The sequence below is a fragment of the Schistocerca cancellata genome, chromosome 4 (genome assembly GCF_023864275.1).
Source record: "Schistocerca cancellata isolate TAMUIC-IGC-003103 chromosome 4, iqSchCanc2.1, whole genome shotgun sequence".
Taxonomy (NCBI): Eukaryota; Metazoa; Arthropoda; class Insecta; order Orthoptera; family Acrididae; genus Schistocerca; species Schistocerca cancellata.
In genome coordinates, this window is record NC_064629.1 from 510,294,160 (window position 1) to 510,416,055 (window position 121,896).

The 121,896-nt window shown below is 42.3% G+C and overlaps 1 protein-coding gene across 1 annotated transcript; it reads left to right on the plus strand.

The window, feature by feature from the left end:
• The first annotated feature begins 28,029 nt into the window (after nucleotides 1-28,029).
• LOC126183696 (uncharacterized) lies at nucleotides 28,030-117,207 on the plus strand. Its single transcript, XM_049925878.1, has 3 exons — nucleotides 28,030-28,267; nucleotides 114,128-114,310; nucleotides 116,801-117,207. Exons 1-3 carry the CDS (start codon nucleotides 28,088-28,090, stop codon nucleotides 116,948-116,950), a joined length of 513 nt encoding a protein of 170 aa, XP_049781835.1. The 5' UTR covers nucleotides 28,030-28,087; the 3' UTR covers nucleotides 116,951-117,207.
• Nucleotides 117,208-121,896: the final 4,689 nt, after the last annotated feature.

Here is a 121,896-nt window from a genome sequence, read left to right on the forward strand (position 1 = left end):
ATTTTGGGAGCAAAATAACTGATGATGGTCGAAGTAGAGAGGATATAAAATGTAGACTGGCAACAGCAAGGAATGCGTTTCTGAGGAAGAGAAATTTGTTGACATCGAGTGTAGACTTAAGTGCCAGGAAGTCTTTGCTGTAAGAATTTGTATGGAGTGTAGCCCTGTATCTAAATGAAACATGGACGATAAACAGTTTACACAAGAAGAGAATAGAAGTTTTCGAAACGTGGTGCTACAGAAGAATGCTAAAGATTAGATGGGTAGATCACGTAACTAATGAGGAGGTGCTGAATAGAATTGGGGAGAAGAGAAATTTGTGGCACAACTTCACTAGAAGAAGGGGTCGGTTGATAGGACATGTTCTGAGGCATCAAGGGATCACCAAGTTAGTATTAGAGGGCAGCGTGGAGGGTAAAATCGTAGAGGGAGACCAAGAGATGAATACACTTAACAGATTCAGAAGGACATAGGTTGCAGTAGGTTCTTGGAGATGAAGAAGCTTGCACAGGATAGAGTAGCATGGAGAGCTGCATCAAACAAGTCTCTGGACTGAAGACCACAACAAATAGTAACATTAGACACACTTACTTTCACTTTCAATGATGTTCTCAATATGGCCACTATAAAAAAAAACGCATATCACAATCTCCTACAGTCGCGTAACACAATCTCCGCGCCAACTGTTGCTTTGAACGCTATAAGTGATTGCTACAATGCAATACATTTGTAGAAGTACCTCAGTGTACGTGTAGATATCTCTGTCTTACAACAGTATCGGAGGTTTCATGCTAGAGGCGCTGGTACTTCAAAAATAAAGTTAATAAAATGATGGTTTTGGGGAGAAACCACTGGTACTCAAGAGTGCTGAGGAACCATCCGAACATTCATCTCAAGTGAGTGTACGCTTTCGAAAGGACGGGGATTCACATACCTGTCCGGTCTTTCAGACTTAGGTTTTTTTGTTTCCCTAAATCATAGAAGCCAAATTCCGGATGGCTCCTTAGGAAATGATGGGAATGATATCATTCTCCTGTCAGCGCTTGAGTTCCGTCACTAATGACATCGTTATTGATTGAGCATGAAACTCTAACCTATATTCCCTCAAGTGATTTTGAAGAAACCACGAAAAACCTAGATTAGGAAAGGAAAACAGGAATTTAATTAAATTCCGCTTCTATCGAATGGCCTTGAATTTTACGCCACCTCATTACAGACTGTAGTACTATTATATCTGACGTTATCGTTAGCTATGCGCATAAGACATATAGGCTACCTGTTAGAGTTTTCTACTGTATGTAATGGCTAACAAATAATACTTCTCCAACGAGGTAAAATGCAAGAAACGTAGTGGAACTGAATAACAACACAGTTGTGTATTGTACATAGTCCTATACTACTTTTACTGACTGTATGATTTCTGATTTTTTTTTTCTCACTGCCTCAGGCTACAGCCTCTGCTGGTACCTCTACGTAGACGGCAACGATGTAATTAACTAACGTCTAACTAGTGTACTATTTCTTTCAGTTATAGTTTCATGTGTCAGATTCTTACGTCAAATATGATGCTATCGCGAAGAGTATTTGGGTGCTGGAATTAGCGCAACAGACGGAATAACAATCTAATTCCTCGTCAGAGACTGTATCTCTAACTAAATGGTATAAAACTCAAGTAGAATTTAAAAATAATAATAATAATAATATGACTGCTAAGCTCCAGAGATGGAATTAATACTAAGCGTGTTCCATTTATATTTACATAAGATAGCTTTTTGTTCAGAAACAAGTCCCAAAAAGGAAAACGACAGCGTACACACCTGTCGAAATATCGGCGGTTGTCAACGACATCATCCGGCTGCCTTCCCGTAAGTTGTTTAACTCAGGTCTCTTACCAAGCAAATGTTTACCTACCAGGGGGACATTAACCAGCACGTTTGCCTTTCTCGTAACTTTATTCGTTACAAAGATACGGTCAGCAGCTCAAAGTGCATCATTCACGTTACATGAACTTATTAAAAACGTTCCACAAAATTGACATTTACTCTCCTGTACTAACACACAATGCAGTTATCCAGGGTAACGCAACTCGTTCGCTTACTGAGATTCAGTTTTTGTTTTCGGACACTATCCACTCAACCAGCCCTCGATACGTGAGCTGCCACAAAATAAATGACATACCCAACCTCACGCGCACACACCCACATGAATCACACATTTCGGGTACATTGCTTGGGAACATAGTAATTATATAATGATATGCTCAGCCACTAAAGAGTTCTTTATATGTTTGTCCAGGGACACATCATGCCTGCCGGCCTCTGTGGCCGATTGGTTCTAGGCGCTTCAGTCTGGAACAGCGCGACCGCTACGGTCGCAGGTTCCAATCCTGCCTCGGTCATGGATGCCTATGCTAGATGGCAACACATCTGTCATAAATCAACCCAAGAAATAATCACTCAGCACCAGATTCGGAGCAGTACTTCATTAACGTGAAACTGATACTAAATACAGTGTTGAGCTCATACATACACCTCATCCTAAATCGAATACACAGTGACCTGCAACTAATTGAGAAATAACAAGAATAGAAAACTGACACAACCGTGACTCTCGGCAAACTGGTGACTATTTATCCAGTAGATATTTGAGATAACTTTCGTTTATTCTTCCATCTCAGCTGCACATTTTTCATTAGATTATATGTTTCGATCACTCGGGATCATCTTCAGATGTCCTTAGGTTAGTTAGGTTTAAGTAGTTCTAAGTTCTAGGGGACTGATGACCTCAGATGTTAAGTCCCATAGTGCTCAGAGCCATTTGAACCATTTGACCATCATGCTTTGTGAATAACGGCTTCGTTCCCATTTGGAGTTGTTGACCACAAAGCATTAAAAACTGCAGGAAATTGGTCGTTGTGTAGTGTTGCATCCGTTTTTAGTTACAGGTTTGGCGTGTACATCGTAAACCAGCCAACAGAAGGTAGAACTGCTATTCATCTAAGGAGCATGTAAGTCGGCAGAACAGTAACTGCAATAATGGTTTCATACTTACAAGAAGGGCACATATGGTACAGTACGTATTACTTTTATGTGATATGCTGCGTAGAGTAAAGGCCAACGGCCTTGACGCAGTGGCAACACCGGTTCCCGTTAGATCACCGAAGTTAAGCGCTGTCGGGCTGGGCTAGCACTTGGATGGGTGATCATCCGGTCTGCCGAGCGCAGTTGGCAAGCGGGGTGCACTCACTCCTTGTGAGGCAAACTGAGGAGCTACTTGACTGAGAAGTAGCGGCTCCGCTCTCGTAAACTGGCATACGGCCGGGAGAGCGGTGTGCTGACCACATGCCCCTCCATATCCGCATCCAGTGGCGCCTGTGGGTTGAGGATGACACTGCGGCCGGTCGGTACCGTTGAGCCTTCATGGCCTGTTCGGGAGGAGTTAAGTTTCAGTGTATAGTAAAGGGACTGCTTTTCCTTTAGTGTCTATGAAGGTCGACCTAATGTTTCTCAGGCCAAAAAGAACTCCACAAAGAGCGACATCCCGACAAGAGTGATCGGTGTACACTTTCCTGTTGCATCGCCCCCACTACTTCAAATGCTACATGAAAATGGAGGCTACTTCCCGGACAGGCATCGTGTATACAGCGTCAGCGAGACAAAGAGAAACATCAGATTACGTAGCCGGTTGCTAGTCCATGAGACTGGATCTCTTTGCCAAAAAATTCCACATATAATGCGGATGCTGAGTTCCAGGTGGACCTGGTAATGCATTGTTTGCAGGCCTTGTTTGTTTATAATTTGTGTCTGTGCATAAGGGCGGTTACTTTGTGTTAAAAGCGCAGTTAGGACACTTTACAGTCCGAAATGGAAGGATGATCAGTTTAGAATTGCACACAATTAATTTGATTAACCAAATTGGAGTTCACCAAACTGCAGTGGTATAATGAATTAAACCGTGACACGCCTATGCTAGATGGCAACACATCTGTCATAAATCAACCCAAGAAATAATCACTCAGCACCAGATTCGGAGCAGTACTTCATTAACGTGAAACTGATACTAAATACAGTGTTGAGCTCATACATACACCTCATCCTAAATCGAATACACAATGACCTGCAACTAATTGAGAAATAACAAGAATAGAAAACTGACACAACCGTGACTCTCGGCAGACTGGTGACTATTTATGCAGTAGATATTTGAGATAACTTTCGTTTATTCTTCCGTCTCAGATGCACATTTTTCATTAGATTATATGTTTCGATCACTCGGGATCATCTTCAGATCGAAAACAAAGTAAAACTAAATGTGTACCATCTAATATTTCACAAAAGTAGAAACGAACAGAATGACAGAATTATGAAAAGGATAGATTGCTACTTGCTCTATAGCAGGGATGTTGAGTCGTAGATAGGCACAATAAAAACACTGTCAAACAAGTAAGCTTTCGGCCAAAAGGTTTTATTATGAATTAGACTTAACAAACATACACACACTCACGCAAACGCAACTCACGCACACACGACCACTGTGTCTTGCTGCTGATCTGGCCTCGGTTGTCTACGACTCATCATATCCGCTATATGATGAGCAGCAGTCTATCCTTTTCGTAATATTGTCATTAAACCATCCTGGATTTTCCATTGTTTGAAAATGTACACAAATGTAGAATTTACCTGAGTAATTGTACCGGCAACCCGTCTTGTCCGCTCAGAACAACATATCAGAGTACTGTATTTTGCAACAGTAGTCATTGTTTAAATTGGTATATGTTGGATGTAGGGAGAAGAAGGGGAAGGGTAAATGGAGTTAAGTTGATTGAGGAGGGGAAAGGAAGCGGGGAAGAAGTGGTGGGATGTCGTGAGTTTAACAAGAGAGGTCGTGCTAAAATTGTAGAACTTATAATTATGTAAAAATTCTCGTTGAAGCACTAACAGTACAGAACAATGCGTATATAACATGTAAACGGCATCAAATAGTAAAAACTGGAAATTTGTGGTAAGGTCTTATGGGACCAAAGTTCTGAGCTCATCGGTCCCTAAGCTTACGCATTACTTAATCTAACTTTAACTTACGCTAAGGACAACACACACACGCATGCCCGAGGGAGGATTCGAACCTCCGACGGGGAGCATCAAATAGTGAAATTATAAAATGGAATAAAGGAGGAGGGCGGATTTAAGGGTCTTACACTGTTTATCCGACTGCGGTGGCGGTCGACGTGGGGGTAAGCCGATTAGATTCCCGTTGACGGGAAAAATTTTCACTGCTTGTATTTGGCCGGTAAGGGGGGCAGACTTGGTGACGTGAAGTTCCTAATCACCAGACTTTGCGCCAATATCCTAGTTTAAATGCCAAAACTCGCCGCATTGTCTCATGAAGTGACTGCATGTGACACTGTTGATGATGATCCGTCCGTCGGATACGGACGTTGTTAAGCTTGGCGGCCTCTTGGTGCTTTTCGTGAGGAGTAGACTATGTGTCGGCACCGGGTTTCACCCTCTCCCGTCTCTCGTCATCGTCATCAGCAGCAACAATCAAGTTATTTACGAAAGTTGAGTAGTGCGCACATTTTAAACTGGTTTACTTTTACAGAGTGTCGGTCGCGCGGTTCCAGACTGTAGCGCCTAGAACCGCTCGGCCACACCGGCCGGCTGTATCATTTTCGTCGAGTAATGTGTATGGTTTCATTTACGGCCCCCGCTAGTTTAAAAGCGAACCACATAACTGTTACACCGCGATTTCTTAACGCAGTATGAGCGCGACCTGCACCGACATAATTTCGGAGGTTTTGTAGGGATATTTTTTGTGAATTTTGGTATGAGGCATCAGTGATCATCGGCAGCTTCTTACAGAGTAATTACATTTCTTCACTTTCTTCCCCCTTTACCTTTATTTGTATTGTCCTGAAAATGACAATACAACAGTGCAAATCTGCACGTCTCGACGGTGTGTGTCTTGTTTGGAAACAAACGTGTTCCTTTCACTCACAGTATCTGTTGTTGACAATAATTATGTGCAGTTTACTCCTCGTCCTCAGGCTTGTGTTCAGCACTATTGGGCCTCTTCATCTTCATTCATTTTTTTTTTTTCGCCGCACTGTTAGTTGTGCGCTAACAGTGATACGCAGGAGTACAGATAGTATGGATAGGTTAACTGATAAGGAGTTGACGGTGATGTTCATCTCGTTGTGTGCTCACTGACAAGTAAACCTACTCAAGTGATACACTTCGATTTTGATCGGCTTTGAATCTGTTGTAGTGTAGACCAAGATAAAAGAACCATATTTTTTAAACGTGCCCATACGGCTGTGAATGGGGTTGTTTAATAAGTCTTTCCTAATTAAATATATTCTAAATATATTTTCTACATACATTCTTTTAATTTTATGGTGTGCAAAATCAAAGTGAATTCAGCATTTTTTTTACTTGAGCAATTCTGTGCTTGCTCATTATTGTACAGATGTAGCATAATGTTACAACAATAATCTACAAATAATTTCAAATCTGACATAACAAAACTGAAGAGGATACAACTTGAAAACAAGAAAAAGTATACTAAATGAAAAAATAAAACTCAAATACGACACAAGATATTTCATATTTCATAAGATTAAAAGAAAATATATATAGAACGATATATCTAGAAAATATATCTAAAACATGTTTATATGGGAAAGACTTATTAAACAACCCAACATGATAATAGGTATTAAAGTGGACACATATCGGGTGCGCATACTGTGATACAGAGAAAATTCTAGCTTATTTCTGACAAATGTGTCTTTGGAATACCACTTCATCATGTATGATTGAATTTGGTCTTAACGGTGCGACACAATTACTGAGCTGATCCCGCAGCGACGGCAAACAAATCACTGTACTAAAACGCGGCAGTTGTGATTACCTTACCCAGCTAAATTCCCGTAAGCTATTTGAACACATCACTGTCCTTTTGCATCTGTATGTATGTTCATATGCTTGTGTTGCTCGTCTTAGTGACGGCGCTATTACAGACTTTTTCATTATTTTGAAAGTATAAGGGGCGATCAAAAAGTTTCCGTTCGAAGGCCGCTCAGTCCGTAATCGGTATGCCAATCAGGCAAAATCGCCCTGAGCATTGAGGCAATTATCCCACCGATGCACTATGTTGAAGATACCCGTTTGGTAAAACACCGTGTCCGGCTGTGTGAAAAAGTCCGTAACTGTCCGTCGGACATCCTCGTCTGATAGGAATCGTCGACCCTTCAAGGCATTATTTAAGGGAGCGAAGGCGTGATAATTTCACTGTGAGAGATCAGGCCTACAGGGCGGATGCTAGAGCGTCTTTCCTTTGATGTGGAGTAGCTTCTGCCTTACGACACTGGCGATATGGGGGCCCATGTTATCACGAATGAACAGCAACACTTGTCGAAGTTCTCCACAACGGAGAGTTTTCAACAGATATTATGCCCCATAAACATTCTTCATCCTCCAGTGGATATTTGTTTGTCCTTCCGCAGTCAAGAAAAGAATAACAGCACTTTGGTCTTGTTTGGACGCATGTAGTAACAACGTCGCCATAGTTCACGTTTCTGCATTTACCCCGCACGCACGTCGGCAAGACACGAATGCCACATTAATCCCTCGCTCTATGTCGGTGCTTCCATACATGTACTGGTGTAGTGCTACATTGCATACACGCTGCAGCAACGCCCTCAAACGGAAACTTTTTGATCGTCCCTTATATATTCACAGAAACAAATGTAATTGGGGTACCAAACCGAGTAAATCAAAATTACATTATTGCTCTGTAACGAGCCACCAGATACCACGTGTCTCTTGTATCAAAATACTTGGAAAATATTCCTGAACAACCTCCGAAGTTTTGACGTTGAAGTTCGGGTTCAGTCTGTATTCTTAAGTTATCAACTTTTCTGTGGAAGTGTACTGATATTGACTTGCTGAGCAAAAAAACTAGTTACATTGAAGTCGTTTTATGTATCTGTATGTGATGTGGAACAAGCCAGAGCCTGGAAAACTTCATCGGGAGGATTAGATTAAGGTTCGGAGTGTTTACTGAGTTAATACAGTTGCCTGTCACTTTCGCCGTGTGTAGCATGAGGCGCAAGGTCGATGTACCAGAGTGGCAAAAAGCGTTGATTGCCTTCGGGAGTATCAAAGGTCTTTCCGTGGAAGAAGTGGTGCATTTCACGGTCTGACACCGTCCTACAGGTTTACTGCTTGTAAGGAACTCACGTCAGAATTGCGGTCGAGAGGCGATCTTAGTCCACTGGGACCACCGCCATCTTTTGTGGCTCTTAGTTACCCAATACTTCTGCTGCGAGGCAGGAATTTCTGCAAGACATCAGCGCTTCTCTGTCCTGACCGATTTATGAAACAGATGTCTAGAGATAATCACATAAGATGGACAATACAGCAGAACTGCACACAGTAGACCATTGCTGGCTTCGTCCAAAAATTCGTTATGTTACGGTGGACGAAGAGAAGCTTCAGTCCATAAGGACAGGAAACATAGCTATAAAATAGATGGTTAGTCATGTACATCAATGATACACAGAATAGGGTTCATCATAGGAGTCAGGAACATTCTTGGAGGACTGGACGTTGCTATCGTCTGTCGGTGTTTTAAGTACACGGAAATTTATTCTTCGTTTTGAGTGACTTGTACATTTATTACAACTGCAGTTCACCGGAGCATTAGCAGTACTAGCTCTGTCCTTGGAGTAGACACTTGTAGTAGTTTTAACAGTAGAACTAGAAATAAGAGAAAAAAATAACGAAAAAGTCAGTCTTAATTTCTCCATTTACCTTATGATTCACGACTTCCCACTACCTAAATTTAGAATTTTTCGCCTTTTTAGAAGCACGTCACAGATTTTGTTATACGTGCATGTGCACGAAAGCGTTTATAAAGTCCACAAAAATCGCAAATAGCGATCTAAACAACGAACATACTTTTTCTTTATTTTACATACTATCCTCTTCGTAGATGTAGAAAATTTTGTGTTGGTCTGCTTGCATGCACTATACTTTTTAGTAGGCAATCATGCTGCCGAAAGTGCAACAAAATTTTCTATAGCGTTTCGATCATTGAAAATCAAAGCTTGAAAACAGTTAAAAATTTACAGCTGTGTCTAAATTTACATTTAGTACCTATAGGTCCGCAAACAAAATAGTGAAAGGCTTTTTTATCAACAAATAAGTATCACGAGAAAGCCTGAAACTGAAACACGCTTAAAAGAACATAATAACTTCACAGAACACATAAAAACCACATTTCTTTAAATTTTATAGCGATAATAAGCTTCTGCTGATCTCACTTTTGGCAAGTATTTACCTATTAGTGAGACTAATCGGTGTTGTAACTGTTCAAATATAATTATTCACGCAGGAATTTGAATTCAAAGCCAAGGATGTCACTTTGATCACCGCACTCGTAGACATCGTGGTCAATGAATAACTGTGGAGTTATATTCTACAGAATTTCTGCATGGTACTGGTCGAAGCTTACGACGTATTAACCTTTAAATACTCGGGCTGTTGTACTGCATTCACCACATCTCCATGTTTGCTTATTCCTTGAAGAAATTGTGTTGCTCAACCTTGACCACTCACCTATCGTATCACTGAAGCTGGCAAACTTTCCCGGTATGGTTAAGTTTAGATTTATATTTAACGGTTTTTATTATGTTTAATTACTGAACCTTTTTTGCTGAACCTTCTTTTCTTACAAGCTAAACTCACTGTATGCCTACAATAACCATAAATGGCCGCAACTACGTAATTTTAGGACCTAAAATGTCAATTAGGAGGATGATGTACTCAGTACACCACGCGAGCGATTCTAAACCTGTGTTGTTCTATACTGGGTCCACTCAGAGTGCACCAAACCCATTTAATGTTGGAAAACTTTAATCTTATGTGCGAGAACGTATCACCATCAATAACCAAGTACTTTACTGTCTCTTATGTCACATTTCGCGCTCGCTGATATCACCGTAGTAAATTTGTACATCATTACCTGTGGTAATGTCACTGAACTGATCGCAGCTCAACAGCAATAATGTTACATTTGTTGTGGACAAGTGGAGGATAAGCTGTGTACGGAAATTTAGATGCGTGCAAAATATATTTGCCTCAGTTCATGCCCTACTACTGTATTTAGACCTCTTACGTAGAGACATTCTCGTGTGACAAGTTAAACGAGCCTTCTTTACACTTCTTGGTTAACTTTCACAGAAGAAAATATCGGACGAAGATGAGGAAACAAACAAGTATTCCGTGTTAGATTCTACTCTGTTTCTCTTAAGTAACCTTCTTCCAGTACTACAATAAGATGTTACTTTTTTCTCTAAAGATAGTGAGTGATACGCAGAAGCCTCCATTAGATACAACTTCATCAAACATATTAAGAAGTTTCATAAATAATTTAAAACAAATGTAAGAATATACACCAATGCATCTTCTAAAATGTCGAAAGTGTCATAAGGAATACTGCAACTTGTGTTACTGTCTTACCACCATGATCGAGCTTCCCATTGTTTCTTAAATCAATATACGAAATCTCTTCAAATTTCTCCATAAAATATTTCTCTTCGATTGTCAAAATCATCTCAGTTACGTAGGTAATTCAGGATGTAAGTTGTACATACCCTCCCACGCTAAAACCGATGTGCAACAAGAATGGCGCGTTGCCAAAAGAGAGTATATGTTCCTATCTCCTGCAGAGACAGTTCTGCTGATGGTGCCAATAATTTGACCAAGCCCGTAAAGATGTGTGTGATGCTGATCAGGAAATCCAGATTTCGCACCATGCGATTTCCATCTTTTCGGCAAGCTGAAAGAACGTCTGGGGGAAAGAGATTTTCCAACGATGAAAAAATTGACACAGCGGTTATCGAATGGCTACGTGGCCAATTAGCGGATTTTTATCGTCGAGGAATTGAGCGACTGATAGAGAATTTCGATTTGATGACTGTGTTGAAAAATAGTGTCATGTATCCGTGTTACATTGCAGTGTAGTGCAACATTTAATAAAAGTTACTTGGCCTGCCACTACTTTAAGCCACTGGTAGATAGCCTCTCAACAAGCAAAACTGTTAAAATGAGGTTGTACTTTGCCATAGATGACAGAACTAAATTTCAGCGAAGCCGCATCACCAGCCTAAAACACACAGCAAATCGCGCTATTTCCTATCTTTCTAAAAGTTGCCACTCCAGCAAAAATGTCATCAAGGTCAGTCTCAGAATCATGTACTGCAAACAATGGCGTTTTTACGGTATATCAGTCGCTTTTGCAACATAAGCTGTTCTCGCCAGACAGTAACAGCCGATACGCAGTGTGGTTTCGCTCGTAAGAGGATAGCCTCTTCCCAAGCACCGTGCATGTAATTTCATACTGCGCCCGTCTCACATCTCGTGCTGATTCTTTTTTACCCTTGCTTTGCTTTAGGCCTTGACACGTGTTCTGGCGTTGCAAGGAATGGAAAAGAACTGGAGTAAAAATATCCTTGCGAGATAATGTAACATTATAGGCTTTCGACTTTTATATGTTGTTTCGTGATGTTATTCAGTAGTTTTTTGGACTGACTACAATTATGTTTATAAGTGACGATAGTCTATGTTGTTGTTGTTACGGTCTTCAGTCCGAAGACGAGTTTTATGGAGCTCTCCATGCTAGTCTATCCTGTGCAAGCATCTTCATCTCCGAATAACTACTGCAACCCACATCCATTTGAACCTGCTTACTATCCTCGCCTCTTGGTCTCCCTCTGCAGTTTTTACCCCCCTCCCCCCCTCCACACACACACACACACACACACACACACACACACACACACACACACACTTCCTTGCAACAGTAAACTGACGATTCCTTGATGTCCAGAATGTGTAGTATCAACCGACACCTTCTGTTAGTCAAGTTATGCCACTTTTTTTTTTGCTTTCATTAACGTTCATCTACCGTCCTCTTTTCAAGACAATGTCCATTCCGTTCAGTTGCAATTTCAAGTACCGAGAACGATACTGTTATCTGTGGCTTAACTACATTACTGAAATTCTGCATACGAATTTGTTATAAAGGGCTAACAAAAAAGCAACAATCACACAAATATCAATAAAAAAAGAACTTTGTTGTACATTCATGAACAACTGACCCAAATCACCAAACTAGTAACGCGTATCACCTATTTTCACCCTGATGATGGTGATGACGATGCGTCTTGTCACGGACTCCACGAGACACTGAAAGCAGTGGGGATCCATCATGATCCATGACCGCTCAATCTCCGCTCGTAACTCACAGAGATTGGTCGGAGCTTTCCCGAAGGCGACTGCATCTCGTTCAGTGGTTTCTCAAAAGTACTCAACAGGAATCAGGTAAGGTGAACGTGGAGAGGACGGTTTGCAAGCAATCGCATGTCCTTGGTGTGGTTCTCAAACCATTTGAGCACAATTCGGCAGCAATGGGGAGGGGCAGAAGGGAGGGCGTGAGGAGCGGGGAGTACCGTTATGCGCAAGGTACAGACCGCTTGAGGGCTGCAGAAGATGAACAAATGGATGCACATGGTATCTCAGTCGTCCGCAAAAGTAGGTGATTTCAGTCGTATCAAGCGTCCGATTTCGGACTATGTACGAGTAAACTTCCCTACATTAGAATACCACCAGTCTCCACAACCGACCTAAAGGGTGCCCCACTGGCGAACGTGTTGCATCGACGTTTGTTGTTTACGAAGTATTCCTATCCAGCCCCCAGCATGTACCAACGTGTATCACGTCTCATCAGTGCAAGCAACGCTTACTCATGCTGCAAGCAATGGCGACGTTTCTGCGTCCATTTGCCTTGTGATGTACGGTGGGAAGATCATGTGATCATAAGTATCGGGACACCTGGCTGAAAATGACTTACAAGTTCCTGGCACCATCCATCGGTAATTCTGGAATTCAATATGGTGTTGGCCCACCTTTAGCCTTGATGACAGCTTCCACTCTCACAGGCATACGTTCAGTTAAGTGCTGGAATGTTTCTTGGGGAATGGCAGCCCATTCTTCACGGAGTGCTGCACTGAGGAGAGGTATCGATATCGGTCGGTGAGGCCTAGCACAAAGTTAGCATTCCAAAACAACCCAAAGGTGTTCTATAGCATTCAGGTCAGGACTCTGTGCAGGCCAGTCCATTACAGGAATGTTATTGCCATGTAACCACTCCGTCACAGGCCGTGCATTATGAACAGGTGTTCGATGGTGTTAAAAGATGCAATCGCCATCCCCGAATCGCTCTTCAACAGTGGGAAGCAAGAAGGTGCTTAAAACATCAATGTAGGCCTGTGCGGTGATAGTGCCACGCAAAATAATAAGGGTCTAAGCCACCTCCATGGAAAACTCGACCATATCATAACACCACCGCCTCCGAATTTTACTGTTGGCACTACACACGCTGGCAGATGATGTTCACCGGGCATTCGCCATACCCACATTCTGCCATCGGATCGCTACATTGTGTACCGTGATTCGTCACTCCACACAGCGTTTTACCACTGTTCAATTGTCCAATGTTTACGTTGCTTACACCAAGCGAGGCGTCGTTTGGCATTTACAGGCGTGATGCGTGGCTTATGGGCAGCCGTTCGACCATAAACTCCAAGTGTTTTCATCTCCCGGCTAACTCTCATAGTACTTGCAGTGATCCTGATGCAGTTTGGAATTCCTGTGTGTTGGTCTGGATAGATGTCTGCCTATTAAACATTACTACCCTCTTAAACTATTGGCGGTCTGTGTCAGTCAACAGACGAGGTCGGCCTGTACGCTTTTGTGCTGTACGTGTCCCTTCACGTTTCCACTTCCCTATCACATCGGAAACAGTAGACCTAGGGATGTTTAGGTGTGTGGAAATCTCGCGTACAGGTGTATGACACAAGTGACACCCAGTCACCTGACCACGTTCGAAGTCCGTGAGTTCCGCGGAGGGCTCCATTCTGCTCTCTCACGGCTCCTAATGACGACTGAGGTCGCTGATATGGAGTACCTGGCAGTAGGTGGCAGCACAATGCACCTAACGTGAAAAACGTATGTTTTTGGGGGTGTCCAGATACTTCTGATCACATCGTGTACATCTGAAGCACCACGACTTGTATACGCTACAGTGATAAGGTCTTGTACTAATTACATTTTTGCTCATGTACTTGACTCTGGCAGTAGTGGTATTTTTCAAACCGAAGTGCTGATGGTACACCCTTGACTCGACGTCACGAGTGAAACCCTGTGCTGCAAGGCCTTAGACACAGAGTTCCATGCATAAGGCACTTCAGTCTGACTATGGTGAAAAACACTGATTTTGTGAGACTTGCTCATCCAGCACACGAGTGTCGCGTTAATTGGCGATACAAGACTGACGACATCCCATTCAAATAAAAATTGGAACAATTCTATTCACTGTTCTACAAGAGCGCCGTTTCCAACACAACAGCTATCTCTAATGGAATTGCTCATGAATCTACATTCAAATATGTGGCACCCACCACTTTACATCACAATTGCCTCCATTATTGGCGTTTGTTGCGAGCTGAGCTGCTTAGCTAATCCAGTTAAGCAGCGAGTAAGTCAGAGTTTCCGGCCACTGCGCTCCCTCCAGTTATCTCCGGTGCTATCGTAGGAAGCGACGAGAAAATGCAGGACTCAGGCGGCCAGAGGATACGTACTTACTGACTAGCGTGCTCGGAACTGGTATTTACTGTGTTGTCGTGGTAGGTATTAAGAAAATGGAGGAAGCGCCCATTTGACGGAAACGCTCTAACGGACTTTCACACTGTGTGTTGTGGTATGCTTTACATTCTTTATACAGCAGCATATTTCTTTCAAAATGCTATTGTATTTGTAATTATGAAACATATTCCGTTTAGGCAGTACCAAATGGTGTGGCTCTTTCTCAGAAACGCCAGACTTCATAGCCATAGTCAGCCTCAGACTAGTTTCCTCAATCACATATCGCTTTCATATCCGGAAATGACTTTTTTAAATGAAATATACGAAGTTGCACCATGGCACAGATGGGCTTAAAACGCGCAGGTAAACACACGAACTGTGCCAGAGCTACGTGTTTTCTTACGTTTGGTACAGTAGACAGTACGATAAAATGCAAAATGGTTAAGGCAAATGCAGGACTGTAGAAGCATGTATGATTAGGTGACACCACCTGTACAAATACAGTTTCATGAGCACAGATCGCTAACCTATGCAAGGAAGAAAAAGCTTAAAGATGGGTGCAATATACAGGGTGTTACAAAAAGGTACGGCCAAACTTTCAGGAAACATTCCTCACACACAAAGGAAGAAAATATATTATGTGGACATGTATCCGGAAACGCTTAATTTCCATGTTAGGGCTCATTTTATACTTCTCTTCAAATCACATTAAGCATGGAATGGAAACACACAGCAATAGAACGTACCAGCGTGACTTCAAACACTTTGTTACAGGAAATGTTCAAAATGTCCTCCGTTAGCGAGGATACATGCATCCACCCTCCGTCGCATGGAATCCCTGATGCGCTGATGCAGCCCTGGAGAATGGCGTATTGTATCACAGCCGTCCACAGTACGAGCACTAAGAGGTCTCTACATTTGGTACCCGGGTTGCGTAGACAAGAGCTTTCAAATGCCCCCATAAATGGAACTCAAGAGGGTTGAGGTCAGGATAGCGTGGAGGCCATGGAATTGGTCCGCCTCTACCAATCCATCGGTCACCGAATCTGTTGTTGAGAAGCGTACGAACACTTCGACTGAAATGTGCAGGAGCTCCATCGTGCATGAACCACATGTTGTGTCGTACTTGTAAAGGCACATGTTCTAGCAGCACAGGTAGAGTATCCCCTATGAAATCATGATAACATGCTCCATGGAGCGTATGTGGACGAAACTAAAATGAGCTCTAACATGGAAATTAAGCGTTTCCGGACACATGTCCACATAACATCTTTTCTTTATTTGTGTGTGAGGAATGTTTCCTGAAAGTTTGGCCGTACCTTTTTGTAACACCCTGTATAGAAAGACTATACGAGGGAAGCGAACTTGAAGACATTATAGAAGAAAAAGAGGAAGTAAATAAAACTAAGATGGGAGATATGAAATTGTGAGAAGAATTTGACAGAACAATGGAAGACATAAATCAAAACAAGGCGCCTGGAATAGTCGAGATTCCTTCAGAATTATTCAGATCCTCAGAGCAGCCAACCAGGACAAAATTTTCCACCTGTTATGCAAGATACGAGTATGAAACACGCCATATATCCTCAGACTTCCAGAAGAATCTAATAATAGCAATTCCAAAAGAAAGCGGGTGCTGTTAGGTGTGAATACTACTGAATCATCAGTTTAATAAATCATGGTTTCAAAATACTAATTCAAATTGTTTGCAGAATTATGGAAAAACTGGCAGAGGTAAACCTCAGGGAAAATAAATTTAGGTTCGAGAGAAATGTGCGAACGCACAAGGGCATACAGACCCTACGACTTATCTTAGTAGACGGATTAAAGAAAATAAAATACGTTTATATCATTCGTAGATTTAAAGAAACTTTTTGACAATGCTGACTGGAATACACCCTTTGAAATTCCGAAGGTAGGTAAGGTAAAATACACAAAGCGAAAATTTATCTATAACTTGCACAGAAGAGGGTGGGAAATGGTTGTAGCCTCTCCACTATGTTATTCAATCCCTCTATTGAGCAAGCTCTGAAGGAAACCAAGGAGAAATTTGGAGAGAGAGTGAAGTTCAGCAAGAAGAAATAAGAACTTTGAGGCTTACTGATAACACTGTAATTCCATCAGAGACGGCAAAGAACTTCGAAGAGCCTCTTGAAAAGAGGTTACAAGATTAACACAAAGAAAATAAAACAAGGATAATGGAAATTAGTCGAATTAAATCAGATGATCCTGAGGGAATTAGATTAGGAAGTGAGACATTAAAACTAGTAGATGAATTTTGCTATTTGGACATTAAAATAACTGATGATGGCAAAGTAGAGAGGATGTAAAATGTAGACTAGGAATGGCAAGAAAAGAATTTCTGAAAAAGAAAAATTTTGTAATATCTAATATAAATTTAAATGTTAGGGATGCTTTTCTGAAGGTATTTGTCTTCTGTGTAGCCTCCTACGGAAGTGAAACGTGAACGATACACACTAAGAGAATTGAAAGTTTCGACATGCAGTGCTACAGAAGAATGTTGAGAATTATATGGGTAAATTGAATACCTAATGAGGGGTTGCTGAATCGAATTGAGATAAAAAGAAGGCCTCGATTGACAGGGCATATCCAGAGTAATCAAGAAATAGTTGATTTGGTAATGGAAGGAAGTGTAAGGGAGCGAAAATTGTAGGGAGAGACCAAGGCTTGAATACAGCAAGCAGATTCAAATGGATATATATTGCGGTAGTCATGCAGAGATTAAGGAAGTTGCACAAATGGTTCAAATGGCTCTGAGCACTATGGGACTCAACAGCTGAGGTCATCAGTCCCGTAGAACTTAGAACTACTTAAACCTAACTAACCTAAGGACATCACACACATCCATGCCCGAGGCAGGATTCGAACCTGCGACCGTAGCAGTCGCTCGGTTCCAGACTGAAGCGCCTAGAACCGCTCGGCCACACCGGCCGGCGAAGTTGCACAGGATACATTACTGTAGAGAGCTGCATCAAAACATTCCTGAGACTTAAGACCATAACAACGTAAGACAGTAGTACGGACGATTGTCAGCTCTCTTCCCCTGACGATGGGACAGTAAAATGGTTCAAATGGCTCTGAGCACTATGGGACTTAGCATCTGAGGTCATCAGTCCCCTAGAACTTAGGACTACTTAAACCTAACTAACCTAAGGACATCACACACATCCATGCCCGAGGCAGGATTCGAACCCGCGACCGTAGCGGTAGCGCGGTTCCAGACTGAAGCGCCTAGAACCGCTCGGCCACACCGGCCGGCACGACGGGACAGTAGTTAGCGGTGTTGTCTTGTTACTCTATGATCAATTTCCATACACGTTATATCATTAAAGTCTTCTTCGAAGGCTATATCCAGTGCCACAGAAAAAAATTAAAGGTCCGTTAAGAAACAAAGTCGCTGTCATATTTCGGCAGTTCCAAGTGTTAAAAATTACTTGAGTGCGCCAGGAAATTCGCCACATTGTTCACTAAAACTGAGCAATAATAGTACCTCGCTATATTTCTTCCTTCTGGATATTATTGAGGTGGCCTGTCTTAGCTACATCGCCCCGCATAAGATATTTCACCACAATCACGCTACAGGCAAAACTATGCCGTGATCGTCGGTCCCTCGAAACACAAGAAGTTCCATTGTCGCTGAATCAGGGTCAAAATTTATGGTAACAGAGGACTAGCAATGCCGATTAGTCCTCCGAAGCCAACCCCATAGTCACTCATCAATGTCTCGACTCCTTGTCGCACTCGCAGTTAAACGCCACGAATAGCTTATGAATATAACGATGGCTGCTTTGTGGTTGTTGGTGTGCGGTGTGATAACGATGGTGATGGCGAATGTTACGTTCCTAAACATGAACGACCCTTCAGTGGTTACAAAATCGTTTCAAATTTACAAAGACCTTGGTAGTATGAGCTCATTGATCAGTATGACGTTGTATTCCTCTGGCATGGATGCATCCTCTGACTCGCTTGGAAAGGGTATAACAAAGCGGCTGAATCTTCTCCTGAGGCAAGCTACACCACAACTATTTTAATTTGTGCTTGATATCCCGGATACTGGCACTAGGAAGAAGTTAACGTCCGAGCTGGTTTCACACACGTTCTGTCAGAGTCGTCTCTGGCGTACTACCTCAACATCTTGAAGACAGTTCATAGAGATACGTACCGTGTGTGGAGCAAGCATTGTCCTACTGAAAAATTTTAAGACGATACTGTCGCTAGGCAGGTAACACATGAGGACTCAAGATATCCGTGACGTACCATTGTACCGTCAGAGATTCATAAAGTCATAACAGATGGTTTCCCACACCATGATGCCATGAGCACCACCGCTATGCCTATGCTGTGTACGGAACTACGATTCATCGCTAAACTCAATGTGACTGAGCCCTTTTTTTGTGGTGTTGACGGCAGCCTTCGAATAGGACGGTAGTTCCCTAGTCCATCTGCTGATAGTGTCCGACCAATGATACGGAATGGCACATAATGTTGCAGGGAGAATCCATTACTTGTTCTCGGATGGCAGGCGCAGATATGAAGGGGTTAAAATGTGCCTGATGCACAATACGACTATCTCCACTTGTGGTGGTCAGATCTGGTCGACGAGAACATTTACGACGAGTATACTAGCCCCCACGACCTCACGCAGTTCAACGTCGGGCCACTGTCGCATTGGACTGCCCCATATACCTTGATATTGCTCGAGTCGATCAGCTGGCCAAATGGAAACCCACAATGAGGCTCGTTTCAAACTCCGTCAGATATCGATAACGTTGTACGCTTCATCCCCGTGTCTTGCACAGCGAACACTCAACAAGGCCCACGAGAAATACTGGCCTCAAAATGAACTTGTGACGTCACACTAGTCAGCTCGAGGATCACGAGAAAGACAGGCCGTGGCGTGTACGTTACAGCACGGGACACTGCAGGTCTTACGAGTGCCAGCAGACGTCTCTGGCGGCGACTGAGTAACTACCTCAGAGGAGTTAAATAATTCTTGCCTGCATGTTCAAATGTATGTAAGTTTACGATAGCACTCGACAAAATTAAGACTTTCAGCGGGTACCTTTTCAATTAAATACTGATTTCCCTTGGGCCCCTGCACGGTCCCAATAGTTTGCGAAATGTGGCGGACAAGCCGCCTAGTGTGACATAACAAGTTCGTTGCAAGACCCGTACGTCTCGTTGCCCACGAGTCGGCTTGCTCACCACACATCGAGAACGCTCGGCTCCGGGCAGGACACATGGGAAATCAGTGTCTCATCCGAAAGTTACACACTAAAGATCTTAACTCTGTAGTGTGCTATCGACAGGTTGCGCGTATTTCAACGCTCAGTCAAGAATTATTATACTCGTTTGAAATAGTTATTCGCTCCTCGCCAGAGACAGTTGCTGGTATTCGTAAGACCTGCAGTGTCATGTATTGTGACGTACGAGCCACGACCTATCTTTCTCGTGGGCATCGATCACTAAAGATCTGACGCTGTACACGGCTCTTACACTGAAGCGCCAAAGAAACTGGTATACGCATGTGTATTCAAATACAGAGGTATGTAAACAGGCAGAATACGGCGCTGCGGTCGGCAACGCCTATATAAGACAACACGTGTGTGGCGCAGTTGTTAGATCGGTTACTACTGCTACAATGGCAGGTTATCAAGATTTATGTGTGTTTGAACGTGATCTTATAGTCGGCGCACGAGCGATGGGACGCAGCATGTGCGAGGTAGCGATGAAGTGGAGATTTTCCAGTGCGACCATTTCACGAGTGTACCGTGAATATCAGAAATCCGCTAAGACATCAAATCTCCGACATCGCTGCGGCCGGAAAAGATCCTAGAAGAACGGGACACGCGACGACTGAAGAGAATCGTTCAACGCGACAGAAGTGCAACCCTTCCGCAAATTTCTGCAGATTTCGATGCTGGGCCATCAACAAGTGTCAGCGAGCGAACCATTCAACGAAACATCATCGATATGGGCTTTCGGAGCCGAAGGCCCATTCGTGTGCCGTTGATGACTGCACGACACAAACGCCTCGCCTGGGCCAGTCAACACCGGCATTGGACTGTTTATGACTGGAAACATGTTGCCTGGTCGAACGAGGGTCTCGTTTCAAATTGTAACGAGAGTATGGACGTGTACTGGTATGAAGACAACCTCATGAATTCATGAACCCTGCATGTCAGCAGGAGACTGTTCCAGCTGGTGGGAGCTCTATAATGGTGTAGGGCGTGTGCAGTTGGAGTGATATGGGACCCCTGATACGTCTAGATACGACTCTGACAGGTGACATGTACGTAAGCATCCGTCTGATCACCTGCATCCATTCATGTCCATTTTGTATTCCAGCAGGACAATGCGACACCCCACACGTCCAGAATTGCTCCAGAGTGGCTCCAGTAACACTCTTCTGAGTTTAAACACTTCCACTGGACATCAAACTCCGGAGACATGAACATTATTGATGCCTCGCAAAGTGCTGTTCAGGAGGGATCACCAGCCCCTCGTACTCTTGCGGATTAATGGAGAGCCCTGCAGAATTCATGGTGTCATACACTCTGATAGCCGTTCTACCTGCCACAGAGAATTGCAATTAGAAATCATTCAGATGCTTGTCAGTGGTCTGTACTTTACGAAGTTACTTTGTCATCCGACCATGTCGTTCAAATGGTTCAAATGGCTCTAATCACTATGTGACTTAACATCTGAGGTCATCAGTCCCCTAGACTTAGAACTACTTAAACCTAACTAACCTAAGGACGTCTCACACATCCACCCCCGAGGCAGGATTCGAACCTGCGACCGTAGCAGCAGCGCGGTTCCGGCCTGAAGCGCCTAGAACCGCTCGGCCACAGCGGCCGGCGACCACGTCGTCTGACTGCTTCATTCTTTTTTTGTGTGTGTGTGACAATGTAGTAAAGCTCTGATGTCACAACTACTGCTATGTAATTTAATGACGTACACTTGCCAATAGGTCTCTGACTCTTCTCTTGACGACAGTGGTCAGCTACGTAACGATGAGAATACCGCATTTGCTATATTATTTTATTATCCGATGTAATACAGGTAGCACATTAAGATGATCAGACTGCAAAACTGTCAACTGTACCTTTGGCAGATGAAAGTTTATGTAATTCACGTATTTCGACCAAGTATTAAATTTTCTTGTGACTTTTTCTTCCTAGTCTTACTCAAGGCCTGATTATCGCATTGGGCAAGCCGACTCTCACAGCTGAGAGGGCTGTTGATGTACGATCGGTTGGTTGTTTTCATTAAGGAATTATTCAAGCGATCTTACTCAATGATAAATATACCATGCAAAAATTTGTTGCATGGTGTTCCAAAAGTGGAAACAAAGTTCCGCCCAATAAAAAGCTGTTATAATTACAAAAGTAGAGACTCATGTGTCAAAACAATCAAAGGCACTGTAGACTGGGCTGCTCCTACTAGGAGGTCATAAAATAACTATTATTGTTGTTATTCGATCATGGTAGACACTTAAACGTTGGTCGTATCAGTTTCAAGGCAGAACCCTTCGAACAAACCTGTATGATTCACAAACGCAATTATCCTCTTTATATCCATTTAACTGCGGATGAACTTGCGTTATGAATAACTTTGTTTCCGACATTTTTCTGAAACTGTTTTTACTTATTTACCCAGGGTATATCGTGAATGAAAATTGTATGCCACTGATATTCAGCCCAGCTTACTATGCAGTAATAGACGTCTTTCTTCAGTTACCGTTCGACACTGCATTTTAACTGATTTAGAGCGTTGATACACGCACACACACACCATCTCCAAAGAAGGCCCACAGGTTATAAATACAGTACATACATACATACAGAGAGAGGGATAGTTGTGGTATCTTATAGCAGCATGGATGAGACAAGTGCAATAATTCTACGTATTTCCTGATCTCCCTACTGTACCCCAGATATTTTCCGACAAGTGCAATAATTCTATGTATTTCCTGGTCTCCCTACAGTATCCCAGACATATTTCAAGACGTTCGCATTATACAAACCTACCAATATTTGATTGGTACGCTCATCCCACCAGTCTAGTAACATTTTTGGTGCCCAATATCAACTATGAAAACAATTTAGAACTGTTTCGGTACCGTAGTCTCCACGATGGAAATCAATCTTACGCTGAAACGCAGTTATCAGTTCGCAGAGCATCACAAAGACTGGTCGCACGGACCCTGGTTTAAAATCCAGATGGAACTCTTTACGTCATCTTAACACATTGTATCCACTGGATATTTTTCTGTGAGCGCAGGAAAAGCAACACTGGGAGAGGTAGTTCATGCATTCGCTGGCTGATCTACTGCATCCTGAATGCAACCTGTACCATTAGCAATACGATGCACCTCCTCGTCGATACCCAACTGTGTCCAGATCGTTTGAGGAATATTCAACGTCCGTGAGGTTGCTTGACTGCCCCCTTGATTTCTTCTGATCACAATCCTATTGAGCATTTTAGGGACGTCATCGACCGAGATATGCCCTCAGTAGACACAATTCACTGTTCACACCAATCTCAGTGAGTCTGGAGGGGAAAGTGGAGGATGGGGCGTGGGGGGGGGGGGGGAGGGAAGGTGGCGCAAATCTATACACATACAACACAAGCCACCGTACAGTGCGTGGTGGAGGGTACTCTGTGCCATTTCTAGTCATTTTCTTTCCCATTCCACCCGCAAATAGAGCGAGGGAAAAGCGGCCGTCTGTATGATTCTGTATGAGCCCTAATTTCTCGTATCTTATATTCGTGCTCCTTACACGAAACGTATGTATGCGGCACTAGAATCATTCCGCAGTCAGTTTGAAATGCTGGTTCTCTAACTTTTCTCAATAATATTCCTTTAAAAGAACGTTACCCTCCCTCCACTGTTTCACATTTGTGTTCAACAAGCATTGCCTTAATACCTGAGTGTTGTTCGAACCTACCGGCAACAAATCTAGAAGCCCGCCTGTAAATTGGCTCGATGCCTTCCTTTAATCCGACATGCTGCGTGTCACAAACACTAGAGAAGTATTCAAGAATAGGCCACACTAGCCTCCTATAAGGCGTCTCTTGTACATATGAACCACACTTACCCGAAAATTCTCCCAATAAACCGCCATTCACCTTCCCTACCACAATCCTCAGATGCTTGTTCCATTTCATATCGCTCTGCAGCGCTACGCACAAATATTTAAACAACGTGACTGTCTCAAGCAGGACACTATTACTGCTGTATCCATATATTACGGGTTTGTTTTTTCTACTTATCCGCATTAACTTACATTTTTCTGCAATTACAGCTAGCTGTCATTCATCACACCAACTAGAAATTTTATCTAAGTCATATTGTCTCCTCATACACACACCCGACTACGACACCTTCCCGTACACCACAGCATCATCAGCAAATAACCACAGATTGCTGCCCACCCTGATCCACTCAAGGAATGCCACGAAAACATTCCTCAGACCATAACGCTCCGACGATTGTTGCAGGGTGTTTGCTTTCAAAAGTTATACGCCTTACACGCCAATGGCCATCTGTCCGCATAACATAAACCACGAGTCATCTGAAAGGGACAGCTGTCGTCACTCAGTGGACATCCATTGTCGGTAATAGCGTGCAATTTCCAACCTTCGTCGGCGATGAACAGCAGTCGGCATAAGTGCATGAACTAGGCGCCTGCTGCTGACAAGGGAACCTCCCCATCGCACCCCCCTCAGATTTTGTTATAAGGTGGCACAGTGGATAGGCCTTGAAAAACCGAACACAGATCAATCGAGAAAACAGGAAGAAGTTGTGTGGAACTATGAAAAAAATAAGCAAAATATACAAACTGAGTAGTCCATGCGCAATGTAGGCAACATCAAAGACAGTCTGAGCTCAGTAGCGCCGTGGTCCCGTGGTTAGCGTGAGCAGCTGCGGGCCGAAAGCCGGCACGGTAGCTCCGCGTGTTCGGTCAGAGAGCCGGTTGCCCTCTGTATTAAAAAACTGAGTGGAAGGATCAACCACCGAACTTGAACAGGATGTCTTGCGACGTCCGCAATGACCACACACAAAGATCAATAACGAACAAAATGCAAAGAAGAAAAAAAAAGAGGTCCTTGGTTCAAGTCTTCCGTAGAGTGAAAATTTTACTTTCTTTATTTTCGCAAAGTTATGATCTGTCCGTTCGTTTATTGACATCTCTGTTCACTGTAATAAGTTTAGTGTTTGTGTTTTGCGACCGCACCGCAAGACCGTGCGATTAGTAGACGAAAGGACGTGCCTCTCCAATGGGAACCGAAAACTTTTGATCGCAAGGTCATAGGTCAACCTATTCCTCCACAGGAAAACACGTCTGATATATTCTATACGACACTGGTGACGGCATGTGCGTCACATGACAGGAATATGTTGTCGACCCACCTAACTTGTACACTTGGCGAATGGCTAAAAAGATTCTTCTACCTTGCCCGATTTAGGTTTTCTTGTGGATGTAATAATCACTCCCAGAAAACAGATGAAAACATAACGGACGGACAGATAATAATTGTTTGAAAATAAAAAGTTAAAGACTGGAACCAAGGACCTCCCGTTCCGCAGCTGCTCACGCTAACCACGAGACCAGGGCGCTCCTGAGCTTGGACTATCCTTGATGTTGCCTATCTTGCACATGGACTACTGAGTTTGCATATTTTGCTTATTTTTTTCATAGTTCCACACAACTTCTTCCTGTTTTCTCGATTGATCTGTGTTCAGTTTTTCAAGGCCTAACCACTGTGCCAAGTTACAACTAAATCTGAGGGGGGTGCGATGGGGAGGTTCCCTTGTGAGACCCATATGCAGCAATGTTCACTGACGGTCGTTGGCGTGACAATGTTGGATAGCCCCTTGGTTCATCTGGGCGGTCAGTTGCTCAACAGTTGCACGTCTGTTCGCCCCTACACATCTCCGTGGCCGTCATTCATCTCTGTCATCTATGGTCCGTAGTATACGACAGCTGCCTCGGCGTCGGTTTTGGTTCAAATGGTTCAATTGGTTCTAAGCACTATGGGACTTAACATCTGAGGTCATCAGTCCCCTAGACTTAGAACTACTCAAACCTAACTAACCTAATGCTTCCACCTTTGGCCCGAAAGCCCATGATTATACCGTTTTGGACGACGGACAAATTGCTCCGTTTCCGCATTATGACAACGATCGCACTATCATCCGCGTCCCTCCAGCACGCTTTATACAGGGTGTCGGAAATTCCTCTTACAAACTTCTAAAACTTGAGTGCACAATATGTTGAATAGCAGCCCATGTTAGAAACCGTACAGTTTCCATTCTATAACAGTTTCAATTCATATGTTTAACTCATCCATTTCTGCGCGAGGAATTAAATTAGGAGTGACGGAGTACAGTTATTATGCAACAATTTGAAAAGAGACACAAAGAAACATTCTTTTAGCACTTAATCACATTTGTTTGTATTAACATTGAAACATTAGATGTTGACGTTTTTCCAAAACAAAAAGACCCCAGCATACCGCACGCACAGAACAATACTGAAGGATTACGTCTACAACATCGGCTCGATGTGGTGACCGCCAAGATTGATACAGACATTGTACCTACGAAGCATGCTCTGGTACACACTCCCTATCCCACGTGGTGTCTCTTCAATTTCTAGGGAGACAGCCAGAGCTCGTGCCTGCAGGTCTTCCTCTGTCTCTACAGGAGTCTCATCAATTAAACTTTGTAAGGCAGACGTTGAGTGACATCAGGTGACCGTCTGACGTAGTACGCGTCATTCTGTGTACTCTATTGCATACGAGCACAAGCAGATCTAAGACTTTTCTCTTTCCCTCAGCAGACACGGTCGACATTCAAAATATTTAGTACTCACTTCCCTCTTCAAGTCCTAGAATTCTAGAACGGGAATTTTCTAACGCCCTATACAGGGTGTTACAAAAAGGTTCGGCCAAACTTTCAGGAAACATTCCTCACACACAAAGAAAGAAAATATGTTATGTGAACATGTGTCCGGAAACGCTTACTTTCCATGTTAGAGCTCATTTTTTATTACTTCTCTTCAAATCACATTAATCATGGAATGGAAACACACAGCAATAGAACGTACCAGCGTGACTTCAAACACTTTGTTACAGGAAACGTTCAAAATGTCCTCCGTTAGCGAGGACACATGCATCCACCCTCCGTCGCATGGAATCCCTGATGCGCTGATGCAGCCCTGGAGAATGGCGTATTGTATCACAGCCGTACACAATACGAGCACTAAGAGTCTCTACATTTGGTACCGGGGTTGCGTAGACAAGAGCTTTCAAATGCCCCCATAAATGGAAGTCAAGATGGTTGAGGTCAGGAGAGTGTGGAGGCCATGGAATTGGTCCGCCTCTACCAATCCATCGGTCACCGAATCTGTTGTTGAGAAGCGTACGAACACTTCGACTGAAATGTGCAGGAGCTCCATCGTGCATGAACCACTTGCAAAGGCACATGTTCTAGCAGCACAGGTAGAGTATCCCGTATGAAATCATGATAACGTGCTCCATTGAGCGTAGGTGGAAGAACATGGGGCCCAATCAAGACATCACCAACAATGCCTGCCCAAACGTTTACAGAAAATCTGTCTTGATGACGTGATTGCACAATTGCGTGTGGATTCTCGTCAGCCCACACATGTGGCGGTAAATCGAGGAAGTACAGTACATACTGACGAAACTAAAATGAGCTCTAACATGGAAATTAAGCGTTTCCGGACACACGTCCACATAACATTTTTTCTTTATTTGTGTGTGAGGAATGTTTCCTGAAAGTTTGGCCGTACCTTTTTGTAACACCCTGTATACGCTCCACTGCTAGTGCTCCCACCTGCCACCTGCAGTTTGACGTCGAACATATGCGGTGCTCCCATTAACGTGACCGGCCGTTTATTACACATTAGTGATCCTTGTAGACTGTCGTCGTAATTTTTCTCCAATCGGAAACAAAAGGTTTACGGCGTTCGATAAAGATCGTGTAGTTATTTGTACACAGATAAAGTATGTGGCCTGCGGTTGCGGCACAGATAAGATACTCGGTGTGTCGGTTGCTACAATGGTAATATTGGTGTCGACTGACGGTGATTTTAGCACAGATGCGCAGCGGCGGTGGTCGCTATGCGGGTGTGCTGCGCTGAGACCCCGCAAGTGCGGCGGCGGGCCGGCTTTTTGTACGGCAAGGTCGCGGAAACCTCACGTTTTCCCTTTCTCCGCGGCGGCGGCGGCAGCAGCGGCGGCGCCGGAGCAGGGTCTGCGGCAGCGGCGCTTTCACTGCCAGTTGACATGCGGCCACGCGCGCTCGCACCTGCCATGGGCTGATGGCTGCTGCCGCCGCCGTCCAGGACCCGGAGCTCGCCTTCCGCTTCTACGACAGGTGGAGGAGGCGCAACGAGGCGCTGGCCCGCCGCTGGCTCAACGAGCCTCTCTGCCAGGAGGGGCAGCCGCCTGCCATCTTCCACAGCCTGCACTGCAAGATCCAGCTGCTGCGGCAGGAGATTGTGCGTACACCTCTCATCTGCTCTCCTCCTACGATAAGTGAACTGTGCTCGAACCCAGTTTAAAAGTTCCGAGCTTCGCTTTTTTGTGTTGTCGCTGTATGTGGTACTAGCCCGGTGCTACCAATGTAGGTCGGTAGGGAAGCGGCTTCGTGCAGTAAGCATCCTCACCTGTCCTGAAGAATCTAGATCTTAACACGGAAACGTTAGTGTGCAAGTCACAGTGCATATCGCATCTTTGTTTAGCTATACGTCACTTCTCAGTCAGTCATCAAAATGATAATGAGCGTTTTCTGTGACCTCTACATTCTTTTTTATATTCATTAACGAATTACCTATCGAAAATGCTGCTTCTATGGCACACGACACTGGCTTTTGTACGTTAATGCAGCACCAACTGTCATTTCGAAAATCGTGTCTGACAAGGACGAATGTATTGCCTTAGAAGTATATTTCCAATATTAATAACTTTGTTTTCCCCGAGGTAAGCTAGACAAACAGCAGTAACGAAGAATGCAAAGCAAAAGTATAGTTTTAATTCCTAAGACTCAAGATGAGCAGCGAGTCTACAGTTCTAATAGACGCCGCCGGTTTTATCATAATGCTTTTTGCTTGAATCTTCATCATCCTAGCGTACTTGTCTCTGTCATCGGCACGCCCTCTTGTTCAGTTGAAGTGGACTGTGTGGGGTGTCCAGGGACACACACTGTGAATTCTAATCTAGGTCAGCCTAGCTCGCGAGAAGATGCCAAGGTCTGAGGAAGTGCGCGAAACAGCCTTCACGCGGCTGGATTGCTGTTGCTTGCGGGCTCCCACACACTAACTTCATGCAAAATAGGTTCTATTTGCAAGACGGGATATTGTCCTCACGGAAATATTTCACATCGTTGCCTGTGTTAGTTACAGTAGTAAGCAACCTTTTCGGAGTGGCCAGCCAACTGAAAGGAGTGTGTGTAACCACCATCTGGCAGTAGGAAAAAACGACAGATATTAATAATGTTGTCCTTAAGTACACGACATCGATCGAAAATGCGATAATTGGAGTGGCTCATGTCCCAGAAAACTGATCTTCGCTTTCAGTGTTAATATGTTTTTGGGAAGTATCCCTCCCACCACATTTACAATATTACTGCAAAGAGAGATGTAAATCTGTATGCGAACGTCTATTCTTTGTATACACTACTGGAAAGCAAACTCTCTATAAGGGTTTCTGCTTTTATCGCGATATAATGCTGCAGCTGTAGCTGGGGTATGCGCCTGTTTTCTATGCGAATGGAGGAATAAATCGGTTGTAACCTGTTCGAGAAACCACATCGGCATCGTGATGAGCTTACGGGAAAACACGTTAGTCGGAGCGGGATTCGGACCACATATCTCCCAATTAGGGGAGCAGCCCTTCAGCGCTGCGCCATGTCGCTTTGTTGCCCGCCATTTACTCGGCCTTGCCAGCCAGATCTGAAAATGTTACTTCTGGGTCGCCTTTGGCGGCAGACAGTGACGTAGCGTTTCCGCATTCTCCGGACAGTCTGCACTGCGCAACAGGAGCCGCCGCTACGCAACGTCTCAGCGGATCACTGCCGCTGACACGGTTCCCGGTCCTGTCTCAGTTTACTCCCGTGTACAAAGCTGCGCTTCGGTACTATTGTCGTAACCTGGCACAAAATTTTACGATTGTCTGTCTGTCTCTTCCATTATTGAAATGAGCCCGACATCATTTATCACAGATAAATCTGCTTTAGTAGTTGTCAACGAAATCGCAGTAGGTAGCTCTTATTACATTCCCTGTACGATTCGTAAGCGCTGTGTTTGCACACTACTTGGCAGACCAGTTCAGATTACTGTCTCGAGGAAACGGCAGAAGCAGAGTCAGGAAACAATTCTAAGGACGTTGAAAGTTCGTCTCTGAAGCAAATGAGAAAGCAGACTGAAAAATATGCTAACAAAATTGTTTCTAAAATGACAAATACACTTCGCCTACATGGAAAACAAAGAAATTAGTCATAAAAATCTAGTCTGATGTTCATCCGTAATCATCTTTCATGAATCTCTAATACGATTTTAAGTATATTAACGGCTTGTGTACAAAACATTTGTTCAGTCATGACTCCATCATTTGCGATACGACCGAGTGCGAGAACAATAATTTTTTTTTTGCTCAAATGGTGCACTTCAAGATGCATTGACAGAAAGGTTTATTTTCAGTGCACTTATTGTATTTTAACATGAAACAGGATTCATTGAACGATACACTGTGAAAATACATTACATGCACTGATGATAAGGCGGTAAAGCCTCGATAGCTGACTAGTCAAATAAAACTAATGACAAGCGATTGTGGTGCAACAAAAAAAATCAAATGGCTCTGAGCACTATAGGACTTAACTTCTCAGGTCATCAGTCCCCTAGAACTTACAACTACTTAAACCTAACTAACCTAAGGACAGCACACACATCCATGCCCGAGACAGGATTCGAACGTGCGACCGTAGCGGTCCAGCCTGTAGTGCCTAGAGCCGCTCGGCCACCCCGACCGGCCCGTGGTACAACAGTTCTGGTTTAATGAAATAATTGTATACATGACTTGTTAATAAGACAAGGAAGTCTTCATCCTGGCACCGAGAGAGAAGTTACAGTGGCTAAGACTATGAATGGGCTGCCTACAACCAGCGATCCCGATTTCAGTTTCTGTGGATCCCTACATCCTTTCAGAATAATACTGTGATGGTTCAAATGGTTCTAAGCACTATGGGACTTAACTTCTCAGGTCATCAGTCCCCTAGAACTTAGAACTACTTAAACCTAACTAACCTAAGAACATCTAACATATCCATACCCGAGGCAGGATTCGAACCTGCGACCGTAGCGGTCTCGCGGTTCCAGACTGTAGCGCCTAGAACCGCTCGGCCACTCCGGCCGGCAATACTGTGATGATACTTTCCGAAATATCGCGGCTGATTTGCTACTCATACATGTCCTATATGAGTTCGTGCTCCATCTCTAATAACATTGACATCGATTAACTTTAAACTCTACTCTTCCTTCCTTTGAAGCATATTTTGTAGATCAGCTGATCACAAGCAAGTGCTAGTAGGTCATAAACGCTACTGTTTTGAAATTTGTGGCAAGTTCCTACGGGAGCAAACCGCTTAGGTCATCGGCCCCTATAAACGCTACTGTTCCAAAGGTTGTGGCGGAAATGAATATACTCGAATAGTTCTGAGTTGCAATGTCTATAAATAAAGCACTAAGAGAGAGAAACATTACTGCTACCGTAACAAACTGTTCCGGTTGCCGGCCGGAGTGGCCGAGCTGTTCTAGGCGCTTCAGTCTGGAACCACGCGACCGCTACGGTCGCAGGTTCAAATCCTGCCTTAGACGTGGATGTGTGTGATGTCCTTAGGTTAGTTAGGTTTAAGTAGTTCTAAATTCTAGGGGAGTGATGACCTCAGATGTTAAGTCCCATAGTGCTCAGAGCCATTTTGAACCGTTTCGGTTCGTAAAGTTGTTTACTGTGCTATTTTTTCAACCTTTAGTAAGTTTAAGACCACCATAAAATGTTTAACAGTCAGCGTGGTTCATTTTAACAGCAAACTAATCTTGGTAAGCCACCTTCTTCGACAGAGAAATTTAAAACTCAAAAATGAATGCGCGTACTGTCCAAAATATTGATTTCTTTCTCTCTTAAGTCTATGAAATCTTCGTTGTTGCGTGTTCTTATCTGGAAATAACCAGCAAAAATTGTTAATGTACATTATTATTATTCACAGGATCACGATATTTAAAGTGTAGATAATCTACGGAACGTGGTACTGATTGCTTTAATCGGTATGAAAACAGACAAAAGCAATTATAAATTATTCGAATTTTAGTCACTATTTAATTTATTAGTTTCTCGTATTTCGAAAGATGCTTGGAGTTTAGGATCTCGTCGGCGTTGAGGTTTTTTGAGAACAGAGCATTTGCGTATATGAATAAGGATGAGGATTGAAGTGATTTTCACCTATTTCAGAAAAAGTTGCAGCATTTACCTGAATTAATTTAGGGGAAATCACAGATAACCTGAATTTGGACTGCCGGATTGTTCGATAACTCTAGTGTAGCGATCTCAGCGTAGTATGTTCCTAAGCGCGCTAAATGTCTCCCGATACTGTAAGCACCTTATCACCACAGACGCGGAAGCATATAAAGGATATTGCCTCACACGGCGGAAGTCTTATCTTAGCTGTTTGAAGCATGGTGCTCTGTTAACAATGGAACCTAAATCGGTGAAAGCTGCGTAAAAAACTGAAATTTTGATGGAAATCAGACTAATTAGTTCTTATGCTTTCCGTTATTTTGCTACGGAGCTGAACCGTAACAGCTGAGGCGGCTGTCGTTTGTTCTCGGGCGTTGCACAAGTCAGCTGTGACCTTTCCAAACACCGGGAACACTGTTGAAACGGAACCCAAGACGCATACGCCGCTGTTCCTTTGCTGGAAAAGTCAGCATAGCTCTGTATCCTTGCTTGTACAAACTCTTGCAGTCGGAATTACGTCTTTAAATAATGAACATGTCACAGCCAGAATGAATAGTCGGTGACTTTCTTTTAGATGTGCGTTTACTATTCGCAGAATATTTATCTCTTTTGCGTTAGTTCGAAAAATGCGACATAAATATATGCCAAAGGATTAATGATAAAATCTCACTAAGAGCAAAAATTTGCAAAAACACATCATTTCTTTTTTCTTATATTACAAAAAGTATATGGATAATGCAGCACAAAGCGCATCACACAGACCTGAACTAACGAGCTTTTCGTTACACTGCAACTCGAAAACCTGTACAAAGACAGTAACTGACGTAGAGTTGCGCTATTTTAATATTTCGATTATCAGTGTGAGAAAATGAGAAGTCGATGTCTTTATTTTCGAGAGCTTGCAGAGCTCTGCACTACTACTAATTTCTCTGATTTTTGCTGTTGGGATGAACATTTAGAAGGTGCAATAAATCTACTAAAGAGACTGCCTACACTATGCTTGTCCGTCTTCTTCTGAGTATTGCTGCACGGTATGGATTTTACGAGTACCAGATAAAATTGACGGAGGACATTGAAAAAATTCAAGGAAGGGTAGCTCGTTTTATATCATCACAGAATAGGGGGCAGTGTGTCAGAGATATGATAAGCGAGTTTGGTGGCAATCATTAAAACGAAAGCGTTTTTCGTTGCGGCGAAATATTTTTCCATAAATTTCAGTCAATTATTTTCTCTTCCGAATGTCAAAATATTTTGTTGACTTCCACCTGCAGAGGGATAAAATAAGAGTAACCAGAGCTCTTAAAGAAATATTTAAGTGTTCAATTTTCCCTCGTGCCGTTCGAGAGTGGAACGGTACAGAAATAATCTGAAAGTGGTTCCATGCACCTTCTGCCAAACACTTAAGTGTGAACTGCAGGGTAATCATATTGTTATAGATGTAAATGAAGGGAGAAGGCATGTAAGAACTCTGGAATGTATGACAATGTGTAATTTCCATGACATTTGGTCTAATATAGGAACGATTGGTCTTTCGATAACAACGTACTCCCTAGATTTATACTATCGCAAAAATCTTTTTGTTAAAAAATCAAACAGATGTCTTTAAACATCCAGTACGTATTAGGCGAATAACAAGTTTCATCTAGCGTACGACAAGAATGCTACCAGATACTGACACTGTAAGCAACTAAGCTTGCTCTTCTGTATGGTTGAGTCAGCTGACTTTCCTCAGCCTGATATGGCAGGGTATGCTTCAAGCCTCACCGAATGCTGTGAACTGCAGGCCACCACGTGTTTTTTTTTTTTTTTCACACGTCCCTCTTGTGACATTTTATTCGGCGTTCGACTCAAGAGGCTCTTCAGAGGAGCACCATAGACACACGACGACACAAGCTAACTCTTCTTTCACAAGCATTAAAAATAACACACACTCACAGGCCAAATTTTACTAAAACATGTTATCATTGTCCTCTCTCATTATGCGGTAAGCTCACAAGACTCCACATACTCATTGTTGGTCTGCACACTTAAAACAACTAACAACCATGAATAGACGATTTTGTCACGTTCCCCATCAGATGAATATACGAAATGATTTTGCTAAATGGGAACAAACGGCGGAGGTTCGAGGTCTCCCTCGGGCATGTGTGTGTGTGTGTGTGTGTGTGTGTGTGTGTGTGTGTGTGTGTGTGTGTGTGTGTTGTTCTTAGCATAAGTTAGTTGAAGTTAGTTTAAGTAGTGTGTGAGTCTAGGGACCGATGACCTCAGCAGTTTGGTCCCTTAGGAATTCATACACATTTGAACATCTTCTCAACGACGGTTTCCTGCAGTTTGTCCCCATTTAGCAAAATCATCCTGTAGAGTTAGTTAGTTGATGTAGAACGACTACGTTTGCGGGCTACTGATACGTGAATTGTTTGTATGTTTGTTTAGACTTCGCAACCCAGTGTACAGTGTGTGCCGGGTGTTATAGTATTATCACCATCCATTTCCTGTTCGATTCGCGGATGACACGCGCTATGAGAGACTGTCCATACCCCGCTCTATGAGCTCGGATGTCTATATTTTTTTAGCGTCTCGTCATTAAGCAAGATTTATGGTGAAGAAAATAGACTGTCTCTTGACTCGGTTTAGATTTTGTAAATCTCTCTGCGTTGCTCATCGACGTACTTGCGGCGCCTCCTATTAGAAGTTTGTTGAGCACGCATGTGACAATCCCACACTGACTAAACAAATCTGTGACGAATCATGCAGCCCTTCTTTGAATCTTTTCTATCTCTTCCATTAATCCAGCTTGGTAAGTGACTCATACTGACAAGCTATACCCGTGAACTGGTTGAATGTTGGTTTTCCAACGCTTTTCTCTCATCCATGAATTATACTTCCTCATAATTCTCCTAATAAATCTGAGTCTGACTATTGTCTTTCTCATGGATAAATTTAAGAGGTAGTTTCACGTCATATTGTTTCTGACTGATGCTTCTAGATAAACTATCTGATCAAAAGTATCCGGGCACTCCTATTTAATTTAGAATTGACCACTAGATGTCACGAGAGACGGGCCAGCCAGTATAAAAGGAGGCGGCGAGTATTTCATTGTCAGTAGAGAAGCAATAACAGCGGAATGGGTCTTCTAGGAGAGCTCAGTGACTTAGAACGTGGATTGCTGACTGGATTTCACCTGAGTAACAAATCTATCAGGAACATTTCAAACCTTCTAAAGCTGCCCAGTCGATTGTTGGTAATGTTACTATGGAAACCCGATGCAACGACCACAGCTGAACCAAGACCAGGAAGACTTCATGTACTGTGGAACACGGATTGTCGAGCATTGCAGAGAGTGACTGTAAATATCGGATGACATCAGCGGAATGAATCACTCGTGAGTCCCACAGCGCTACCAGCTAGCAAGATGACTGTGCGTAGTTAAAAAGAATTGGCTACAATGCTCGAGCAGTTCCTTATAAGCCACACATTTCTCATGTCAGTGCTAAGCAACGCTTGAGGTGGTGTAAAGAGCCACCTCACTGGACAGTGGGCACCTAGCAACGTGTGATTTGGAGCGATGAATCACACTATACACTGTAGCAATCATGTGGAAGGGTCTGGATTTGGTGAATGCCTGGAGATCACACGTAGACCTGTGGTCATGTGTAGTGGCAGCAGTCAAAAATGAGGATGTGATCTCATTTTTGCTCTTAATAAAACTCTAAATGCTCAGAGATATGAATACTTTTTACAGTATTGTGTACTGTGTACACTAGAGGAACTGTTCGGAGACGACGATTGTATCAGCAGTGCAATGCACCCTGTCATAAAGCGGCATATGTGAGGCAATGGTCTATGGACATTAAAATTCCTGGATTGGTCTGCCCTGCCCAGGGTCCAGATCTGAACTCAGTGTAACACTAATTTTAATTTTAATAATCAACAGCCTCAGTTGCAGCGTACCTAGAATTTACCTAGGTTTCATTCGGGATAACCCAACCTTCTTCAGAATAACAGTAACTACCGTTTATCCGTAGTGGACATCGTCAAGCTAAAACTACATATCCATTAACTTTCGTAAGACTGTAAAAACTTATCTGAAACTGCCTCGGCCCCACTTCGCAGTTTCAGATAAATTTTTACAGTCTTACGAAAGTTAATGGATATGTAGTTTTAGCTTGACGATGTCCACTACGGATAAACGGTAGTTACTGTTATTCTGAAGAAGGTTGTGTTATCCCGACTGAAACCTAGGTAAATTCTAGATAAACGGTGCAACTGAGGCTATTAATTATTAAAATTAAAATTAATATTTATGCAGTTGCTGACAGGGCCGCGAAATGTTGAAAATATTCAGTGTAATACCTTTAGGATGAGTTAGAACGTCGACTTCTTTCCAGATCGCAGCGTCCAACATCAGTATTATCTGTGGTTTCCGCTCTTATGGAAGAATGTGCTACCATTCCTACACAAACATTCAGACATCTCATTGAAAGTGTCCCCAGCAAAGTTCAAGCCATCATAAAGATGGAGGGTGGACGCGCCCCATGTTCATGTGTCCCAATACTTTTGATAATATAGTGTACTTAACGGTTGTGGCTGACTCAAGTCAGTTACTACTACACGTGGTCAAACGATATAGTACCTTTTCGTCTGTTTATACGCATTATATTTTATTTGTTTGTGTTTAGCGTCAGCTGCCAATATTTACACCAGATGTTAATAATTTGCAAGTCTATATTTTGTAAAAAGTTCTGACTCTGTCACATCTACGTACACAACTGCGTCCTCCGCAAAGAGCCTCAGTGCTATAGACGTTACTCGCCGGGCCACTGACATAAACAAAGTGATCAGCAGCGGTCTTGTCCATCTGTCTTCAGGTACGCCGGACGCCACATACCTTTCTGACGATGTCTCCCTTGGTCCGGGGACAGACATTTGAACCTCAGTATGTATAAATGTAACATAGTAGTCGTGCTTGTGGGAATTCTTGTGCCTCTGTCCCGCATCGGCGCAGGGTCGACATGGCTATTCACGGATTTGGCATGGTTACTTTAAGGTGTGGTCGGGCGCGCTTCCCATTGCTACCCCATGACCGTTAAGGACGGAATTCGTGAACCTCAACTGTCTGCAAGTAGCGTTCTTCGTGTAAAATTGAGTGAAACTGTTCTAAATGTTTGCAATCGTGTAACTGGAGTAGGACTTACGTACCAGGCTAGTATTCACTTAGTGGGATGTAGGAAATAGTCTAAAAACCACATCTAGGTAGGCCGTTACACCGACCCTTGTCATTAATCCAACCAGCGGATTCGATTAGGGGCAGGAGCACCTTCCCATGCCGGAAACAGTGCTTTAACACGCCCAGCTATCGAGACTGTTCAACCAACCCCACCTGTAACAACTGTATAATATCTGGGTGTACTGTCCAGAGCGAACTAACATGGAACGACCACATTAAGCTAATTGTAGGAAAAGAACATGCCAGATTGAGATTCATTAGAAAGATCCTAAGGAAATGCAATTGACAAGCTCACAAAATTGTTATCCGATCGATTTTTTAGTGTTACCCTGCAATCTGGAACACTTACCAGGCAGAATCAATAGAGGAAATCGAGAAAGTGGAAAGAAGAGCGGCACGTTTTGTCACGGATTCGTGTAATAAGCATGAGAGCATGACGTTGATGCTCATCAAACTCCTGTGCGAGACGTCACAAGACAGACGCTGTACATCACCCAGAGATTTACTGCAAAAATTCCGTGAGGGATCGTTGCAATAAGAGTCAGACATCATCTATTTCCTTCTGCGCTCGTGTCGTGAAATGACTACGACGGGAAAATCAGATCAATCGGAGCTGCTACAGAGCCTTACCGACAATCGTTCTTCGTGTGCACCATTTGAAATTGGAAGAGGGAAGAACGTAAACCATAGTGGTACCAGAAGTACTCTCTGCCACACATAATAATATGGCTTATGGGATACAGATAAGCTGTAGATTTCCTTCCAGGCAGAACTCAACACGTCGTTCTTAACGGAACAAGATCGATAGATATGAAGGTAACGTGAGGAGTATCCCAAGGAAGTGCGCCAGGGCCGTAAGTGTTTACAAAATTTACAAATAATAATACGGTCGTGTGGATGAATGGCCAGGTGTAAGTCTTTCAATTGAACACCGCTTCGGCAAATTGTGTATACCTAATCTGCCCATTTAACCAACCGAGGAAAGTGGACCTACCGTTTAATGTGGAATCCAACCCACATGTCGTTTCTGGCGACTGCACACGTCGTCGAGAGACGAAGACTAGATTAAAGGCAGACAGAAAATTTTCGTAGTCCGGCCGGGAATCGAGCCCGTGGCCTGTCGGTTTCCCGATACAAGCTTTACCACTATACAGCCGGACTCAACGGTATATATATATGATCTAGTGGATAACGTCGGAAGCTCTATAAGGCTGTCCGCAGATCATGCTATTGTCTATAAGGAGGTAGCAGCGTCAGAAGACTGTAACGAATAGCAGGAAGACTTGTAGAGGATCAATGATTGGTGCAAGGGCTGGCAATTCAACCACAAAGTAAATAACTGTATCTCTAACACACTGCGCACAAAGAGGCGAAGAAATTCACGACTTTTCGAGTACGTTCTTGGCAACAAATCACTGTAAGCAGTATGTACCGTAAAGCACCTAGGGGCGACCATCCGGAACAACCTAAAATGGTCTACATAAAACAAATTGTAAGAAAAGTAGATACCAGGCCTAGATTCATTAAGATAACCTTAAGAAAATGTAGTTTATCCACGAAGAAAGCGGATTATGAAACACTTACTCGACTGATTTTTGAGCACTGCCGATCAGTCTTGTAAACTGACAGGGTTGGATTAATGGAAGAGATAGAGAAAGTCAAACAAAGAGTGATGCGTTTCGTCACGGGATCGTTTAGTGGGCGCAAGAGCATCACGGAAACGCTCAACAAACTATAGTGGCAGATGGTACAAGAGAGGCGTTGTGGATCACAGAGAGGTTCACTATTGAAATTCCGAGAGATAACGTTCTGGGCAGAGACAGACAGACTATTACTTCCTCCCACGTTCATCTCACGAAATGACCATATCGAGGAAATACAATAAATTAGAGCTAGTACGGAGGTTTATCAACAATCATTCCTCTCAAACTCCATTCGCAAATGGAACAGGAAAGGGGTAAACAGATATCGGTACAACAAGTAACCTGTCCCACGCACCGCAAGGTGGTTTGTGTGTGTAGATGTAGATATAGATGCAAAGAGGCCTATTTGAGTGGGTACTAGAATTAAATCGATCTAAAACTCTTTAGTCTGACACTCTAAGTACCTAAGTCAGTAACATGGACTTAAGCTGGCTGAACTATTATACAAGATTTTTATCACGCGACATTAACGTTCTTAAAGTAGACATACGATAAGAAATACTAAAAAGTATTACTCAATATACATTTAAAAACAGTTTCTGTTCACTTGCATACAATTAAAATGACTGAACTAAAGCTCTATACAAACTAAATAAAGCCGCTGCTCTGCCGTTGAGTGGCGATCATTCGTCAGTGACTGAAGCACTACTTATGCGTACATCTTTGACGGTTACAGATTACTAAATAGCACAGTGGTTCAAACTTAATAAAAATGAACATGATACATTTCCCAGAAATATCTTTCGCTACTAACGTCTCTCTTGGTAGCTGTACACACCTCTGTCGTCTCCAATCTTTAATCATGGCGAACACACAGGAAGAAATCAATACGTAAGACGACAATGCTCGTTCACACAGACCGTGCCTGGTCAATATTTGGAGGAAAACTGGGATGTCCAGCACGGCCCTTATTATTATTTTACTTAAGATGTTTCAGACACACTTGGCCGAGAGTTTTCTACGCTTCCCGCCATTTCTCGCAGCGAATTTAAAATGGGAATGGGAATGTTTATCCCCGTAACAAAAGTCGTATTCTATGTAATTATCTGATATGCTGTAGGAATCACTCTCACTTATTGATTTTCATTTTAATCTGCAGAATCTTTTGACAACTATTAGTCCGTGATTTTGGAAATCTGCAAATCGATCTCGCCACAATTAAATTTGGCAAACCATTTTAAGTCTCGTATTACATAAAAGAACATTTACTACAAATATAAACTGTCTTGTGTGTCACAGAGATTATTCTGTCCTTTTTGAACCAAGAAATCAAGATATCAGTGCCAAGCACGCCGCAGAACAACGAAATTGATGTCTGTGAAATACATTCTTAACCGAAGCGCAAGCAATTTCTCGCCTTTCAGATAATAACAGAAACATGAAACAAGAGCCTATAGTAGCTTGAATAATGGCACGAGGTACTTTCCTACGTCACAGTAATCCACTGGCGGGATTAGTGATTGACATGAACCAGCAGATTTCGTGAGAATTTTAGCTTGAAAGGAAATACAGGACGAAAGTAGCTGAAACAAGGAGGAACACGAGCAACTGTCAACTACGTTACACACACTGGGGAGAGAAAATTGCCTTATTCTGGGATTCAGCATTAAATCCTGAAGATAGGGTGTGACCTTACCAGTCACGTCGTTTATTTTTTTCAAATGTGTTTTCTTTTAATTCCTTAAGTAAATCATAAGTTTCACGAGTTCCTTAGAAGTATAGTGCGTTGGGTTACGCATTACACAAGTAACTGTGGTGGCTTCCACAGCTCAGGAACCGCAGTCAGCTTGTTGCTGCCTACATCACGCTTTTACTTTCAGCCGGGGGCATGCGAAAGCTGTCACCCGCGTGGATGTTTGCTCACCCATTGGCATGTAGTACAGCGCAGTACCTCAAATTTGGAGCCTAATTACTTTCGTCTTAATAAAGATTTATTATTGTTCGCAAATGGCCCCTAACTGGAAAGTAAGAGAGAATCGCTGACTGCCTTACCTACTGTATGTATTGCTTACATTTTCGTGGAATTTAATTTTAAATTTATCAAACAATGAATAAATTCTGTGCTTCAAAAACGGTCGAGTGTAACAGGAAACGCGTGACGAGCTTGTCTGAGAGCTGGAGTAAGTCTGTGAGCGTCTAGAGCTCAACGAAGCCGAGGTAGCGCGTCGTGCATAGCGTATTACCTTGTAAATTATAAGTTTGTTGAAAGAAGGGAGGAAATTTTTTTTCAGATGTCGCAGCACTCGTGTGTGGTTTGGCATTGTCTTGCTGAAGGAGTGGGTGCTCCATATGTGGAGGAACTCTACCTGTTTCTCACTCCTCGACATAGTTACGTTACACACCGCTAAGTTACACACTACAGTTCGGAACCATCTACTAGCAGAGTGCTGTAGATATGTAGTCATGAAGAATAAAGATGCAAAATGTTAATAACATATGTTTTACTTAAAAAACTTTAAGAGTTTTCACTAAAGAAATTTGGAGGCATTACTTTCCAGCACGCTCCATATTATTTTAGCTTTGGGATGCGACTGGTGGACGGATTTACAAATTTTCCAGTGTATGTGAGAGTGTGCATTAGAAGCAGCTCCACTTTAGTAAAAAATGTGATGATAGCTTCCCGAATTTTCGTGAGGAACTTTGCCTGATTGCAAGTTATTGAAGTCATATTTATGAAAGGTATATTGTCGATGTGATGTCCTCTTTGTAAGAAACTGAGGGACAAAGATCCAGGAAGGAGGTCGAGATGAACGCGTCGCTGATTGGCGAAATTCGTACGTGATGAATGTTTCGCCTGCCAGAATGTTGTCATACGTATCCGCGAGACTTAATTTCATAGCACAGCCTACATATGGATAACGATCAGTTTCATCTGTGAGAAGCAGACTGACCAAGTAAACTACTGCACTGACAGACACAGGACAAGAAAAACACTCGCAAAATGAATGCGACCACTGCTGACAAAATTTTCGTTTACATTGCATATTTGGAGCATGGGATGTACTCAAGTATGACCACTTTTTGATGATCAAGCACCACTTCTGTAAGAATCAGCATGGATTCTGCGAGCACCGGTCGTGAATCTAAGCTATTTATTTCCCCTAACTAGATATACAAAGCTGTAGATGTCATAGTCAAGTGATGCTGTGTTAATTCACTTCCACAAAACCTTTGATAGAGCTCCCCTTTACTGCCTAATAAGGAAAATACGCTGCACGTAATACCATAGAACTGCATGCAGGAAGAACCGATCTGTAGGAAACTGGGGCAAAGACTAACAGCTGTTCCTCAACATAAGCAGATTTAATGTAATGCAAATAAATGGCGCCAAAGGCCCACTACTGATTAACTGCACAATAAAAGTCAGGTACATTCCAGAGGAAGTTTAACAGTAAAATTATGATGATATTTCAAAGAACGGATGTTTACAAGTTTCTAAGGACCATTATTTCAATCTCTATTGTCACAAATTAGTGTGTCATTACAAAATCTGCTCTTAAAGTATGCTTTTTTATTTGTCACAAATTAGTGTGTCATTACAAAATCTGCTCTTAAAGTATGCTTTTTATTTTCATGCTACCAATAATATGAACTTCACAGTAACATCATGCAGTTCTTGTGCAGTTCCTTCAGACATCCTTAGCCAAAAGAGTGAACAGATCTGAGGGCGCTGTAGGTTGCTGATAATGAAGCTAAGCCAGCACCGCAGCCCTGTATTTAAGGTCACTTTAGATTGGTTCTGTTAAATTACAGTTTGGCGGATTGCATCTTACTTGAAAGAGATGATACGGTTTGTGATAGTTACAACGAAAGTCTCAGTAACGACATCAGCTACGTAAAATTTTGTCCCACGTCACTTTACACCATCTCACATGTGTCCTGTGTTCGCATGAATCCCAATAATAGGTAACCTTCTGACGAGAGTTCCTCATTCTAGACTATTCTGGGCAGTTGTTAGTTAGAAACCAACTTGTAAGGAAGTGATTTCAATTCTGAAGGTATTGACAACTTTCCTTTTGCAGGCATGCTAAAAAAAAACATGCAAAGGAACATAAATAAAATATTAACTCGAAGACGGAGTTAATTTTCCTTTCTTCGTATAGATTTTGTCTATAGAGTAATCACTGAAAATGATTACCTTCAGGTCAGAACAAGTTCTGCGTTCCTTAGGTGTATCTAGTGATAACTTTCAATATTTTAACATTTTCTCTACACATACATCACGACTAGAACATGGCTGCAGATAAAGTACGATGGCTGTTCGTTTATTAAGGTCCAATCGGTCACTAAATGAAAACCACAGTAAAAATGCAATGAAACTTTGCACAGATGTATTGGGCAGTGTCTACAACGTGCCCGTCGATCGCGTCACGTCGCTCTTTTCAGTTCTGAGCGCACAGTAAGCACATAAAGATGTCTAGAAAATAGTTTCTCCCTCCAAGTATGAGTACCTGCTGAGAGATTTCTCCTGATTTCTTGAAGCCCAAATGTCGTCATGCATTTCCTTCAACATGGCAACCCTCGGTCGCACAATGCAGGAACAATGAAGACGCTCGTGCAACGTTTTCGATTAGAAGCGTTTGATCACCCACCATACAGCTCGTACTTAGCTCCCTCTGATTTTCAGCTCCGCTCACATTAACCACTGGCTATGAAGACAGTATTTTGGAACAAATAACAAACTGCGGATCAGTGTAGAGAAATGGCGGAAAGCACAGACGGCTACCTTCTATAACGAGAGTATTGGAAAGTTGATACAACACTACGATAAATGTCTAAGTCGGAGCGGTGACTATATAAGGAAGTAGCTGGAAGACGTAGCAAACTGTTGTAAATAAAACATTTTTATTTTCACTGTGATTTCCGTTCACGACCGACCAGACCTTAATAAATAAATAGCTCTCATACTTACAAGAAATTAACGCCGTCTTCATATAGGTCATACTTGAATATCGTTGTAAATACTCTCAGAAATAACAACTGCGCGTTTCATTTTAAAGCCAGCAGATCTACATTTTGTGTTTTCCAGAACGCAGCGAAACATGGGTCACAATGTGACCAGCTCTTGTTGAAATAACGCGTGTTAAACTTTCACTTTTACGTCACACGCTAAAAGAGAAATGTCTATTCATCCTTGATTCCATGACGTAATTATATGTATTCCTTAGCATCGACAATCTGGAAATCACTGTTTGTCTCTCTAACTGACTTGTAAAGCTCTTACAGTGTTTTGGGAAGCATTTTGTAAAATGACTAAATTAATGTACAGGTGCTAAACAAACATGTAGATCCGTCGTTCCTAAGACAAGCAGACGTGAATTATTGTCTCATTTACGTCGCGACAAAAATTGCTATTGTCGTTATTATTTTCTTCCTCATAGAGAGTGTAACTGTACGACAAAAGTTTTGAAAACTCTTCCTCGTTGGGTGCACTTGAATCTTCGTTATTTTGTTTCGAATTCTAGCGATGCACCGACAGCAAAGTCGTTAAATGTTAGTTTAAGGATTCAGAGTGTCCAGCAACTTGGATTTTGGTTCTCTTAAAAAGACAGTTCAGAAGTAATGGGTTCTTAAAACCTTTGTAATGATAATATCTTACCATACAATGTAAGCTTCTACGGCCGGTAATTACATACTTATTAATTTTGCTTATACGAACGTTAGGCTGTGGTCTAAGGCATAGCTCTGTGCCTAAAGTTTCGTCTTCTAATGCTGAAGACATCCTCAAAAACTGTAAGGACGTCATTAGTTGCTTTTCGAAAGCAAACAGTCTCCTTCTTCTTCTTTAGCTTGCACCTTGTCCCACATTTTTCGCAGGTTCGGCATTGTTACAATCGTAGTTGACATGCTTAATATGAAGGGGTGGCCGGATGCCCTTCCTGCTGCCACCCCATACCCCCCCCCCCTCCCTCTCGGTATGGAATCAGCATACCCCAGCTGTCTGCGTCTGGTGTAAATCATAAAATAGAGCGAACGTGTTGCAAATGTCTGCGAGTCGTGTAACTGAAGTGGAACGTGAGAACCAGCCCGGTATTCGACTAGTGGAATGCGGAGAACCACCTAAAAACCACATCCAGGCTGGCCAGGACACGGGCCCTCGTCGTTCGATCCGGGGCCGGCGCGCCTACCAGAGTCCAGCAATCAGCGCATTAGCGCTCTCCGAAAGCAAATAAACTCATTTATTCATATAAAGAGTTTCTCTTGCATATGATGTTACAATGTTAGCCATTAAGTCTCATGTAAAACGATACATATACACACATGAATAAAAGTTTTGCATCATCCCGACATGTCGTGAAGGTGTGTTGTTATTGTATGCTGTTCCTGTACCGACCGGAAGGTCACCCCTGACGTTGTTTGTAAACATACACAAACTTACCGGAGCGCTAGGTACAGACAAAACGGTGCATTCGAAGGGACTGCAGTATTTCAGTTGAAACTGAAACACCAAACTTCTGTGGAACAGCATAGTGAATATCGATCAGATCATGAATGACAATTGCGACTAATGATCGTGTTCGCATCATCACGTTACGCGCGGAAGGCTTGTCAACCAGGGAAGTTGCTCGACGTGTGCACCAGAGTCAAAGTGATGTGGTGCGAACATTGAATTGGTTCCAATTGACAGATAGTGTTAAGGACTTACACCACACAGGCAGTCCACGTTTGACAGGTGAACAAGATGATCGACATTTACGACTTTTGAGTCAAAGAAACTGTGGGCTGCGTGCTCCAGAGCCTAATTTGGCGTTCTAAGAGGCTGCAGGACGTCTTGTATGAAGCTGTTAGGAGACGATTGCACGATGCGAATCTCTATTCCCGAAGACCATGGAGAGTATGACGTCGTACATCACTGCACCATGGACTCCGTTGCAGATGGCCAAGAAATCATGCAGAATGGACACACCAGGATTGACGTCGGGTGTTATTTACGGACGAAACTCCGATGTGTTTGTAACCCGATATTCGCAGAAAATGTGTTTGGAGATAACCCGGTAATGTCGAACGCCTCCAACACTGTGTCTCACATGTGCAACAAAGTGGTAGTGGAGTGATGTTCTGGGGTGGCTTCACATGTGGCCACCGTACATCTCTCGTGGTTGTTTATGGCAATCTCACTGCACTACTTTACAAGGACGATATTCTGCAACCAACAGTGGGACCGTATGGCCAACATTTCGGTGAAGATTTCATCTTGATGGATCATAACTCAAGTGCTCATCGAGCTGTTCTCGTGAACAAATTCTTTCAGCATGCTAGGATCGCCAGAATGGAGTGACCTGCCTGTTCCCCAGACATCAACCTAATAGAACATGTGAGGGATCGATTGAAACTAGCTGAAGTGTGGGACTGTTTGGACCTTTATGATTTCATCGATGGTATGCCACGGCAGATTCAAGCCTGCATCCGAGCAAGGAGACCACGTTTTGACTTTGCTCTGGAGTGCTGTGAAAATTCCCCCATGGGAAGCAGACGATTTTGTCAATATAAAAAGCTTTTTTTCATTTGGTAATCTGAACACATTGCAAATAAATAAATGCACATGCTTCAGAGCCAATTTTTATCTTCTGTTCAATGAATTTCGAAATGAAAGTTAGCCAGTTCTTCTAAGGAGTGAACTCTGTAAGATACTACCTAGCACGTAAGACACCATCAACATTGTCTTTATTGTACTGGGTTGTTGAACGAACTTTCGATGTTCAAACTGAATTGCCTACAAACTATTCTGTAGGAATAAGAGCAGGTCAGACGATAAGCTGTCAACAACCTAATCATAATGACTACAAAAACGACAAAAATAGCTATCGTCTATCTGCTAGGTAGAACGAAAGGAAAAACATTGACGTGGACATAACCGCCACAGTAAAACTAAAGTGAGATTGAAAACCGAATTTACTAAAGATGTTAGCTATGCTCTTGACTCTTCCTTACCAAAGCTGCCACATTGTTCTTCGTATTTCTGGAATTTTTGTGCCTGTACACCCGTCCTGTAGTTACGATGTCACCGTAATTGACATGGAATACTTTCGTTTGCGCCACCAGCCTGAAAATTATGTATGTCATGTTCTGTCTATTTTCATATGAAACTTTTGATATATTTTGGTTTTGAGGCGAGCATGGAAATCAGTCCGACGTTAATAAACGCAGGTGTGACCCACGACCAGAAAACCACACCTAGGCTGGCGAACGAACCAAAGCAACGGTCACTAATCCGGCTGTGCACTTTCTCTTAGTCAAAGCTAACGCTACACTCATTACGCTGTGGAATCAGGCGTGTCATTATTATTGGTTTGTTGCACACGAAATATCAGATACCTGGTTAAAGCTTCAGAAAGTCGGATGGTACTAGCCAATGTGAAAGTGACGTGAACAAGAAACCGGTTGCGTGTAGTATTCCACGTGACCGTACGGCCACGTGGAGGCAAGCTGAATTAATTAACTTCCTTCTAAAAACTGTTAGAATGCCGCTGCAACGTAGCAGAGGCAGCAGACGTTTCAAGAAAACGTAAGAGCTTTATCCACTAAATACGTCAATAAGGCGGCGATTGCTCAGAAAACTTCTGACCAGACTAAATGATCCTTTAACGAAGTACATTCTTGCATTGCCAGTTATCCTCGACGATAAATTCAAAATATTAATATCGTCTAACATATACCAAACTGTGAAGGATATAGGGACCTTAGACGGACTTACAATAAGGTGTTCGTAGTGTGACTCTCTGTATGTATCAGATGTAAAATGCTCAGTTATTATAAAGAGCAGCGACAGGGCTACGAAAATTGATTACTGTATGATCACTCTGTGACAACTATTGCTCTGGGCTCTAACTATGTTTTCTTCATACGAGGAACACAATGGTGAAACATTCGTGGTATGCCTCTGGTATTGCCTAGCCATTGTTAAATCGATTAGTTTCATTTAAATGAAATTAACTGAAGATGGAGATCAAATCAGTGAAGATGCAATGAAATAAGTGACAATAGAAGTTTGAGTCACACCAGGAGGTGTGCTCAAGTGGCTAAATGGGTAATGCGAATGCTCATGAAAACCAAAGTCTCATGTTCGATTCCCTTTGTAGAACAAATTTTACCGTTTCACAACATATTCTTTACTCTGCTAGTTGAGTCTAGCCATTCGTTCGAAATAAAACGCTGAGACCCATTTTCACCTATTTTCGTGGTACATACTCAAAAACTAAAATGGAGTCACACTTCCTTCCTCGCTGCAGTGCGACAGATATTTATCTCTGACGTCTGACGTGTGTTTGTGTATTGTAATGTAGTGTTGCGTTCGTGTTGCGATGATAACTGATGGTTCAAATGGCTCTGAGCACTATGCGACTTAACTTCTGAGGTCATCAGTCGCCTAGATTTTAGAACTAATTAAATCTAACTAACCTAAGGACATCACACACATCCATGCCGAGGCAGGATTCGAACCTGCGACCGTAGCGGTCGCCCGGTTCCAGACTGTAGCGACTAGAACCGCATGGCCACCCCGGCCGGCGATGATAACTGAATTGAAAATAAGGGAAGCGCGTGGCCCCGTGCTACCACGCAACATAATGGCAGTTTTTCTTTTCTTCTCCATTGTTGTTTTCGTTTTTATTGTTGTTGTTGCTGTCATTTGAATTCCCGAAACTACGTACTCCTCACGAACAGCATCAAGGCACCAACGACACCAGTGCGACAAGCGATTTCAGAATTAATCCACTTCACAGGTACACAATCAAGCGATCAGAAACTGCACACCACCTCTCCTCCGCTTTCTGGGCATACTCTGACAATGGGGATCTTTTTCACCTCCTAGATTCGAAACTTGTACCTCCGGACTTCAGATTTAACCTACTTCACTAGTGATCAGAAACTACAGACCACCTCTCCTCCGCTTTCTGAGGGTACTCTGACAATGAGAATCTTTTCCACCACCTACATTCGAACTTGTACCTCCGGATCCGTCACCACACACTGCCGTAGCCACCGACAGCGGAAAAGAGTGTTTCTGGAATTTTTCGGTAAAATTACTTGAAACAATGGATACTGTCGAGCTTTGCATAATACCTGAGGAAATGTTGCGGGTTGTTCGTCCTAAATTTATGACTAGAAATGAGATGCGGCGGCCGAGTCTCTCTCGGGCACTTGCATAGCCAGTTACGTCTTTCCACCTTGTTACGTCTCGCTTAAATTCGAAATTTCATGGACAACAACCTCATGGTATTACATTAATCGATAGTCAGCGCATCCCCTTATTTAGCCGAAAATCCAAGATGACAGAGTGCCTGAGGCCGATGGCGTCAGCTTCTTTGGCAATAAACCATGTGCACTTAAATGGCCATCAGACATTTGTTGCCGTAGGGGTGACGTCATGGGTGCGGGGAGGCTGAGGCGCGGGCGTCTGGAACGTGAGGCAACCTTGGCCGGCATGTCGCCTGGCGCCCACAGCGCACGTTCTCTCGCACACCCGGTCACGTCGCGATAATTCCGCGAATCACGTGTCACTTCACTCACCAGAAATCTTTCTCTAACAACCAAGTGCAGACTCCAAAAAACGTCCTTACAGAGCACTTTCCTGCTAGCTTTTACGAATCTTTCACCGCCGCGAGTAATTAATACCTGGAGACATAAGCCACATGCAGCAGTTCGTTTTCAGATATACTACACAGATTCGATAAGGCAAAAAAAGACACATCACGAAGGAATTATCCGAGTGGGACGGAAATCGGTAGATGTCATGTACTCGTGCAGACAAACAAATGATTACAATTTCAGAAAAATTCGATGATTTATTCAAGAGAAAGAGCTTCACAAATTGAGCAAGTTAATAACGTGCTGCTCCACCTCTCAGTTATTCGGCTTGACACTGATTGACAAAGCTGTTAGATGTCCTCCTGAGGGTTGGGTTGTTTTGGGGAAGGAGACCAGACAGCGAAGTCATCGGTCTCATCGGATTAGGGAAGGACGGGAAGGAAGTCGGCCGTGCCCTTTGAAAGGAACCATCCCGGCATTTGCCTGGAGCTATTTAGGGAAATCACGGAAAACCTAAATCAGGATGGCCGCACGCGGGATTGAACCGTCGTCCTCCCGAATGCGAGTCCAATGTTTAACCACTGCGCCACCTCGCTCGGTGTCCTCCTGAGGGATATTGTGCCAAATTCTGTCCATCTGACACGTTATATCGTCAAAATTCCTAGATGGTTGGGAAGCCCTGCCCATAATGCCCCAAACGTTGTCAATTGAGGATAGATCCGGTGACCTTGCTGACCAAAGTAGGGTATGGAAACCACGAAGACAAACAGTAGAAACTCTCGCACTGTGGGGACAGGCATTATCTTGCTGAAATGTAAGCCCAGGATGGCTTGCCATGAAGGGCCTCAAAACAGGGCTACAAATATCGTAGACGTACCGCTTTGCTGCAAGGATGTCGCGATTGACAACCAAAGGCGTCCTGCTATGAAATGAAATGGCACCCCATACCGTCCCTCCTGGCTGGCGGCCGGGCCGTATGGTGGGCGACAGTCAGGTAGCTATCCCACTACTGTCCGCTGCGCCTCCAGACACATCTTCGACATGGAATCTCTCTGAGTGGAGTAGAACTGTCTGCAGTGGCGAGCCGCACTTCGAACTGAACCTCTATGACTACAGAAGACATGTCTAGAGACGACCCGGACAGCAGTGGAATACCAATCTGATTGACTGCTCCCGCCATACGACCCGCAAACCGAGAGTGATGATTTAGAGTGCCATTTCTGTTCATAGTAGAACCCGTTTGATGTCATCCGCGGGACCCTTACAGCACAACGGTACGTGGACGATATTCTGCGCCCTGTTTTGTTGCCCATCAGGGCAGGCCATCCTGAGCTTACATTTCAGCAAGATAATGCCCGCACTCACACAGCGAGAGTTTCTACTGCTTGTCTTTGTGCATGCCAAACCCTACCTTGGCCAGCAAGGTAGGCACATCTCTCCACAACTGAGGACGTTTGCAACATTATGGGCAGGGCTTTCCAACCATCTCGGGATTCTGACGATCTAACGCGCCAATTGGACAGAATTTGGCACAATATCCTCAGGAGGGCATCTGACAACTTTGTCAATCAGTGTCAAGGGAATAAATGCTTGCGTAAGGACTGGAGATGGACCAACATGTCACTGACTTGCACAATTGGTGAAGCTCTTTTTCTTGAATAAGTCAAACAGTTGTTCTGAAGTTGTAAGCCGGCCTGTGTTGCCGTGCGGTTCTAGGCGCTTTAGTCTGGAACCGCGTGACCGCTACGGTCGCAGTTTCGAACCCTGCCTCGGGCATGGATGTGTGTGATGTCCTTAGGTTAGTTAGGTTTAAGTATTTCTAAGTTCTAGGGGATTGATGACCACAGATGTTAAGTCCCCTAGTGCTCAGAGCCATTTGAACCATTTCTTTTAATTGTAATTATTTTATTTGTATGTACATGTATATCACATCTACCGATTTCCGTCCCATTTAGATAATTTCTTCATGGTGCGTCTTTTTTCACCTTCTTAGATAGTATTAAAGAAAGAGGGCAACCATTGCTAGCAGTTCAAAAGCAATTTTGTAGTTAGAAAGTGTGAAACGACAATCTTCTACTGCCACTTACTTTCACTGTTTCACACCATGTATGAAACGTTTCACAAGAAATCAGAAATATACACAGGGTGGCTCACCGGTAATAGTACATTTTCAATTGACTACCCTGCTATGACGTAGACGGACTCGTGGCATACACCGCATCTGATCGAATCCACATAGTATGCCATTCAGTTTAGCATCGAACGCTGGCCAGTGCAGGTGCGTACTGAGAGAGTCGAGGAGTTCTGTTGTTTGCAGAGCGTTACGACTGTCCAACGCGCAATGCGCCCTGGAATACACTGCCTTTTCCGAGTTCCAGAGAGAAGGACAATATCCAGGTGGATAAAACAATGGTGTGAGGTGGTTCTGTAACGAGTGTGAAGCATAGCTGACCTGGAACGATAATTCGAACGACGGAAAATATCCAGCGAATTCGAGCAGCGCTGCAATTTTTTTGGAAATTTGTGGTAAAGGACTATGGGAGCAAACTGATGAGGTCATCGGTCCTAGGCTTACGCACTACTTAATCTAACTTAAACTAACTTACGCTAAGGACAACACACACACCCATGCCCGAGGGAGGACTCGAACCTCCGACGTGGGGGGGGGGGGGGGGCGCGCCAACCGTGACAAAACGCCTGAGACCGCACGGCTACCCGCGCGGCTGCAGCACTGCAACGAAGCCCACAGCGATCTGTCATTCGCCATTACAGAACATTATAAATTCGTCGCCCGTCTTTTCAGAGATCTGTGAAACAGGATTTAAATTTTCATCATTGTAAGCTGCAAATGGCTCTACAGTTACGGCTGGGAGATAAAGTGATTAGACGCAATTTCTGCACAAGGTTACTGGGCAGAATTGACCAGAATGACGTATTTCTGGCAAATCCTTTGGTGTCTGATTCTGCAAACTTTCATCTGAATGGGTTTGAAATAAACAAAACTACAGATACTACTCTGTCAGAAACCCGCAGCTCATACATAAAAAATCCGATGGTAACCCAAAGATCGTCGTCTGATGTGCTATTGGACAGTCCATTGCACTCTCTGGGCCGTATTTTCTTGAAGACAACAATGTCCGGCCAGTAAGTGTCAATTCCAAGCGATATGCGGTCATGATTATGAACTTCTTCATTCCCCCTAATTGGGGGATGATTACGCTGACCCTCCACATCCATAACTCTAACGACTCGGCGACATTCCAAGGCCAGAGAGATAACCTCATGTTTCAGCCCCTGATGTTTTTCCTATGGGGTTATCTAAAGTACAAAGTTTTTTTTCACGGCAACTCCAAAATACTTATGAGATAAGCCGCATTCGGAAAGAGGTACAGACCATTCCTCAAGAAATTATTAAGAACGTAATGACGAGCTTCTTCGAACGCCTTCAGCAATGCGTCGCCAATGATGGAAGCCATTTGTCTAATGTATATTTAGGATTGGTTTTTCAGTAATGACAATGTGTGTAGAACAGTTATCTATAAGTGATATTGGTGTAAATACACTGAAGAGCCAAAGAAACTGGTACACCTGCCTAATATCGTGCAGGGCCCCCGCGAGCACGCAGAAGTGCCGCAACACGACGTGGCAAGGACTCAACTAATGTCTGAAGTAGTGCTGGAGAGAATTGGCACCATGAATCCTGCAGGACTGTCCATAAATCCGCAAGCGTACAAGGAGGTGGGGATCTCTTCTGAACAGCATGTTGCAAGGCATCCCTGTGCAGTCATCAAGTGTATATGAGTGAGCCTTCGGCTCCGAGAGCCCATATTGATGATGTTTCGCGTAGCATTGAATTCTGCAGCAATTTGCGCAAGGGTTGCACTCTGTCACGTTGAACGATTCTCTTCAGTCGTCGTTGGTCTCGTTCTCGCAGGATCTTTTTCCGGTCGCAACGATGTCGGAGATTTGATGTATTACCGGACTCCTGATATTTACGGTACACTCGTGAAATGGTCGTATTGGAAAATTCCCACTTCACCGCTACCTCGGAGACGCTGCGTCCTATTGCTCGTGCGCCGACTATAACACCACGTTCAAACTCACTTAAATTTTGATAACCTGCCATTGTAGTAGTAGTAACCGATCCAACAACTGCGTCAGACACTTGTCTTATATAGTCGTTGCGACCGCTGCGCGGTATTCTGCCGGTTTATAAATCTCTGTATTTGAATATGCATGTCGATACCAGCTTCTTTGGCGGTTCAGTGTGTATGCTAGACCACATAATAATCAGGTTAAAATATACTGTTTCCACTAGGCCACTATACTTGTTTTTGATGTTTCCGTCATCTTTTGTAAGGACACAATATGTTTCAGAGACACACAGCACATTAACTTAGAAACCTGCCCTTTCTATGAACCTCATTCTGATGTTCTCAGAAGACATACAAAGCAACGATACATTTAAAGCTCACACTCGTGCATGTGGAAAGAACCGAAGCCACGAACTGCGCTTTACAAGGCAGTGTCGTTATCTAAAAACCGTCGGAAGGAAAGGCAGAGTTTTACAGCGTGTCGCCGTCGAGGTCATTAGAGACTTAATACAGTCGCCTTCCGAATACGATTTCAATGGGTTAACTAATGGACAACATTCTTTGGTAAGCATGTCGAGAAATAACTCGAGACTTCAGTTGTTTCTTGCCTTTTTTAAAAGGACGTAATATAGTTCCCGTTCGCAATACTGAGTTTCCATCTTTCCACCGATCTTTCATGTTTAATACAAGATTTATTGTATGGTTTACGTAGTCAGGCTCTCCATTTTATCTCCCTACGAACTGATAAGCTTTGTCTTTACCGTCGAATATTGATTTTATCTTGCCTTCTGTTAAGATATGCGAAGTACAATCATTGAAAAGAACTTATTCTACGATACACAGATTCTTTCTGTGAGCTTAAATATGTACACGTAATACTCATCTCAGTATTAGTATTTTGGAATTATTAATTGTGTTTATATCTGACCTTTCAATCCACCAATCCTCAGCTGCGCAAGTCGTTAGCTCACATATAGAGTGTCCCAAGAGCAATAGTCAGTATCCATGGATATGACAGGAACTATCATTCGAAGCAAAAAAGCCTAGCAAGCGTGGTTTCTGAAACGCATACCTTAAGAGCTATGAGCACTTCTTCGTCTTCGATACTGTGAAACGCATCTCTTCTACTGAACATGTGCTCTCTCTTAAGCTATGCATTTTAGAGCCGATATTTACTAGACTTTTTTTCTTGTTTTGGTCTACACTACCTCCTCCCAAAACATGGAAAGCAAAGAGCTTGCAGCAGAAAAGATTTGTTTCAAAGTATCGAAGATAAAGAAGTACTAGTAGCACTTAACGTATACATTTTACAATCCACGTTTACTAGACTTTTTTGCTTCGAATGATGCTTCCTGTCATATCCATTAATACTTACCATTTCTCCTGGAGCACCCTGTATATCTTTCTCAGCTGCATCGTTTCAAATACACTGAAGAGCCGAAGAAACTTGTACACCTGCCTCATATCTTGTAGGGCCTCCGCGAGCACGCAGGAGTGACGCAACACGACGTGACGTGGACTCGACTAACGTCTGAAGTAGTGCTGGACAGAATTGGCACTATGAATCCTCCAGGGCTGTCCATAAATCCGCAAGCGTACGAGGAGGTGGAGATCTCCTCTGAACAGCACGTTGCAAGGCATCCCAGATATGCTCAATAATGTTCATGTCTGGGGAGTTTGTTGGCCAGCGGAAGTGTTTAAACTCAGAAAAGTGTTCCTGGAGCCATTCTGTAGCAGTCCTGGACATGTGGGCCCAGACGAGGCGTAAAACTTTGTGTCGTGCAGTCATCGAGGGTATACGAGCGAGCCTTCGGCTCTGAAAGCCCATATCGATGATGTTTCGCCCATCGTTGAAATCTGCAGAAATTTGCGCAAGGGTTACACTACTATCACGGTGAAAGATTCTCTTCTGTCGTCCTTGGTCCCATTCTTGCAGGATCTTTTTCCGGCCGTAGCGATGTCGGAGATTTGATGTATTACCGGATTCACAGTACACTCGTGAAATGGTCGTACGGGAAATACCCCACTTCATCACTACCTCGGAGATGCTGTGTCCCATCGCTCGTGCGCCGACTGTAACAACACGTTCAAACTCACTTAAATCTTGATAACCTACCACTATAGCAGCAGTAACCGATCTCACAACTGAACCAGACAGTTGTGTAAGATAGGCGTTGACGACCGCAGCGCCGTATTCTGCCTGCTTACATATCTCTGTACTTAAATATGCATGCCTTTGCAAGTTTGTTCGGCGCTTCAGTGTATGTTTGAGAGGCTCTGTGCATACCTCATCTGATCAAAAGTATCCGGACACCTATTAGCTGACGTTAATATAGTGTGTGCCCACCGTTCGCTTTTATGATGACTTGATCTCAGCTGAGGACACTTTCAGTGAGGTGTCTGAATGTCTGTGAAGGAAAAGCTGCCCATTCTTCCTCAAGAGACGAAACCAGAGCAGGTAGTGATACTGGACGTTGGCGTCTAGAGCGAGGCCGACTATCTAAGTCGTCCCAGAGGTGTAACTAGGTTCAGATCGGAACTGTGGACAGTCCAGTCCATTTCAGGTAAGTTATTTTCCGCAAACCACTGTCTCAAATACGCTACCTCGTGACACCGTGTATTGTTATAGCTGATATAATCATCGTCTCCAAACAGTGCCTCTGTTGTACGCAGTACATAATGCTGTAAAATGTATCCATATCCTTCGACATTTAGCGTTATCTTATGTGCAATAAGGGGACTGTACCATAATCACGAAAAACACTCCCGTACCGTAACACCACGTATTTAACTGTTGGCATTACGTATGATGACTAGGAACATTCTCAGGCATTCTCAAAATCAATTCCTTCCATCGGATTTCCACATAGTATGGCGTGATTTATCACCGCGGATCACTCGTACCCAGTCATCCACTATCCAGTGGCATCGCTCTTTACATCACCTCAAGTGTTGCGTAACACTGACGACAGAAATGTGTGGCTGACAAGGAGCTATTCTTTTTAATTCCCCACGCTCAGCTGATGGCAGCCCTTTGGAACTCACGAGTGATTCCTTCCTCCGATCATGCGGTTTCTTGAAATCATCCTCCACAACGATGGGCCGTCTTTCAGTACATTTAGCTGTGGTTGTTCCTTTTCAAATGGCTCTGAGCACTATGGGACTCAACTGCTGTGGTCATAAGTCCCCTAGAACTTAGAACTACTTAAACCTAACTAACCTAAGGACATCACACACATCCATGCCCGAGACAGGATTCGAACCTGCGACCGTAGCGGTCGCGCGGTTCCAGACTGAAGCGCCTAGAACCGTTTGGCCACAGCGGCCGGCCTCTGGTCAAAATATCCCTGATGGATATGTTGCTCAGGCGACATCCAAGGACTGGTACACTTTCGAAGTCGCTAAGCTCTGCTGATCGACCCGTTCTGCTGTTATTACTTCTCTTGTGGCAACACAATTCTCCCCACCTCCTTTTACATTGACGGGTCCGCCTCTCATGACAGCTAGTGGTCAATTCCTCATATATAGGGTGTCTGAGTACTTTTGATCAATAGCATAAGTAGGCTTCATTATTGTGGAATGAATAACTAGTAAAGGTTCGCTTTCTGCATCTACATACATTTTTACTCCACGAACCACCTTGCAGTGTGTGGTGGAGGGTACTTTTTGTACTAATGTCACTTACTCACTTCCTGTTCCAGGCGCGAATGGTTCGCGTAAAGAACGATTGTTTTCGCTAGATATACGTAGGAGTAAGGAATATATTGGCCCACTCTCATAATTTTAACAGTAAACCACAAACAGAACGCCTAACTTACAGCGTCTGCCACTGGAGCTGGCAGGGCAACTCCGTAACGCTTCAAATTCTGTCTAGCAGTGTTACTTATGTCACTGTGTAACATTTCCGGCCATAGTAGCTCATTGTACGTTTGCCGAATTCGCAGCGACATCAGAAACTCAAAATGGCAAAATATTTCTACGTTCCAGCTGGCCACCATCTTCTGATGCTCAAACTGAACTGCCGCGATGCCGGAGCCGTCGCCTCTGTAGAGGGTATTTCGAGAAGAATACTAAAGTTTTAGGAAGTGGTAGTATAGACAAACTCGAATAAAACATTCCATATAACATGTATCAAGTTCGTATTGGTTACCGAGATGCAGCTGTCAGGAAGTGGCCAAAAAAACATACTAAAGTGTTAAGCAATGGCAAGTAATTAAATTCAAAATCGATATTCATAAATCATTAAGTGTATAGTAAGTCATTTTATAATACATTTCCTTGAGAGAGAAAAGCTTCTGTCCACAAATCAGCATTGATTTAGAAAGCATCGCTCGGGTGAAACTCGACTTCCGTTTTCTCGCTCGACATCCTGCAAATCAGGAATGAATGGCAACACATAGATTCCATATTCCTAGATTTCCATAAAGCTTTTGACATAATGCCACGCTGCAGACTGTAAACGATACGTGAGTGGAGAAGACTTTATAAGTAACAGAACCCAGTACGTTTGCGGCGGGGCGGGGTCAGTCGTCTGCATCCTCTCTTTCACTTATCGAAAGTCCACCTACCTCGATATGCTTCTTTCCAACGTCCCTTCACTCTGTAGTAGCAGATACGTGCTAGGCAGTGTAAAGCAGCGTTGATGAAACCACTACCTAATACCTACCACACAGAGGCCGCGTAAGTCGAGTTGAAAGTCAGTTCCTGAAAGTTCGTATTTAAAATATTAGGCATTCGGAGGATGCATTCTACTTGCAGAAAGCCTTTAAAATTACAACTGAATCTGCTTTTTATTCATATGGAAACACATGAAATGGCTGTCAAGTCCGTATTTAATATGGTAATGCTCAATCATTCAAAGTTCACTGTCTGTTCAACATAGTTTCACTCGAAAACCAGCCAGAATTTTTGCCAGTCCGACCCGACTAATTTTCACGTTCTACCAGGTACCGAGCCAAAACTATCCGCGAGTTAACCTTCCGGTCGTTTCAGTGGTCTTCTTCGAAAGAAGTGCTCGCCAAAGTATTCGGTACAAAGCGCGAAACATGCCACGCGGAATTCTTAATACAACCGGAAAGTTTACACGATCATAACTCTCAAACTATTTAATTTAGAAACACCAAAGTTTCATTAAAATGTTCGTAACACCTGTCGCTTCAGTCACGAGGTATTCGAACCGAAATTAACTCACTATTTCTTCATTTTCCAGAGTATTTTTACGGAGCTATCTAACATGGTGTCATCCGTAGGCCGGTTAGCAAGCGACTATCTCGAACTGTTCTACTTACTGCCACTCCACTATATTCGCTCGGGAACAGCTTAATTCTGATTGGCTGTTCATCTAAACGACTAATCAGAATGTTCCTTCCAGATCATTCTCGCGGCAAAATTTCCCTTATCCAATTAATAATCTGATAATAATTAACGTCATTAAAATTTCAATTTCTGGTATATTGTTTAATCAAAATAAGTGAACTACGAATTAGTCTTCAAATTGGTAAATAAACTTATTCCGCCTCTAAATTTCACTCTGGCTGCTTTCATACAAAAGCAAGCTCACACCGACATACGAAGTCTGAGTCATGGTTGCACCGTAACTTTCCCACGGTCTATTCGAACAAGGTTTCATGAAAAATGACATATTAAGTTTTAACGTATGTCCCACATACACTCTCTCAATCATTCTCACGCACTCACACGACAAAATATAATCAAATAATAATTTTGACCGATTTTTATATTACGTAATGCACAGTTACTAACGTGTTAGAAAAGAAAATTTTAACTAATTGATTTTTATGCAGTGATAACTTGGTAATGCCTTCAAATGATAATGAAAGTCAATCTGTATTTGTTCCTAACTTGATTTTAAAAACAAGCATTGGTTTTAGGACTTTTAGGTAATTTTTGTCTATCTCCGGAACTATAATAAATGAAAATCTGAAATTTTGACAGCATCATTCCATTAATAACAAAAGACTGTGTTCCAGATTTGAACGAAATCGGATAACTAATATGGATTATTTAGATTCGTAGAGGGTATGAAACTTTGTATTGGGTATGAATCTTCGTATTGACTGACTGTTACACTATGCAGTTCTCACGGCAGGCAGCGTCAGCTGCGCTGTGAGCAAAGCGAAAAAACCGTAACCATCCTGCAGCCACTGTATCAAACGGCTGCGTGTCTTACTGCAACGAACGTCATCTCGTAATAACTTGCTAGTTACTCGTTGTCATGAACAGCGACTGTCCATTGGAGACAAGGATGTCGTCAGGAGTCCCCAGGGAAGTCTGATAGGACTGCTCTTGTTCTCTATATACATAAACGATCGGACATATAGGTGAGCCACAATCTGCGACTGTTTACTGATGACTGTAATGTACGGGAAGTGACGTCGAGTGACTACAGAAGGATGCGGGATGACGTGTACAGAATTTCTATTTGGTGTGATTAAGGGCAGCTTGCCCTAATTGTTGAGGAATGGAAGATGCAGATGAGTAGGAAAAATAATCCCGTAATGTTCGAATCAGTATTAGTGGTGTGCTGCTTGCCACAGGAGCGTCGATTAAATACCTCGGCGTAACTAGCGAAAGAGACCTGAAATTAAACGAGCACGTAAGGTCGGAATATTCGACTTTGACTTATTCGGAGAACTCTAGGAAAATGTGACACACCTATAAAGAAGACAGGGTACAGTACACTTGCGTGACCCATTCTTAAGTACTCCATAAATGTTTGGGATCCCCAGCAGGTCAGATTAAACGAAAACGTCGAAGCAATTCAGAGGCGTGCTGCTAAATTTGTGATTGGTAGGTTCCATCAATACGCAAGTATTAAGGAAACGCTCCGTGAACTGAAATGGAGACCCCCGGAGCTAACAAGACGTTCTTTTCGCAAAAAACTATGGAGAAAGTTTAGCGAATCGGTGTTTTTGACAGGTTATAAAACGATTCTGCTCCCATCAACATACATCTCGTGTAAGAACCACGAAGATAAGATGAGAGAAACCAAGACTTGTTTTTCTGTCGCTCAGTTTATGAGTGAAATAGGAAAGGGAATGACTAGCATTGGTACAAAGTACCCTCCCCATGCACCTTATGGTTGCATGGGAAGTATTTATGTAGATGTAAAAGTAAATTTCATGCACTTTCGAATTCTCTTGACAAGTCTATGCGTAGCTCGCTTATGACAGCATCATTGCCTTCTTTAACGAGACTAGCGCTATTCATAACCCGTACGATCAATCGTCTGTTGTGTTTAACTTTTCTTTGAAGATTTCCCCTTTCAACCATCGTCAAAGGCAAAAATCTATATGGGTAAGGTCTGGCGAGCATGTTGGTCAAGAAAGGTGAAAATTTTTTCCGATTCATCATCCGAGTAACGTTAGATTTAGTTGATGTGTCACCTAACAAATGGAATGTGGGGGAGGGGGAATCATGACAGAAGAACATACCCATCCTTACAAACAAAAGGAACCTCTTCCAATAACGTTTGAAGCTCGTTTTCAAAAAATTCTAGATAACAAATCTCTGTGGCGCGATGCAGTAAGACGACATGCCCAGTCAGCCACGCCAAATAGCTACAGAGAAGCGTTCTTGAAAATGTTTTTCCATAAGGCATGTGGGTTTTCTTTGGACCACAGATCTGACTTGAGAGTATAATTTCACAAGAAAAATGGCTTTCCCAATAAACAGTGTTAATTGGATCACTCGGCGATTTGCAATTAGCCAAAGAATTCCAATCGTCTATCTTAGCTACTTCTCGGAGGCGCAGAATGAGCCGTAAATGATAAGGATAGCGGCAGTGCATACGTAATGACCATCAAATTCTTGTGTGTGGAACACCGAGATTGGTAGAAATTCTGCGTGTGTTGGTTGAAGGACTGCGTTCTAGCAGCTGAGTAATTTCTTCAACATCATCCACACATTTTGTTTATCTGCACGTTGAGATGAAATGTGACTGCTGGGCACTGCACCAGTATCACGCAGTTTAGTGAAAACACCAGTAAACACTCTTGATTCTGGTACTCTGAGGCTATGAAATCGTCCACCGTATTCTCTACCAACAGCAGCAGCGTTTCCATTATAAGACACGTACACAAATGCTATATCGGCATCCTCAGCATTTGTAAATATTTGCGGTACGCTTAAATAATGCATTACAAATGGTTCCAATGGCTCTGAGCACTATGGAACTTAACATCTGAGGTCATCAGTCCCCTAGAACTTAGAACTACTTAAACCTAACTAACCTAAGGACATCACACACATCTATGCCCGAGGCAGGATTCGAACCTGCGACCGTAGCAGTCGGGTGGTTCCGGACTGAAGCGTCTAGAACCGCTCGGCTACCGCGGCCGGTAATAATGCATTACAACTGGTCAAAAATTCACAGATAGAGTTGAAACGTTGACTGTATGTAACCGCAAGCACAACTTCACATGTTGAACTCCAAAACAAAAATGACAGTCGATAAATAAACCCATACCATCTGAATTACCAATGCAAGAAAACATTCTCCAGACCATAACGCTCCGACGATCGTTACAGGGTGATTGCTTTCAGTTGTTTCACACGTACACGCCAAAGGCCACCTATCAAAAAGTGGTTCAAATGGCTCTGAGCACTATGGCACTTAACATCTATGGTCATGAGTCCCCTAGAACTTAGAACTACTTAAACCTAACTAACCTAAGGACATCACACAACACCCAGTCATCACGAGGCAGAGAAAATCCCTGCCCCCTTCGGGAATCGAACCCGGGAACCCGGGCGCGGGAAGCGAGAACGCTACCGCACGACCACGAGCTGCGGACGAAGGCCAGCTCTCTGATGGAGCATAATACGTGATTCGTCTGAAACAGCCACCCGTCCTCGCACAGTGGACATCCAGTTGCGGTACCGGCTTGTAAATTCGAGCCTTCGTCGCTGATGAACAGCAGTAAGCATGAGTACATGAACCAGGCGCCTGCTATGGAGGCCCATATGCAGCAACTTTCGCTGCCCGTACACATCTCCGTTGCCATCGTTCACCCTTGTCATCTATGGCCTGTGGTGCGCCACAGTTGCTTCGGCGCCGACTTTGGATAGCGCTATTTTGCCGTGCATGGTACACTTTGACGACGACGCACGTGGACACTTTTCAAATTAGCCATTTCTGAAATGCTTCCACTCTTGTCCCGAAAGCCAATGATCATGCCCTTCTGGACGTCACGTAAATCGCTCCGTTTCCGCATTACGACAACAACTTCACTATTTTCTGCATACCCCGACACGATTTATATACCCTCCACTGCTAGTGCTTCCACCTGACGTCTGTGAGTGATTATTGGATGTTGACGTCGGACTTAGGTTATGGTCACATTATTGTTATTGGGCTGTGTGCACCGCAATCAGGACTAAACCTGCTACCGACTACGTCAGAAGCGTTGTGAGGCGATACATTTTAAAACGAGGTTCCATGTCGTCTTTAATAGTGGCCTTTGTTTGGGTTAATCAGATTATCTGATAATATAATCTCTGTCGCCTCCCTAAGGCCAATGTCCCAATATCGCGCCAGGTAGTTCTGACGGACAGCTCTGACGTCTCAGCAGTTCATCTTAGCATTGGCAGCCAGTTGAAACACAGATGTATCATGTCAACCTGATTTTGAGATCAGACTGCAAATCCGGTAGAGGTGTTATTTTGTTTTCTCTTGCTCAGTTTACGGGATTTAGAAACAGCACTGCTGAAGATTCTGAGGTACTCCACCTCTTCCATTTCTTTCTGCATGTTAATCTATTTTACGAACTATAATATTTTTTAATTAAAAAACCCTACATTCAGTTTCATGTCTGAGTTCTCTTTGTCAGTAAAATCACAAAATTTAATGAGTTTTCCTCTGTCCTTCACCACCAACGAAACTTGCCTATTCATCCAATTATTGTGGCAGGAGAATAAAATACGCAATTATGTTAAATGTGCTATTAAAACCATAATCGTATCAGCAAACGAATTACAGTAATTGTTCTGTACACACTACTGTCAGCAGATGTAGAGACAAAGACAGATTAACATTAATGACTTGTCCATACCCTGTTGCCCCAGTATGTGCCCCTGTTAGAGCGGATTCCTCGGACTAGTGATTCCTCTGATTGCTTGTGCGACTCTCGCATTAACTCTGTAATCTTCAGCGCTATCCAATCCCCTGTTTAAATGCAGTTTAATTTGCAACTGCTTAAAACAGTTATTTATGTTCTTCCGTGTGGGGTCCTATTTTTACTCGGAGCTGCATCACTTCTCGTACGGAAAATTGCGGCCAACTAGAAGATTAACTTTTTTGCTTTATTAATTAAGAAAGTAAGAAACGTTTCATTTTATTTATTTTCATTACTTTTTGGCTCGGAATGAACCCATATGGGCTTAGACCCATAGACTGGCTTTCCTTTGTGAGAATTTTACTTACATTCTCTTGCGATGAGCTTTGTTCTTTCTTATATCGCTTTCTTAGGTTTTTGGTTCTGCATCTACATCTACATCCATACTCCGCAAGCCACCTGACGGTGTGTGGCGGAGGGTACCCTGAGTACCTCTATCTGTTCTCCCTCCTATTCCAGTCTCGTATTGTTCGAGGAAAGAAAGATTGTCGGTATGCCTCTGTGTGGGCTCTAATCTCTCTGATTTTATCCTCATGGTCTCTTCGCGAGATATACGTAGGAGGGAGCAATATACTGCTTGACTCCTCGGTGAAGGTATGTTCTCGAAACTTCAACAAAAGCCCGTACCGAGCTACTGAGCGTCTCTCCTGCAGAGTCTTCCACTGGACTTTATCTATCATCTCCGTAACGCTTTCGCGATTACTAAGTGATCATGTAACGAAGCGCGCTACTCTCCATTGGATCTTCTCTATCTCTTCTATCAACCCTCTCTGGTAAGGATCCCACACTGGTGAGCCATATTCAGGCAGTGGGCGAACAAGTGTACTGTAACCTACTTCCTTTGTTTACGGATTTATTTCCTTAGGATTCTTCCAATGAATCTCACTCTGGCATCCGCTTTACCGACGATCAACTTTATATGATCATTCCATTTTAAATCACTCCTAATGCCTACTCCCAGATAATTCACGGAATTAACTGCTTCCAGTTGCTGACCTGCTATTTTGTAGCTAAATGATAAAGGATCTTTCTTTCTATGTATTCGTAGCACATTAAACTTGTCTACATTGAGATTCAATTGCCATTCCCCGCACCATGCGTCAATTCGTTGCAGATCCTCCTGCATTTCAGTACAATTTTCCATTGTTACAACCTCTCGATATACCACAGCATCATCTGCAAAAAGCCTCAGTGAACTTCCGATGTTACCCACAAGGTCATTTATGTATATTGTGAATAGCAACGTTCCTACGACACTCCCCTGCGGCACACCTAAAATTACTCTTACTTCGGAAGACTTCTCTCCATTGAGAATGACATGCTGCGTTCTGTTTTCTAGGAACTCTTCAATCCAATCACACAATTGGTCTGATAGTCCATATGCTCTTACTTTGTTCATTAAACGACTGTGGGGAACTGTATCGAACGCGTTGCGGAAGTCAAGAAACACGGCATCTACCTGGGAACTCGTGTCTATGGTCCTCTGAGTCATCTCAACTATTCATTTCTAAATCTGCTCTTATATATGGAGTGGTCAGTGTGGTGTGCATACTGTAAGACCTTCGGTACACACACCATCAGATTATTTGACTTGTCGCTCTAACGAAGTAGGCGAGTGTCAGCAGTATGTCTCGTGGTCTTATCGTGGCGTGTTTATCTTCTGCCGTTAGGTCAGACGATAGAAATGCCACTTGCACGCTTAGAGTAGCAGATTGACGGTGACCAACTTTAAACAGAACTTGATATATTTCACACATTTATTAAAATAATAAAAAGCATAGACATTACGTATCTTGCTTCTGGATGCTGTTTACAATTGACAGTCTGAAGTTCCTTTGGTCTTGGTACGTTAATCTTATTCTCACATATCTCTGATACTTGACAAAGTGTCTATACATTTCTCTTCATGGCTATGTACAGGAATATGATAATCTTATTAGGCGCAGACTGAATCTTGACTATAGACTGGTACAAACTAATGCAGACTGGTACAGACTGGTGCAGACCAATGCAGACTGTTACAGACTGGTGCAGACAAATGCAGACTGACTAATCGGAGGTCTATACACTCGTTATAATACCTCGCGCGTTCAGGTATAACTGCGCAAGTGTGATCCACGAGGAGAAATGGTTCGACGTTAGCAGCAATCTCATTGGCTGCGTTACATATTAACATGCGGATCGTCGGAAGCAGAATTTGGTCCGCCTCTAAGGCAGCGCCATCCCGTAGGGCGGAGACGGACGAGCGCTGCGCCTGCGCTGTTGTGCTTAGCGGGGCTCACTCTAGTGGGAAAGTTGTCTACGCGCTGACTACGCGGAACTATGTAGACAACAGTCAGAAATAGTCTGGAAAGCTTGTAAGGGTGTTACAGGGTAGGTTGTGCTGAGAAATAACTGTTAAGAAAAAAAATCAATACATTTAGCCGTTTCCGAATTAATTAGCATTGCAAATTCAAGTGGTCCACCAGATACAGTTAGTGTCAATTGTTCTCGTAGCGTAGGTGATAGCGCACGTGACTGCTCAGCCTTCGGTCTGAGTTTCATCCTGCCTGCAGTCCCACGTCCAATTTGTGTATCGCCTTCTTTATCGGTATGGCGACACCGGCTCTGGTGCGCCGCTTGAATTAGCACGCGCAACGGCCTGACTGGCTAACTTCAAAGCTAATTAACTTGCAAATGGCGCAACATGTCGAATTTTTATTTATAGTTATTTCTCAGCACAACCTACCCTGCAACATCCTTACAAGCTTTTCAGCTGTGTATGGCCACATTGTATAAAAGGTAAAGTCTGTGGCTGCGCTATAGGCCTGGCTGCAGGTAGAGAGCAGCCTTCTTCGCCGCGGCAGTAGGAGGGGAGGAGTGCTGATCCATTGCCACAGCCGTCTTTTATCCCCAGGAAAGATCTACGGTACTCATTGGATAGCAGACTGAGTGGACGGGCCGTCCTGGAGGAACAGGAATGAGGGAGAACCCCCACTCCGATCTGGGATTCAACCCAGAACCTCCAAGAATGGAGTCTAGTGCTCTACCCATTAGATTACCACAGCCACTTGATTTATTTTAAATATACAGAGTGTCAGGAGTATAAGTGAATATATTGTTATTGGTTACTGAGTACTGAACAACATTACATCAATATTTACTTAATTTTCAAGCTACTAATTATAGCTACTAGGCGTAGTATGTTTTTAAGTTGGTCAGTACCTTGACGTACATGTGGCAAGAGCAAGCCGTTAATTCTTATTTTCCCCTGGGTAGCGGATCACGTGCTGAAGTGTGGACACATAGATGCAAAACGGTTAGTCTGCACTGATAGGCTTAGTTCACTTATTGGCGCAGTAGCTACTGTGCAGACAACATCAGGTAGTAAATGTTGTGTTGGCTGAAGATCCAACACCGTCTTACGAGAGGAGGCCGAAGTGCACGCGTTTTAGGTCACGCAGGCTGGCGTGAGGAGGGAAGGACTATACTGACGTGAGGTGTGGAACATGACAAAGAATTAGAATTCAGAAAGCGGACGTAATTAGTTTGATACTTAACTTTAATCCATTAATGATGAACGTCGCTCTTGACGGTACATGATTCACAATATTATCTGTTCAGAATTCATTCTAATTGCTGGATATGGCGCCTTGCTAGGTCGTAGCAAATGACGTAGCTGAAGGCTATGCTAAACTATCGTCTCTGCAAATGAGAGCGTATGTAGTCAGTGAACCATCGCTAGCAAAGTCGGCTGTACAACTGGGGCGAGTGCTAGGGAGTCTAGACTAGACCTGCCGTGTGGCGGCGCTCGGTCTGCAATCACTGATAGTGGCGACACGCGGGTCCGACGTATACTAGCGGACCGCGGCCGATTTAAAGGCTACCACCTAGCAAGTGTGGTGTCTGGCGGTGACACCACAGTAAATTATGTGACATGTTCGCAGGGACACTGTTAGATGCAGAGAAAAAACAGCTAACACACTGAAGTGGGTACATATTAAGGTATCAATGATCATTGTATCTGCAATTATATCCCTAACGTATATTCTTACTCTCCTTATCTTTCATCGTCATTCCTACCTCTACCACACCAGTCTATGAATTAGTACCTATGATTGTTTTCTTGTTCTTTAAGTACCACCCCTCGCTGACAGCCAGATTATTAGAGATAGAGCATAACGTCAGAAGGGTGGTGCGATTGCTCACACGCTTGCTGAACTGGCAAGAGAGTCTAACAGAAATGTTGAACCATCTTTAACTGTGAGACTCTCGAAGAGAGCGCGCGTATCGCGAGAACTTGTGTAAGGAACTTCAAAACTCGTCTTTCACAGCAAAAAAGTACGAATATTCCTTAGGCCCCTTCGTATCTATCCCGAAGACAAAATTAGGAGAATAACAGCTAACACGTTCTTACCATGCTCCAAGAGTGAATGGAAGGGGAAGAATCTTAATATGTGATACAGTTAAATGTATCCTTTGTCGCGCACTCCACAGTGGTTGGCAGAGTAGTTTTAGATGTTAGTTGTGCAAAGATAGGAAAAGGAATCAGCAGGTGTCAGATTAAATAAATAATTTCACTGAGAAAATTTAAGTAAGGCAAGTATAATCTTAATAAGACTCGCTTAAACTGTCACTTGAATATGGCTGCTTCAGATCGGCTCTTCTCCTTTACCACTTCTGTTCGTCACTTACATAATATTAAAACTCATATTCTCCGTTCACGACATCCACTCGTTACAGAATAAAAATGAACACAAACAAATTATATAACGGCAAATATATGTCTGAAAATGTGTAAAGTTAAACCGAAATTAAATCAAGAATCGTTCCTCCATACTTTTAAAGCATAATATCAAATTATGACAGAGGTTAGCAGAAGCAAATGTATCTCTTAGTAGAGCAGAAGTTGCAGGATTTCATATCTGTGATCGATAGCGACCAACCAAAAAATTGTACAGTATTTATGAGGTTTTTTGTGATATTTCAGTTAAGTTACTAAACTCATTTTTGTACGGATAAAGTCCCTATGCAGGCAAACATTGTTTCTCTGTTTCAGTGCTGTGTTATCTCCAGCTACGTTGGTGCTAAGAGTAACAAGTTTAGATTTTCAGTATTTCTGCTTCGATGGAGAAAAATCGACCACGAATTCTGCTGATGGGTATCCGAACGTTCATCGATACTAGAAAGTAACTTCAGTCTAACAGTCTTATTAAAACTTTTATGTATCCGAACCATTCCCGCATTTTCGTAAGTGATTTAGGAAAACCACGTAAACTCTAAATATGGACTGCCCGATGAGTATTTCAGTCGCCCTTCTAGCGAATGCAAGTCCGTTGTCTTACCACGCACCACCTCTCATAGGTGTGGGTGTTCGGCTTTCAAGTGTTCATTTATAGCCATAGCGAATAACTGACCCAAACATAGTCCTTCCATATTAGCATCAGGAGCACATGTGTGAAATAAAACTGAGGTAGTGAAGGCTCTGAATCGTTAAGAATGACTCAGGTAAGTCGAAAATTCAATCTTTATTCTCCTCAGAAAAATTCCAGCCATGAAGCTGTTCACTGCTCGAAGCCATATTTCTGCAAAGAAGAGTATAAGAAACTGTCGGAATATTTGTGTGTTGAAGAATTTGTAAAGTTACACTCCTATACGCTTCAGCGTTCGTAAAAAAATTCAAACGCAATTTTTCTCAGCTAAAACGTCCTTCTTTGTTCTCTATTAAACACTGTCAAACTTGCAAAATGAATGACAAAAGAGTTTTTTCGATCATTATTTAATATGTTGTCGCTGCAGTTTTTTATACTTGAGCAAAATCCCAACGCTATCAGAATCACTATCTAATATTTCTGCGGTATAGTTGCAGGTAATTTCTATTTTTTACTCACTAAAATAAAATTTATTTGTTTTCAGTTACATATCTATTTATTTTAATGGGAATATACTTGTAAAATCTTCCATTTCACAATGGATTTTACGTTATTACAACAGACTACGGTTAAATATGATATAATTTTTGGGGCTACGGTTTCCAACGATTTTTAATACTGATAGCACGTAATAATTACTTTTTTTGTAATACTCTAATATCACATTGCAGATTCGAAATTAAGTGAAATAGTATCCGTCAGAAACAGCACTACATGTCTCGCAAGAAGAACCTTACAAGAACCTGATTGAAGACGGAACGTCTCGCAAGGACATTTGCATGAGCAACGGGATCTGTTTCAAGGCCAGACACCTATGGTTGGGTAATACGACCGCTCAGGTGGAGAGTGTCATGTTCGCGTGGGTTTCATACTGTATTCAAATTCCTCAGAAAACTCTTTCGCGATGCTGTGAAGGTTATCCCAAATTGGCAGGATGGCTTCGCAGAAAAACCCGCCGGCTAGATCGCGCTTACAGTGCAAGCCTTTTAAGTAAGTCTAATCCAGTACTGTTACGGATTTTCCACTCACTAATACCAGACACGCTGTTATTTTTTTGTCGGTTGAGGAGATGTACTGCGAACGGCTAGCATCACGGTCACCGTTCACTCTGTGGTTTACTCGAAATCAGTGCCATAACGGAATATCACAGTTAACTTTTATTTATTCAGACATTTTATGTTTAACAATTCTCTTTCTTAGCTCCACTCACAAGGGGACCGCGCCTACTCTTCATCAAAGATTTCGTCCAGATTTGTGGTATGCGCAGGGTCTGGCAAGAAATGAAAGTAACGGAAGTAGTAGCTCCAGTTGGCTAAGCGTTTAGGGAAAAAAAGCAGTTTTGGTGCGAGTCGAGCGAACCATTTATGTTAGCCTAGTTTCCAGGTAGCGGTTGGTGCAGCGGAAAAAGTACACAACGGTAATGCAAGCATCGCGGAGTAGAGTCCCCACGCGGGAACGTTTTTATTTTCAATTTTTACGATATTTACAGTGCAAATAAACCGAAATAATGCTCAGAATTTTGCATTTATTAATATTTTCATAAAAATCACGAAAAGGAAAATCTGAGATAGCAAATAAAGTTTCAGGAAGGCATTTTTCCCTTAAGTACAGTCCCTTCTTGGAAAGTTATTTGCAGAGTCCTCGTGAACGCTGTAAATAAAATCCTTTCTTGGAAATTCATTTGTAATCCCAAATATTCCTTTGGCTTTTTTTCATGTCTTTAATGAAAATTTTAATAAATACAATGTGCGGAGCATTTCTTCGGTTTAACTGCGAGCAAGATAAAAGTTTAAAATAAAAAAATGTTTCCGCATAAGGAATCGATCCCACGAGCTTCCGCTTATCGTTTTATACTCTATCCGCCGCGTCAACCGCTGCCTGGAATCCACGCTAACATAAATGGCTGATGCCTCACCCGACCCTCATCAAATATGCTATTTTTTCTAAACGCTTGGCCATCCGGAGCTCCTACTTCTGTCACTTTCATTTCTGGTCGAGCCCTGAGTAGACCATAAATTTGGACGAGCAAGACTGGTGGCCTTGTCAGTTCGTTTTCTCATCTTGTCGTGGCATCACAAAGCGAGCTAGCACAGCGATAAGACGATGGACTCGTATTTAGGAGGACAGCGGCTCACATCATCGTCCAGTCACCCAGATTTAAAATGTGTATGATTTCCCAAAATCATTTAAAGCGAATTCCAGGATGATTCCTTTAGAAGGGGACTGTCGATTTCCCTCCATGTTCTTGCAACGGCCAGCTTGTGCTCCGTCTCTAATGACCTCGATGTCGTGGGACGATAAACCCTAATCTTCCTTCCTTGCTTCAGTCTACATTTTAACATAACGAAACGATTTCTCATTCACAAATTTACGGAACAGTTTTCTTTGCATCTCTGTACATACAATCATAAGTGCTGTGTACCTCGCGCACTGGTCAGGGATGACGCTTGGGAGCTACCTCTGCGTTTCTGCGGCATCTTCTTGTAACGCGACGAGGTGACTGCGTCCTGGCGGCCTTCTCCAGAACTGGTGATATCACACCTTCTGTAGGACTCAGTTGCACAAGTGCTATCCGCTAGTTGGCAAGGCCATCAATGTACGATGCGAAATTTCAGTGAGACATTCTAACAACAAGTTCTCCGGTATCCACTGAATCTAGTATTATTTCGCTGGCTCTTAAAATACAACTTCCTTCATATAAAGCAACGAAACTTGTTATTTTATATTTTATTGTTTGTGACATACCACCTTTTTAACTAGGACAAATTAAGAAACACAACAGCCTACATTCATCTCTAGAGACAATATACGCAGCTGAATAACAAAATTACGTCACTAGAAATGAGTCATAAGAAAACTATGAAATGTGTGTCCTACATGGGTGATCAACGTCTAAAACTTTAAACTGACACAACTAAATTTTAAGACGCCATCTCGAGCTGCAGTAAGCCATCAAATCAGAGAAGCAATCATATTTTTCGGAGTTATTATTGCCATGCTGTTTCAGTTCGAGCCCACAGATCATCGTCACTCGTACTGACTTACGGGCGGTTCCGATGGGCTAATTACTAATTGGACTTATTCGACATATTTTTAGCCAGCGACATATCAGGCTAGCAGGAAGATCAGGGAAGAAGAGGGACACTATGTCAAAATTCTGTGCATCTACACTCTGAGGCACCTTGCCACGGTCCTCGCGGCTCCCCCCGACGGAGGTTCGAGTCCTCCCTCGAGCATCGGTGTGTGTGTGTTGTCCACAGCGTAAGTTCGTTTAAATTAGATTAAGTAGTGTTTAGGCTTAGGGACCGATGACCTCAGCAGTGTGGTCCCATAAGACCTTTCACAAATTTTCAAATTTACCACACTATGTTACGTGAGGCTATGTATCCGTTGGTACATAAGTGTGGGGCCTAAGGGTTAACATTATTTTTGCAGAATGACAGAAGGAAATAGAGGCTGCAGAACTTCTCACATACTCTCAGAGTTTTCTCTGAAGTTACACAAGGACAGGCCCGCTGTTAGAAACGTTATCGTTGATTAGAAACGCCAGGGAAGCTCTTAACTAGTCATTGCTTTGGTTGGCCTTTTTTTCCCCTCTACAGCTCCCTCTAGTACGATGCATATCATTTCCTGATGTCTTAACAGATGTCCTATCACCCTGTCCTTCTCCTTGGCCTATGAAATTAATGATAACCGGCGAAGTCAAAAGCTAATTTCACGATACAATACTTAGTTATTATAGAGAACTTCAATTCAAACTCATTTTCAGAGGTCGGTGACACGACGATCCATTGGGAAACAATGGCACTCTTCTTGTCTTCGTGCTATTGCCCAGTGGTTACGGATCACAAGAACGCATGCTCATCGTCGCCTGTGGTGGAACAAGACGCGCTAGTATTCGTCTGAGGATCATTGGAATAAAGTTTTCATTGAACATTCGACATATTCAACCTGCCTAGACTCATCACGGTACTCCAAAATGTCAGACCCCTCAAAATCATGTGAATCTTAATGTAATTACTCGTAATTTCTAAGAAACTAACACCTTTGCCGCAGTGGTAACACCGGTTCCCGTCAGATCACCGAAGTTAAGTGCTGCCGTTCTAGGCTAGCACTAGGATGGGTGACCACCCGAGTTGGTAAGCAGGGTGCACTCAGCACTTGTGAGGCCAACTGAGGAGCTACTCGACTGAGAAGTAGCGACTCCGGTCACGAAAACTGACAACGGCAGGGAGAGAGCTGTGCTGGCCGACCATATGCCCTTCCGTATCCGCATCCAATGACGACACCGCGGTCAGTACCGTTGGACAAGCCGGGGCTTGTTGGAACGGAGAGTAATTTCTATGAAAATATAACAGTTATCAGCGTTTTTTCAACAATTAAAGAATAAACAAGCACCTTATTATTTAAAATCGAAGGAGATATTACATTTAATTTCTTTAACACCATAAAATTTTGCGGTATTTCGAAAATCGGAATCCCTTAATTTCTTAAAATAATATGTAAATGTTCGTGTCACATCTTTCACTTTTTGGCGGCACGCCAGACTGTCACTGGTTGCGAAATGCCCTAGAGCTATTTTCGCTGGTTTGGGCGAGGACCGTTACTTTTGGGTGATAGCAGAAAAGCGAAGGTATTTATGAACACTTTTTAGTCGATGGCGTGTTTTCCTCTGTGAAAACTTCTTGATTGAAGTCGTACCTATCCTTTATCGGCATGATATTTTCCCTGTACAAAAGCATCGTGTTTAAAAAGCAAAGGAGTATTTCCTTCTGTAGTCTCCTCAGATCTCCGACCTGTTTCCCATCTAACAACTCAGGAATGAACTAGAGCTTTGGTTGCATCTCAGATTTACTGGTCCAAAAACATGGCATTAACTGTTCATCATATTTCAGGATGATTGGGAGCAAACAAGAATTTGGTAATAACAGATTAATAGAAAGCCTTCCTTGATGATACAACCCTGTTAATTGGTGTCCTTGAACGAACAGCAACGGGTGTCCGGTCCGCCGCTCGTGGTCTCGCGGTAGCGTTCTCGCTTCCCGAGCACGGGGTCCCGGGTTCGATTCCCGGCGGGGTCAGGGATTTTCACCTGCCTCGAGATGACTGGGTGTTTGTGTTGTCCTCATCATTTCATCATCATCCAGGAAAGTGGCGAAATTGGACTGAGCAAAGATTGGGTAATTGTACGGGCGCTGATAACCACGCAGTTGAGCGCCCCACAAACCAAACATCATCATCATCATCATCAACGGGTGTCCGAGGACTTTAAGACACATAGTATATATTCTTCGCTGTGTAGGTAGCTTCCACATTTCAGGAAATAATTAATAAAGTGCTGTCTTTTTTAATCTTTCCCCAGGAGAGTGATGAAGGAAGGGTATGCCCTTCCCCTCCACTATTCCTCAGATTAGCAATTATTGGCAACATCCTTTGCTTGTAATGGCATAGATAGAGAGTAGCTGACACACATCACGCCTTAATGAGAGGTCTCTCCCGTGTATGCTGTTTTTTTTTTTTGTTTTTTTTTTTTTTTGTTTTTTGTTTTTTTTTTTTTTTTTCATCAGTCTTCCGACAACTTTGATACGGCCCGCCACGAATACATCATTTTTGCCAACCTCTTCGTATCAGAATAGCACTTGCTCTCATCGTCCTCAATTATTTTTAGATTTATTTCAATCTCTGTCTTCCCCTGCAGTTTTTAAACTCCCTCTAGTACCATGAAAGTAATATTCACCGATGTCTTAACATGCGTTCTGTCACCTGGTCCTGTCTTCTTCTCAGTGTTTCCCACGTTCCTTTCTTACTGATTCTGCGGAGACCCTCATCATTCCTTATCTTATCAGTTCATTTTAATTTCAACTTCATTCTATAGCACTAAATTTCAAACGCTTCGATTCTCTTCTGTTCCGGTTTCCCTGTGGTCCATGATTCACCACCATACGTAGAATGCTGTGCTCCAAACGTAGATTCTCAGAAATTTCTTCCTTAAATGAAGGATTAGGTTTGGTACTAGTAAACCTCTTGTGACCAGGAACGCCCCCTTTGCCTTTGTTAGCCTGTTTCTTACGTCTTCCTTGCTTCGTCCGTCATGTGTTATTTTGCTTCCAAGGTAGTATAATTCCTTAACTTCATCTACTTCATGGTCACCAATTTTGATGTTAAGTTTCAAGCTAGTCTCATTTCTGCCGCTCCTCTTTACTCTCGTTCTTCTTCGGTTTACCTTCAATCCGTATCCGGTACTCATTATACTGTTCATTCCACTCAACAGGTCCTGCTGTACTTAGGTTAGTTAGGTTTAAGTAGTTCTGAGTTATAGGGGACTGATGACCATAGATGTTAAGTCCCATACTTCTCAGAGTCATTTGAACCATTTCAACAGGTCCTGTAATTCTTCTTCACTTTCACTAAGAATACCAATGTCATTAGCGAATCTTAAAATTGATATCCTTTCACCCTGAATTTTAAATTCACTCTTGAACCTTTCTTTTATTTCCCTCATTACTTCTTCGATGTATAGATTGAAAGTAGGCGCGAAAGACTGCATCCTTGTCTTACACACTTTTTAATCCGAATACTTGATTCTTGATCTTCCATTTTATTTTCGCCTCTTGGTTCTTGCACATTTTGTATATTACCCGCTTTTCCCTATTCCTTATTCCTATTTTTCTGAAAATTTCGAAAATCTTGCACCATTTTACATTGTCAGACTTTTTGTAGGTCGGCAAATCTAATGAACGTGCCTTGATTTTTCTTTCGTCTTGCTTTCATTATCAATTGCAATGTCAGAATGGCCTCTCTAATGCCTTTACCTTACCAAAAGCCAAACTGATCGTCATCTAACACATCCTTCGCTTTCTTTCCATTCTTCTGCATATTCTTCTTCTCAGTAATCTGGTTCCGTGAGACGTTAACCTGATTGTACGATAGGTCTCCCACTTACCTGCCCTTGCTGTCTTCGTAATTGTGTGGATGATATTTTTCCGAAAGTCTGATGCCTTTTCTCCACTCTCATTAGTTTCTACACACCAACCTGAACAGTCATTGGTTGCCACTTTCCCCATTTATTTTAGAAATCCCAATTTAAGGTTGTCTCTCTTCTGCCTTATTTGATCGCAAGTCATCCAAAGCTCTGTTGAACTCCGACTTAATATTGGATCCCCTATGTCTTCCACCTCGATTCACATTTCTTCTTCTATCACGTCATTAGTCAAGTAGTTCGCCTTGTACAGGCTTCAGTGTATTCTTTCCATCTAGCTACTCTCTCCTCTGCGATTAATAGTGGAATCCCCGGTGCGCTCTTTATGTTGACGCCCTCACTTTTAACTTCATCGATTATTTCATTTTCAATTTTTTCATATTTTTCTTGCAGCTATTCCACCTTGGCTTACCTGTTCTTCCTATTTATTTCAATCCTAAGTGACTTATATTGCTGTATTCCTATCTTTCCCCGAACGTTTTCGTCCCTCCTTCTTCGTCGATCGGTTGAAACATTTCTTCCTTTACCCAAAGTTTCTTCGCAATTACTTTCCTTGTACCTATGTTTGTCTGTCGAACTTTTGTGATTTCCCATATTAGAATTGTCCAATCCTATCCAAATGAACTCCAATTGGGTATTCACTAGCGCAGTATGTACGCCTCAGAGAAATTCAAACACTTTTCATCATCCTCAGAACTTCAGTATCCCACTTCTTTCCACATTGGTTTTTCCAGACTATTCTCTTAAATTCGAGTCTATTCTTCCTCATTACTAAGTCGTGATCTGAGTCTATATCTGCTCCTGAGTATGCCTTACAACCCAGCATCTGATTTCGGTATCTCTGTCTGACCATGACGCAACCAGACTTCCCGTGTCTCCAGGCCGTTTCCAAATATATCTCCTCCGCTTGTGATTTTTGAACAATGTGTTCGCTATTACTAACAGAAATTTGTTGAAGAACTCAGATCTTCTCTCTCATTCTTGTTATCAAGCCCAAATCCTTCAGGTTCTCTGTCTTCTATTCATTCCCCTATTACCTCGTTCCAGTTCCCCATGATTATTGGATTATCATCTCCCTTTACGTACTGAATTATCCATTCAGTCCTCACATATTTTTTCTTTCTCTTCATCTTCTGTTTGTGACATTGGCATGTGCACTTGAACTATTATTGTTCACGTTGGTATGTTGTCGATTCTGTTGAGAACACCGGCCGGTGTGGCCGAGCGGTTTAGGCGTTTCAGTCTGGAACCGAACGTCCGCTATGGTTGCAGGTTCGAATCCTGCCTCGGGCATGGATATGTGTGGTGTCCTTAGGTTAGTTAGGTTTAAGTAGTTCTAGGGGACTGATGACTTCAGATGTTAAGTCCCATAGTGATCAGAGCCATTTGAACCATTTGCTGAGAACAACCGTATAGTTGAACTGTTCACAGTAACTCACTCTCTGTCCTAAGTTTATATACATAATGGATCCTGCTCCCGTTATACCATTTTCTGCTGCTATTGATATTACCCTATATTCGTCTGATCACAAATCCTTATCTCCTTACTATTTCACTTCACTGACACCCACTATATCTAGAGCGAATCTTTGCATTTCCCTTTTTAGGTTTTCTAGCTCCCATACCACGTTCAAACCTCTGGCGTTCCACGCTCGTATTCGTAGAATGTGACCCATTCACTGGGATAGAGAAACAATTAAAATCGCTCAAAAGAGGAAAGGCCGCTGGACCTGATGGGATACCAGTTCGATTTTACACAGAGTACGCGAAGGAACTTGCCCCCCTTCTTGCAGCGGTGTACCGTAGGTCTCTAGAAGAGCGTAGCATCATCCCCGTTTTCAAGAAGGGACGTCGAACAGATGTGCTGAACTATAGACCTATATATCTAACGTCGATCAGTTGTAGAATTTTGGAACACGTATTATGTACGAGTATAATGACTTTTCTGGAGACTAGAAATCTACTCTGTAGGAATCAGCATGGGTTTCGAAAAAGACGGTCGTGTGAAACCCAGCTCGCGCTATTCGTCCACGACACTCAGAGGGCCATAGACACGGGTTCACAGGTAGATGCCGTGTTTCTTGACTTCCGCAACGCGTTCGATACAGTTCCCCACAGTCGTTTAATGAACAAAGTAAGAGCATATGGACTATCAGACCAATTGTGTAATTGGATTGAAGAGTTCCTCGATATAAGAACGCAGCATGTCATTCACAACGGAGAGAAGTCTTCCGAAGTAAGAGTGATTTCAGGTGTGCCGCAGGGGAGTGTCATAGAACCGTTGCTATTCACAATATACATAAATGACCTTGTGGATGACATCGGAAGTTCACTGAGGCTTTTTGCAGATGATGCTGTGGTGTATCGAGAGGTTGTAACAATGGAAAATTGTACTGAAATGCAGGAGGATCTGCAGCGAATTGACGCATGGTGCAGGGAATGGCAATTGAATCTCAATGTAGACAAGTGTAATGTGCTGCGAATACATAGAAAGATAGATCCCTTATCATTTAGCTACAAAATAGCAGGTCAGCAACTGGAAGCAGTTAATTCCATAAATTATCTGGGAGTACGCATTAGGCGTGATTTAAAATGGAATGATCATATAAAGTTGATCGTCAGTAAAGCAGATGCCAGACTGAGATTCATTGGAAGAATCCTAAGGAAATGCAATCCGAAAACAAAGGAAGTAGGTTACAGTACGCTTGTTCACCCACTGCTTGAATACTGCTCAGCAGTGTGGGATCCGTACCAGATAGTTTTGATAGAAGAGATAGAGAAGATCCAACGGAGAGCAGCGCGCTTCGTTACAGGATCATTTGATAATCGCGAAAGCGTTACGGAGATGATAGATAAAGTCCAGTGGAAGACTCTGCAGGAGAGACGCTCAGTAGCTCGGTACGGGCTTTTGTTAAAGTTTCGGGAACATACCTTCACTGAAGAGTCAAGCAGTATATTGCTCCCTCCCACGTATATCTCGCGAAGCGACCATGAGGATAAAATCAGAGAGATCAGAGCCCATACAGAAGCGTACCGACAATCCTTCTTTCCACGAACAATACGAGACTGGTATAGAAGAGAGAACCGATAGCGGTACTCAGGGTACCCTCCGCCACACACCGTCAGGTGGCTTGCGGAGTATGGATGTAGATGTAGATGTAGATGTTATTCAATATTTTTCTCACGGTTACCTCCCCCTTGGCAGTCCCCTCTCGGAGATCCGAATAGGGGGACTAATCTTGAATGTTTTGCCAACAGAGAGATCATCATGACACTTTTGTTTTCAATTACAGGCCACCAGTCCTGTGAATACGCACTATGTATTTTTAATGCAGTGGTTTCCGTTGCCTCCTATATGCCGTGGATTACTGCTGATTCTTCCGCATTTTAGGATCATTTTCCGACCCTAAGGGCAAGACACTGCCCTGAAATTCTGTCCGCTCCTCCACCCTCATCGACAAGGTAGTTGGCAGAACGAGGATGACGCCATATACCGTAAGTCTTCGGCCACCATTTCTGATGATTTTTATTCAAAAATTAAGCAATGGCCATGTGCGAACCCGGGACGCAGCACGTTTTGAATACTGATACTGTGTCCTGTCGCCAACATGAGTGCTGTGGCTGTATTCGTTACTGTTCGTGGCTGTAACCTGAAGTAGGGAAGGCGCGGAGACTTGCACCAACATAGGTTTTGGAATCACAGCAATAGTGTGGTTAACCCCGAATAGAGATCTGGAGAAGTAAAATACATGGGAATTAAGCCGAGGATATGAAGGAGGAACTTGCTGCTGGTCACGGCAAGTCTGATATGACATGGAAGACGCTAAACAGAATGTGGATTTGAGTGATGCAGTACGAGGAAAATCTAAGGAAATAGGGACAGGTCAACATATATGCGCAATGAGTATGCGGGTGAACTGCAAGACGTAAGACACTTTCTTGTCTGTAAGAAACTGCGTGAACCCTATGTACGATCGACTTACAGCTAACGAAAAAGCTGTTCAAAGAGCAGAATTTTGAGCTCGACGGTCAATTTGATATCTTTGCCTTTATACTGGATTTATTTGATATGTATTGTTTGTAATATTGACTTTATTTGTACATTTCATTTATTACTGTATAATTTCGTAATCGGATATCCTTGATGGTGAAAATGGTAATAGCACAAATAATAGTTATTATAATAACTTTTCCAGAGTTGGTCGTTCTAAAACTGTCCATACATGGAAGTGATCTATTTGTGATTGTGTATGGCCACAGTTAAATTTTTTACAGTTACTATTCAAATAAATCCATATAAAATAAGGAAGTCATACTCTCCATCTTCCACAAATATCCAGTTATTTACAAGCGTACCGTTGTGCCGGCTGCTGTCACGCAATACTGAAGGAAATGAATCATTGTTTTAAGGTCCCGTGAACATCGTCATTAAGAGACGAAGCACTGGCTTAGTTGAAGGGGAGGAAGATAAGGAAAGATCGCATAATTCATCGGAAGGAATCTAGAAAAACTGGGAGAAACCTAAATCAACATCGTCAGAAGGGTTCAAATGGTTCAAATGGCTCTAAGCACTATGGGACTTAACATCTCGCCAGAAGGGAATTTCCCATTTCATCGCAACATAGGCTCCGTATCACAAATCATTGTGCCACAGCAGTCGGTGTCATCCTAAAATGTCTATCAGTCACTGAAGAAAGGTCTACTGTGTATTCTTCAGTCACGTGTGAGGCGGTCAAAGCTTTCTTACAGTTCTAGTAATTTATCTGTTCATGTAATATGGACGATTTCGGGAAACGAAAATCTTGACAGTAGATGTTACAGATACTGCGAAGAGCTGCGGCGGGTCAGTCATCCTATGTGTGACTCTTGAGTGAGTTTCCACGCTCATACAGACGAGTGTTATTGAAATACAGTAAAATTATAGAAATACATTCGACCCGATAAGTTAACGTAGTTTATATTTTCAGCTTCATCTGGTTCAAAATGGCTCTGAGCAATATGGGACTTAACATCTACGGTCATCAGTCCCCTAGAACTTAGAACTACTTAAACCTAACTAACCTAAGGACATCACACAACACTCAGTCATCACGAGGTACAGAAAATCCCTGACCCCGCCGGGAATCGAACCCGGGAACCCGGGCGTGGGAAGCGAGAACGCTACCGCACGACCACGAGCTGCGGACGCTTCATCTGGAGGTCACTGAAAAATTATCGTCTTTTGTATGACAAGGCAACTATTTTTTTCGGTAAGTGTTCTTTCCTCCGAAAATGATCAACCTAAGATGCTTTACAGGTTAGCTGCTGTTACATAAGAGTTTAAGAGTTTAGAAACTCATTGGAATCTCGTTAGACCTGTCGTCTTCGCAGCTTTCGACAGTAACAATTACGTAAATGAGACTGCATCATGTTTTTTGGATATTTTGTAGCTGTTGCGACAGGAAGGTAACATAACATTTGTGTTCGAGTACTGGGAATCATCAAGTTCTGCACCTGCGCTGTGGCCACGCTGCTAACCTTGTGAAATCTTGTCATATTAAAGGCAGCATGTGGCATGTATACTTTCTCTCATCATTGACGACTTTCACTCGGAACCAGAACCTCTTCCGGGCTTTTCCTGAATTCTGGACCAGAATATTGAAGTGAAAATCTTTAACACGCTTCTCGCTCCCCTAATTTATCAAAGCTCCCGACCATTTCATTTACCCTACTGTAATGGCGTCCTCTCTCACGTAGTCATTCTCAAATCAAACAAATACTCAGTACTCCAGTTGATTAGCTTTAAATCGTGATACACGTCCTCTAAGCCTATAAGTTCACTTCTGTACAGCAGGTACCCGTAAAACAACCAGTACCGGCGTGCGTCCATCAGTACCGAGTATTTGTAGCAGCAGCTCAGATTGAACGTCCCAGTAGGCACAAACGGCCTACCGTGGACTACATACGAATCATTAAAACGTAATTAAACAACATCCTGTACGCTTGTCACCACAAAATGCAGTAAACATTCTTCCCCTCATCCCACCGTATTTTTATTCAAATTTCTAGCAGTGACTGTATTCGAACCCGTGACGCTGGCCTACCGACCTATCGCCAACCCAAAGCAGTGACTGTATTCGTTAGCTGACTGTAACATGAAGCAGGGACAACATACAAGAAGCTATTTTCATAAAAGTAATATTAATATATTTTGTTAATTCTGGAAATATCTTCCGTCATTTGTTTGCAGCAACAACCGTCGCCAGAAATGTGCGTTCAGTGTCATACTTCTATTGTTTTTGTTCAATTACCAGGGTCTTCCTCTTACAAAAGTTAGCTACTTAGCATTCTATACTATATTTTGCTGTTATTTTTATTTGTTTCTCAGCTGAGTTAACAGAATATTTTTATTCTACTACGATCGCATTTCATTAAAGCAGTAACTGCTCCATTATCCTCTACCTCTGTAAAACGCAATGGCGCTATGACAGCAAAGGATTCCGATAGTTTTTTTCATTTACTGATAGTTTGTAAGTTTAGGCAAGTAAGTCTTTTGCACCTCAAGACTGCTGAACAGCCGTGTTTTCCGCTGAAACAGATTTTTCGTATTAACATGAACGATCTAAACTCTGCTCAGACAGCTTCATCATTTCCTTCGTCATTGCTAATTACTTTTTCTGTGTATTGATTTAATTCAAAAAATGGTTCAAATGGCTCTGAGCACTATGGGACTCAACTGCTGAGGTCATAAGTCCCCTAGAACTTAGAACTACTTAAACCTAACTAACCTAAGGACAACACACACATCCATGCCCGAGGCAGGATTCGAACCTGCGACCGTAGCGGTCGCGCGGTTCCAGACTGTAGCGCCAGAACCGCTCGGCCACCAACGGCCGGCAGATTTAATTCAACGGACTGCATTTCCGAAGTATAATGTGCTCAGTTTCTTACATCGGGAACGCGGTTTCCTGCTTTTAATACACTGCTGACCCTTAAAACTGCATCACCAGCAACAGCAAAAAATAACGAAAATTTACTTATGTGCGTTTAGAGAATACTACAAAGAATCCTTAATTAAATTTGGAAATGAACAGGGTGCAAAATTTAGTACACGGAGTTACTACGTCTGATAGCAACAAAGGCGCTGACACGTGTGGTCATCGAATCGAAATACGCTTGCGCCATTAGCGAATACAGAAAAACTTCAAGGAAGAGGCACTAAAGATATCTTGAGCTACCTTTACTTTTACGGCTATAAACAAAATCAAGTCACATGCAAAGTTTATTATTATAATATAAGGTCAAGTTTCCAATGACGACGTCATCTGGAGCCGGCCGGAGTGGCCGTGCGGTTCTAGGCGCTCCAGTCTGGAACCGAGCGACTGCTTCGGTCGCAGGTTCGAATCCTGCCTCGGGCATGGATGTGCGTGATGTCCTTAGGTTAGTTAGGTTTAATTAACTCTAAGTTCTAGGCGACTGATGACCTCAGAAGTTAAGTCGCATAGTGCTCAGAGCCATTTTTTTAATAGATTACATTTCCTAATGATTCTTCTAGGGAATTTGTCTGGCGTATGCCTTATCAGCAATTAATTTTATGTGGTCGTTCCACATCAGATCAGCCCGTACGCATACTCCTGGATATTTTAAGGGAGTAACTGATTCCAGTGAGTGTTCTGCAAACGTGTGATCTTACAATAAAGGGGCTTACCGTCTCTGTATTCACAATACGTTGCATTTCTTTATGTTGAGAGTCAATTGGCACTCCCTGTACCAAGCGTCAATCCTCTTCAGGTCTTCCTACATTTCGTCACAATTTTCTAGAGTTTAGACTTTTCTGTATACAACAGCATCATCCGATAAAAGCCTCTTGGAACCTCCGACGTCATATACTACATCATTTATGTATATCGTCAAAAATAATGGTCCTATGACACTCCCTTGGAGAAAGCAAGAAGTTACTTTCCCTCCTAAAGACTTCTTTCCTTTGAGAACGACCTGTTCTGTCCTGTTTGTCACAAACTCTTCAGTCCAGTCACACCTCTGGTCTTATAATATGTACGCTCGTGTTTTGCTCATTAGGAGGCAATGCGGAACTTTATCGAATGCCCCAAGGAATATGGCATCTACCTGGGCGCCCGTACCTACTGTTTCTACGTCTCGGTGGACGGACAGAGCAAGCTCGGCTTTGACGATCGTTGCTGTAGGAACCTATGTTGATTCCTACAGAGGAGACGAAATGATAATTACCTCAAGATTTTTGTCAGAAATTTGTAAAAATGTATTTTCATGCAGTAAAAGCAACATATACACTGATGAGCTAAAAATTATGAGCACCTACTTAAAAGAGTGTTGGTCCACTTCCGGACCGAAATTCAGCAGTTATTCTGCGTTACATGGATCTGACAAGTATTTGATAGGTTTCCAGAGGTTTGTGCACCAGATGCCTATGCACAGGTCACACACTACCCGTAATTTAGTTGGGAGCGGAGCTGGCACCCGATAGCGTCCCAGTGGGTTAGTCGGATTCAGATAAGCCGAATTTTATGGCCAAGACATCAATGTGAGTTCACTCTCATGCTCCTCAGCACGATTCTGGCTTGTGACACGTACAATTATCCTGGAGGAAGATGCCATTGCTGCTGAGGAAGATATCAAGCATAAGCGGTTACACGCGGTCCATAATAATGTTCACGCAGTCCACAGCTGTTATGGTGCCTTCAATTACTACCACAGGTCCCATGGAAGCCCAGGTGAATGTCCCCCATAACATAATACTGCTGCCACCAGCTTGTGTCCGTGGCGTGCTACATGTTTCGAGCAGGCGTTGGCCTGAATGACCGTTGACCTGGTTTAACAATAAACGGGGGTCATTCGACCTGGCGAAACGATTCCATTGATCGACGGCCCAATCTCGATGATCCCGTGCCCACTGTAACCAAAACTGACGATGTTGTTGGATCAGCATGGGAATCCGTAGGGGTCCTCTGTTGCGGAACACCACGTTCAACGCTGTGTGCTGAACGGTGTCTTCCAAAACGCTTGCACCTCGGCCGGCACGGTACTCTGTCGTCAGATCTGCCACAGATCGCAGCCTATCCGGCTTTGGAGAGCGAGCAAGCCTTTGATCCGTATGTTCTGTGATGAGGTATGAACGTCCAACTTCTTGCCGCCTACTTGTGGTTTCAGCATTCTTCAACCACCTCCCATAGATGCTGACGAAAATAGCACGCGAACAGCTTATGAACTTCGCCGATTCCGAAATGCTCCTCCCAGGCACCGGGCCACAACAATCTGACTTTTGTCAAAGTCGCTTAAGTCAGCGGATTTCCGCATTTGTGCCACTTATCGTCGCTAGAATGATTCCCCATTTGTCTCTGCTCCGCTCACATACTTCTCTTACCGCGTCACGTGCCCTCACCGCCACCAGGCAGCATACAACCGCACGGTGGACTGTGGTCATAATGGTTTAGCTCATCAATGTATATTCGCACATCACAAATACCAGAGTGAGTTATGTAAAAATTTCAGTGGTACCAGTATGCTACTGAGAATGTCCAAAAGTTTCACAATGCCAGCATCAAAATTTATAGAAGTACACGGTTCAGTCATTCATTGGTAACATATCAAGACAGGCAATTCTTTGGCGATCGGCCGGCCGGGGTGGCCGAGCGGTTCTAGGCGCTACAGTCTGGAACCGCGCGACTGCTACGGTCGCAGGTTCGAATCCTGCCTCGGGAATGGATGTGTGTGATGTCCTTAGGTTAGTTAGGTTTCAGTAGTTCTAAGTTCTAGGGGACTGATGACCTCAGTTGTTAAGTCCCATAGTGCTCAGAGCCATTTGAACTATTCAGTGTTGTCTGTTACTCTACCTGTGTTAGGCTTCGGGGTTCTGACAATTGGTGAATGTCAGTAACGTCGAAGCAAGTGTCAGAAATCAACAGACACCGGGAATTATTGAAATACTTGAGCAATTGTTTAAACTTAAAAAGTAGTGAGTATTTTCGAGTACGAATTGCTGAATGCTTTCCTGACATTTTTATTTGTGGATAGCTAGAATTTCGTGACGTTGGCAGCGAAGGAACGTGGAAACTGTATGGTGTTCACATAATACTTTCCAACATACAGATCTGAAGTTTTCTGTGACAGAGTGAAGACAGTGTCGTGTTTAACGACAAGGCTAGAAACGCCACATAGCTACCGGGAGCGATGGTGGAGAAAAATGAAACACGTCTTTGCTTATTACTATGATATTCTTCCAACAGGTCTTGCTTATTATGTAGAGAAGCGATATTGCATATCCAGGAAGCAACCTTGCAAGATAAACCCGGCCCAAAAAATATGGTTCAAATGGCTCTGAGCACTATGGGACTTAACATCTGTGGTCATCAGTCCCCTAGAACTTAGAACTACTTAAACCTAACTAACCTAAGGACATCACACACATCCATGCCCGAGGCAGGATTCGAACCTGCGACCGTAGTAGTCCCCCAGTTCCGGACTGAGCGCCTAGAACCGCTAGACCACCGCGGCCGGCTAAACCCGGCCCAATCCACTAGATATCACTGCGCACAAATATACTATCGGACACCACAGAGCCCTGTTGATAACCAGAATCTAAGGGGTTATCTAATCTGTGCTGTATCAGTTCGAGATCCATCTGATTAGGCTACATGTTTTCAGTCCTCTGTCGGGTTGTGAGCGAACTGCAAAGGAGTAAAGTTTCCGTCTGGTCCTCTTAATTTAAGTTTTCCATTACTCAACGTTGGAATGAAGCTGAGAAAAGCAATACAGTAGAAGATGAATGGGAAGCTTTGAGAGATGAAATAAGACAGCAAAGTATCACATAGATAAGAAGTCAATGGCAAGCAGAAATCCTTGGACAAAACAGGAGATACTGAGTTTAATTGACGAAAACACAAAACGTAAAAATATGTAGCAAATGAAGCAGGCGAAAGGGGATATAAATGTCTAAAAATTGAAACTGACAGAAAATGAACAATGGCTAAGCAGAAATTTTTAGAGTTCAAATGCAAGACTGTAGAAGCATAAATGACTAGGGGAATACCGCCTATAAGAAAGTGAAAGAGACCTTCTAGAAAAGAGAAGCAACTGTATGAATATCAAGAGCTCAGATGGCAAGCCAGTACTGAACAAAGACGGGAAAACTGAACAGGTGGAAGGAACATATACAGAGATTGTGAAAAGGATGAAAATTTGAGTACTGGTACAATGTTATTGAAAGAGGAAAGGAAGTAGATGGAGGATGAATTAGGAGATAAAATACTGCGAGAAAAATTTCATAAAGCACTGAAACACGCAAGTGGCACAGAGCCCGTGGAGTTGACGATGTTGCCTCAGATCTATTGAGATCCTTGGGAGAGCAAGCCATGACAAAACAACTCCATCTGGTATGAGACAGGCGAAATGCTCTTAGACTTCAAGAAGAATGAAATATTCTAGTTGCAAATAATTATTTAAATGAAAATGAATTGTTAATATACCACGCTTTTAAATTTGACTAACGAGTATAAAATGATTTCTCCAAGCCCCACACAGATTCCTGACCCCGTACAGATAATCTTGAAATTTTATGATTGTAAACTTGTAATAGCTATGAAAATACATATGAGGCTTAAAACGAAAAACGTGCGATACATGCAGTAGGTAATAATAAGGATGGAAATTAGTCCTGCATCAGTTATAAATTTAAATACCTACTAATATTTCACACTCACAAATTTTCAGGACTGTCTGTATGGGGTTAGCAATTTTTATGGTGCTAGGAGAAATCATATTATACTTTTAGTCCGATTTAAAAGCATAGTACGTATAATAAAAATTCATTTTTATTTAAATAACTATTTTCTGCTTTTCTGTCTTGTGCGTATGAAGTTTTCCAATCGATTTCAAACATTTTGATGAGATCACAACAGAGAACTGTGGTAAACTTCAGGTTTATTTCAGTTTCTCTTCATCTGACTCACCCAATATATATCTTACCCCTACGTATATCTCGCGAAAAGACGATGAAGATAAAAATCAGAGAGATTTGAGTTCACACAGAGGCTTACCAGCAATCGTTCTTCCTGTGAACCGTTCGTGACTGGAATAGGAAAAGGAGGAAACGGTAGTGGTACACAAATTACTCTCTGCCACTCACTAGACAAGACAGAGAGTTAATGTTGCATTGTCATCCAGTTCTGAGCTATGCTGAAAATTTCAGGTCTTTAACTCATCGTGAAATGACAGTGGTAAACTAAGTACACCCCACTACACACTAGACAAGACAGCGAGTTAGTATTGCGTTGCCATCCAGCTCTGAGCTATGTTTATAATTTCAAGTTTCTAGCTCATCGAGATTTAAGTTTAAAGTCAATTCCAAAATTTGAAAGTTTGTCCACTCACGTACGGCCTGGAATGCACTCCAAAACTATCCACACAGCATGCAGATCGTGCAGGGCAGCCAAGACGTGAGGTGTTACAAACATTTTTCACCCCCACCACTACCTCTACCAAACAGCCTGACAAGAAAGCCAGTTCATATTGCATTGTCATCCAGTTCTGAGCTATGTTTAAAATTTCATATCTCTACCTCTTTGTGGGGTTAGTTTCTAGTCAACTGCAAAATTTGTACCGAATAGAGAGACAGAAACGAAACTGACATAAAAACGTACGAGCATACGACTTATCTTAGATGACAGGATAAAGAGAGGAAAACGTACATTTATAACATTTATAGATTTAGAGAAAAATTTTGGCAATATTGACAGGACTAAACTCTTTGTAATTTTGAAGGTAATTGGGATAAAATGCAGAGAGAGCAAGGTTATTTACAATTTATACAGGAACCAAACTGCAACTGTAACAGTCAGAGGATCTGAAAAGGAAGCAGTAGCTGAGAAGCGAGGAGACAGGATTGTAGCTTATCGCTGTTGTTAAATCTGTACATACAGCAAACAGAAAAGAAGACCAAGGAGAAATTGAAAAAGAAATTAAAGTTCAGAGAGAAGAAACGAAAGCTATGAGGTGTGCTGATGACACAGTAATTCTGTCAGAGACAGCAAGAGCAGTTGAATGGAGTGGACAATGTATTGTAAAGAGGTTGTAAGATGAACATCAACAAAAGTAAAATAGGGGTAATAGAATGTAGTCGAATTAAACCAGGCAGTGCTGAGGGAGTTAGATACTAAAAGTAGTAGATGAGTTTAGCTACTCGCGCATCAAAATAACTGATCGTGGCCAAAGTAGAGGTAATACAAAATACGGTCTGACAATAGCAAGGAACGCATTTCTGGGAAAGAGGTATCTGTTAACACCGAATAAAATGTTCAATGTTACGAAGTCTTCTCTGGACGCACTTGTCTGAAGTGTATACTTGAGGGAAATGAAACGTGGACGATAAGCAGTCAGACAAGAAGAGAATAGAGGCTTTCGCGATGTGGTCCTGTGAATACGGAAGGTGAGACAGGTAGATCGAATAACTGTGAAAGAGATAAAGAATTGAATTGGGGAGAAAAGAAATTTATGGCACAACTTGACTAAAAGAACGGATCTGTTGATAGGACACACAGTGGGACATCAGCGAATAGTCAATTTGGCACTGGAGAGAAGTGTAATAGGTAAAATTTGTACAGGGAGATCTAGGCATGAATATAGTAAGCAGGTTCAAATGAAAAAAGACTCACCCCGAAGGAATTGTCCGAATGGCAGGGAAGTCGGTAGATGTGATGTACACGTACAGGCAAACGAATGATTACAATTTCAAAAGAGTTGGATGATTTATTCGAGAGAAAGAGCTTTACAAATTGAGCAAATGTATAACGCGTTGATCCACCTCTGACCCTTATACAAGTAGTTATTCGGCTTGGCATTGACTGACAGAATTGTTGAATGTCCTTCTGAGTCATATCGTGCCAGATTCTGTCCAACTGGAACGTTAGATTGTCAGAATCCCGAGATGGCCTATAATGCTCCAGACGTTCTCAATTGGGGAGAGGTCTGGCGACCTTGCAGGCCAAGAAAGAGTTTGGCAAGCTGGAAGACAAACAGTAAAAATTCTATCCGTACGTGTGCGGGCATTATCTTGCCGAAACGTAAGCCCAGGATGGCTTGCCATGAAGGCAACAAGAATATTGTCAACTAATGTAGGTTGATTCTTACACAGAAGAAGACAGCAACCAGTCACTATTAATACTGCTATTTATTTAATTAAATAGCACCGTAACCGGTTTCGAACTAACAAGTTCATCATCAGACGGCTGTTCACATGATTTACAAGATACACTTTACATAATCGTCAGTTTTCAATTTTTATTCTTCCACTGTGATGAAATATTCTTGGTAAAATCGAAAACTGACGATTATGTAAAGTGTATCTTGCAAATCATGTGAACAGCCGTCTGATGATGAATTTGTCAGTTCGAAACCGGTTACGGCGCTATTTACTTAAATAAATAGCAATATTAATAGTGGCTGTTTGCTGTCTTCTTCTTTGTAAGAATCAACCTACATGAATTGTATACAGCCACGGCCTCACTATGTCAGTTTTAGACAAAACAGAAATATTGTCAACGTACTGCTGTGCTGTAAGTGTTCCGCGGGTGACAACCAAAGGGGTCCTGCCATGAAACGAATTGGCACCCCAGACCATCACTCTTCGTTATCGGGCCGTATGGCGAACGACAGTCAAGCTGGTACTTTGCCACTCTGCGCGGAATCTCCAGATACCTCTTCGCTGGTTATTTCGGTTCGAAGCGGGAGTCATCACTGAAGACAATTCTACTCCAGTCAGTGAAATTCCAGGCCAAATATGTGACTGGAGATGTCCTCGACAGCAGTGAAATACCAAACTGATTGTCATCCATCATATGGCCTGGCAACCAGAAGTGATTATCTGGAGTGCCATTTCTTTTTATAGCAGGACACCTTTATGTTGCCATCCGCTGCACCATTTTACGGCACAGCCATACGTCGACGATAACCTACGCCCCGTTCTGTTGCCCTTCAAGGCAAACCACCTTGGGCTTACATTCCAACAAGATAATGTCTGCCTGCACATGGCGAGAGTTTCTATCACTTCTCTTCGTGCAAGCCAAAGCCTACCTTGGCCAGTGAGTTCGTCAGGTTTCCTCCCAATTGAGCATTTGGAGCATTAAGGGCAGGGCTATACAGCCATGTCGGGATTCTGACGACCTAACGCGCTAATTGGACAGAATTTGGCACGCTATCTCCCAGGAGGACGTCCAACAATTCTATCAATCAATGCCAAGTCGAACAACTGTTTGCATGAGGGCCAGAGGAGTGATTTATCACCTGCCGTCTGTGAGGCCGAACATATGCCGTGGTCACGTTAATGTGACCGGATCGTGCGCTTGTAAGATATATAACGGAAAATGTGGAAGCATAAAGTAGATAATAGAAGGCGAACTATTTATATATATATGCCCATGTTTTTCGTTATATATCTTGAAATTACTTTCATAGCTATTAATATTTCACGATCACAGATTATCTGAACTATCTCTATGGGATTAAGAATCTAAATGGAGTTAGAAAAAATTATTGTATCCTTTTTAATCGAATTTAAAAACGTTTTATACTAAAGATTTATTTTTATTCAAGTAATCATTTTATGCTTTTTCATCTTGTCAAAGAAACGTTTTTGTGGTTGAATGAAAGTCTGCCTCATCAGCTGCCCTTTCAGTATGGCCTCACGTTGACTTTGTAGTCTTGCTTCACGTTTCTGACTTGTCTCTCTAGGAGTTAATTAAGAGTGTCTCAATACATCTGTTTCCAATCGAGATATACACTGGCGGTAAAACAATCGCAACACCAAGAAAGGGTTGTGCGACGAAAATTGCGAGGCATGTTCCTATATGTGAAAGATGTCTATTCAGATTTCGCGCCAGTCGCATAAGAGGGGCGCTAGTAACGTCACTATGAGAATGCAAATGATACTTGCTTTAAATATATGCTGTATCGGTCGTGAGTGTTAGTTACCTTTGAGATTGGACGTTGTGAGTTGATTTTAGTCAAGAATGCATTTAAGGCGACAAAGACGCCGTTGTTAACATCTCACTGAGTTTGAAGGAGGTCATGCAATGGGGCTACGAGTAGTTGAGGAAAGACCATCGTGTTCGGCGTATGGCTCTGGTGCATCATACTGCACCTGCAGTAGCAACCTGAACAGTAGTTGGCACCACAGTGACACAATGAACTATTATAAATCGGTTACGTCAAGGACAGCGCCGAGCCAAACGCCCTGTAGCGTGCATTCCACTGACCCCAAATCCCCGCCATTTGGTGCTTCAGCGGTGTCCAGCGAGAGCTCACTGGAGCGCTGGGTGGACGTCTGTCGTGTTTTCTGGTTCCGCGTCGGTGTCAGTGATGGCTGTGTGTTGATTAGGAGGCCAGTTGACGGCCTGCAACCAACCTTTCTACGTGCTAGACACACTGCATGTACAGCTATAATTATCACCTGGGGCGAGTTTTTGTATGGCATCAGCAGCACTCTCGTAGCTATCCCAAGCACCCTCGCTGTAAAATTGTACGTCAGTCTGGTGAGTGGACCTGTTGTGCTGCCATTCATGAGCAGCATTCCAGCACGGTATTGTCCAACGGGATAACGACCGCCCACATACCGCTGATGTAACCCAACATGCTCTACAGAGTGTCCACATGCCGCCTTGGCCTCCTCGATCACCAGATCTAAAATGGTTCAAATGGCTCTGAGCACTATGGGACTTAACTGCTGAGGTAATCAGTCCCCTAGAACTTAGAACTCCTTAAACCTAACTAACCTAAGAACATCACACACATCCATGCCCGAGGCAGGATTCGAACCCGCGACCGTAGCGGTCTTGCGGTTCCAGACTGTAGCGCCTAGAACCACTCGGCCACCTCGGCCGGCCGATCGCCAGATCTATCTTCAATTGAGCATATATGGGGCGTCATTGGACGACAACTCCAGTCTCATCCACAAACAGCATTAACCGTCCATGTGTTGACCAACCAAGTGCAATTGGCATGGAACTCCATCCTACAAACTGACATCTGGCACCTGTACAACACAATGCATGCACGTTTGCATGATTACATTCAGCATTATGGCCGTAACGCCGGTTATTAATGTACCAGCAGCTCACATTTGCTATGTCTTATCTCGCGCATACATTGACCTGTGATATTGCAATATTTAGCACTTAAATACGTTACCTTGACAAATGCATTCCCGAAATTTCATTATTTTATATTAATTGTTTTTTGGTACTGCGATTTTTCCCATCAATGTATGTGCTTCAGTTGTCTCAGTCTCTCTTTTTTGAGCATGACGAAGTGTGTCTCTAGCAATAATGCGATACACTCTGCGGCCGTTTCATTTGCGCTTGCTTGTGCACGTAATTGCATGTCAACGGCAAGTCGAGAGAAAGTGCACCCACTGTCTCGATCGATTGCGCTTGAGCCATTCTTCTTTGCCATTTGCATGTACGGTTTGCACTGCTTCTCGAAAACTTCTTTAGCTTGCTTGCACTGCTAATTTTGCAGACTTACATGCTTCCATTTCCTGTTGAAGCCTCTCCTGTCGTTTTAACTTCGCGTTCTCTAGGTGTTGCTTGCGTAGGACGGCTGTCTCCTTAACCATCGAAGAAAATGTCATAAACGCCCCCTGTTGGCTGTTAATATTATTAATTTCTTCTTGCAAGCTATGTGACTGGAATCTGACAAAGGTCAGGAGTGACTCAAAGAACCAGCAGAGACTGCAGAGCAGCCAGGGACCGTCAACAGTGGTTAGCTGAGTGTGAGCAGGAGAAAATAACAACATGAGGAAAGTGAAGAACGGAGACGGCATGGCAGCATAACAAAGTTCAAATGAGGTAGTCCAAAAGCGAAGACATAAGATGTAGCGAAATCTGAGACCAAAACAATTATGTGTAATGAGAATGATACAAGAGAGTAGTAAATACACAACTGAAAGCAGAGCCCCTGTGTGGCTAGTTTTATAGTGTAGCTGTAAACACTAATTGGCTGACAAAGTAGGTGTGGCCATGCAGTGCCAAGCGAACTGCGCTGCAAAGGCAGGAACAACGTTTGTTGATGTAACAATGCCGCCTAGTGGTCATCGTCGAGTTCCATGTGTACCACCTGGAATGTCAAAAAAATGGCTCTGAGCACTATGGGACTGAACTGCTGAGGTAATCAGTCCCCTAGAACTTAGAACTACTTAAACCTAACTAACCTAAGAACATCACACACATCCATGCCCGAGGCAGGATTCGAACCTGCGACCGTAGCGGTCGCGCGGTTCCAGACTGAAGCGCCTAGAACCGCTCGGCCACACTGGCCGGCCCTGGAATGTCTTCCAATACTACCCACAATACACGCCAGTCCTACAGGGCAGCCAGAATGTTGGGTGTTGCCAATCCTTTCCACCCCCTCTCCCCTGCCATGGGAGCTAAGTGGATCACAGACAAGAAAGCGAGTTAATATTGCATTGTCATCCAGTTCTCAGTTATGTTCAAAATTTCAAGTCTCTAACTCGTCGATAGGTTAGTTTAAAATCAACTTCAAAATGTGTACTCAAGAGCCCATTCAGTGTTAGTTACATGTTGCATAGATTAATTGAAAAGTTTTTTTAAGAATATGTATACAAGATTAATTTTAACAATAGTGTACATATTACTTTTCAGTACTACTTCTACAATTATACTTAAAAATTAGGTTTATTTGTAGTCCTATTAAGGGCATCCTGATGGATCTACTGCTTTCAAATTCAAAAAGAAAGCTAACTAATACTTATTTGTGCTGTTTGCCAGTACGTTATGCAGTGGAATTTACCGAATGCTTTGAACAATTTTCATGGTCTGCTATTACTCACGTTGAAGAAATAGCTGTGATCAAACACCACACTGTCTACTGTGGCTGTTCATGCCATCGTGCCAGTGTTCGCGCTATATATTTGACTCTGTGAATGAACGAATACTGAATGTGCACATAGTTCCAGAAACGACGTGTCCTACTTGCATAGCATTAATCATCGTGTTTCGTTCTCATACTGGCATTTCACATTGTCTTGTCATATGCAACTCGGAATGTAAATAAACACATTGCACACGTATGTGTGTTCGCAAGAGTCAATACCAGAAGCATATAGTGTGGCCTTTTAACCAAGTATTCTTCCCAGTCTGTATATAAAGATACATTTGCATATTATTGCCAGTTAAAAAATCGAATGAACAGAGTAGTGCAAATAAAACAGTCACATAAAAGCAAGAGCCAAATAGTAGATGCATGAGGATACACTGCATGTGAAGAAGGCAGAAGTTAATTTTTCACTACTGTTCTCAGGTACTACGTTAGTACCACCGTGTGTAAGACGAATCCATTGCAAATTTATTACATACACGATTTTTCCAACACTCCGAAAATTTCCTTCTCCACTTGCAGTAACATTAAGCGACATAACATCAAAAAACTTCTTCAAACTCTCACTTCTAGCATTGACAAAAGATACGAATTGTACTGTCTTTTATCAGTGCATTCCGTGTGTGCTACCACTTAGAATATGATTATTTAGAGTTAGTGCACATACCTTCTCCTTCCTCATTCAGATCACGATTTGTTTCGATCGTAGAAAGACACAAACCTACAAAACAAGGGTTTCTTAAACAGATACTTGTTTGCGAAATTTATATCAATCAATTGTTCTTCAATCTTTCTGGATATTGAAGAATTTCTTAGGTTTTGCGCCGAGCATACTTTTAGTTAGGATTTTGATGCTGTGTATACTGATATACCTAAAATGCATGTGCTTGTGGTACATAAACATAATCCTACTAAACCTTACAAACGTACCTGAGTGCGCAAAAAAAAAAATTCCTTAACACCGGGTGGTTATAAATAAAGTGCAGCTACTCTCTGAGGTCCTGTGTGGGCTGTAATTATGGTATGACAGCGAAGCTTGGTAGATATTGCAATGTGTTAATGCGGAGCCGGTTTATGCTGGAAAAAATTTATTCCAATTTTGACCATTAAGTGCAAATCCGGCGGTGTACAGCATCTCGTCGACGTCTCCGGTGTTCATACTGAATAAAGTGTGTTACGTGGCCATTAATAATAAAATCAGCATTATGCCTTTCTTACTTATTTTACCTTTTCTGCCCATGTCCCGTTCCTGATCCATTACATATGAAAGCATTTATGTACGTCTCTCTTGTATTCACAGCACCAGATTTGGACCTGGTGGCCAAAACTGGAACAGTTTTTTTCTGGCATAAATCGGTTCCACATTAATGCATTAGACTATCTACCAAGTTTCGCTACCATATGATAATTACAGCCTACACTGGACCTCTGTGAGTAGCACTCCGTCTTCAGGCCACAAGTGGCCCATCGGGACCATACGACCTCCGTGTCATCCTCAGACGAGAATGTGGATAGGAGGTGCGTGTGGTCATACACCGCTCTCCCGGTCGTTATGATGGTTTTCTTTGACCGGAGCCGCTACTATTCAGTCGAGTAGCTCATCAGTTGGCATCACGAGGCTGAGTGCACCCCGAAAAATGGCAACAGCGCATGGCGGCCTGGATGGTCACCCACCAACTGCCGGCCACTCCCGACAGCGTTTAACTTCGGTGATCTGACGGGAACCGGTGTATCTACTGCGGCAAGGCCGTTGCCACCACTGTGAGTAGCTGCACTTTAATTATAACCACCCCGCACATTTGTCTTTTGAACTTTTTCTACAATGAATGTGTCGTATTTCATTTTATGACCCGTATTCCAGAAACTGTCCAGTCTTCTGAAACAGTTAAGCACATCAGACACTCGGAGTGTTCTCCAGTTCCTAAGAGTTCATAAGCAGTATCATATATTTGATTGAATCTGGCTGTGACATGTGTCGGTCTACTTCATTGCCCCATGAGAAAAATCGTGAGCCGACACTTAGACTGCTTTGAAATGAATGTTTGTCATGATCCTATTTTTCTAGTTTACACAAGATCAACAGTATTCGTGTTGAAAGCTTCCGCGATGCTGCTCCTTGTTTTAGTAAAGTCTGGTAGCTCATCTTCAATCGCATTATCTCTCTTTCCCACACAAGGCACTATGGATCTAGATGACCTACCAGTCACTCAGACCAAAACCCTAAGACCACATGCCTCGTTTCGAACACATTTCCCCGTCATTTTAGCTAAAGATTTGACTGTCAGTTGTAACATATGTTAGTTACATTCACTGACAGCAGCAATTCCTATCAGATTTGAAACAGTTTGTCATTGACAGGGCATGACATTCGTCTCCCGTCCTTGTCGGCTGGGATCTTTTTACGACCTCCGTTCTTATTCCGTTTTACATAGCCGCGAGAGGTGTACCAATAATTGTAGACACGTTGGACAATCCGCGTTGATACACCAACAAATCGGGCAAAGTCATTCAGGGTGTGGTCATGGGTCCGTCCAGACATAATGGCTACCTTCTGCCGTATTGTCACGTCTCCACGCCGAACTGCGTTACTGCCTAATTCCATACAACCGATTGTCAGGTCAGAAAACTCCACCTTGTCCCTGTAAGCAGCATGTGCTGTCACTGATAACTTCCTGTTCCAGTCGGGAAGACAGGGGTTCAAATCGCCGTCCAGTTAGCAACACTAAATCCCTCGAGACGAATGTTGACTTAGTTCGTCTAAATAAATCATGTCCGATTTCTCGCCCTTCTTTGCAAAGTCGGTGGTAGTGCTCCGTCTCTAATGACTTCACCGGCTGTGAAACCTTAAACGCTTATTTTCCTTTCCCCATCTTGCGTGTATTTTCTAATCTGCATGAGAAGATCTTGAGAACTCGATTTAAGTTAATATGTCGACCAATTTTATTTCCAGATAAATGCACATATTTGTACTCGTTGCACACTAGCGGACTTCGTTTAGTCTATTCACGTCACACTTAATGACATAACTCAAGCAAAAATCATAGAATTAAATATGGCTTACGACGTTACTCGTAAAACCTGACGAAACTTAGGCGAAGTATTGAACATTTCACAACTCATAAATAAAACGTGAATACATAGTTCCAGAAAAACTGTTTATATTCGAACTTCGAATTTGCTTGAAATGTACAAATTCGATACATCAGACTGATATAACACAACTAATGTCGATACAGAGTGTGATAATACAAGTAGCGAGGAAGTTATCTTTATAGACTTACGCGCACATGAAACTTTGTATAAAGTTGTGCAACTGCACATGCGGTTACTATCTAGTCCTACAACATAGCTTTCGTGGATGTCGGATAGGCGATAACTGATTCTGGTTTCGCATCTCACCAAGAATTTTAAGCTAAATAAGAGTTCTATACTCTACACACCACAGTGAAGCGCATGGCCGAGGGTACGTCCCATTGTACCAGTTATTAGGGTTTCTTCCCCTTTCATTCCCATATGGAGCACGGAAAGAACGACTGTTTAAATGCCCCTGTGCGTACTGAGATTAATTTAAATTCTCCACGCGATAACTACGGGAGCCAAACGTAGGGGTTGTAGTATAATCCTTGAGTCATCATTTAAAGGCGGTTCTTGAAACTTTGTAAGTAGGTTTTCTCGGGATAGTTTACGTCTATCTTCAAAAGTCTGCCAGTTCAGTTTCTTCAGCATCTCTGCGACACTCACCCACGGGTCAGACAAACGTGTGACCATTCGTGCTACCCTTCCCTGTATACTGTACGTTCAAATTCCCTGTTACTCCCACACACTTTAGCAATATTCTGTAATGGACCACACGAATTATTTGTAAGAAATCTCCTTTGTAGACTGATTCCGTTTCCCCAATAAACTGAAGTCGACTGCTTGTTTTTGCCACGACAGAGTCCGTGGGATCATCCCGTTTCATATCCCTACAAAATGTTACACCCACGTATTTATATGAGTTGGCCGATTCCATCCGTGACTCACTGATATTATAGTCATAGGATACTGGGTTTTTTCATTTTGTAAAGTGCACCATTTTACATTTCTGATGATATGAAGCACCACTTTGAATTCTTATCAATATCTGACTAAATATTTATACAGATTCTTTCACACAGTACTTCATTGTAGATAACTGCGTCACCTGCAAGAAGTCTAAGGTTGTTATTAATATTGTGAGAAAGGTCATTAATATACAATATATAACACGATCGGCAAAGGTCCCAACACACTCCCCTTGGGTACACACGAAGTTACTTCTACATCTGACGATGACACTCCATCCGAGATAAATCGTCAGTGAATATGGTGGTCCCGCGCTGTTCTGCAAGAGAGTGTCCGTGTTGGCTAGTACCAACGTTCACCTCTATGATGAGCAGTGAGAGTACACATGTTGTTACTATCTCACATACACGAAGCTTTTAATACAAAATACATAGCGACATCCTTCCATGAAAAGAATATAATTAGGATGGGATCGCGGTCCGGGTCTCGAAACCTTCCCTAATGATCCAAAACATTATAACCACTTTAAGAGCGTGTTGATCCACCTTTGGAAGGCAGTACAGCAGCAGTTTTGGGTGGCATGGGTTCAACAAGTCGTTGATAGGTTTCCGGAGGAATGTGGCAACAGGTGACTATGCATAGTTTACACAAACTAGGGACTGGTAGTTTGCGAGGGCAGAGCTGGAGCCCGATATTGTCCTAGGTGTCTTGCATCGGATTCATATCATACTAATTTGTGGTCAAGTCATCAACGTGAATCACTGTCATGCCCCTCAAACCAATGCACGCGAACAGCCAAGCATCTTCGCCGTTTCCGAGATGCTCGTCCCCAGACCCGGCTATAAGAATCTGCCCCTCGTCAAAGTCGCTTATGTCCGGGTATTTCACCATTTGCGGCCCGCACCGTGACTAGAATGAAGCCCATTCGTTTCTGCTCCGTCTATGTACTTACTTTGCCGCGTCACGTGCGCGCAACGCCACCAGGCGGCATTTGGCATAGCGGTGGCTAGTGATCATAATAGTTTGGCACATCTGTGTATAACAACAAATATTGATCGTCGTCATGTATCGTAACCTTTCGCTCTCTCTTGCAGAATCCTCTGCGTCCCGAAACACCCGCCACGTTCTATAAGAAACATACAGACAAACATTTAACTGGCCAACTCTATCAGAATTTTACCTGCCTCGAATCTACCAGTGGTCTTCCATAGCACCTCATCCGGTAAATGGTTTCACAACGTCACTCATCCGAGTTAATAATCCGTAGTTTCCTTCGAATGTTCTAATGTGTGTGAATTCCTAAGGGACCAAACTGCTGAGGTCATCGGTCCCTAGACTTACACATTACTTAAATGAACTTAAGCTAACTTACGCTAAGGACAACACACACACACACACACACACACACACACACACACACACACACACACACACACACACACACACGCCCGAGGGAGGACTCGAACCTCCGGCGGGAGAGGCCGCGCAATCCGCGACATGGCGCCTCTAACCGCAAGGCCACTCCTCGGGGGCGTAGTTTCCTTCCTTCGGTCTCACAATATTAAATCCACATCTCTTTGTACTCCCAAACATTCATTTGTCTGATTATGCAAATATGCTGTAAACGGACTGCAGTGCTGCTAGTTTGCAAGCGACTGTTCCTTGTTATACGATTGTAGTAACAATACACTTAATTTTTACGTCAACTGGGATTTTTGACAATATGTTACCCTTTTGTAGTATTTCCTTAATTTATGTAAACTATTTTAATTAGGTCCAGCTACGCCAGTGACAGTAATGGTGGCTGATAGAGCAACCACAACAGCCGTTCCATATATAATGCAGTAAGCACACCGGACAAAAAATTGACTTTCACACGAGACATCTATATCTACATCTATACTCTCCAGACCACTGGGAAGTAGACTACAGAGGGTATGTCCGACTGTCATTAGGGTTTTTTCCCACTCCATTCACGTATGGAGCGCCGGGAAAATGATTGTTCAAATGCCTTTATGCGTGCTATAAGTCATCTAATCTTATCCTCATTATCCATATGGGATGTAGGGGGTTGCAGTACATCCTTAGGATCATCATTTAAAGCCGGTTCTTGAAACTTTCGACCGCAGCTCGTGGTCGTGCGGTAGCGTTCTCGCTTCCCGCGCCCGAGTTCCCGGGTTCGATTCCCGGCGGGGTCAGGGATTTTCTCTGCCTCGTGATAACTGGGTGTTGTGTGATGTCCTTAGGTTAGTCAGGTTTAAATAGGTCTAAGTTCTAGGGGACTGATGACCATAGATGTTAAGTCCCGTAGTGCTCAGAGCCATATCTTTGAAACTTCATCAGTAGCCTTTCCCGAGGCCGGCCGGAGTGGCCGTGCGGTTGTAGGCGCTACAGTCTGGAGCCGAGCGACCGCTACGGTCGCAGGTTCGAATCCTGCCTCGGGCATGGATGTGTGTGATGTCCTTAGGTTAGTTAGGTTTAATTAGTTCTAAGTTCTAGGCGACTGATGACCTCAGAAGTTAAGTCGCATAGTGCTCAGAGCCATTTGAACCATTTTTGAACCTTTCTCGAGATAGTTTCCGTCTAACTTCAAGAGTCTGCCAGTTAAATTCTTTCAATATCTCAGCGACACTCTCCCGCAGTTCAAACATACCTATGACCATTCGTGCTGCCTTTCTCTGTATATGCTCAATGTCCTACTTGATACGAGTCCCACACACTTCAGCAATATTCTAAATGGGTCGCAAGAATGTTTGCAAGCAATCTCCTATGGACTGATTGTATTTCCGTAGTATTCTAACAATCAACCGAAGTCCTCTGCCTCATTTACCAACAACTGAGCCTATGTGATCGATCCATTTCATGTCAAAAATGGTTCAAATGGCTCTGAGCACTATGGGACTTAACATCTGTGGTCATCAGTCCCCTAGAACTTAGAACTACTTAAACCTAAGTAACCTAAGGACACCACACACATCCATGCCCGAGGCAGGATTCGAACCTGCGACCGTAGCGGTCACACGGTTCCAGACTGAAGCTCCTAGAACCGCACGGCCACACCGGCCGGACATTTCATGTCCCTAATAAGTGTAACACCACGATATTTGTATGAGTTTAACGATTCCAACTGTGACTCACTGATATTGATTTCAAAGGATACTATGTTTTTTTTAGTTGTCTGAAGTGCACGATTTTACATATTTTTGAACATTTAAAACAAGTTGCCAACCATTGCACCACTTTGAAATCTTATTGAGATCTGACTAAATAACTGTACAGCTACGTTCAGACCGTACATCATTGTAGGTAACTGCATCATCTGTGAACGATTTGAGGTTACTATTAATATACCGCAAGATAATTAGTACGCATTATGAACAGCGAAGAACCAAACACACTTCCCTGTGGAACACTCGAAGTTACTTCTACATCTGTCGATGACTCTCCATCCAAGATAACATGCTGCGTCCTCCCCTACCAAGAAATTCTCAACCCAGTTGTATATTTCGTCTGATATCGCATATGCCTCCCCCCATGAACCATGGACCTTGCCGTTGGTGGGGAGGCTTCCGTGCCTCAGCGATACAGATGGCCGTACCGTAGGTGCAACCACAACGGAGGGGTATCTGTTGAGAGGCCAGACAAACGTGTGGTTCCTGAAGAGGGGCAGCAGCCTTTTCAGTAGTTGCAAGGGCAACAGTCTGGATGATTGACTGATATGGCCTTGTAACAATAACCAAAACGGCCTTGCTGTGCTGGTACTGCGAACGGCTGAAAGCAAGGGGAAACTACGGCCGTAATTTTTCCCGAGGGCGTGTAGCTTTACTGTATGATTAAATGATGATGGCGTCCTCTTGGGTAAAATATTCCGGAGGTAAAATAGTCCCCGATTCGGATCTCCGGGCGGGGACTACGCAAGAGGATGTCGTTATCAGGAGAAAGAAAACTGGCGTTCTACGGATCGGAGCGTGGAATGTCAGATCACTTAATCGGGCAGGTAGGTTAGAAAATTTAAAAAGGGAAATGGATAGGTTAAAGTTAGATATAGTGGGAATTAGTGAAGTTCGGTGGCAGGAGGAACAAGACTTCTGGTCAGGTGCCTACAAGGTTATAAACACAAAATCAAATAGGGGTAATGCAGGAGTAGGTTTAATAATGAATATGAAAATAGTAATGCGGGTAAGCTACTACAAACAGCATAGTGAACGCATTATTGTGGCCAAGATAGATACGAAGCCCACACCTACTACAGTAGTACAAGTTTATATGCCAACTAGCTCTGCAGATGACGAAGAAATTGAAGAAATGTATGATGAAATAAAAGAAATTATTCAGATAGTGAATGGTGACGAAAATTTAATAGTCATGGGTGACTGGAATTCGGTAGTAGGAAAAGGGAGAGAAGGAAACGTAGTAGGTGAATATGGATTGGGGCTAAGAAATGAAAGAGGAAGCCGCCTGGTAGAATTTTGCACAGAGCACAACTTCATCATAGCTAACACTTGGTTTAAGAATTATGAAAGAAGGTTGTATACGTGGAAGAACCCTGGAGATACTAAAAGGTATCAGATAGATTACATAATGGTAAGACAGAGATTTAGGAACCAGGTTTTAAATTGTAAGACATTTCCAGGGGCAGATGTGGACTCTGACCACAATCTATTGGTTATGACCTGTAGATTAAAACTGAAGAAACTGCAAAAAGGTGGGAATTTAAGGAGATGGGACCTGGATAAACTGAAAGAACCAGAGGTTGTACACAGTTTCAGGGAGAGCATAAGGGAACAATTGACAGGAATGGAGGAAAGAAATACAGTAGAAGAAGAATGGGTAGCTTTGAGGGATGAAGTAGTGAAGGCAGCAGAGGATCAAGTAGGTAAAAAGACGAGGGCTGGAAGAAATCCTTGGGTAACAGAAGAAATATTGAATTTAATTGATGAAAGGAGAAAATATAAAAATGCAGTAAATGAAGCAGGCAAAAAGGAATACAAACGTCTCAAAAATGAGATCGACAGGAAGTGCAAAATGGCTAAGCAGGGATGGCTAGAGGACAAATGTAAGGATGTAGAGGCTTATCTCACTAGGGGGAAGATAGATACTGCCTACAGGAAAATTAAAAAGACCTTTGGAGATGAGAGAACCACTTGTATGAACATCAACAGCTCAGATGGAAACCCAGTTCTAAGCAAAGAAGGGAAAGCAGAAAGGTGGAAGGAGTATATAGAGGGTCTATACAAGGGCGATGTACTTGAGGACAATATTATGGAAATGGAAGAGGATGTAGATGAAGATGAAATGGGAGATACGATACTGCGTGAAGAGTTTGACAGAGCACTGAAAGACCTGAGTCGAAACAAGGCCCCCGGAGTAGACAACATTCCATTGGAACTACTGACGGCCTTGGGAGAGCCAGTCCTGACAAAACTCTACCATCTGGTGAGCAAGATGTATGAAACAGGCGAAATACCCTCAGACTTCAAGAAGAATATAATAATTCCAATCCCAAAGAAAGCAGATGTTGACAGATGTGAAAATTACCGAACAATCAGTTTAATAAGCCACAGCTGCAAAATACTAACACGAATTCTTTACAGACGAATGGAAAAACTAGTAGAAACCGACATGGGCAAACTGAAACACGTAACTGGTTCGAAACAAATGAAACAGTACAATGTAATGTTTCGATACGCTGTTTCGAAACAGTGAAACAGTTTGTGTTTTGTTATCTAATAAATCTACACATTTAATCATCTTGAATGTCTACTGTATAAGTATAGACATACTTATACAGTCTGTAAACACAAATGAGGTGCGCGAGCGCTGATCATATCGCAGAAAGTATGAAACTATCACGTAGGTGTCTTGGTAGTTTCGTATTTCCTGCAGCAAATGCGCTGCTTTCGTGTCGTGTGACTTTCATACTTTTCAATTTTGTCTTTCAAGGTGTTTCTAACCGTTACTATAAATTCACCATGCTTGCCAGCCCTTCCCATTCACCATTACACTATCAGTGATATGTCAAACAGATTGCTTGCAATTATATCTACATCAAATTTATGTATATGTCTAATAACTGTCACTCTACGCCTTTTTTTATTCGAAATGTTGTAGGCTTACTTGCGTTTCGTAATATGATTACTGTACATGAACAGAGAAGCGTATGTTATAGAAAAAGTGTAATTTAACTGAATTATTTTCACTTATTTATTATTTTGAATGTGAATAGTATGTGTTGTTTTGTTGTTTGGTTGTGTTTGTAAAGCAGATGTTACGCCATTTCGGAATAGGACAGTCAGCTAGAAACGAAGCTTTATTTTCGGATATCTTAAGCTTCATGCTATTGCTTGTCAAAAAGATTTCGACACTCTTGAAAGTGTTTCACGAAGTGGTATGTTGTGTTTCAGTACCTGTGCCGAGCCCGAATCTCGCCCGACACAGAGCGGAATGAAACATCACTGTTTCGATACAATTAGTCCGTTCCAAGCACAGGTGGACTGAAACAGCCTTATTTTGAAATAACGATACAGTTTCTGTGTCTGGCTCGAGATCGAATCTGGTCCGGTCATCCGAGACAGGGGCGGAATGAAACACCACTGTTTCGAAACAGTGAACCACAGCCGTTCCGAAACACCGAAACAGTTCCACGTATCGATACACTGTATCGAAACATAGAAACAGTGGCCAAGTATACGACCTCGGGGAAGATCAGTTTGATTCCGTAGAAATACAGGAACACGTGAGGCAATACTGACCTTACGACTTATCTTAGAAGAAAGAGTAAGGAAAGGCAAACCTACATTTCTAGCATTTGTAGACTTAGAGAAAGCTTTTGACAATGTTGACTGGAATACTCTCTTTCAAATTCTAAAGGTGGCAGGGGTAAAATACAGGGAGCGAAAGGCTATTTATAATTTGTACAGAAACCAGATGGCAGTTATAAGAGTCGAGGGACATGAAAGGGAAGCAGTTGTTGGGAAGGGAGTAAGACAGGGTTGTAGCCTCTCCCCGATGTTATTCAATCTGTATATTGAGCAAGCAGTAAAGGAAAGAAAAGAAAAATTCGGAGTAGGTATTAAAATCCATGGAGAAGAAATAAAAACTTTGAGGTTCGCCGATGACATTGTAATTGTATCAGAGACAACAAACGACTTGGAAGAGCAGTTGAATGGAATGGATAGCGTCTTGAAAGGAGGATATAAGACGAATATCAACAAAAGCAAAACAAGGATAATGGAATGTAGTCGAATTAAGTTGGGTGATGCTGAGGGAATTAGATTAGGAAATGAGACACTTAAAGTAGTAAAGGAGTTTTGCTATTTGGGGAGCAAAATAACTGATGATGCTCGAAGTAGAGAGGATATCAAATGTAGACTGGCAATGGCAAGGAAAGCGTTTCTGAAGAAGAGAAATTTGTTAACATCGAGTATAGATTTAAGTGTCAGGAAGTCATTTCTGAAAGTATTTGTATGGAGTGTAGCCATGTATGGAAGTGAAACATGGACGATAAATAGTTTGGACAAGAAGAGAATAGAAGCTTTCGAAATGTGGTGCTACAGAAGAGTGCTGAAGATTAGATGGGTAGATCACATAAGTAATGAAGTATTGAATAGGATTGGGGAGAAGAGAAGTTTGTGGCACAACTTGACCAGAAGAAGGGATCGGTTGGTAGGACATGTTCTGAGGCATCAAGGGATCACCAGTTTAGTATTGGAGGGCAGTGTGGAGGGTAAAAATCGTAGAGGGAGACCAAGAGATGAATACACTAAGCAGATTCAGAAGGATGTAGGTTGCACAGGATAGAGTAGCATGGAGAGCTGCATCAAACCAGTCTCAGGACTGAAGACCACAACAACAACAACCCATATGATCGTACCTTTGGACATAAACATATCTGTGGTATTGAGTCAAATGATATTCGGATATTGAGAAATACTGTACTTTATCTACCTAGGGCATTTGACACAGTGCCCCATTGGAGGTTGTTAACGAAGGTACGAGCATGTGGAATAAACTCACAGATATGTGAGTGACTCTAAGACTTCTTAAACAATAGAACCCATTACCTTGTCTTCGACGGCGAGTGTTCATCAAGGACGAGGGTATCGTCAGGAGTGCCCCAGGGAAGTGTGATAGGACCGCTGTATACATAAATGATTTGGCTGAAAGGGTGGGCAGCAAACTGCTGTTGTTTGCTGATGATGCCGTGGTGAACGGTAAGGTGCCGAAGTTGAGTGACTGTAGGAAGATACAAGGCGACTTTGACAAAATTTCCAGTTGGTGTGATGAATGACAGTTAGCCCTAAATGAAGAAAAATGTAAGTTAGTGTGGATGAGTAGGAAGATCAAACGTGTAATGTTCGGATACAGTATCGCTAGTGTTCTGCTTGACACGGTTTAGTCGTTTAAATAACTGGGCATAACGTTGAAAAGCGGTATGAGGTGGAACGAGCGTGTGAGATTGTGGTAGGGAGCGCGAATGTTCGACATCAAAGTAATTCAGATGGGGTTGCTAGATTTGTTACCGGTAAATTCGACAACAAGTAGTGTTACGGAGATGCTTCAGGAACTCAAATGGGAATCCTTGGAGAGAAGGTGACGTTCTTTTCGAGAAACACTATTGAGAAAATTTAGAGAAATGGCATCTGAAGCTGACTGCTGTCCGATTTTGCTGTCGCCAACATACATTGCGCATAAGGACCATGAGGATAAGATACCAGCGTCCTCATACGGAGGCATACAAACAGTCGTTTTTCACTGGCTCCATTTGCGAGTGGAACAGGAAAGGAAATGACAAGTAGTGGTACAGGGTACCCTTCATAAAGCACCATACAGCTGCTTGCGAAGTATGTATGTAGATGTAGAAGTAGATATCTTGATCCATGTCTTTCACCATGTCATGTGAGAAAAGTGCGATTTGGGTTTCACACAATCTGTGTTTGCAAAATCCTTCTTGTATGATCAGGAGGAGGTCGTTCTGTTCGATATACTTCATTATCTTCTAAGATTCTGCAACAAATGGATGTCAGATATATTGCACGGTAGTTTTGTGGATCACTTCTGCAAGCCTTCTTGTAGACAGGTGTGAGTCCTCGAGTTTCTACTGATATTCCATATCCAGCAGAAGTCACTCACTGATGATTAGATACCATAGCACTACCGAATTGCCCGGATGTTGATTGCTACGTTTTAAGCTCTGTTCTGAATAGTTGTAATCTGAAAAGTGAGCAACACTCATGATGACTAAGAATCAGTTTCCCCTCTAGTAGAGTATAAAAGTATACAGAGATTTATGTAGAATCTGTCCAATTGCTTTTCTTGTGTTAGTATTAACAGTAACATCTGTATTCAATGTAGTGTTAATGCACTTTGTGGAAAATAAATGCTCCTTGGCATGTCTGTGCACTGCATTGCCAGTGATTCATTAGGAATGTTGATGAAGGGTCATATAACTTTGTGAAACACTCTGTAGTAGCTTCTTGTGATATGTTGAGGTCAACAGAGTGGGGATTCACCTTCCTACTTTTCAATCTCCAAACCTACAAATGGGGAAAGTGCATGCATGACCACAATTCATCGATTGACTTTCTCTCATACTCCTACACTCCATTCCCCTTACTCCACCTTGCTATACTACCAGAACACAATTTAGCCCTTAATGTGGCTCCAGATAGATGTGGTACACACATTTAATATTTGTTCTTAAACCACTTCATTGAACAACACACATTAATCTTTTACCATTAAAACACTATTTTTAATAATTTGTGATTTTTCCATTCCCTGCAATGTGGTAACAATTAGCCTTATAAATTAATTAGATCTTTTTTGTATGAAATTTGATATATTTTAATTTTGTACAGCGAAATCTTTTCCCTCAATATGTGATCATTGACTGGACTAATCATCTAAGGATGCTATATGGCCACGATATCATGATACAAGCCCTGAAAATATCCATGGTAGTAAGCATTTCCATTGCTAACCTTTCTCCTAGATACACTCCTGGAAATGGAAAAAAGAACACATTGACACCAGTGTGTCAAACCCACCATACTTGCTCCGGACACTGCGAGAGGGCTGTACAAGCAATGATCACACGCACGGCACAGCGGACACACCAGGAACCGCGGTGTTGGCCGTCGAATGGCGCTAGCTGCGCAGCATTTGTGCACCGCCGCCGTCAGTGTCAGCCAGTTTGCCGTGGCATACGGAGCTCCATCGCAGTCTTTAACACTGGTAGCATGCCGCGACAGCGTGGACGTGAACCGTATGTGCAGTTGACGGACTTTGAGCGAGGGCGTATAGTGGGCATGCGGGAGGCCGGGTGGACGTACCGCCGAATTGCTCAACACGTGGGGCGCGAGGTCTCCACAGTACATCGATGTTGTCGCCAGTGGTCGGCGGAAGGTGCACGTGCCCGTCGACCTGGGACCGGACCGCAGCGACGCACGGATGCACGCCAAGACCGTAGGATCCTACGCAGTGCCGTAGGGGACCGCACCGCCACTTCCCAGCAAATTAGGGACACTGTTGCTCCTGGGGTATCGGCGAGGACCATTCGCAACCGTCTCCATGAAGCTGGGCTACGGTCCCGCACACCGTTAGGCCGTCTTCCGCTCACACCCCAACATCGTGCAGCCCGCCTCCAGTGGTGTCGCGACAGGCGTGAATGGAGGGACGAATGGAGATGTGTCGTCTTCAGTGATGAGAGTCGCTTCTGCCTTGGTGCCAATGATGGTCGTATGCGTGTTTGGCGCCGTGCAGGTGAGCGCCACAATCAGGACTGCATACGACCGAGGCACACAGGGCCAACACCCGGCATCATGGTGTGGGGAGCGATCTCCTACACTGGCCGTACACCACTGGTGATCGTTGAGGGGACACTGAATAGTGCACGGTACATCCAAACCGTCATCGAACCCATCGTTCTACCATTCCTAGACCGGCAAGGGAACTTGCTGTTCCAACAGGACAATGCACGTCCGCATGTATCCCGTGCCACCCAACGTGCTCTAGAAGGTGTAAGTCAACTACCCTGGCCAGCAAGATCTCCGGATCTGTCCCCCATTGAGCATGTTTGGGACTGGATGAAGCGTCGTCTCACGCGGTCTGCACGTCCAGCACGAACGCTGGTCCAACTGAGGCGTCAGGTGGAAATGGCATGGCAAGCCATTCCACAGGACTACATCCAGCATCTCTACGATCGTCTCCATGGGAGAATAGCAGTCTGCATTGCTGCGAAAGGTGGATATACACTGTACTAGTGCCGACATTGTGCATGCTCTGTTGCCTGTGTCTATGTGCCTGTGGTTCTGTCAGTGTGATCATGTGATGTATCTGACCCCAGGAATGTGTCAATAAAGTTTCCCCTTCCTGGGACAATGAATTCATGGTGTTCTTATTTCAATTTCCAGGAGTGTATATTATTTGCCTGTGGACAAGTAGCCTGACAAAGGATATGATAAACATTATTGACACTATTGTCACTGTCATCATTGTTGTCATGGTCATCATCCTCTCCAGCCTCCATAGCCTCCGGTCATTACTGTGTATCTTTCCTCACTGTACATGGGCACAAGTCAAAAATTAAATGGATCTTGCTGACCGTCAGCATAGCTGAAAACCAAGTTTTAAATGGTAGCCATCATCACTTTGCACAAGTTCTCCATTCCATAACTTATAAAGTCAGCCTCAGTCCTTATATGCCAGGATACAAACCTAGCTAAAAAGGCTTTCCGTTAAGAGTGCTTGAACAACCATTTGAGACATCCGAGGCATTAATGCCATGTGGATGTTTGCTTTCTATAGATGTATGCAGAAGTGTTCTTCTCAGCATAAACATAGTTGCAAGCAGTTATACATTCATAAAGAGAAATAAGTTGTTAAATATCTGTAGCTCTATACAGAATCTATCATTGTTACGTACTTCAAAACACAGAATCGAAACATCATTCCATGTTACTGCAGCTTGCCTGTAAGAGCCATTCACTGTTAATTGTATTCAAGGTAATTTTGTATTAGAAATATGATGTTCCTAAGCAATCATAAATATTTTGCTGTCTTGGAAAGAGAGCAAGTTCAGTCTTTTACATCACATCTTATGATTGTTTGTATAACTTTCATTTCAAACAATCTCAGCACAAAAAATAGTAATTTTTGGGAACATTTCTCATGGAGAACAACAGCTTCTCTTAGTGCTTTAAAATTAACATAAACAGCCTTGGGCACAAGAAACCTTTATTTTTGTTGTTACCAGTTTCGGTCAGTTACTGACCATCTTCAGACCTCATACACAAGAAGAGGAAAATAACAGATGGGAAACCGTCATCAGCTACTGATTTCAAGGACCAATATGCAGGCTGCAGTTAAACTGGGTATTGTCATCCATAATGTAATGTGCAGACACACTTCTTCCCTTTAAAAATAAGGGCAAGAACTGCACCTATACGAACATCACATTACATAAATAAAGTAGCTTACAGTTTTAACTCACTGAGAACTTTACTGCCCACTGAGCATAAATAATAGGTATGACAGAGATAGACAGATCATGGAAACCCCATAATTTTAAAACTGTATGGTTCACATGACAGGGATAGGATCAAAAACTGAGTTTGGTATTATAATAAAATTAAAATTCACAATAATTAGGGTTGATTTTTTTCATGCATAACTTACAAAGCAAACTTAAGTTACAGTAGTATAAAGTACAAATGCAGCCATATGCCCTATAATAACTAAAGTTTTTGTGGAAGTAATACTGTTCAAAAAAAGGACTCCACAAGACAAGCACATTTTCAACAGGCTTCCACAACAACTGAAAACATTGTAGACTTTCAAACACTATATGAACTCCTTTTTTTCCCAATCACATGCCTTCTGTTCAGTGCAGGAGTGTTAAATATCCACATAATTGTTTTGCGGGATCTGTTATTCCCTTAAATGAGTGGAAAATTTCATGTGCATGTACTTTTGATTCACTCAGTTATGTTATAGTAACTGTGTCTCACAGAAATGTACCAGAAACCAAGAAAATAATTAATAGAATAAAAAATCTGCTTCAGTTTCAATAGTTTCTTATTTATTGCACAACCAGTTTCAAAGCCTAAAGTGACATCTTCAGGTGCCAACAGCTCTGAAAATGAGGAAGAGCTACTGTCAAACAAGAACTATGGGACCAACATACCAAAATGAAAGATAAAGCCATGAAAAGGGGTGTACACACATAATTATGGAAACATAAATGTGTGGCAGTCAGGACAGTCAGACATGGGGGGCACACCCACATCAAACAAACACATGGCACTGGAACAAAGACGCTAACATAGAGGGAGTGATGTGTACTAAAATGAACTCTATAAACCAGACCCAGGCACTGGACCAGCAAGCATGGCACCCGTCTCAATAACACAACAAGGAAGCAACTAGTACAGCTGGCCAGGAAGCCAGCTGACTGCAGCGGTGGAAATAACTGACATAGGAGTTGGTTGGTTTGTGGGATTAAAGGTCATCGGTCCCTGACATAGGGGCCAACTGAAGTAGAGAGCCAAGGAAGTGCAGGAAAGGGGCTGACAGAATATACTGCCCAGAATGAAATTTTCACTCTGCTTCAGAGTGTGTGCTGACATGAAAGTTAATCTGCCAGGAATTTTTAGAATATACTGTGTATATCATTCTAACCCTGACTAAGATTTTTATGCTAAGACTTCTTTTTTGCTCTTTAAGGTGAGTCTATACATAATTACTGGTCTTAACAGCTAGCATCATTTTCCTACCACACTTCATCTGTCATTGTCTAATTGCTCAATTTTTAGATATACTTTTTTATACAATCCATACTCCATGTTTTGGTTTCAATTTTATCTTTTTTTATCTTTTTACTCTAATGCACTCAGTCAATTTGACTTTTAGGCATTTTCTCTCCACACTCATGTTTTATGTTATTATATTTATTCTTATTTTTCTAGTTCTGTTTTGTATTGATCTTGCAAATCTCACTTACATAAGTGGACAGACTAGTCAGGCCATTTCTCACACATTTTTGGTTATCTACTTCAGTTCCCTGCCTCATTGGCTCCTACATAAGCTGCTTCCACTGCCACTGTCAGCTAGCTTCCTGGCCGGCTACACTAGTCACTGCCATGTTGTGCTGTTGACGCAGTTGTCATGGTTGTTGGTCTTACATGTGAGTGCAGCTACTTATTTAGTTATTACTGAATTCATTTTTGTTCAGATCCCTCCCTCTATGTTAGCATCTTTGTTCCATCCCCTGCATTTGTTTGATATGGGTGAGAACACCCCCCCCACCCCCACCCCCCCCACCCCAATTAATGATTGGGCCAACTGCCATAATTATATGAGCACACTACTTTTCACAGTTTTACCTTTAATTTAGGTATGTCAGCTCCACAGTTCTTGTATGCTAGTAGCTCCTGCTCTTGTGCGAAGTTGGTGGCACCTGAAGATGAAGCTTTGTACATAAAAACTATGCAGGCTTGTTCAAATGGTTCAGTCATGCTGATTTTGGTTTTCCATTGTTTTCCCATATCATTCTAAGCCAATGCTGGGATGATTCCTATTGATACACACTACCCAAAACTTGCCCTATTCCTCAAACATTATTAAATTTCATAATTTTAGTAATCACAGTTATTATTCCTGTTGTTCTGGTTTCAACATTTTATAATTCACCAGTCATAAGTTCTTGATTTTAAAAAAAATATTCTGGTTACATAGTGAGGTATTCTGTGTTCATGTGATACAGATAAAGAGATCTGTTTGAATAAAAATGAGCAAAGAAATAAATAAAATATTGTATTTGTTTCAGGCAAGTTTAGTGGCAAAAGATACGGAAATATTTGAGCAACTTTTTGCTCTTCAAGAAGCTGTTTTGGATCTGAAAGACCAAGTGGACTATTCAAGTTCAAGTGAATCAGCATCACCATACCAGTCACCATCTTCAACTCGATCAAATTCTAGCAGTGAAGCTGACCGAAATGTTAGAACTAAGGTGAATTAGAACATTTTAGTAGTGCAATTAGCAGTTCAACTGTTTTGTAATAATTTATGGATCTGAATAGATGTATTAACTATACACATGCACTTCCAGTGACAATTCATGGATTTACTCTATAATATAATATTCTTCTGTTCAAGTGTCTATTTCTCTGTGTGCAAAATATAAATATAGACTGTAACTCTGCAAAATTAGCTATGCAGCTGAGTATATTTTACAAACTGTTGTTAAATACTCTGAAACAGAATGATCCAAAAAATGATGTTAGTAACAGGAAAACAACATACTGACATCATAATTCTGGACAGACTACTATCTTATTATTTTTCACCACTCTCATCTTGCATAGTTTGTGTTTGTTTATAGGAAACCTGTTCCTCAATAATGTTTTCACCACAGTAAGCCAGTTACATACTGTCATCTGTATAACAGAGATAAAAGTAAACATGCTTTTTCTCAACACTTCAGTAGGATATACTGTCTCCTGAATCATGAATGGAATGATGCAGCTCATGCTTACTGTTCAGTCTGTCAATATGCCTTTAACTGTCGTTTCAAGGTCAGACAGTGCTTGGGTAGTTGCTTTACTGCAATGAGGATTGTCAGCATGGGATGTCACCAAATCACAGTACACCACAACATCATTAAGACATTAACCTACTATTATGAGACACAAAACATTGAAGATCTGCCTCACAGTGATCACCTGGGGTCAACATGAACTGATCTGCTCCTAACAGATTATGGTTTGTATGTCTCCCAAGAAGAATGCAACAGAACTGTATGTTGTCTTCCAGAGGCAACGGGAGGGCTGTGTCAACTCGTAAACTCATACAGTGCACAGCCATTTCCACATTGTAAAATTGACCTTTAGGTATCCGTAACAAGCAGCAACACAAACACCCAGCACTGTTGTGTGCAAAAAAGGTGGTTGAGGGAACACTTAGTTTGGGACGTGGATTAAAGGCTTCAGGTTATCTTCACTGACAAGTCCATGACTTGTCTGTTAGCTGATGATTGTTGTAGAAGAGTGTGGAGGTGTCTAGTTACCACTGTACAGCTTAAAAATGAACTCCCACAGGTTCAGCGGAGAGGTGGGTAAGTCACATTTTGGCTCATTATCATTAATAGATGTCAGCTGCCTCTCCCCACTATCAATGGAAATACGGTGACAGTGCAGTATCATGAAAGGATCCTCAAGCCTATTATCTGGCCCTACAGTCATCATTTCAGTGATGGGTTCATCTTTGAAGACAATGACACATGAGAATGCCATGAGCATCTTGCGAACATTTTCCTCCAGGAGACAGGAATCAAAAATATGTCACACCATGAATGGGAGAAATTGAATTGAGCATTGTGATGTCTCAGGAGCCCACGTCACACATTGGATGACCTCAGAAGGATCATTGTAAAGAAGTGGGTCAGGTGTGAGCAGCAACGTACTGACCACATTTTGGAGAGGAAGTCAAGGGGGATTGAAATATTTTACAGTGAACTTGTTGGAGCAACACCATACTGAACATTACCCTAAAGCAGATTTTGATTTCAGAGGTACACTATCTAAAAGGCTGCCTTTATTTTGCTTATTGCTTAAAATTTATCTTATATTTTAGTTTTAGTTCCATAAGGCTTATTCTTTCATTCCTTGTTCTCCTTAAACCTAAATTCAAACATGTTTACACATGATGCTAAACTTTTTCTTTTTTTTGGGGTGGGGGTTGGGGTGGGGGGGGGGGGGGGTGGGGGGGAAAGGATCAGTTTATGTGTGTGCAATCATTTTGCTCATGTACCATGCACTAAGCCATGGGATAACTAAGGATTGTGCTTTCCAAAGCATATTCAGTCCAAACACCTTCTTTTTCTAGCAGCTGAAAAAGTGAGTTAGGATTTGGTCAACTTGTGTATCTTTTGCACTTTTACAAATTTCATCTGTCACTGAAATCTAAATTCATTCTAGCTCATGGGATGCTATTAGCACTAACAATATATGGGCCAACAATGAAGCATCTTGGAGCTTCTGTACACACAAAAAAATGTGATCTTCACTGTTATGTAACTGTATCCTCATGAGAAAGGGCACAATGCATGCTTTATAGGAGGTTCATTAGCAGCTTTTAAAGGAGGTGATGGATATTATCCTCACAGTTACAGCATTGTACACCATAGTTCTTCATACAGGGTGGTTATAAAACTACTGTTTACTTGTACCTGAGTTCATTCAAAATTAAATACCATTTTGTATTTTTATTCCAAATTAAAACATTATTTTGTATTCATCAAATGAAATCTGTGACTTGTGACTAATAGTGTTATAGTATTTATTTACTTTATAAATTTAACATAATTCTTTTGTTTTAAGGTGTAAATTCATTTGTGTGTGTGTGTGTGTGTGTGTGTGTGTGTGTGTGCGTGTGTGCGTGTGTGTGTGCACAAGCACCCATGTGTACACATGCACAGTACTAATCGTTGTCATCATTTCAGAGATCAGCTAGCTTCGTACGACAGCATGTGTCCTACCCACCTATAAAACGCAACCGATCTAATCGCATGAAAGCCACAACACCCCAACATGGCTGCCAAGATTCTTATGACTCTGGGATTCACACTTCAGATCATGAAATATTTGTGTGATTGCTCTCATGTACTGTGTATTATCAATGTGTACATATCTTATTATATCTGTAAACTGTTTTGGATTGAAGAGAGGAAAGAACTACAGTAAATATTCATTGTATAAATGAGTCAGTTCAGCAGCAACACAATAACAAAATGTTACATATTTTCACATTATGATGTGAGCTACTTATAAGTACAAGTTCTGAGAAGGACTAATGTTTCATTATTACTGTGTTTATATTATGTTGGAAATAAAAATATTTATTTGAGAATGTCATCATTTAAATGTTTTAAGTTTTGATAAACAGAAAAGTACATTGAAAGGGCATTTCCTTATGATGAGTAGTAGATATTAAGTTATGGTGCTAGTAGTACTAGTAGTTACATTTGTCCATGGATCACATTTACAAAGATGCTGAGATTGTCATGACACTACAGTTAAAAAACATAAATATTAGTCTTATGTGCAGAGATTCACATACTTACTGGCCTACTTTGACAAGTGTGGGACATATGGTCAGCCATGGCATCATAGTAGGAAATGTCACGTCATTTGTCTGAAGTTATTTAGGGAAGCAACAGAAAACATAAATCAGGATGGTCAGATGAAGATTAAAGACAGACTCCAACCTCATGAATGTACGGCCAACCTGTTAAAAACTGTGCAGCTTGATTCATTTTATCCATAGTGTTCAGTTCTGTATTGTTTATAATTCTTCCAAATAAGTTATTTAATAACATATGATATCTCAGGAGAAATGGTTTGTATTCATGGACATTACAGAAATGATCATTCAAAGTAAAAAGTCTAGTAAACATGAGCTCTAACATGCATACCTTAAGAACTTTGAGCACTTCATCACCTTTGATACTGTCAAACAAATCTCTTCTATTGCTTTACAGATTTTGAAAGGTATTAGTATAGACAAAATCAAGAAAAACATGTTCAGTAAACATGGGCTCTAAAACACATACCTTAAGATCTATGAACACTTGTTCATCTTCACTATTGTGAAACATAACTCTTCTACCAACATGTGCATATAGCTCTTAAGGTATACATTTTACAGCCCATATTTACTAGACATTATTTTCTTTTTTTGGTCTGTTATGCCTCCTCCACAAATATGGAAAGCAAAGATCTTGCAGTAGAAGAGGTTTGTTTCACAGTACTGAAGATGAAGAAATGCTCATATCTCTTAAGGTATGTACTTTATGGCTGATGTCCACTACAATTTTTTTTCCCTGAATAATCATTCCTGTCCTATCCCTAAATATTGGCTTTCCTACATCCTACATCCTACATCAATTATTCATTTCTCAAAATCAGTCACTGCATCCACTACACAAATAGTTTCACAATGCAAAAAGCTACTGTTACACTCTTCATTCATTTCTCAACATTAATCACTGCCTATTTTGCACACACGCACTATACATCCAAATAATAACTTGACATCAGGACCATTACAATGATATTTGGTTCCTATTTTGTGTACTATAACATCGCATTTGCTTGCCTAAAAAACTGAATCTGCATCTCTCCATAATAAGTGAGATGTTGAGTCAGAAAGAGGATGAGATGTTCATATTATCCATTGCAGAGGTATGATATAAGGTTTACCAGGATAACGAAAACATTCTAGTGCAAAAATTCCATTTTTAAACAATTTTGTTTTATAATCTTCTTAGGCATTTGATAGTACAATTTTATTCATTGATAGGAAATACTATTTTAGAGTTTTATGTCTATTTTTTCTTAGCAAATGTGAGTTTAGTCTAGATCTTATTCCAGAGTGATGTACAGAAGTGTTCCTGCAGTAATTAAGAGGGCTTTGTTATGTGTAAAATTGACTGGTAAATGTACTCACATGGTGTAGTTAAAATCCCCAATATTTTTAACAGATTGTTACAGTAAGCCTGATTATTAGTTCTGGTTAATATTGTTATGGCCCTTTCCTGTAGTTGAACACTGCAATCCTATTTTGTGTATTTGTAACAAAGAAACAACTTCCACAGCTAAGAACTGATTGTGCATACAAATAGTAAAAGTCACAGACTGTTACACTACGTGAAAGGGCTCTAAGGGCATAATGTACTCATGGCACTCAGTTTATAAGTATATTTGTATGTTCACAGCATTAAACCAGACAACTAGTATTCACTTTTAGAAATATTGTTTGTTTTATAATCTATAAGGGTATCATCTATATTTCATTTGACAGTATCATTTTCCCTCTTCACATTGAAAATCATGGAATTTATTTTCTTTATGTTCAATGTAACTTTACTGCATATTGATGAAGTGTAACCTTCCTTGCTCTGCAAGGAGTCTCTTTCTTTTCTCAGTGACTATAATGTTGTTGTCAGCAGCAATGATAATTTTTTCCCTTGCTTAATATTATTGGGAAAGTCATTGATGGAGGTCACAAATAGTATTGGCACAAATATGATACATGTATTAATGTATTTTGATTCTGATAAGTGATTTACTAAGAGTTTAGCCTTATTTGATGTTTGTGTTACCTCCAGTCTTTGTACCCTATTTGCTAGATAAAAACAGAATAAGTCATTAGCTAGACTTCTTATTTCTAATTACTCTAGCTCCTTAGAGTAGATTATTATGGCCAATAATATGAAAACCCGTAGAGAAATCTAACACAATGTCTGTGATGCACAAAAGCAACAAGCACCATTTTTTTGAAAATAATTCTGCTACTATGGGTGAATCTGTACCTTTATCTCTTCAGAACCCAGACTTACAAGGCTGTATTTGTTGAAGTAAGTAACTAAGCTTTCATTTGTAATTGGTTCTATTATTGCTTGAGACTGTAGTGAAATGGATCAGTAGTTTTCTATGTCATCTCTTGCTAATATTAAATATGCTGGTGGAAATATCCCTGATGTGAATGATCCATTTATTATGATTGTTAAAGGAGCTCTATATGTATTGTTTCAGTACACAGATTGGTACTTTATTTGGCCCTGTTAACTTTTTTAGGCTTTTTGTACAGTTTTATTGACTTCATGCTCTTTTGCTGGTATAATATACATATCTGGATGTAGATCAAAAGATAGCTTGCTTCTTTCTGTAAATCAAGTATTCAATTTAATTTTTCCCTTTAAGTTCTCCAGCTATATGTAAGGAAACATTTCAATAGAATTAGTTACTACTGTTTTGACAGCAGCCTGCACCAGTTCCTTTTCCTCAGAACAGTTCAACTATATTTATGGAAACAATGCAACAATAGCAGGCACTGTGCTACCAATACACTCACGAACAAGTGAACATACAACTAGCTTGCTTTGTGTTGGCCACTGAATTCAAATCAGAATAGGACTCACAGGTATCTTCAGGCATTATAAAGTATGTTGCACAGCATATCAGGAAAAATTGTTTTCAAGGAGAAAATAAAACACATGTTGCAAATCGGTATAAATTAGTTGTGTGTGTATATGTGCACTGATTCATGACACCATGTCTAAATTTGTGGTACCAGATGTTTTAAACAAAAAAAATTAACCACAGGATATATATAACTATTATTTAACTTAAAGGATGAATAAAATTATTCAATACAACGGAAAAATATGTGATCCATGCAGTAGATCTTGATAACGTTATGTAGTAGAATATTTCTGAATGGGTAATCCATGATAAATAAATTTCATACCCAAACTTTGCCTAAGTAAGAAAATAAGTGAACTCTAGTTCTGATTCTACATCCTTCACAGCAAATCTTGAGCAGCTCTTCATGCTTAACTTGTTAATTCAGTCACATCATAATACCTATTAGGCTTGTTTAAAAATATCTTTTAACTGTCTTACAGCGTTTAGCATATCCTGCTTAGCTTGAAACTACATTATACTCACTACAGTCCTCTTTCGGGCGTTCTGAATTTCAGGGTCTGTGCATTTCACTGCCCCTCCCGCATTTCGTAGTTTAGTTCTGTAGTGAGCTGATTGATGTCATCACTTCCTCGTGTATGCTAAGATGAGAAAAAAGTCATTTACAGAGGACCAACCCACCATCTTCCTTGAAAAGTGTGGAAAACAATTTAAAATCCACACTCAGGCTTGTCAGTGTGCCTGACAAACAGTTATTAACCTGGGCATAGACTTGACCAGTGTTTGGCTCATCTACCTGTCTCATGAGCTAGCATACTATATCATTGCATATAAATTTCTGGAGACTTGTCTTACGACTGTTGAAATACAATTGATCACATATGGTTGCATCTTTTAAAAGTAAGAAGATCATGGTGAATAAAAAAGATGTGCTATATAATGTGTATCAGAAATATTTTTTGCAAACTTTGAGGACTGAGGGGCAAGAGAGGGTGAGGGGAGGGGGGGGGGGGGGCACTCAGCATCCTCAATGACAAGGTGTTGCTGTTGGAACATGATCACAGAAGACTTCTATACATTTGAACTTAGTCTGTGCTGAACATTTCATGAGTGTGATAGTAGCGAAATACTTGAAAGCGTTCAGTTAACCATGGTAAGATATTTATTTTGTCATCAAGCAGCTATGAGTTTGATGTATAGCTGCACAAATGGTAATGGTTGAATCAGAAAATGTTTCCAGAGAGAAGACAGCTGAGTTCTCCTGTTTTTATAGTTGTTTATCATCCTATTGGTGATAAAGAGGTAAGCAGAGAATTTCTCATATTCCTGATCACTAAGAACACATTCTGCAGGTAGTCACAGAAGACACATGAATCAGCACACAACACATTGCTGTTGCATGTGGTACACCTCACAATACCATACCAATGGTACTCCGAAAAGCAGTTGTACACATATCATCACTACTAGCATTTGCAGGGTTCACCTACTGATCATCAACTACAGGAGAACTTTTTCCAATTTTTCCACCCACAACCTGCTGATCCATTGTTCATATTTTCACTTTTGTTTGCAGATGAGTCAACATATGGAAGAGATAAAATAGCAAATG

Excerpts from the sequence above, each read along its gene's own strand:
- LOC126183696 (XM_049925878.1), top strand. The coding sequence starts at position 28,088 with ATGGCTGCTGCCGCCGCCGTCCAGGACCCGGAGCTCGCCTTCCGCTTC. Across the intron at positions 28,268-114,127 it reads AGCTGCTGCGGCAGGAGATT|GCAAGTTTAGTGGCAAAAGA; the intron begins GTGCGTACACCT and ends TATTTGTTTCAG. Across the intron at positions 114,311-116,800 it reads ACCGAAATGTTAGAACTAAG|AGATCAGCTAGCTTCGTACG; the intron begins GTGAATTAGAAC and ends TCATCATTTCAG.